General features: G+C 38.7%; 4 protein-coding genes across 7 annotated transcripts; 1 reads left to right on the top strand and 3 right to left on the bottom strand.

Moving 5' to 3' along the window:
* Positions 1–6,703: 6,703 nt before the first annotated feature.
* Positions 6,704–27,770, bottom strand: LOC143861037 (lysine-specific demethylase JMJ705-like). Of its 3 annotated transcripts, none has more exons than XM_077371922.1 (8): positions 26,783–27,770; positions 23,000–23,078; positions 22,780–22,847; positions 21,364–21,514; positions 19,196–19,279; positions 12,006–12,694; positions 9,259–10,080; positions 6,704–8,417 (listed from the first exon to the last, which is right to left on the bottom strand). In XM_077371922.1, exons 1-8 carry the CDS (start codon positions 27,606–27,608, stop codon positions 7,135–7,137), a joined length of 4,002 nt encoding a protein of 1,333 aa, XP_077228037.1. In that variant the 5' UTR covers positions 27,609–27,770; the 3' UTR covers positions 6,704–7,134. The 3 variants fall into 3 exon arrangements, with proteins under 3 accessions (XP_077228037.1, XP_077228039.1, XP_077228038.1); XM_077371924.1 differs by having other exon boundaries at positions 22,761–22,847; positions 26,783–26,999; XM_077371923.1 differs by lacking the exon at positions 19,196–19,279.
* A 19,205-nt stretch (positions 27,771–46,975) lies between these two features.
* LOC143861692 (putative E3 ubiquitin ligase SUD1) lies at positions 46,976–66,659 on the top strand. Of its 2 annotated transcripts, XM_077372567.1 has the most exons (9): positions 46,976–47,300; positions 55,619–56,293; positions 58,432–59,151; positions 59,266–59,465; positions 59,589–59,906; positions 64,787–64,944; positions 65,027–65,190; positions 65,332–65,478; positions 65,720–66,659. In XM_077372567.1, exons 1-9 carry the CDS (start codon positions 47,043–47,045, stop codon positions 66,248–66,250), a joined length of 3,171 nt encoding a protein of 1,056 aa, XP_077228682.1. In that variant the 5' UTR covers positions 46,976–47,042; the 3' UTR covers positions 66,251–66,659. The 2 variants fall into 2 exon arrangements, with proteins under 2 accessions (XP_077228682.1, XP_077228683.1); XM_077372568.1 differs by lacking the exon at positions 65,332–65,478.
* A 2,440-nt stretch (positions 66,660–69,099) lies between these two features.
* Positions 69,100–81,257, bottom strand: LOC143860207 (very-long-chain 3-oxoacyl-CoA reductase 1-like). The gene is made up of 3 exons (XM_077370771.1): positions 80,274–81,257; positions 72,225–72,294; positions 69,100–69,577 (listed from the first exon to the last, which is right to left on the bottom strand). Exons 1-3 carry the CDS (start codon positions 80,909–80,911, stop codon positions 69,323–69,325), a joined length of 963 nt encoding a protein of 320 aa, XP_077226886.1. The 5' UTR covers positions 80,912–81,257; the 3' UTR covers positions 69,100–69,322.
* A 12,720-nt stretch (positions 81,258–93,977) lies between these two features.
* LOC143861530 (F-box/FBD/LRR-repeat protein At1g13570-like) lies at positions 93,978–98,280 on the bottom strand. The gene is made up of 4 exons (XM_077372445.1): positions 97,405–98,280; positions 97,168–97,323; positions 96,872–97,061; positions 93,978–94,177 (listed from the first exon to the last, which is right to left on the bottom strand). The coding sequence occupies exons 1-4, from the start codon at positions 98,278–98,280 to the stop codon at positions 93,978–93,980; spliced, it is 1,422 nt and encodes a 473-aa protein (XP_077228560.1).
* Positions 98,281–118,278: the final 19,998 nt, after the last annotated feature.

The following is a 118,278-nucleotide window of genomic DNA, read 5'->3' as shown; positions in this document are numbered from 1 at the left end:
GAGGGACACTTTGAAAACGGCATTCCGTGTTGAAAATAAAAAAAGGGGATGGAATTTGACCTTTTTAAAGGTGTATTTGTTGCTTTTATGGGTTGTTGGAGATGCAATTTTACATTATATGTTTGATTCACTTGAACGAACTTAAGTATTTTATGCAGCGGAATTTGTTGATTTCTCCAAGAATTCCAGTACTCTGAAATTTCGGGGCAGATTTTTCAATTTCAAGATGTTTTCTTGTTGATCTCCAATGTAAATGGATTTGATTCAGCAAGGAGATGCCGAATCTTCAGATAATTTGATATAAACCTTGATCTACAAGGCTAAGATAGCAGGAATTAGATGAAAAGCTGAGATAATCAGCTTGCAATCTTTCAAATTTCAAGGAAAAAGTGTGGTAAAATCCTTATTCTTGCAAACAAGAGGAAATTCCTCAAAAACTTAGATCTAGATCAAACTCAAATTCAAATTTCAAAACTAATTACAAATGAGAGGGAAAGAGGCTTTATATAGCTAGAAGGGGTGTAAACGGATCGAATTCGAATCGGATATGCCGGGGATTTTCGATGAAACAGCATTTTCAGTAAGAAAGAGGTTTCCAAAATTGAAATTTTGATGACTTTTGGCCCTATACTATATCAGTATCAATTTTCATTATATCCGTATTCGATTACAGTATACACTATGCGAATTCAGATTCGGATTAGAATTTGACGGATATTTAATATCTACTACCGAATTCGTATCCGTCGGATATTGTTCGAATTCGGATATTATCCGTATCCGTTTATCCGGTAAATTCGAACATTTTAGTGCATCACTCTATCTTTTTTCTCTTTCTTACTCCTTGAATAAATTTTCCAAATCCTAAAACCAGACCTCTACCTTCTCTTCACAAAATTAACTAAACCCGGCAAACGGGTGGGTCGGGCCGGGTCAACCCGCGGGTGATGCGGGTGCGGGTCCACGGGTCGGGTGAGAAAATGACCCGTATTTTGGCGGGTCAAAATTTAGGTGACCCGCGCGGCCCGCGGGTGGGCCGGGTCAACCCGCGGGTCACCCGCAAATATGGGATTGTAATAATTATTTTGATTTGACGGCCTCTATTTTTCCCGTAATTGTCATAACCTCCGGATATGTGATTTGGTATTTTTTTTCGTAATTTTAAAATTTTATAACCCTTTCTAGGTAATTTTTCATTCAAAACTTTATAATTTAGCTAATTTACTTTTTGTGGTGTAATGATTACTTTTTTACATTTTCTAGGAACATTTTAGCAACATTTGGATGCGAAAGGCCACTTGCCGAGAAATTGCCAAAGGAGAAGCTTGATAGCAAATTCTAATAAAATAAAAACCACATTTAAATGTTATCAACACTACTGGGCACTCTCACTTTATATATGGCCCACACCATAGGATGATCCAAACCGTCCATTAGTTGGGCCATAGCCTAAATAGGTTATGCTCCAAAAATCATTTCCATAGGATGATCCTATCCCTCCAATCTGAATGTTAGAGGGTTGATCCTAACCCTCTATAGATCGGAGGGTTAGAATCAACCGATGGAAATAATTTTGGGGCATAACCTATTTAGGGTATGGCCCATCTAATGGACGGTTTGGAACTTTGGATAATCCTACGGTGCAGGACATACCGTACTTTTTATAAAGTGAGGAGTTACTCATAAAAAACAAACAGCAGTGATGATAACATTCTCAAAAAGATTAAAAAATACTGTAAAAATGCGGGTGCCCGCGGGTTGACCCGACCCGACCCGTGTTTTTGCGGGTTGGGTCACCCGCGGGTTGGTTTTTGACGGGTCACGGAAACTTAGACCCGTGCCCGCAAATTTGCGGGTGGGCCGGGTCGACCCGCGGGCACGGGTCACTTTTGCCAGGTCTAAAATTAACTCTCAAACCCTAAAATATATGAGATCCTCTTCTTCCTTTTAAAACAAAGGCAAAGAGAGGCGGTGGGGATGGATGAAGGTGTTGGTAGTGGTCTTTGATTTTTTTTTATTTTTTTTTTTATGTATATGATGGAATAGGTTTGGGCTATTTTGAGTAAGGGAAGTGGGAGTGCTGATTGTGGAAGATGAAGAGAAATGAGGATGGAGATGAGGATTGGGTTAGAAATGGAGGTGACTGGCGGTGATGGAGGTGGCTGTGAGAAGGTGGAGAGGCACGGTGGTGGATTTTGGTGGGGTTGGAGGCACCAAGGAATGCCAAAGATGGTGACTCAGCCTCCTCCTTTCCCCTCTCTTGCTTCTCCTTGCAAGCATTAGAAGTCCCCTCTTTTAATTGCATTTTGGGTTTTTATATAACCCTAAGTTGAAAAATTGATCTGAGCCGTCCATTTACCATCAATGACTATGGCCTTTTTGCTCTAGAATTCTCTAGAAATTATGATATCTTTTTTCAATCACCATCATTCATTTGTCTCTTTCATCCTACAATGCACATTTGTTGCTTCATAAAGAAGCCATGTCAAACTCCAAGAATGCCCTTAAAATGAGAGATTACTTCATTTCCTACCCAAAACACTTTTTGCTTTTGTTTTTTTCTAAAAGGAAAATTCACTTTTCTTTTAGAAACAAGTGTGTCATTACTAAAAATAAATATTAATAATATTATTAATAATAAATAAAAAGGATACTTCTCGGATTCGGATGTTAAACGGATCGGATATACCATTTACCAGATTCGCATCCACTAAGAGCCGGATATCTCATAAACGGATTCAGATAATATCCGCTTGAAACGGATCCGGATAATATTCGCTTTAAACGGATTCGGATGGGGACGGTAATCGAATTTTCGAATATCCATTTACACCCCTAATAGCTAGCTTCCTAGTATAACGTAAAAGGTCTAAAATACCACAAATAAAAATATAATGCCCAAGCTACCCCTACTAGTGTAAGAGGACACAAAAGAACATGAAAAAGCACTAAAATAAACAAAGAAAATCCTACTCTACGGAGAAATAAAGGCCGATTTAGAAAATCTAGGGGATGCTCCAGTATCAGTATGCAGCTTTCCACCATTACAATCTCCCTCTTGAATTAAGATATGCAAATTAATGATGTTGGTCTTTCATTTCAAACTTAAGAAGGGGTGCAAGTTTGGCTCTGTGAACCCTGACCCGCCCTGACCCTGTTCAGGGTTGGAAAATCCGACCCTGAGGGCGGGTTTGGGTGCATTTTTTAGGCTCTGACTCAGGGTCGGGTCAGGCTCAGGATTATACCCCGGCGACCCAACCCTGTTTACACTTTACCCCTGACCCGCCCTGATCGACCGACCCCGTTTCTATCACATGATAAATGAGGCAAAATTTGCAAAAGCAATTGATAAAGGATTTTGGAGGTCTTTATTGGAAAACATCCACAACCGCTAGCCTATTTCAGTTCATGCCAAACTCCTGACAGTAAGTTTAAATTTTATAATTATATACTTTATTCATGTGTATGTTATTTTAATAAACCTTCAATGCAATCTCCACACATTTTTTAAGTTGGTTTTGACATGTAACATAGACACACGCATTACAAACATAGACTCGGACACACTCATACACACAGATAGACACTCCCAAACATATCTAATTAAACTTTGTTGAATCTCTCAGAGTAGATCCATGGTGTCTTATATAGAGCTTTTATAGAAACAAATGGGATTAAGACGATGAAATGTATTGTTTATGATCCATCTCATGCAATTAAATCGTATAATTACTATACCTAAAGTGGGATGGCGTCGCTTCCATCCCACTAGGTTTCGATGTTTCAACACTTCCCAGCCAGCACTAGGGTATTTGCACTAGGGTCAATCCGGCCCGGCCCAATCAGGGCAGGTCAGAGCTGTGCCGAGCCCTGCAGAGCGGGCATTGGGTTGAGGATTCTTAGGCCCTGATCAGGGTCAGCGCGGGTCAGGGCCAAGAAATTAGGATCTAGGGTTGGGCTAGGGTTCTGTAAAACCCGACCCTGTTGCAGCCCTACTTAAGATGATGAATTGATTTTCAATTTAAATCCTACTCCAATGTCTTCATCGATATATCTATGGATACTAGAACAATCAACAGGTAAGATATTATTAAGAAAACGCTGCAAGAAAGTTGATTTTTTACCAACAGTCTTGATTGCAGGTATCCACCATACTGGCGGTCGTAAATCCATAGGTCCTTGTGGCGTCAATAAAGCCTCTTTTGGTGAATAATTTATCCACCAGTAAAAATTGACTTAAATCGGCGTTTTGATCCTAAACCTCGATTATTACTGATGATCATAACCCAGTATAAAAAGGTAGGTTTTTTAGCACAACTATAACTTTTAGAGGCGGTTTTCCGACAGTGATACATATGCCGCTACCAGGTTCGGCGATAAAGACTTTTTTTTTAAAAATAATAATTTATTTTATGAATAACCCAAAATTGAGAATTACAAACTTGTAAAACTGCATCTCATGAGTTTTCACTATCGATCTACCCAATCAGTTACATCACATCTAAGACTATGCATACCTCACCCACTGTTGTGAACACCAAATGCAAGGGGGACATAACCAGAGCTTAAATATCAGCAAAATTAATGTAATAAAGCCTATAAACATAAGTTATGGTATAAAAGTTCTCATGGACAATCCCTCCTTTAACAGGAAAATATATTAAATCAGGATGAGCTTGATGCAATGATATACTAAGATGAAAACCCAAATTAGGTGGTAAAATTCAACAAATTGATTTAGTACCATCACTTTTACTTACATCAAGAACTCGTAGTGTACTTATGAAGAAAAGAATATGTCCAGTGAAGTTGCACCATCTTGTATTAAGCTTTGCCTCATTGTATTATAGTGTTGCAACTCGGGTCGATTTTTGAGAATTCGGGTTGAGCTTTTACCATAATATCGGGTCTGATTCAGCTTCTTCCAATTCATTTTGGGGAGTGATAAATCGACTCCCATATATCTTAAATCGACTACCCATGTGTCTATCTCTCTCCTCTTTCTCTCTCTAATCTAGAGGAGAGAGAAAGACACATAGGGAGTCGATTTAAGATATTTGGGAGTCGATTTATCACTACCCAAATGAACAACCCGACTCCACCCAAGTTGCATCCCTAGTCCTAGGGCAAATGGTTGATAGGAAATATAATGTCAAATTGGAGACAAAAACATGAACGACAAGGCTATATTCACCATGTAAAAAGATGCAAATATCCTTTTATATGAACACCGTCTTTACCAATTGAGCTAGAGGCTCAACCCTTCATTCTTTTAACCAAAATAAGAGGAATGATAGAATGAAGGATGCCCTCGCAATCTCGACATAGTGGGAACAAAAAATTCAGAAATGGCAGAGCAATATGAACTTTGTTGACTTTATGTGCCCATTAACCAATGGCAGCGCCCTTGTAGCTTGTTTTTGCAAGGGCACCCTTCATTTTATCATTCCTCTCAAAATAAGCTACTGCTTGCTCTCCCAAGTTTTCCCCTCTCTATACCCATATTTTTTAGACATTTTGTGGTGTTTGACCACTTCCTATTAAACATTACAATTGTCCTAGTTTTATTCACCCTCTTTCATTGTATTCCTTCTCTGTGTCTAACTTATTCTATTATATATACCTAAAATCCCCTTACATATGAGAAACATTAAAAAAAAAACCCAAAAAAAGACATTGAAAATGACCTAATTTAGTACCTACATTTTACCCCAAAACCAAAAAACTCCCATTTCCACCTTTGATCAAAGCACCCCTTTGAAACCCCCATCTCTTTTAAAGACACTCAACTCTCTACACCTCACCCTCTCTCCTAATTAATAGAGGTAATTGTGGTGGACCCGGGCGTTGCCACAAATGAAATAGAAGAACAGACAATAAATATAACAAACATTCTTTAATAATTATGGCACTCTTTTAATACCTATAAATATAACTTGCATGTAATCTCACATGCAATTTTGCAAATAATCTGTATAACAGTTTGTAACTGTGTATCTATCTTAATGGCTTCCAGTGGCCTTAATGTCCTGTTTGCAAATAAGATTAACCTCAAATAATCTTCTTTGCAAGTAAGGCACAATTTTGGTGGGTATCATAGAGGCCTTATTGACTGATATTATGTATTCATCAACTCAACTCCACAAAGCATTTGTCTCAAACTAGTTGAGGTCGGCTAAATGAATCCTTTAGAAAAAATTCATGGAGAAGGTAAAAGTAATCTACCCAGCTCTAATCCTAGTTCTAGTTCGGTTCATCTACGTGGATCATTTTCTTCCATTCTATCCTATCCAAGGTCATGTTCTCTGTTATGTTCCTAGCGATCAAGTCTTTCCTCACTGTTTCTACCCAAGTTGTTTTTAGTCTGCCCCTACCTCTTTTTACTCCATCAATTTGGCACGAGTCGTCTCTTCTCACCAGAGCATCCAAAGGCTTAAGTTGGATATGTCCAAACCATCTTAAGCGGTGCTCTCTCATCTTCTCCTCAATTGGAACCATCCCCACCTTTTTACAAATGTCTTCATTTTTAATTCTGTATTCATCATCACAGAGAAATGAATCACCCACAAATCCTGATCATAGTGAGGCCAATCACCTGCTAGAAATGATGCTTGTTGGCCCTCCACCCTCCCTCACACCTGAGATCAAGATTTGAGTGTGATTTTTGGCTATATACATGGCATGTTTAACTTCAAACACTACATTGGAAAATTCTTCAAAATTACTATGGTGAACTTACAGTATGAAGATTGTGATCACTGCAGCATATAAGATTAACAATGAATTGAGCATCATAACGGGCTCGAGCCCAATCCCTTGGTGTCAGATAAATGGGTGGCGACATCGCCGGCCCAGGTTCAAACACAGCTTACAAAGCCACCAAAAAGGAAGGGGAAAAAAGAAACTGGTGTTCCTTCAGCCATTTTATGAAGAAGGGGGCATTCACTAAGAGCTGGCAATCTCTTTTTGAGAATTTGAAGCTGCTGGACTGCTCCCAAATGTAGCTGTAAGTGAAATAATTGAATGGGCCAAATGAAAGCCCAGGGAAAATCATATGCTGTTCTTAAGGAAGGAAGAAATAAATGATCCCTGGCCTACTCCTACACTTCTGTCAATGACAATTGAATCAACCCTCTATAATTTACAACCCTCAGATGAAAAACAAAAATTATGTTTGGGTCTTAAATTGTCATCCACTCTGTTTCTTCCGGAATGACCTGTCTTCCGCTTATGACGGCTGAAATCTGAGACAAATCGGAATGTTTGACCACAACCTGCCTCTCGACACACATACGGGCGTACTCCTGTGTGGACCCTGATGTGCTCTGTCCTTGCCCATGCCCACTTGAATGCCATCTTGCACCCCTTCCAAGGGCACTTCAAAGGGCGGTCATCTATGTGGACTCGTCGGTGCTGAACCAGATACTTGTGGGAGAAGAATTTCTTCCCACACCCATCTATGGAACATATATTGCGCTTGTGCAATATAAGCTCTTGCTTTGTGCTAAAGCCCATAGAGCACCCATCCATGTTGCACTGATATTCTGCCTCGCTGTCTTTTATTACCATATCACTAGTACTTGGAGCTCGATTCACTTTCTTCTTCCTCATTTGCCTTTCACCCACAATTTTGACTTTGTTTACTTCGGGCTTTTGTGGTCTTCTTCTAAGTCGTGTGCTCGGACCTCCTTCAATCTCATCTTTCAAATTTGAGTCACTTACACCCATGTTCTTGCTGCTATCACTACGAAGAGGAGTCCCATGTACGAACCCACTTCGAAGACTCCTTCCACGTTGTGGGGAGGCATTTTCATGTGAATTTTCTTCTAGAAAAGCGTTTTCCGGTTGGTGACATTTGGGTTTCTTAGTGCCTACCTCCTCAAACTGTTTTCTCCTCTTTCCGGATTTCCTTGGGACAGTTTTTATGCTTGGAACTGAGTTCCAAGCATTGAGCTTTTGCTTTGTATCTTGAGGGTGGAATTCTTTAATTTGTTCTTGTTCTTGAGTATCCCTATGAGCTAGATAAGAATGTACTTGGTTCGACATCCATACCTTCCCACACCATTTTCCAGCGACAACTATTTTCTTCTGCTTGGCGAACCTCTTACCGAAAACCTTTGGTTTTATAGGGGAGTTGCCCGGTGTGCTGCGACCGAACGCCTTGTATAAGACTGAATTATATGCCATCTGCCTGCTATAGAGAGGAGGTTTGCTAAGATTAGAACTATAGTAGAGATTGATGCCCAATTTTACTGCCCAGTCACCGTTGGATGGTATTGCCTCCTCAGCGTCCACAGCTGATCGGATATTTTCTTTATCGTCCACGGTGGCCTCCCTGAACGGAATCTCGTTCCACCAATAACTGATTCCCAGTTCTTCTGCCAATGATTTTGCATGCCCTTCAAATTTGGGATAGTCTGCAAGCATTGTAATAGGTAAAGTCATGAATAACTGGAAGAATGTAGCCATTCTCAATAGGTAGGGAAGATTGGCTCTGGAAACTTTTCGAAGCATTTAGACAGTGCAATTTCTACTAAGGATTTAGTTTTGGTGCCATGAACTACTGATATCATACTCACGGTTTGAAATTTTGGTTTTGGTTTCCGCCTCGGCCGAAAACGAAATTTTGGTGACAATTTCGGTTTTGGTTTTAAATTTTGGTCCTAGCCAAAATCCGAAATTTTTTATTTCGGCCAAAATTTAAAACCATATTCATACTATATCTCACTATCACAGCTTCTGTATCTGTATGAACTTAGTTGTTAAATCATGCCTTTCTATCAATGCACTAATTAATTGTACATTTGATACAGTTAAATGGGTGCCACATATGCCATTATGTATGCAATATATACTAATTTAATATTTTACATCAAGATACTACATAACCCATCACTATGTCCTGCATTATGCGCTTCTCAATCTTTTATGTCGGATTTTATTCTCTCTTTTTTTTTAAATGAAAAAAAGTTAAATTATTTAAAAATTTTAAATATTCATCACAACTAGTTAGTGTTAACTTTAATTGTCATTTTAATAGATGCTGCATTCTGGCAAAGCGAAATTTATCAACAGAGCCATGATTCAATATAAGGATGAAATGAATTTAGCGAACACAATGGAATGACAGCAAATAGAAAATGCCGTTCCATCAGAATATGAACTCAAAAGCATGAATAATGGACAAGGCAAGTAAAATGTTGGTTTGGTATAGTCCACTCCGGAAAAAATAACTGCTCAAATCGTACCAGAACTCACCCGGATGACACAGAAGCAACATATGCACACCACCTAATGGGCGGAGTTGCTTTTCTACCTCCATAGCATGTTCTAGACAAAAGATATGCATTCTAGAAGAATCTTTGTCAGATCTCTGCATAAATGATATGTTTGGGTTCTTTCTTGACGCATCAATATTGCCGAACTGGGTTGTTTCGGGACACTTTTCGATTGCTGCATTGTCTGAAATGTAGCATGGAGGTTCAGAAAGCATAGAGAAGTCCATGGAATCAAATTTGGGATGATCCATTTTAACATCACACCTATGGACCTTAGAAGTTTCGACGAATGTGTGATACATACGATCTGATTCCTTGCAATCTATCCTTTTGGAGCATGAAACTTCCACAGATGTTAGGATGCTTCCGGATTTTGTTGCCATGTTTCTATCTGTACCCTCTGAACTATGTGCTTCTACGGATACTGGATGACCCATGTCATTCCCAAGGGCAAAATCCAAGATCTGTTGATCTCTGTACTCGACATTAACACTTGGCAGTTCATGCATATCAGAAATACCAGTGCATCCAGAACGTAACTGCTGATCCTGGTTACATGCTGATGGATGGTATATGAAATCATTTTCATCAGCACAAGGAGACATCTCAGGCTGAACTGCCTCCTCCTCGGAGTCTGATGAATCCCCATAAGCACAGGCTAATAGATCAAGAGAGGAGATGCCTTGATGTGATACAGTATCAGAAACAAGTTCAACCCTTTGATTTGCAACTTGGATTTGAAAGTCACTAGACTGGACCGGGACATCAATCAAACCATCTTTGTCATCCTTCTCCATATGGCCTGCACAAAATCAAACAGGGTTAGTATTTAAATTAGAATTTCCATTATATTTGATAAAAGGTAGGTCAATAAAAGAGATGGAACATTGCATCCAAAATTTGAAATAATGGTAGCCACCAAAAAGCTGCATATTATATGACAAATGGAGGACATTACTCAGGCTACAAGCACAAAGTACCTGCTCGAGCATATGACTAGCGTGTACAAGATGTACTAAACCAACATGAAAGATAAAATGTAAAGAATCGATCTGCATAGTATATGTCAAAATAACTTCTAAGAGTTTCTCTTACCCGATGAGAATCACATATTAATATATTATAATCCTCCCAATTAAAAATGTGATGGGGACCATCTTATTCAAGCAGAGAGATCATTTCGTAATTCTTTAGAATCAAGTAGGGCCCACGGTACACTTCTAACAAATGAAAGCCTTCAAAGTATGCCACATGATAAGGGAAAAAAAATATAAAATTGTAATTTGACAATTTTGACTTTTGTCAAACTGTCAAAAGGGTACTGTTTTTCTTTTGGGTTTTCATAGGATTCTTTTTGTTTTTGAAGGAGATGCTTTGAGCCATTCTGTGTTACGACTTACGAGTCCTAGTCAAAGTTTGTACTTTCTTTTTAGGATCAGTAGCTTTAGGATAGGTTCTTATTATTTTAGGTTTGCAAAAAGTACTATTAGACTTCCTATTTCTAATAGAAGCTCTAGGAGGTCAGGGGAAAAGAGGGGAGTTATTCCTAAATTTAAGGGTGCAGTCCAATGCAAAATTGGATGCACTAGAAAACTAGTCTTTAGGTTAAAAATTGTAGGACTATGTCCATGCAACTGCATAGTGAATACAAAAGAAATTGAAGAAGCCTTTGCTTGTGGATGAGTGAATCTCCAACATCCTGGCAAAGGTGTGGAGCCTTGATCAGCTCCATTGGTGTGATGCCATTGGAACAGTAGTTGTGATACCCTATTTCCTATCTCAACTTCGTGTTGTGATTGGATCTTTAAATGACTTCCCTCGTTCAAGGTAGTGGATTCCTTGATGGATATCCCTATTAATCTCCTGGGTTACCCTACCATCCAGCATACACGAATATGATTCCCAAGTTGACTCTAAATGCCATTAAAAGTAAAACAATATCTCTAAATGTGAATTTTTAATTTCATTCACTAATTTTTTCAGAGTATAGTCCAGATGTTTATTGGCCCCAGTCTGACCGTGGCATGTCAAACATTGAAATGCACACCGTGCTCATAGAACAATGAACAATAAATGGCATCCATTTGGTAAGAAAAGAAAGGTTACTATCGAGGAAAGACTCAATCCATCATCTATGGTAACATAGCATATGGCTAAGCAGTAATTGCATGTAACTCTGATGGGTTCACTATTTCAGTAATATATGTTGATTGATCACCATAATAGGATGTACTCTGATGGGTTCACTATTTCAGTAATATATGCTGATTACTCACCATAAATAGGATGTTGAAGACAAAGTAGGATTGCTAGTAAGGCAGTTCTTAGATGTTGCCTCGTTACAACCCAAGAAATTGAAGTGACATGCAATCATGATTTTAAATTTCGGCCAAAATACTTAAATTTCAGCCAAAATTTCAGTTGGGACCGAAACCGAAATCACCCAAACCCAAAATTTCGGCCAGAGTACCAAATTTCAGCAGAAATTTTGGAAAAATGTGATTTTTTAAGTTTGTTTACAAAATTTCTGCCGAAATTTCGGTACAATAATGAAATTTTCTTTGATTTTTACCGAATTTCGGTATTTCGGCCGAAATTTCGGTTTCAGCTATGTCCGAAATCGAAACCGAAACTGAATCCAGTGTCATTATGGATGGAAAATCATGAATATCAAATGAGTGCATGATTTTATGCAAAATGGGTATAAAAACGAAAGCTGCAGCCTACCTGAAGAGAAACCCAGATCAGAATTGTTTGTTTTCTCGCCGGCAGCATTAAATGTGTCAATATTTACTCCAGAACCAACATTCTGGTCATTAAAAAAACTGGGATCAGCAGACATGATGTATCTTATCGCTGCTTCTCTGGGTTGAATAACAGCAACACATGCAAAGCTCAATATCCCACATGTCACGCATGACAATAGTCCTTTATCTAACAACCCATCGCCTTGAATTCTACCTATTTTTTCACTGTCCATGTTCTCTGGGTCTGAATAGGAAGTGTACAAATCAGAACTTCCACATTGACTGTATTGGCTGCATTTCATCGAGGAAATCGCCTTCTCTTGACATAAGGAAACAGATCTGAAAAATGCATGCCTGTCTACAACGATATCATTGGAAAGTAAAATGTTCGAGGACTCTTGGGCTTCCTCGGGGATGCTTAAACCAAGTGACAACCTAGGTTTTACCTTGATTTGAGATCCAACACGTGAACTTGTACCTAAAGAAACGCCCAAACAATTTTGTGGGAGAACAACACAAGAAGAACCTTTCTCGAGAAGAATATGAAGCAGGTCATTGTTTTGGATTATATTCTGCACAAATAACTTTTTGACTGTCATTTCTCCTTCACCTCTCTTCTTATCTTTTAATCGAGAGCTTCGTGGCTCAGTACTGACGCTCGCAGGTATCCTGTAGAAAGAAGCCGATAATAGGTAAGGCATCAGAAAAGAATCGCTGAAAATGAATCTGAAACTTAAACCTCATGGATTTCGCTGACTACTCCAGTTGGGGTGAGCAAGGGATCAGATGTCCAAGAATAATAAAAAAAATCATGGCTTTTAAGTTCACTATACAGCACCAAAAAATAAAAGCAAAACTTAAACCTGCAAAGAGTTTGAAAGAAACAGAGAAGGTTGAATGTAACCAGAAACGAATATTTGGTATGAAATTATTGAAAGGTAAATGAACAGCGTGTTGATAATTACATATTAATTGGCAAGGTCTGAGAAGAAAGAGCTATACAGAACAAATGATGAACATCTTGAACCTTATTTTAGGATAATTTTTGTCCTAAATAGAAATTTAACAAATGATGAATTAAGGTTTATCCTAGAATTAATTCTGTCAAGGTCAATATAACCCCCAATCAAACAGGCCCAAGAGGCTATCTATGGAGCATTTCAATTGCCCCTTTCTGATGGAATAGTTGGAAATATTCTTCTTACAGAATGAATTAAAATAGAATTTTTAAACAATAGCTCTATAAACATCCATTATGTGCCTAAAAATGGTTTATGAAGACAACACTTAACTCCACATAAACCATAGTAATACCTGGCTTTTCTCTTGATCAAAGCTTAGAGAATTCAACCCTTGATTATGTAATTCTCTACATTAAAGTTTTTTTAACAAATAAAATTCTAATAAAATAGAAATAGAAAATACATAAGGGAAAACAAAGGTGCCTTTTTAAATTAGTAGAAATATAACAACATCCAATGAAAATACAAAAGCTTAAAGAATAAGTCCATCTTAAAAGAGAGAGCATTTCATGGGAAGAGTAGAAGGGACACTTTGCCTGGGGATCTTTCTTTAACCACTTTTTTTTTTTTTTTTGAAATGCAGAATGGAGAAAAAGGTGACAGGGGTGCAACACGAGGACTTCCCAGGATAACCACTTGATAACTAATTTCAAATCACCTTCAACCCTAACCTTGAATTAAGTTTTTTCAAGAATTCCATTCCATAAAGTTGTAATTTTCTAATCAACATCTCTGTCACAATTATTTGATCTAATTGAAAAATGCTATATTAAGAGGTCAGGATTGGATAAAAGGATTTGGATGTGGAACTCGTCTGGAATTTTTTCGGTAAAATCTTTTTATGATCGGGATCCCTCAGAGAATGTGGAATCCTTATCGGCAAGAGTTTGGTCTTTTCATTGCCCTCCGCGAGTTGTTTCTTTGCTTGGTCTGTCTGCAATGGCCGTATGCAAACTATTGAATTTCTGAGAAAGAGAGGCATGTGGTTAGTTGATCACTGTTCATTATGTATGGAGGATGGGGAATCCATAGACCATTTATTTATGCACTGTAAGTATGTAAGAGAAATTTGGGGGCTGCTATTGGGGAGATTTGGCCTCCGATGGGTTTTCCCGAAAACTATACTTCAACTAATTGAGTGTCGGGACTTTGTTCTCTGGAAGAAGAAGGCTAAGATGCTCTGGAGAATATCTCTTTTGGCCCTGTGGTGGTCCATTTGGAAAGAAAGAAACAATAGAGTTTTCGAAGGAAAATCCAAGTCATCCTATGGGGCTTTATTTGTGTATTGTAGCCGTAACCATCCAGTGGGCAAGGAGCTCCCCTCAATTCAGATCAGTGTCAGCCTATGACCTGTGGAAAGGGTGGCAAATTATTTGTAATGAGGTGACAATGAGAAGGAAAGTCACTCCAAAATTGGATCCGCCTCCAATTGGATTCCTAAAATTAAACTTTGATGGTGCTTGTTTTGGAAATCCAGGCACGACGGGAATTGGAGGTCTTCTTAGGAATGAGAAAGGAGAGGTGATTTGGGCGTTCTCGGGTCCTAATGGTATTAGTGATTCAAATGAGGCGGAAGTAAGAGCAGCCTATTCAGGTATCTTGCATCTAGATGAAAGTTATTTGAACAAGGTGATAGTGGAAGGAGATTCTTCAAATGTAGTACAATCGCTGTCTGGTTTTGCCCCCCCCCCCCCCCCCCCCCTCCTTGGAGATTTCTCAGTTTTATTGAGGAGATCTCTGATTATGTTTCGGGTTCTTCTGCATCTTATTTGCATGTTAGGAGATCGGCTAATGGTGAAGCTGACTCTCTCGCCAAATCTGGGGTTAGCAGATCTAGCTTGGAGTGGTTCGATCATCTCCCACCATAATTGTATTTGTTTTTCTTCTGTTTTTTCCCTTTTCTACCTTGTAATTATTGAACCATCTCGGTTCTTTTTAAAGCAATCACAAAGCAATCACTATTTCAAAAAAAATAAATTATAATCAATATGTACTTAGGACTCCCAAGTACTTCTCGATCCATTGTACATTATCTTTTCCTCTTTTTAAAAAAGCTTCTGTACAATTGAAAAAAGAAGAAGAAGAAAACTACTTGGGACTATCAGTAGGACATACATAGGCAAAAATAATAATTCCTCATGAGTAGGAAATCACTCCAAAACTTTCTTTTCTTATCCCACGATGAATACTCTTCTTATCCCGCCATTAGTACTGATGTAAGCTATGGTACTTCCATCAAAACGCAATTTTGAAAAAAACTTTGTGTGTTTAAAAAGCCTACAAACTCCAATCCAACCATGCATTAAATCGTATAAAGAAATTCCAATGAAGATATCCAATTTGTGGAGCACCACTTTTCCACCTACTTTTTGTCTTTAAAAAGCCTACAAACTCCAATCCAACCGTGCATTAAATCGTGTAAAGAAATTCCAATGAAGAAATCCAATTTGAGAGCACTTTCATAGATAAAATGATGGATTTGATTAAACCATTACTACTATCATACACTCAAGAAAGAACTTCCCGATTTTCATCCTTTATAGGAATAAAACAATTGGAAAGAGAGATTTCCTTAAACAATTGGAAAGAGAAATTTCAAGAGAGATTTCCTTCTAAAGTTTCCCATGAACTTGCTATTACCACTTCTAAAAGTCACTAATGCTATTAAGAAAAGATCTCTCCAAATCTAAATTGAACGTCCCAAGAAACAAAATCCAAACTTGTGGGCCATCATACAGGATGTGTGTGTGTGTGGTGGTGGCGGCGGTGGGGTGGGGGTGGGGGCGGGGGAGTGGGGGGATCTACAAAATGGTGATTGTGAGAACTCCATTAAGCTATTTTGAAATCGTGTTCTAGTATTCTAGTAACAAGTTTGTTTTCAACCATTCAAAAATAAAAGTTCGTTTTCAATTAAAAATTTACCATCAATTGTTAGCCAAAGTAACACCATATACCTGGAGGAAGAAATATGGCCCCATATACACGAATGCAGAAGAAATAAAAAGAAGCCTTGAGATTGGAATAAAAAACATATGAAGAAAACCTCCCGTAAAATTGCAAATCAAGGAATCAAATTCCTTTTGAGGCTTTTATGGAATGTAGCCTCTTTTAAGTGAAGAGATCAAACCATTCCTAGTTGAGAGATGTCATAATAATCCAAATGCAGGGTGGTATGGTGTATTGCCTTTCTACAGAATTGAGTAACAAACAACAAGAGTGGAATCACCACGCCATTTGTCAAACAAAAAAAATGAATGAACCATCATCAACCTGATATTCCATAACTTCTTCCGACTTTCTGAATTATTGTTTGCAAGAATTACATAGACCTAGCCCCTCAGTGATCCAGTCACCAAGGCAAAGCTCCTTACAACTTTTCTATTATTTGGAAAAAATGATTTTATCCCAAGGATCTTTAGGCCTGATGAGGAGGTTCCATCACTACTTCGCAATGACAGACGTAATCTAAAGCTTGATATTTGTAATGACCACGAACATGATAACTCATGTGAACCATCATCCATAGACTATAGTTTATTTAGTTTTTTTCATGAGAGGCTTATTTAGCTCCTTTTTATGGTTTATTTCTCTTTAATTATAGGGGATGTCCACATCAACATGTGGAGAAACCTTTTACTCATGGCCCATCATCACTTAAACACAAGCCCATACCATGTCCGGCCATCACTAAACCCTTCTTTTATCCATGATTTTAAATTTCCACCGAAACCGTCACGGAACAGTTGAAATGTTTTCGTTTTCATTCCCACCGAAACAATATCGAAACAAAAGTCTTAAGTGCATTACTGGTATACTATATCAGTATGTATTAAAAGAGTATATTTATGTGAATTGCATGTGAACTGTGGTGTATGTATAATGTATAAATATTTATATGAATTACATGCAAAATAGCATTAGTACAATATTACCAGACATGTGCGACCGCACATGCCACCAGGTGTTCGATACTATTAGACAGTTACGGATGGTTGCCATGCTTATGTGAGGGCTTCTAACTTCTAAGTGTGTTTTTGTGCTTATTCTAGAGTTTCCTGAAGTTTCAACTTAAGGGAGGGACAGGCCATTTACCCCTCCTCTCCTCCCCTCCCCCCCCGAGCGAGCACACAAAACACACACACAAAAATTTCCCGTTACCTTCTTTCTTTTTTGAATGGAGAAATGAGAAACCACTGCATCTTTGAAAAAAAGGCCCGAGTCTGTGGGCTTTCTCAAAAGATACCCGTTAGATTCAGCAGCCAAGGTGAAAAATAATAGGAGATAAGGTCATTGACATCAATAGATCACTTATTTCTCCAGTGCACTATTTTGGTCATCGGATATGGAACAGAGTATACAATAGATTTGGAATTCTTTGGGTCTTGCTTCCAGCCTCATAGACCTTTTAGTGGGATGGTCTTCAGCCCCTTGGCGTAAAAAGGGCACGTTCCTTTGGAAGCGGATTCTTCTTGCTGTATTACGGGCCATATGGAAGGAAAGAAACAATAGAATTTTCAGAGAAACAGCAAGAGGGCCTCACTTTCTATTCTGTAAAATCTTGGCCTTAACTATCTTGTGGCCTAGGATATTAACATCATTCAGGTTCGTGTCAGCGTATGATCTATGGTATGGATGGAGGGAGGTGTGCTTTGGCTCGGAATCGACTCCACCCACTCCCCAGGCTCGGACCCCCTCCCCCTGGCTTCTGGGTTCTTAAATCTTAACTTTGATGGTTCTAGTATGGCCAATCCAGGGCCGGCTGGGATAGGAGGTGCCTTAAGGGATGATCTTGGCAGTATCGTTTGGGTTTTCTCAGGCCCAATAGGGATAGTGGATTTTAGTGAAACCGAGGTGAGAGCAATGCTTCAGGGCCTTCGATTGCTTAATTCTTCTCCCTTGAACAAAGTGGTGATAGGAGATTCCCTAAATGTAATCAAGTGGCTCAAGGGAAGTTTCCCCACCCCGTGGAGATTTTCTCAATGGTTCGACGAAATTCAAGACAAAGTAGAAGGTTAAGAAGTTTCATTCAATTTTGTAAAGAAATCCACTAATAGAGAAGCGGATCGGATGGCGAGGGAAGGTGTTGCAAGGACTAGTTTGAAGGTTTTGACTTTTGGCCGCCATGACTAGGTGTATACCCAATCTATTGTTGGGCTGGGCAGTTATCTTTTATTGTATAGGTTGATCCTTTGTCTCTACTTTGACCTTCTTGGTCGCGGTTTTTCCGCTTTTTATAATATATACTTACCATTCAAAAAAAGGTCACTGACATCAATTAGAAACAAGATTGAACAATTGATATAGACCAATAAATCCATTTTCTCCATTTCATTCCAGCGCTCATTTTCTGCAGAGTCATATTACAAAGGCCGCGTTGAACAACCATAGTTCTTCTCCAAATCTAGCGGCAACAGCATAGCATTCTAGCAATTTCACAACTGAATCAATATCTTAGATTAGGAGTAACAATGCCATCCAAAACTTGACACCCGGCCATAAAACCAATTTGTTTTTCTGTGGCAAAGATGTGATGACCATAGTTTCAAATTTCGGTTTCAGAATGCGTTTCGGTCCTCCCCGAAACCGAACTTTCAGCCAAAATTTCGAAATTTCGGCCGAAATCAGACGAAACAGATAAAATCAATATTTTATTTCATACCATATTTTGGCCAAAATTACCGAAATTTCAGGAAAATATTAAATAATTAAAAAACACTTTTTTCCAGTCGAGCCCTCCAAAGTCTCTTTAAATTCCATCTCTGTGCCACGTCGAGACTCTTTGAAAAAAACACAGAAGTGGAGGGTGCCGTAGAGAGAGAGGCAACTCTTTGAAAAAAAATGCACGAATAGCCAGAGGCGCTACAGAAAAAGGCAACCTCCACATATACGCTCTGTTTTTTGGACATACGGCTTGCGAGAGATGCCTGGGACAATGGCCGTGGTGCCAAGAGGAAGAGGGCTTGCGTTTTCGCCCTTACGTTAAGTGGCAAAAGAGAGAGGGCGCGTGGGAGGGGAAGACAAACACGTAAGCTCGGCAAGATACGACACGTGAGCTATGAAATAATTAAAAAAACGAGATTTTTGGTTGATTTTCCTTAAATTTCGGACGAAATAATTTCTAACTTTTGGAATCAAGGTAATGACTCACAGGTTGGAGTCACGGAAACAGCCTCCCTGCAAACTAGCCCTCCCCAGACCCTGCAATTGCGAAAGCCTCGTGCACTGGGCCTCCCTGGAATCAAGGTAATGAATGAAGCATTCAACATTTATCTTAGAGTGAGGACAAGAATAAAATTCCTTCATCACCGCCATAATATCAACTCAATGATTCTCTTAGAAAAAATAATGGTTTTATTTTGAATGGTGAGAAAAAATCATAGTTAAACCATCAGAACTGGGAGCATTATACTTTTAAAGGCTAAATAAAGCATTTTCTAACGTCTTCAACTGAGAAAGAAAGATCCAAAGACCTCCTTTACACCCCTTGCCTTCTATTGTTGTTTTCTTTATCTTATTTTGGTGAGAAAAAAATCACAGTTAAACCATCAGAACTGGGAGCATTATACTTTTAAAGGCTAAATAAAGCCTTTTTCTAAGGTCATAAACTGAGAAAGAAAGCTCCAAAGACCTCCTTTACACCCCTTGTCTTCTATTGTTGTTTTCTCAATCTTATTTTCTGCTGTAATCCTGACCAGTTCTCTTGCTTCTAAAAAAAATTCATCATTTCTAAAGAAAAAAAACTCCTTCCCACCTCAAATACAAAAGGCAAATCCATTAGATCCACAGATGATTCTGGCACTTGGACGAAAAATATATCATAGAACTTCATGTTGACTTCCTCTTTCCTTATTACTTCATACGATGATTCATTTACATAGATCTTTTGAACTAGTTTCTTTCTATGTAAACGTGTAATGGTTCTTTTAAAAAACAAAAATGGTGCTGCAGTCTCCCACTTCCAACCAAAGAGTCATGGATCTTTGGCGTCAAAAGATATCTACTTGATCACGGAGTTTGAGCCATTCCTACTTCACCCTGATCCTCTCACTCTCTCAATATCAGGAAGTGGTGATTTCTTCTTTTCAAAGAGGAACTTAACTCAATCTTTATCTGAGCTTTTCTGATCAGAAGGTCGCTGAAATTTTTAGTCCCATTTTCACAGCACCGCCTTGAGGGCTTTAAGCACCTCAATGATTTCCACAAGTGGGACACAATGACTTCAAGCTTGGGGTGAGAGTCATTCATAATTGTTCAAATCTGAACAGGGCACACCAAATCATATACATTTCACTCCAAAAAGAAAATAAAAAAGAACATTTTGATGCATGAATTTTATCATTAAATTAAACGTAATATTTTGAAGAAAATTGCAAAATAAAGAGAAACATTCCATTATCAAAACAAGGGAGTGAGGATACCATTTTCAAGTTTTGAAATGCTAAAATATAAGTATCATTTATCTACTTGTTGAAAGCACCAAATTTACGGCAGCATAACAACTGGAAATATCCAAGGGGGAGAAAATAAATCAAGAAAATTATCCGCAATTCCGCATTCCTTTGTTTTAATAAAACATAATGGCAATCCTCTCCTTATTTAAAATTTTTCGAGTTAGCTGTCAGAGACTAAGAATGCCTCCCCCTCCAACTCACCCAAGAACAAACAAAAAAAAAACTGTTTCACTCCCAAAAGGAAATAAAGAACATTTTGATGCATGAAATTTTACCATTAAACTTAACGCAATATTTAGAAGAAAATGGTAACGTAAAGAGAAACATTCCATTATTAGAAGAAGGGAGTGAGGATAACATTTTCAAGTTTTGAGTGAGGATAACATTTTCAAGTTTTGAAATGATAAAATATAGGTATCATTTATCTACGTGTTGACAGCAACAAATTTACAGCAGCATAACGACTAGAAATATCCAAGGAGAAAAAAATAAATCAAGAAAATCGTATTATCATTGGGGAGATGATAACTGGATCCCCTTGTTTTAATAAAACATAATGGCAATCCTCTCCTTATTTAAAATTTTTCTAGTTAGCTATCAGAGACTCTAAGAATTCCCAAAAAAAGCTGTCAACTATCAATCAGATGTCTTTCATAATGTGGAGTGCCACTACCAAAACAAGTGGATTATTTCCATTATTATTGGCTACAAAGTTAAGAAAGCAAAAGATTGGTAATGCTATAGACATAAAAGAGAACACAATCAAGTTATAAGAAAAGCAAGCAATAGAAAGCCGATGCACAGATTCCATGTGCATCAAAGCATCATATCATGCTGGTATTCCTTGAGAGTTGAGGGCACAAACCTTGAACATAATGTTAATGCAAGTGCATAAAGCAGTTGAAAATGAGACACCATTGGCGGATAATTAATTGATGCCCTTCGAATCGCAGCTTCTTTGGCTACTCTCAGCCATTCAGGAGTTGCAATGTTTGCTGCCTCTCCACAGTTGAATCCTATCAATTAAAATAAAGGAAGAAATTAAGAACTTCAACTAGTAAATAAGAAATCTTACATTCAATATGGTTATGGGGGCAGATTATATGCATGTAGAAAAGAGAAGGCACACATTCATTTAAGGATTATCAGAAAAGCATGCACATAGTTTTACATATGGTATATTAGCAATAGCAGAGAGCAAGAATGATTACAGTTCACTAGTTCAACTTAGTTAACTGATCAAAAAGCCAGAAGGCTTCTATAACTGCAATGGAAGATTATTGAGCTACAAAATCAAATCAATATATAGCGAAAGTATTAATTTAATATAGACGATGGTTACAAAAACCTGCCGTGTAAAACGTGCAAACAAACATGAAAATATGGTAAAAAATTTCGGCAAGAATGTACAAGGTTACATAAAATATATAATTACATATACCTTTTGGCCATTGGTACAACCATGTGATTGTTTTTATATTTATATGGTAGACAAATGTGAGGCTGTTTATAAATCTTCAGTGCCGGTGCCTATTTTGGTCATTTTATGTTGTCTTCATGTGGGATATTACTATAAGTTAAAGTCTGTCAGCTGACTACCTCTTTAAAGAAGAGGTGTCTTTGTCTAAAATGCAGACGAATGGGAATAACTTCTCAAATATTACAAACTATGAATAAGGTTTTTCACCTCATGTTTTGATGGAGTGGGGCCCATTATTTTACACCCATGCATAGCATGGGCCAAGAATGATAGTATAGATATGGATTTCATGGGGTGAGCCTACAGGCTACAAACCCAACAACTTCTTTCTTTCTTCTTTCTTCTTTCTTATTTCTTATTTCTACTTGCTCCTTTCTCTAGTCTTCTCTTCCCTTTATTTATTCTACATATTGTGTGATCTTCTCTAAGACTCTTCTTCCTTCTACTAAAAAACCACATTCTAATCTCAACGGTAAAAATTAAGACAAAAAATTTAGAAATGATATATTACAACTACACAATATAACATAGTTTTACATGAGAACACACTTCTAAACCCTTGAAGCTAACAACAACGTAAATCAGCTCATACTGTTGACCCTAACATGAGGATGCAACATAATGAATTTTATTAGAAAATTTGTGCCACCTAGGATTACTTTATTAATCCATGGAAAATACTCATAAAAAATACAAATTCAGACAAAATTGGCATGACTAACATTGTCCTTTAAGACTTGATGTTTTTATTCCTTTTCTCTTAATAGAAAGAAAAAAAACACCTAGTAAAGTGTGTCGCACCATGACTGAACCCTGAATGATACGCTCCTGGAAAAGTGACGACGAACTCTCCAGCATTTTGCACCAATCTGATTAGAAAATAGCCAAGTAAAATTACAAAAACAAAAAAGAAGAAGATATAGTTACACCATTAGCCAAAACAACACTAAGGTCAGGTGCATAAACCAAATATAACAAAAAGAAAACCGAAAGATGAGATGGAGTTTAATGAAGACGTCACCTGCAGCAAGGAATTCCTGCACCAATAAGTACTTCAGGAGACATAACAGTGGTCTTTTCACCAAGAGTGGCAAAAGTAACTGTGATAAAGTTAAAAGGATCAGCAATTATGTGAATGAAATGGAAAATAAAGCAGTTATCTATCAATATCTACTAAATCCAATTGTTTTAACGAGAAATTTCTCTTTTTTACAAAACAATAGGATTTCATGCCACTGCTCCAAGCAACACTAAGAAACTAGGTTGCTTGATCCAAAAGGACCAAAGTCAAAAGTCATGACACATAAAAAGGAGTGTTGGTTGACTTTGCATGAGCAAATTTCGACTTGGGTGACTCCATGGTTGACCTAGTGAGTTTCCTAACATTGTAGAGAACAGACTGTAAACAGTGAAAGATAACCATGAAATTCTTTTGTAAATTATGAATCCTTAAAAAAGGGGTAGCATCAGCACATAGCAAATCGTATTAGACTACTAAAGAAGCTGGACCATCTATTCCCCTACCGGCATCTTGTATAAGTGTCAAGATGAGACAAAGTTGAAATTTCAAATGAAGAATTCTTATGTTAAGGGTTTAAAATAAAAATTTAGCTTAAGGACAATGATGATTTTCAAATAAAGACAACTAATTTCACAATTACCATAAAAATGACAGGCATACATGCAGCGACTAGTACTAGTTACCATGATCTTCATTTCGAATGTGAAATGTTTACATATGTATACATGATGTTTGAAAATGTGATTAACAAAACAATGTCTGTAATTTTCTCCATTTCAAAAAAAAAATGTCTGTAATTTTCTTTTCCTCCTAGTGACGTGTCTTCACACTATGTTGTAATTTACTAATTACACCTCCATAACTTATGGAATTGAAAATTAGAATAATATGGATCCATGAACCAAAATTTGTGCGCCAGAAAAATGTTATCCACTTATGACAAAAAAAACAATAACTTGCCTAGGAAATACTGACAAAGTGTAACATCCAGGAAAAGATGCATCCACATTTAGGGAAGTACGGGGGAATATTAACATCCACATATTAAATCTGGAAAAAATACAGAATATGAAATCATAATATAGCAAGGAAAGTCAACAACCCCGTAGATAGCAGAAAGAAAATGCAGTCTATGGAGTGAAATATGACGCCCAAAAGAAAATGCAGCTCCAACATAGAAAAACAACAGGAAACACAACACCTAAATGAAATAGCAAGAAGTGAAGTATGCTATATCAACTTACAGAAACAAGAAAAACATTGAATAATGGCAAGAAAACCGCAAGTAAAATGCAATCACACAAAGAAATAACAACTGGAGCAATATTCAATGGCAAAAAATTAAGTATAATAGATCATGGACGAAATAAAACTTCCTACCCAAAAGAAAATGCAGGAAACCAGCTTCAGCATGCAGGACCGCACAAAAAATCAAGTCCACAAGGACAGAAACAAAATGGAACATCTATTTAAAAGAAAATGCAATGCAGACAAAAAAATTCAAGCCCCAAACGACAGGAGAAAAAAAAGAAAAGAAAACAGAAACTGAAAATTTTGAACATAACACCCACCAACATAGCGAGTTAAATAGTAAAAAATAAATTAATAACTCCATTTAGAACAAAATGCAATGATCATCACAAAAGCAGGGGAATGAATGCAATAAACGTAAGAAAATGAAGTAACCACTTAAAGAAAGTAGGGATAAAAATCCAATGTCATTCAAATAACAGAAACAAAAAATGCAACAGAACACCCATCCACATAAAATACGGGATCAAATTTGAAAATAAAGAAAGAACCCACCAAGAGGATTGACTGAAAAATTGAACACAACACCCACCAACATAGAAAGTTAACAAGTCAAAAATAAATTAATAACTCCATTTAGAAGTAAATGCAATGATCATCAGAAAAGCAGGGGACTAAATGCAATACAAGTAAGAAAATGAAATACCCACTTAGAGACAGGAAGAACAAAAATCCAATATCATTCAAAAAAAAGAAACAAAAGATGCAGCAGAACACACATCCACATAAAATAAGAGATCAAATTTAAAAATAAAGATGAGGATTGACTGAAAATTTTGAACACAACACGCACCAACATAGAAAGTTAACTCAACTCAACCCAACAAAGCCTTTGTCCCACACTAGTTGGGGTCGGCTAAATGAAACCTTTAGAAAAATTTCATGAAGAAGGTGAAAGGAATCTACCTGGCTCTAATCCTGGTTCTAGTTGGGTTCAAAAATAAACTACAACTCCATTTAGAAGAAAATGAAATGGTCATCACAAAAGCAGGGGACAAAATGCAATGCAAGTACGAAAATGAAGTGCTAACTTATAGAAAGTAGGTATAAAAATCCAATGTCATTCAAAAAACAGAAACAAAATATTTAACAGAACACCCTTAGAGAAAGTAGGTATAAAAATCCAATGTCATTCAAAAAACAGAAACAAAATATTTAACAGAACAACCATCCACATAAAATAAGAGATCAAATTTAAAATTAAAGAAAGAACCCACCAAGATGATAGTCTGAAAAATTTGAACACAACACCCACCAACATAGAAGGTTAAAAAAGTCAAAAAAAAATTAATAACTCCATTTAGAAGAAGAAAAATTATATGGTATAAGGCCTTAAAACAATAAGGCCCTTGTACGGTGGAGGTACCACCCTTTATATCTGATCCAACAGTAGCCTTTCAAAAAAAGAGCTGCTGTTGGATCAAATATCAAGGGTGGTACCTAGGGGTTTTCATTACGGTTCAGTTCGGTTTTTTTCCTTTTCGGTTCGGTTTCAGTTTTTTTTTTTTTTTTTGGAAATTCGGTTATTCGGTTTCGGTTATCTCAAAAAAAATTTCGATTAACCGAAATAACCGAAATCTTGATAAAAACCATTATTTTTTTTTTAAAAAGTGCTATATGGGCACTCCGTAGGATGATCAAAACCGTCCATTTGATTGATCACAACTTAATTAGGGTGTGCTCAAAAAATCATTTCGATTGGATGATCCTAGCCCTCCAATCGTAACCTAGATTTTGTTTTTTTCCCTCTTTTTCTCACACTATTCGGTTAACCGAAATAACCGAATTTTTTATCGGTTCAGTTTCTGTTCGGTTTTTAAAATTTTCGGTTCGGTTTCGGTTACCGAAATTTGATAACCGAAATAATTTCGGTTTGGTTATAACCGAATAACCACCCCTAGTGGTACCCCTACCGTATTGTTGTAAGGCCTTACACCATAGAAAAACTCTCAGAAGAAAATGCAATAATCATCACAAAAGCAGGGGAATAATTGCCATACAAGCAAGAAAATGACGTGCCCACAAAGAGAAAGTAGGCATAAAAATCCAATGTCATTCTAAAAACAGAAACAGAAGATGCAACAGAAATTTTTTTTTTTTTTTCTTTGAAAATTAAGAAAAATAGTGAGAAAAAAAATCCATTCTTCTTCTTGTTTATTGTTTCCATCAATCCTCTTGGTGGGTTCTTTGTTTAATTTTAAACTCCCTCCCTCTCTCTCTGTGTGTTTTTATGTGGATGGGTGTTCTGTTGCATCTTCTGTTTCTGTTTTTTGAATGACATTGGATTTTTATGCCTACTTTTTCTTTTTTTGAATAACTCCATTTAGAAGAAATGCAATGATCATCACAAAAGCAGGGGACTAAATGCAATACAAGTAAGAAAATGAAGTACCTACTTAGAGAAAACAGGGATAAAAATCCAATGTTATTCAAAAATAAGAGATCAAATTTAAAATTAAAGAGAGAACCCACCAAGAGGATTGACCTCTCCACCATAGCCATGAACTCTAACCACCTCCTCAAACGCAACCACCGCATCTCTCGGCACTCCATACCACGTCTTCGCCGCCCCTAAATGCAAATAATTCAAACTATGCAACTCATGATCCTCAACATGCCAAGCAAACCAACTAAACAACATAGCTATGTACAACATTGGCGACGTAACACCAGGAATCTCCTCCTTCATAAACCTCAACAATGAACCTTTCGCCCTTGAAACCCCTCTCATATTCCACGCACTCTCTCCCACGGTCTTCGCCTCACCGACCTCCCCCCATTTGTTCCCAAAAGCCGAACCAGGCATGTCATTGGCATACTCCACAGAGAAGGGTTTATCAACACTCGCGTTCCAAAACAGGGTTTCGATTTCTAGGGTTGTGAGAGCCTTTTTGCCTGTTTTTTTCAACTGGGTTTTCTCAAAATGCTTTGCTTTGGATTCAAATTGAGGCAGAGTGTAGGTTTCTCCACTCTGCCACACGGGTTTCTGAACAGGGCGGGTTTTTCGCGGGCAGAAACCGATCTGTTGCTGTCTGGTGGTGAATGTGGGGAGTTTTTTAGGGTTAGGGTTAGGATTTCTGGAGGAGAGAGAGAGGTTTAGGTTGGAGATTGTGGTTTTTTGGGGGGGAGATGGGAGGGGAGGGACTATTTTGCAGATGCCGAATTTGGAGGCTTCTTTTTCGATTTTGAGAATGTATGAAATGGGGTCTTGGAATTCTGTTAGGTTTGGGTGGTATTCTGGGGCTAAAGGTAGAGATTTTAGCCATGGGAGAATTTCTAGAGGTGGGTCTGTTGCCATTTGTGGAGGATGAGAAGGTTGAAGTTCTCATTTGATGCCTCTCATCTCATGACATGGAAAAAAATAAAGAACAAGAAGAATGGAATTATTTTTTTTCCACTATTTTTCTTGCTTATCTTCTCCTTTCTGGGTAATAAGTTGCTACTCTTTCTTCTACTTTGGTGGAAGAAGAGGAATGCAAGTGGGAGTGTGGAGTTCTGGTAGTTTTATTCTGGTTTATGGGCAACTAATAGAAATGCCCTTGTTTTGAATGTAAATAACATTTATGCCCTTTGTATTTTAATTTGAAGAAGGGGAGACTATTTTCCCCTTTTTTTTCTTTTTGATTTTTTCTGACTGTGGAGGGAATGGAATTTGTTTTCCCTTCTCTCCAATGATTTGCTTCATAGAAGAATGGTTTTGTGCAAATATTCTTTTGCTAGATAGTATAATTTTTATTATTTCTTTAATAATATTAATATATTTATTAATTGGGAAATGATATATCCGCCCCTTTTGATCACAAAGAACACCCCTTGTCAATGTATCAATGACTAAAGAGGGGCTGTTGTACTTATGTCAGAAGAATTCAATGCCCCTGATTGCCACAAACACTGACAGGGGGTGTTCCTGGTGATCAAAAGGGGCAGATACATCACTTCCCTTATTAATTTTTGTTTACTATTAATCATCTATTACCCAAAAATTACAAATATAATATGAGGTAGTTTCACCTCTATCATGGCAATGGTTCGCCCTTAGTGAATGGCTGAGATTAATCTATCTAAAACAACAAGCATTTTTTAATATCAGCCCTTCACAAAAAAAGTGAAAGGTTGATTTAGGGGGAATGCACTTAGCCGCTAAGGTGGTGAAACAACCTGTCATCAGTAATATCACAATAAACATTTTAAGTTAGTGGGTGAGACTAATTTTTCTAAAAAGAAGATGTTTTTTAATGAATATCGGCCCTTCACAAAAAAAGTGAAAGGATGATTTTGGGGGATGCACTTAGCGGCGACAGCGCTGAAACAATCTGTCTTCAGTAATATCATAATGAACATTTTAATTATTAGTTTCAATTTTTAGTACCTAATGTGCAGAGCAATATTGGAAATATATTCTAAGATATCTAGAATAAAATCTTTTTCTCGTTAAGTGCATGCATTTCATGAGGTGGTGAGCTAGGATTGGTGAACATGATATTATGCATTTGGCATCCAAGGTGAGCATTGTCGGCAAGGCATCTTAACAATGGAAGTATTATGGGTTTGGATTTTGTTAAAAAAAAAATTAGTGGGCTCAAGCCCAAATCTACTTGATTAGAAGGTCAAATTTGGGACCCAAAAAAGGTAGAGGGAACCCACAAATCATTAATCATAGTTAAGGGGGCTAATTGAAATATCTTCAAACTAAGTAAAAAATCAAGAATCAAAGCTCATACTTTTGAGACACAGTGGTGTTCGGCAAACTCATGTCCAAGAATCGATTTTTTTTGTTTCTTTTTTCTTTTACCGAATGACAAATAAAGAATGAATTCTGATTTTTTTTGTGAGATTTATGAGGATGAAACATTGGTCCCTCTATGGCGCATTAGTCCAACAAAATGAAGTACAATACCCACTAAAAAAAATTCTCGAGAGGAGCTCAGCCTTTCTTCTTCTCTTCGCTTGTGAACTTGTTGGGCAACCCATTATGAAGCATCACTTGGTGAAGTGACCACTGTTGCACTGTTATTTGCATTTTGCTAGCTTAGCACCAAACAGATGGTGTTCAATCGTTGAACCACTTAACAGTCAATCATGTGTGCCGAATGTAATGAAAATGGCGTCAAGAAAGACATTGTTTGCTCGATTATCTTCCCCCTTACATGTAATAAAAATCAAAGAGTGATATGAAGAAAGACAATCCAGTAAAATATCAATTATCTTCTTCCTTTCTCCACCTTCTTTAAGAGGGTTTTAACTTGCCCATGAAGTAGAGCTTCACATGATCTAGGCATCCGTTTTGCTTGGTCTGTGTTCTTGCCAACAGATGAAGGGGTTTTCGAGCTACATATTTCAAGCCATTGATAGGCGAATCATTCGTGATATCAAATCGGATTTTCCATTTCTTGATCTTGAAACAACTTTTTTGGTTCCTTCTTCATCGATATGGGTATATTGTTGTTCAATTCAGATGGACGCTGCTCTAGTCTAACACTATCTGCACCTCCTGGAAGCTTTTTGCTAAATGCCTCACATAACACTATCTTCATCTGCTCCTACTGCATCTTCTAGTTCTTCATCTACTCATAAAACCTCTTTGGTGACGACAAAGAAAATATGAATCTGTTCCGATTATCATCACCACTTCACCCATGGAGGTTCAAGGGCTCACGCAAAAGAGTTGGATGAGGAAGGAGGAGGAAGAGGAAAAGAGGGTCTTCACATTTTAGCCTGAAAAACTAATTAAAATGATTATCTGAAGCTACAAATAGTCGCTCCAGATAATCGCATTTAAGAACTAGCAATTAAACACATCTTCTTAATGAATAACCAACTTCATTCTTTTGGATTTTAGGATTTTTTAAGTAGAAAATCTAAGAAATGAATTTTTGAATGGTTACCGAACACGCCCTTAGTTGAGGAAAGCGAACATCATACGATGATCGATCCCATTAAAATGTATATAGTGACCTAGTCAATGGATATTGTTGGCCGTCAAAAATCCAACTTGTTTCCCTTGGTCACACTCTAATCAGATTGATGACCTTCGATTAAACGTGATGGAGCCATGAAAGTTTTTTTTTTCATAGAATGCCGCTTTGTATAGTGGTGGGAGACGAAGAGAATTGACGGGGCATGAGTGAGGAGAGGTGGCCGAAAAAATGTGGAAAAGAAACTCTATTCAAAATAGAGTTTTATTTTTTTATCATTTTTAGGCCACTTCACATCGTTTCCACACCCATGCCCTCTCCCTCTCCCACTTTCTCTAACCCTCACTTAACACTTGGAAAACTAATATTCCATGAAAAAAAACATGGTTCCCTAACATGGTGACATGGTGACGTAGCCGAAAGCACGAAGAATGAGTCGGGGTTGAACAACGTCGACACCGATCGGATAGATCTTTGAATCTGCGAAGGGGCTCTTCGAATCCATGAAGAACAAGTAAATCTCTCTAAGAAGAAAGAACAAGAGTTTCTTTAATTCATAGTCACATCCATTATTTGTAGGAGACGACTACTATTACATGTATAATTGGAATTATAAGGAAAAAAAAGAGGAAACAATCCTTATTTGCCAAAAACTCACTCTTAGAGAAGGAAACTAATGGCAAAGGAAATAAAAAAGGCTTTATATAATAGGACTCCATAAGAAGAGGACTACTTAACTAAAGAAATAAGACTTTCTATACAAGGACTCTCGGATCCTTTTTCAAATCCACATTCTCGTAAAACAAGGAGATGTAAGCCACGTCATTCCCTTCCACTTGAAGAGAACTCAACCTCGAGTTAAGTAGATGCATCTCCAACTTCTAGGAATTTGGCACGCCTGTGCTTTACTTTTTTTGCATTGTACTTAGCTTTAGGCGAAGTAGACCTTTTTTTTGCTTCTTTTTTACGCCGTTTCGTATCCGCTTCTTCTCGTTTTGGGATTTCACAAGGGATCCTTTTACCACTAAACATGATTTCCCCTCCCCTTGATAAGATTTGGGGTCTTTCTCATCTGCCAAAGTTTGAAGTGCATGACTCTTGTTGTTCTAACGAACGACGAAGATGCTATCTCTTCCCTTATGAATTGAACCCCTGTCAAATTGCCAAGGCCTCCCCAACAAAAGACGGCAAGTATCCATATTGATAACATCACAAAGAACTTCATCTTTAAAAGCAACAATTTCAAAAGGGATATGACATTTTTCTATTAACTTTTGAAATCCAACTGAGCTTATAAGGAATCGGGTGTTTCTTTGTCTTTAACTTGGGCTTCTTCACCATGTCCCTTGATGCGTAATTCTCCATGCTTCTTCCATCAATGACAACGTTGCAAACTCTTTCTTTGACCATGCACTCTCACCTAAAGATATTGTTTCGCAACGTGACCTCATCTACTTTTGATGCGCACATAATGCGATGCATCACCAAAGATCGTTTAGGAGCACAAGTAGTTGGAATGGGATCATTGTATTTTGTTCCTCTTTGTGCTCTTCTTCATCTTCTTCATGTTCATCACCAACGACCAAATTTGTAGTATGCCGACCACGTTTGGGACACTCATTGGGTTTATGACCCAATTGGTTGCACTTGCAGCATGCAATCCGCTGCTCGAATTGTGATTCATACGGATCATGCCGTGGAACTTGGTCGCTACAGAAGTATAAGAAACTTCTCCCCGTCTTCTTCCTCGTGTCGGGAATGCTTGGGTGGACTTGCATACCCCAACAAGAGGATCGAGAATTACCTTCTCTTTCATCGTAGAAATCGTCATCTGTGGTATCTACCATAGCTAGACTTGCCTAAAAATCCCTCTGGGTCGACCAGTTAAGCATGGTCTCAACTTGTTCTGTCATCTTTACTGCCGAGGACAATATCCAAATCGGGTGGAGAGCAATTTGATCATAGATTACCTGATGAAAACCTTCTTTGTAGTGTGCCACTCATTGTGCCTCAGTCTCCGAAATATCGTTACTAGACGATAGCCGGTAGAACTCTTTTGTATAATCTCGCACCGATCTACTACCGTGGCGACAATTTTGATACTACTGAAAGAGTACCTGATCATAATCAATGGGAAAAAAATCTCTCACGGAGGCTTTGACACATCCGTGTCCATGTCAGGATTAATTGCTTCCCCATTCTTATATGTAAGAGTTGTAGTTGCTCCCACCATACTGAAGCGCCTCCCTTAAGCTGGATGGGCTCGAGTTTTTTTTTTTTTTCCTCAGGAACCTCCATATAGTAAAAAAAATCTCTCAACCGTGGCAAGCCAATCGAGGAAATCTTCAATGTGGAGTTGGCCATCAAACTCGGGCAAATCCCACCTTAATACGATATTCGCGATCACAAGTTGCGGCTTGCAGAACGCGACCACGGGCATACCTCGGATGGATGATTTCTTTGAATTCCTCCTCACTAGAGTAACCATATTCTTGAAAATATGGAACTCTAGGGATGGGATGTGGAACTCGATGTAAAGTTTGAGCGTGCCGTCGTCGATTTGGGGTTGCTCACTCTCAATAGGATTTAACCGTGCCAATTGCTCTGCTATTTGATTAACGGGAGCCTAGAGAGTGTTAAACATCCCCACCGTCACGTTTTCTTGATTTTCCTGTTCTCCGTAGGAAGCCATGTATGAAACACAGCAGGGCTCTGATACCACATGGCGTAGTCGGAATTGCGAAGAACGAGTCGGGGTTGAACAACGTCGACATCGATCGGATAGACCTTCGAATCCACATAGAACAAGAACATCTCTCTAAGAAAAATTTCTTTAATTCATAAACTTGTGTATCCTTTTGTATTCAAGTTCATTACTTCTAGGAGAGAGCTCCTATTACATGTAGAATTGGAATTATAAGAACAAAAAAAGGAAACTGACCTAAGTTGCCTAAAACTCACCGTTAGACAAGGAAACTAATAACAAAGGAAATTAAAAGGCTCTCTATAATAGGACTCCACAAGAAGAGGACTACTCAACTAAAGAAATAAGACTTTCTATGCTAAGACTGTCGGATCTTTTTTCAAATCCACGTCCTCGTAAAACAAGGAGATGTGGGCCATGTCACATGGCCTTAAGGTATTTTTAAAACCGTTGATTTATGCATTATTCAATCTTGCAAGAGATCTCCATTCATTGTCAGACTTGGACCCATTGGGTCGCCTTGTGACGGCTTATTAGATCCATGGTCCCATCACCAAGCACATATGCCACGTGTGTGCAGGGTCATGATAATTTTCTGCGGGCATAACCTAATATTTAAGTTAGAACCCAACACAACAAATGAATGATTTGGACCATCAAATAGTATGGGCCCCACATTTTTTAAGTAGTTACACATACGTGTAGAAACCATATGAAAATGCTCATTCATACCTAATGAACCCACAGAGTTTAACAAAGGGGGGCACAAAGAAGAGTCCATGTGAAAATGCTCTTTTCCATTTGGAATTTACAATGCCAATGGCATATGTGTAGTTTCTCAAACAGACAAGGGCAACTTTTGTGTGAGAAATTCGTTACTCAGGTGCATGATTTTGCTTGTGGGTGGGTCCCATTGTACCAAAATTTGGATTGCATATAGTATTGAGTGAGAATCCTTTGTATTTTTAACTTCCTTTTGAATATGATTGGCTGCCAATCTTAGACCCCACAAAAGCTACTGTCAATTCCACTTGTATGATTTTGTAGTAGAGAAAAAAGGTCCCATTATTCTAAAGACACAAGAGACATTACCTTTCAGTGCTTAAAGTAAAGGATACCAGTGTAATACAATCATGGAGCTGAACTTTTGTGGATTAATAATAAAATAACTGAAAAAAATTTACTCTTTTCCATTTGGATTAATATACTCTATTTTTTTATAGACTTGTTAGGAAGAGACATTTGTGTATTGGATTGCAAGATAGAGAATTTATATGATGGGTGGCGGTGAAAACACATGAAGACTAAAAAAGTAGGTACGGCCCACTTTTTTTTTATGATCCAAACCGTTCATTTGTTTGGGCACAACGTAAATAGGTTGTGCCCCAAAAATCATTTCCATAGGATGATCCTAACCCTCCGATCTGAACTGATCTGAATATGGAGATTTCCAAAAATCATGTATGGAATCTTCTACATATCGGAGGGTTAGGATCATCCTATGGAAATGATTTTTGGGGCACAACCTATTTACGTTGTGCCCAAATAGATGAACGGTTTGGATCATCAAAAAAAGTGGGCCGTACCTACTTTTTTTAGACTTCACGTGGTTTTCACACACGGCCACCCATCATATAAATTCTCTACAAGATAACCATTTCTGACAAAAAATATTTCTTTTTCTTTCCACAACATAGCAGGAAATGATATGATAATGGTTAATTTAGAGGAATATTATAGTAAATTGAAAGTCTCTCTAACTAAAAATTGAATAGGGTTGAGGGAAGTTATCTTTTTAGTATGTAAAATTAATAGAAAATTTAGGTAAGATTTTTCCTTTCCAAAATTTTCCACAACAGTCCATCAATCCAAACAGGGCCTTAGGGAGGTCTCTAAAAACCCTCTATATTTTGCTCCATCCACATCCATAATTATTTTTTCATGACAAGAAAACCCAGATCTTTTATTAAATAATAAACATACTCAAATTGAGGTAATCATGGAACTAATTGTGAGATCTCTTGAAATGATGCAGGGCTCCACACGGTCGCCTCTTTTGGTGGAATTGGTGGACTACAATTTCCAAGGTCACTAGTGGACTGCTACTTTTCTTTTCTTTTTTTCGCTTTCTTTTTCCTCTTCGGTTTGCAATAATTGTCAAGAAAAGTTTTGAAAGGAAAAATATTTCTAAAAGTTACTACTTTCATACACAAAGAGAGATAACTTGAACCAACCTTATTCAATTTTTACTTAGAGTGACCCTCAATTTATGATAATATCCCAAGCTAATCATAATCATATCACTTCACTATAAATCATGGAAACAAAAAAAAAATCCATCAGAAATGTTTTTCTTGCAATCCAAACAGGGCTAAGAGACTTGCTAGGAAGAGTGGAAGATACGTTTAGAAAGGTCTCCAACAACCTTCCAGATTTTTCATTGTGTACCACATCATATTAACAACGTAGGCCCCGCCCATACCACACCATAGGATAATCCAAACCGTCCATTTGATGGGCCATAAACGTAAATAGGTTGAATCCTAAAATATTATTTGCATAGGCTGATCCTAGCCCTCCGATCTAAATAGAAACTACATCTTATGCAACCTCTATAGATTGTAGGGTTGTGATCATCCTACGGAAATGATTTTGGGGGCACAACCTATTTACATTGTGGCCCATCAAATGGACGGCTCAGATCATCCTATGGTCTGGACGGTACACTTCATTTTCAAAAATATGGGTGGGGCCTAAATTGGTACGAACCCCACCATAGGTTGATCCAAACCATGGACGGCTTGGATCATCCTATGTTGTGGACGGTATCCTTCAATTTGAAAAATATCGGTGGGGCCTACGATTGGGCCTTAATGTTAGTGTATGACCAACTCCATAGGATTATCCAAACCATGGACGGCTTGGATCATCCTATGTTGTGGACGGGCCTTAATGTTACTGTACGACCACAGGATGATCCAAACCATTCATTTGATGGGCCAACCCTTTTGGGGGCACAACCCATTTACGTTATGGCCCATCAAATGGACGGCTCGGATCATCCTATGGTCTGGACGGTACACTTCATTTTCAAAAATATGGGTGGGGCCTAAATTGGGCCTTAATGTTACTGTACGAACCACACCATAGGATGATCCAAACCATGAACGGCTTGGATCATCCTATGTTGTGGACGGTACGCTTCAATTTGAAAAAATATCGGTGGGGCCTATGATTGGGCCTTAATGTTACTGTACGACCAACTCCATAGGATTATCCAAACCGTGGACGGCTTGGATCGTCCTATGTTGTGGATGGGCCTTAATGTTACTTTACGACCAACTCCATGGAATGATCCAAACCATTCATTTGATGGGTCACAATGTAAATAGGTTGTGCCCCAAAAATCATTTCCATAGGATGATCACAACCTTACAACTTATAGAGGTTGCATAAGATGTAGTTTCTATTTAGATCGGATGGCTAGGATCACCCTATGGAAATGATATTTTGGGACGCAACCTATTTACGTTTATGGCCCATCAAATGGACGGTTTGGATTATCTTATGGTGTGGTATGGGCGGGGCCTACGTTGTTCAAAGATGGGCCCACCATTCCACCAACGGTTTCTGTCGGGCCCACCAACTGTTCATGTTGTGTGTGTCAATGTGCGAATAGAGAGAGAGAGAGAGAGAGAGAGAGAGAGAGAGACATGTCAGATGGTGGGAAAGCGACATATACGTTAAATCCTAATGTTTAACGTTAGCCAGCCGTCCGCGAGGGAGGGGGGGAATACCCTACAAGTGGGGGGATATCAGCGCCCTTGTTTTTTCATGATAACAACAACACCCTCACTTTGGAACATCTGGCACGGCAACATTAAGATGCTTATTTGCGACAATCCTAGAATGATGGTGTCTCTTATTGCTTTTCCTTTTTTTATAGGGCAGTGACATATTCGCCTCCTTATTTTTACTTGGGACAGCCACCTCTGGTGTATCTAATTATCTATGACTGCAGAGGGGCTGATTTACTTCAGCTGGGAAGGATTCAATGTGCCTAATTGCCACGTGCACTGGAGTTGGCTGTCTCATGTAAAGAAAAGGAGGGAATTTATCACTGCCCTTTTTTATGTTATTATGAGAGTTTTTGTGTTTAATATTCCACACAAAAAATGCTACATGCTTAAAAAAATATGTTACGATGTTGTTTAAAATTTGAATCCTTTGGAATTATAACGTAAGTTTCAATCTCGAAGAGGAGCCTTTAGAGGATATAGTCAACTCTCATTTGGTCAATAGTGGCCAATTTCAATTGCATAGTAAGGTGGATGGAAGCAGGAAGGGCCCACATAACATGCTTTCAGTTGAGCACCAAGCAAGTAGGTTATCCGAGTAAGGGTGTCAATTTTGGCTCGGGCTCGGAAGCTCGCTCGAGCTCAGCTCGAAAAAAGCTCGGCTCAAATCCTTAACGAGCCGAGCCGAGCCGAGCCGAGCCGAGCCGAGCCGGCTGGCCAGGCTCGTTAAGCTTAACGAGCCGAGCCCAAGTTAGGCCAAGCTCGGCTCGTTAAGAATTTAATATATTTAAATATATATATTATATATTAATATATACACTAAAAGAGTTGTCTAGGGAGTAAAAGGGGGAGGCAAAATATGTCCCTTCTTTTTTGGAACCCCATTTGTTATTTGGACCACCCCCCGTAGTGTAAAAAGAGTAGTAAAAAAACACTAGATAGGGCTGTCCAGGGAAGATGAGGGGTGTGAAATTAATATAATTCGAGCTCGATAAGGCTCGCGAGCCTGGCCGAGCCTGACTGAGCCGAGCCGAGCCGAGCCTAGTTCGAGCCCGAGCCGAGCTTTTGAGCTTAACGAGCCGAGCCGAGCCTAGCCTGGCAAAGCTCGGCTCAGCTCGGCTCGTTTACACCCCTATATCCGAGTACTCTAAGACACATCAACATAGATAGACCCATACACACAGATGTTGGAATCAAAAAGTAAATTCACAAGGAATCATCAAAATTCTGACACTCAAATCACATTTTTAGGCTCATTTGTATTTAAAATTGTGTATCTACACTTCAGAGTGTTCTGATTGAGTCATTCACTTTCATCATATCCTGATCGACACAAATCAACATCAAAGGCACCATTTCTAAAGAAATTACACATCAATCGGCAAATCTGACCACACTAGTGCTCTCAAAGTGAAGAAATCACCTTAAGAGGCCTCTAAATATATCAAATTCAGGTATTCAATGCTTTGTTTAAGGAATCAATCAAGCAATGTATGCTCAGATGCAGCAAGATTCACAAGCAATCACATAGCCAAATTGAAATCACCTGTAGAGTCACCCCTATTGTTATATTAGAACTAGGAGAGTCTCCACACTCTCCATTCCAGCAAAGGTCTCTACTAAGGTTTGAAAAAACTAACAAATATGTCATGACAAAGGCTGCTTTGTATGGATTTTTTTTATAGAAAAAATGCATGGTGAACTGACTGTAGCATGGAACACTTGCCATAAACCAAAAATTACATTTAACTCATACTTGTATAGAAAAGTTAGAGACTAAAAACACCCCAGACAAAGTATGTTCCAAGAAAAGGATAAGTAATTTAACGACGAAACCATTTGCAAAACCAGTCTTAAAAAATGACCAAAACTTGCATGAAGATGTCTAACAGGACATGTCTTTGTTCGATCGGATCCCACCCACCATAGGTGCCGCCGCCGTGAATCTGGCAGGCTGATATACCACCCGAATGATTTCGCTAACAAAATAATTTTTTCGAAAGTATAGAGAAGATCAAACGAAAGCTCACATTCTATACGTCCAACCGACTACTACCCAAAGTAGAAGTGTCTGATCGGACAGCCATGGTCAGTGCCCATAAAGAATCTATACTTTTCGGTTCAGACAGTAGCTAACTAACGATCGCCAGTGGCCGTGAAAAGCCACCCAAAATTGTGGGCTTTAGACCAAAACTTGGGTGCATCCGTTCATGCCCCCATAAAGGGATTGTTTTATCCTTTTCTACCCTCCTATATTTGACATTAACTCCTCTACATAGTAGAGGATGATATTAGGATTAAAGACACTTGGGTTGAGTAAAAAGTTTGAAATTTGCATCTGGGAGCACCCAAAATCAAGCTGATTGATGCGTCATAGTGTCTTTTTAACTCCAAAAGACTATTTTTAACATGGGCTCTTTCAAGTCCCTTTGGAAGAGATTTAACGCCGCTTTTTCTCTCCATTCCACGAATCAGAATACTACACCCTTGGGCGGGGAACAAAAAGAGCCAAATATTCCTTTGTTTGTTTTATAACTGGAATTAAGTATTGTTTCCCATTCCATTTTACAAACGAAACGCTACCTTTAAGTTTAGGGTGCAACCTTTAAGTTTAGGGTTTTGAGTCCAAAACTGATTACTGGTCTCAAAATTAAGGGAAATGATATATACGCCCTTTTTTTTCTTTTTACCTAGGACAGTCCCCTCTAGTGTAAAAGAGTAGCCATAAATACACGAGTAGCCATAAATATGTTGACTTTTTTATACAAAAGTCTTTTTGTAATTCAATCTTACAAATGGGTGCTTTTAGTCTTTTACATTGGCTTTACTTTTTGCTTTAGGGCTTCTCCCTCAAAGTTAAAGCTTCCCTCCAAAAAAGACTAAAGCCATGAGAAAACTTTAGTCCCAAATGGGAGTGTGAGAGGGTGAGAGTGGCCATATATATACTTTCACTCTCTTAGTCTTGTGAATGAGAAAGAGGTCATGGGAATCCTACGCGCACGGATCACCCACTTGGGTCCGGTGGGCTTTTGGTATTACCACACACGCGCGCCGCCCGGCCGCGCGCGTGGGCCCAAAGCCTTTTTATTTTATTTCTTTTCTTTTTCTTTAATCATTATTTAATACTTTTTACCGTTTGAGATTCCTTAATTCATGGTTTTGTGACCGTTTGGGAAACGTCTCTCACGCATTAAAAGAGTGCGACGTTTCATCCCAACGTGTCTATTATTTTTCTATAAAAACGGTTTTACAGAGATAGAAAGAACGGATTCTTCTTCTGCTATCCTCTCTCTGGTTTCCTTCTGGTTTTTCCAACCTTTCTGATCAAGGCTTTTGGCACATATAAGCAAGTTGTTAGGCATCCGGGCTGCGTGAGTGCACACCCCTGGAGCGAGAGTTGTTGTATCCTGGAGGCATACGCCGTGACGCCCATCTGCACCGTTGATTCGTCATAGTGGGGGCGAGATTTGCCTTAAGGACAGCGAAGATTCTTCGTGCCTCAACTCGATAAGTGATCTAACGATTTGTTCTTCCTTTACAGTTTATTATTGCAGAAAATTGTTACTGTTGAAATCTGCTTTTGAAGTTACCAGATTAATTTCGTATAAGGTATTATCTCATCCTAAATTACAGATTTGCACATCAATTTTTTATAACTTTTTATAACATTCTTAAGGCAAATCTCTACGATCTGTGATCTGTAATTTGGGATTCCGATTATTGGAAATTAATCATCATGACTTCCCAAACCGAAAGACCGGAAAAATTTGATGGATCGGATTTCGGTAGATGGCAAGAAAAGATGCGATTCTTTCTGACCTTTCTGAACCTAGACTATATCTTGAATGCTCCTGAACCATCACCTGATGAGGAAGAACCCGCAAGAACCCATCTCTCTGAGAAAAGGAAAAGAGATAATTATCTCTGTAAAGGCCATATACTGAGTTGTCTCAGCAATCAATTGTTCGATGTATTTTTCAGAATTGAGTCTGCCAAAGAGTTGTGAGAAACTCTAGAGCAGAAATACCTGGTTGAAGCCGCGGGTTCTAAGAAACATCTTATTGGAAAATATTTCCGATATCAGATGATAGATGGAAAATCTATTATGGATCAAGTAAATAAGATCCAGTTGATTGTTTCTGATATTCTTGCTAGAGGTATTAAAATAGAAGAACAGCTCCAAATTGGTGCAATCATTGAAAAATTACCACCTTCATGGGAGAAATTCCAAGACACCCTTTTGCATGACAGAAACGATTTTTCTCTTCAAGATCTATTTGTATATCTTCGAACTGAAGAGGAAAACCGTTTCAAAAAACAGAAATCAAAGGCCTATGAGTTTAACTCTAAGGCAAATCTCACTGAATCTTCATCTGGAAAGAAAATCTATTCTAAACCTGGGTCTGGATCTGGAAAAGGAAATTTCAAGAAAAATAATAAGGACTTCAAGAAAAACAAAGGTAACTGCTTTGTGTGTGGGAAAGCAGGTCACTATGCTAAAAACTGTCGCAAAAACGACAAGAAGAAAAACCCTCAAGGAAATAATGCGCCTCAGGCAAATGTTGCTGAAGATCAATATCTGTCGGCTGTAGTATCTGAAGTGAACCTGGTTAGCAACGTGAAGGACTGGTGGGTGGACACCGGTGCCACCAGACACATCTGTAGTGACAGAAGTGTATTTTCTTCCTACGAGCTTGTAGGGGATGGAGAGCAGCTTTTCATGGGAAACTCGTCAGCATCTGCTGTGGCGGGTAAAGGAATAGTCCTATTGAAGCTTACATCTGGAAAAGTTCTGAAGCTCTGTGATGTCCTTCACGTACCATATATAAGAAAGAATCTGGTGTCTGGGTCACTTCTGATCAAGAAAGGTTTTAAACTAGTTTTCGAGGCTGATAAATTTGTCATTGCTAAGAATGGTGAATTTGTGGGGAAGGGTTATTCCAGTGAGGGTTTATTCAAATTGAATGTATCTGAGAACATTATGAATAAAGCATCTTCTTCTTCTGCTTATATTATTGATTCTTCTTGTTTATGGCATGGTAGGCTAGGTCATGTTAACTATGCATCTTTAAAGAAAATGATGACCATAGGTTTAATTCCTAAAAGTGATCTAATAATAGATAAATGCGAAATTTGTGTGCAATCAAAGTACTCTAAGAAGCCTTTTCGTAGAGTAGAAGAAAGAAATTCAGAACTTCTTAGTTTAATTCATAGTGATGTATGTGACTTAAACAATGTTTTAACTAGAGGAGGAAAAATGTATTTTATTACATTTATAGATGATTTCTCTAGATTTTGTACTGTTTATCTTATTAGATATAAAGATGAATCATTTAATAAATTCATTATATTCAAATCTGAAGTAGAGAATCAGTTAGAAAAGAAGATCAAAATCCTAAGATCTGATAGAGGAGGTGAGTACACCTCTAATGATTTTAGTGCTTTTTGTGAATCTCATGGCATAATTCATCAAGTAACTGCACCTTACTCTCCACAACAAAATGGAGTTGCTGAACGTAAAAACAGAACTTTAATGAACATGGTAAACTCTATGTTAGGGAGTTCAGGTTTACCTCAGAACTTATGGGGAGAGGCTCTTCTCTCTGCTTGTTATATTCTAAACAAAATTCCATTTAAAGATTCTGACAAAACTCCTTACGAGTTATGGAAGAATAGAAAACCGCATTTTAAATACCTTAAAGTGTGGGGGTGCTTAGCTAAAGTTAGGATTCCAGATCCTAAAAGTACTAAGTTAGGTCCTAAGACTGTTGATTGTGCATTCATTGGATATGCACAAAACAGTAGTGCATATAGGTTCTTAATCTATAGATCAGATCATGTTGATATGCATCTTAACACCATAATTTAATCCAGAGATGCTGAATTCTTTGAAACCATATTCCCTTATAAGACTAGTCTAAGTGAAAACACACTAAAAAGACCCATTGAATCTATAGAAAAAGAGCATCAAGTATCTGAGGAATCTGTAGAGCCTAGAAGAAGTAAAAGGGCAAGAGTAGAGAAAAACTTTGGTCCAGAGTTCATTGCCTATCTTCTAGAAGGAGATCCAAAGACATATAAAGAGGCAATGTCACTTCCAGATTCTTCATTCTGGAAAGAAGCTGTCAAGAGTGAAATAGACTCTATTTTGAGTAATGGGACATGGATCTTGACAGATCTGCCTCCTAGTTGTAAACCTATTGGTTGCAAGTGGATCTTTAGAAAGAAATTAAAAACTGATGGAACTATAGATAAGTTCAAAGCTAGACTAGTAGCTAAAGGGTTTAAGCAAAAAGAAGGAATGGACTTTTTTGACACTTACTCACCTGTAACCAGGATAACCACTATTAGAATCCTTATTGCCATAGCTGCAATCTATAACCTTGAAATCCATCAAATGGATGTCAAAACAGCCTTTCTGAATGGTGAATTAGATGAAGAGATTTATATGGATCAACCTGAAGGCTTTGTAATCCAAGGCCAAGAGCAAAAGGTATGTAAACTTATAAAATCTCTATATGGTTTAAAACAAGCACCAAAGCAATGGCATGAGAAGTTTGATAGTGTGATGCTATCAAATGGATTCATAATAAATGAATCAGATAAATGTGTTTATAGCAAATTTAGTGGGGATAGTGGTGTTATTGTTTGTCTGTATGTAGATGATATGTTGATCATCGGAACAGACATAAGTGTAATTAAAGACACTAAGAAATTTTTATCAAATAATTTTGATATGAAAGATTTGGGAAAGGCAGATGTAATCCTGGGTATCAAAATAAATAGAAACCCAGAAGAAATAATTTTAACTCAGTCTCATTATGTAGAAAAAATATTAAGGAGGTTTAATCAATTTGATTGTAAACCTGTAGCTACCCCATATGATTCTAGTATAAGATTATGTAAGAATAAAGGAAGTGGAGTAGATCCACTTGAATACTCTAGAGTTATAGGGAGTCTAATGTATTTGATGAACTGCACTAGGCCAGACATAGCCTATGCAGTGGGTAGATTCAGTAGCTATACCAGCAATCCTGGTAGTGATCACTGGGAAGCACTAATTAGAGTATTGAAATATCTTAAAGGAACCATAAACTATGGTTTGTATTTTTCTAAATATCCTGTTGTACTAGAGGGGTATAGCGATGCCAATTGGGTATCTGGATTTGAGACCAAATCTAGGAGTGGATATGTCTTCATTCTAGGAAGTGCAGCGATTTCTTGGAAGTCTACCAAGCAAACTTGTATAGCCAGATCCACTATGGAGTCTGAGTTTATTGCTTTAGAGAAAGCAAGTGAGGAAGCCGAATGGCTTAGAAACCTTCTGTCTGATATTCCACTTTGGAATAAGCCAGTACCAGGTATTACAATCCACTGTGATTGTCAAGCTGCTATTGGAAGAGCAGGTAATAATGTATATAATGGAAAATCCCGACACATTCGTCGGAGGCATAACTCCATAAGACAGTTGTTGAAAAATGAAGTGATAACCATAGATTTTGTAAGATCAATTGATAATATATCAGATTGTCTTACAAAAGGACTAAATAAAAATTTAGTCATAAGCACATCGAGGGGGATGGGGCTGAAGCCCACTGTTTAGATCACCTATAACAGGAACCCAACCTATCTGACTGGAGATCCCAAGAAGTAGGTTCAATGGGAAAAACAAGTTATTTGAGTGATCTGTTTTGCACCAAGTTGTATGTGAATTAAGTTCACTAAGCATATCCCTATGGTGTGGGTGCAACCTGTAACGGTAAGAGGATGAGTTGTAGGACTCTTAATGTTATCTATAGCTGACTAGCTGTCAAGCTGATTGTCAGTGGGGTGCGTAGTTACAGGGCACTCCTGATAGATACACCTATATGAGTGTGGAAGTGTGGCCGCTTCCTATGAGAACTTGGCTAAATTCTCTAGAGCTCTCATGAAATCAGGATATAGCACATGGCCGAAAAGTGCAACACTGTATGAACTTGCTTATGCCTTCTGTGTTGTGTGTGTGGTATGTTGTTTCAGTTTATTACTAAAAGTGCTTGGTTCAAGACGTATGTTCACCAAATACTTGATAAACTCGATATACCTGCACTAAGTAAAGGTTCAAGTCCAAAAGACACCTCTACTGATGCATAACACATCTTGCCTTGATCAAATCTATTTACATTTATGATTTATTTCTTGTAATTTTGAATTAGTGGGGGATTGTTGACTTTTTTATGCAAAAGTCTTTTTGTAATTCAATCTTACAAAGGGGTGCTTTTAGTCTTTTACATTGGCTTTACTTTTTGCTTTAGGGCTTCTCCCTCAAAGTTAAAGCTTCCCTCCAAAAAAGACTAAAGCCATGAGAAAACTTTAGTCCCAAATGGGAGTGTGAGAGGGTGAGAGTGGCCATATATATACTTTCACTCTCTTAGTCTTGTGAATGAGAAAGAGGTCATGGGAATCCTACGCGCACGGATCACCCACTTGGGTCCGGTGGGCTTTTGGTATTACCACACACGCGCGCCGCCTGGCCGCGCGCGTGGGCCCAAAGCCTTTTTATTTTATTTCTTTTCTTTTTCTTTAATCATTATTTAATACTTTTTACCGTTTGAGATTCCTTAATTCATGGTTTTGTGACCGTTTGGGAAACGTCTCTCACGCATTAAAAGAGTGCGACGTTTCATCCCAACGTGTCTATTATTTTTCTATAAAAACGGTTTTACAGAGATAGAAAGAACGGATTCTTCTTCTGCTATCCTCTCTCTGGTTTCCTTCTGGTTTTTCCAACCTTTCTGATCAAGGCTTTTGGCACATATAAGCAAGTTGTTAGGCATCCGGGCTGCGTGAGTGCACACCCCTGGAGCGAGAGTTGTTGTATCCTGGAGGCATACGCCGTGACGCCCATCTGCACCGTTGATTCGTCATAGTGGGGGCGAGATTTGCCTTAAGGACAGCGAAGATTCTTCGTGCCTCAACTCGATAAGTGATCTAACGATTTGTTCTTCCTTTACAGTTTATTATTGCAGAAAATTGTACTGTTGAAATCTGCTTTTGAAGTTACCAGATTAATTTCGTATAAGGTATTATCTCATCCTAAATTACAGATTTGCACATCAATTTTTTATAACTTTTTATAACAAAATACACTAGAGGGGGCTGCCCCAAGTAAGAAAAAGGGGGCGAATATCACTTCCCAAAATCAAACGTAATACACAGTTTTGGATTCAGCCAGTTCTCAATATGGAAAAAAAGATAGGATAAGATCTTCCAATCAAGTTGGATCTAAAGATAATGATCGGCCCACACTTACTTTCTTTCCTTAGGCCCTGTTTGTTTGAGATTGTAACAACCGATTGTGAGCCCCAAACTGATTATTGGACTCAAAATTACTTTTAATTTTGAGTCCAATAATCAGTTTAGAGCCCATAAACATGGCCCTAAACCACTTACTTTGTTTTCTCATAATCTCAAATGAACATGGCCTTAGTCAGATACACGGACTCAATTGGCCCACGTGACACACATATGGCCTAAGTAGGGGTGTCAACAGAACGATCCATTCAAATCAAATCTCTTAATGACCGTATAAGATTAGGAGTGTTCCCCGAGTACTACTTCCTGTGTGTCTTGGTCATGATCCATTTTAAATCGGGCCGTCCTTCAGAGTGTACTAGTAACATTCTACAAAGTTAAAATTCTTAGAAGAGGGTGACAAAAAATACTAAAATGAAATGGCTTATTTTTATTAAAATACCCTTAAATAATACTTCGGGGCCGTTTGGATACGCAGATTTTAGAATCCGGGTTTTTAGTTTGAAAACAGTGTAAAAGAGGGTTAATGATCAAGCTGTTGTATGCTGTACCGACAACGTGTCTTAGATTTTAAGTGAGAAATTTAGGTTTTAAAAATCTCTCCTGAATCCTAAGATTTCTAAAACCAGGAAATATGGGAGGATCTGCTACTCTCTTGTTGACGGAAAGAAGGGTGAGTAGTCAAAAACGATGGCTGGTCCGCTTCTTCTCTTCTCTCTTAGCTACAATTTTGAAGAAATCTCAAATTCTAAAATCTGTGAATCCAAACCGCCCCTTAAAGTTCTATAAAAATTAGAAGGTATTTTCATAAAAAAGTATAATAAAATCGGATTCTGTACTGTCCAATGGGCTTTTCTTAGGCCATGTTTGGCAATTGATTGTGGCCCCAAACCGATTACAGAACTGCAAATAAAAGCGAGCCAAAACAGAAATCCATTCTCTTCTGTACCTTGCACTCTATTTTTTCTTCTTGAAATCCTTCCACTTTCTCTCCTGAGAGACCCTCTGATTGGCACTCAGCCATGGATATTGCATTTGCATCCTCCTCTTCTTCATCTTCTCCCTCAGCCCAACAAAATGAAAACCCATCTCACAACAAGAACAAGAAAGAAGAAGAAGAAGAGGAAGAAGAAGAAGAAAACATTTGCAGAATCTGCAGAAACCCTGGCAATGCCGAAAACCCACTTCGATATCCATGCGCCTGCAATGGAACCATCAAATTCGTTCATCAGGAATGTCTCCTCCAGTGGCTCAATCATAGCAATGCTAAAAAATGCGAGGTCTCTCTTCTTTCCCATCTACTATCTCTTTTAGGGTTTTGTTCTTTCATTTTTTCTCTTGATTTTCCTCTAGGTGGGTCTCATTCATTGCCTAGTTTTCTTTTAATTTTAGGGATTTATGGGATTTATTTGCTTAACACAAATAAACAAAGAAAAAGATAGATAAGAAGGGGAGAGAGGTTGATTTGACAGAACTAGACCTCGTAACCTTTTTTTTTTTTTTTGAATGGTAGCAATTTCATTGATCCACCCAAGATTACAAACAAAAAAGAAAAGATTATAAGAAGGGTAAAGAACATTTCCTAATCCAACATTTCACACCGTCTTTTCCAAAGCAGACCTCCTAACTTGGTTACAAATTCTTTACATTTTCATTAAGATATAACTTTGTTACGAACCCAATTCGGTTCGCAATGTGATTGATCTTCTTAGAGGGAAGATCAGCCTCTTGACCCGATTCGAGGGGAGGGTTGGTCCTCCTTTGTGTGCAAAAACACAATTTATGGAATATATTTCTTCATTCCTTTCTAAAGAGTGAATACATGTTATTTATAAAAAGAAAACTTACTTACCACTTCCTCTAAATCTCTTACCCTAGCTAATCTAGAAACCCTAATCTTTATCTTTAAGACTCCTACACATATCAAAATATACAAAGCAAATCCTACGAATTGCGAAAATCTAAACTAATCTCTGCCTAAACCAGTCTAAGCTAAACGATCCACTTCACTATTAGCCCACCCCCACTCTCCCTCACCACACACAAATGTCTAGCAACAATCTCAACCCTCTTGTGCGAATAAAAAATCTTGTCCAAATAATCAACAAACTTCCAAGGTAAGCTTTTCACATCCTTCAACCACCCAATGACATTGAAGGATTAACCCTTAACAGTGACATGACCAAGCAGCCCCTGATGTATACTACGGGATACATAAAGCAACATAAGTGCCTCCATTTCATTAGGATCCCTTCTACCAATCAGACCTGAATTCTTTCAAAGAAACAGGTATGTAAAGGAGACTACCAACAGTAGTTGGTTCTTGATTATTGATACAAGACCCATCAAAATTAAGCTTGAAGAAACCAGAGAGAGGATCCCATCATGACAGAGGCCTCTCTAAATACCTATGACTCATCTGAATATCTTCTCAAGGTATGTAAAGGAAGAAGCATGATAACTTTTGAAAGAAGGAAGACTAGATTCCCAATGAGCCAACATCGCAAAGATTTGTCTCTGAATGAAGAAAACACTTATAGAACATCCTTTAAAGATTATCATATGCTTTTTTTTTCCGGATGAGCAGAATATAAACCGCACAACGAAGATTCCACAAGATCCCATCCTTGGAATCCCATGGAGAGAACACCCAAGTCTCGACGAGCTCAGATAAATACGTTAGAAGAACCAACTTACCCCCAAACGACTGAACACATAATCCCAAATCTATCTCGAAAAGCTGTAGTGAATAAGATGGTAGTCGACTGATTCTCCAGAGTTATTAATTCACAATAATTAGGCACCTATTATGAAAATGGTCGATATCGAGAATTTTATCTAGACAAACTAGCCAGCTGAAAGCCTTCACTCTAGAAGGGGCTAGCAAATTCCAAGCCGTCCTACCCTCATAGTTTGGGAGGTGGTCCGACAAAGCTATGTAAGGAAGATTTAACCGAGAAATTCCCAGAGTGCTTCCTTCCCAGATTCTTTTATCACAATTTTGTCTTTTGATGTAAATCGGCTCTAACCTAAATAAAAAACAAGGTCATTCTATCCATTTCTCAATCAAAAATATTTCTTCTGGATCTCACGTTTCAAAGTCCAAACTACTTGGCCGGTTACTCTGCTAAAAGATTCATCCATGTCCCACACTCATAGTTGTAAATTCCGTTTCGGTCGCCATTTCGTTTTGGCTACCAAAACGAAATTTCGGTGGGATTTTGGTCATTTCGGTCGAAACTTTTCGTTCACACAAAAAATATATTAAAAAATATGAGAAAAATCTAAAAAAATAAAAAATCAATAGAAAAAGATGAAAAACTAATAAATAGTCCAAAATATGTGTCCCAAAAGGCATATTAATTACTTAAACACATAAAGTCTTGCACAAGTGCACAAGTCCAACTGATAGTCTGATACATAGAAAAACATAAAAAAAAAGAGATACATGAAAGTGAAACATAGACAATAGCTAGTTGCAACAACTCTCAGTCATCATAACCCGGATGATCATACTCAATGTCTTCTTCGTCGTCGTCGTCGCCGCCGTCATCACCACCTGGACCACCAGTAGGGACATCTTCTTCAAGAGGCATGAGAAAGTCGTCGTCGTCGTCCGCGGCCCCAACCACAGCAGTAGGTGCTTCAAGATTGTCCCACCCAATGTCTTCCGGCGTGAATATGACATCTTCTTCTTCTGCAACCCAATCCATCATGACATCCAGATGGTCTATGCTCAAAGGGTGGTCACTAGTGGTAGATGATTTCCTCAACAAGTCCCTGAAAAGTAAAACATTAAGTTTAATGTCAAAGGTTAAACTTAAAAGCTTAAAGTGATGAGGTGAGAGTTGAAAATATTATATTACGTTGTATACCTTTCTCGAAACTTAAGATTGTAATGGACAAACACCAAGTCATCTAATCTCTGGTGCTCCAACCTATTTCTCTTTGCAGAGTGAATGTGTTCGAAGGTGCTCCAATTCCTTTCACACCCAATCGCACTATAAGTCTGACTGAGGATTCTGATCGCAAAGGTCTGTAATTCTTCCACATCACCTCCGAATTGATTCCACCATGCAACTGTAAAGTAACAAATAGTAAAGCATTATTTGTTGAGAAACTGAAAGTTAAAATGAATTATACTTAATTAAACAAACAACTCAAATATACCTGGTCCCAACTTCGTTCGGTTGCGGATTGCAAGCTTCATTCCAAACATACCCTTAGCCTCTCGATAATCCTCAATCTGATTGGTGATGAGGTCTTGTGTAGCTTCATCAGGTACCAGTCGAGTGATGCATGCCAACAAGCCTCTGGTTACTTCATTGTGCCTAGAGAAGGTTGGAGTGAAAAAGAGAGCAGGGTTAAGAAAATATCCTGCTGCATGGAGGGGACTGTGGAGTTGCCTATCCCAGCTTTGGTCGATGATCCTCCAGATGGGCATGTAATCTGATTTTCTCTTCAACCTCTCCTTGATGTTCTCTTTGCCCTTATCCATGGCCTCATATAGGTAACCCATCGCCGGTTTGTCCTGTCGATCTACCAAACGCAGCACTCTCACTAAAGGCTCGCTGATGTTTAGAATGTACTTGCATTGGTCCCAAAAAGATTTATCCAACACAGTACTAACTACCCCTTCACTCAGTGGGTGTTGGACAAACCTACTAGTACTATTCTCATCAGACACAAACATCTGCTGAAGTGCTTTCCGATTCAAAACTAGACTTTGTATGCTAATGAAATTTGTAGCAAATTTGGTTGCAACAGGGCGGCACAACTCCTTCCTACCTGTGAACTTCTTCCTCATCAAATTCAAGAGGCTTCCATGGTTGTAGATGAACTTTGTAATCGTCCGAGCCCTCTCAATTGAGGTTGCTATGTGAGGAAATAAAGTCGGTTTGCACAGATGCTCCAAGATGAGATCTAAGCAATGAGCTGCGCACGGAGTCCAGAAGAATGTACCAAACGCAGCTTCTAGTCTTTTCCTAGCAGCTTTGTAACTTGGCTCACTGTCAATTACAAATTGCACCACATATTCCGGATTCACCTCTCCGACAATCTTTTCAAAGATATTGTATAATTCATCGGCATTCTTCACTATGCCAGATGCATCAACGAATTTAAGGAATATGACTCCTTTAGGGCAGTACACCAAAAAGTTGATTAGGGAACGTTGTTTGGTGTCTGTCCATCCATCTGCCATAATGCTACAGCCAGTGTATCTCCATGACATCTTAATCTCCTCCAAGTAGTTGTTTACCTCATCCACTGTATTCTTCAAAATGGAACTTCTTAAAGCATGATAAGTAGGTGCCTTATAACCTGAACCCACGGCATTCACAACATCAAACTTAGGTTGCCAGAAAGGTGAATTGGCAACGTTGAAAGGGAGATTGGCATTGTAGCAAAGCATGCCAACCGCCATGTCTGCTCTATCCATTGTTTCTTTGGTAGCCAAAGCACTTTTAATGCTTGGCTGGGCTCCAGGGGTTGTTCGTGGTGCAAAGAAATTCCCGATCCCTCCTGTGATTCCCTTATTCTTCCTTTTTGTACCACTCGGTTTTACAAGAACTTCCTTACCTCTTCGTTGAGGCAATTGTGTGCCAATGTCTTCTTCATCCTGCTCTTCTTCTTCGTCTGGTGTGCCATAAAAACCTCCAACCTCTGCTCTGGATAGGCTCATCTTAGCCCTTTCTTTTCTCTTTGCATTTAAAAGTTGCTTCATTCGATATTTTACATCTCCAGTTACTTTTTTGCATGATGCTACTTCACCAGGAACAACAGCTAAATGTTCTTTCAAGCGGGTTATACCTCCACCCGATATGACTTTGCCACAGAATATGCAAGTTACTTTATTTTTTGACCCGGAACCAATGTATCGTAAGCCCATGCCGGGTCATCCGATCTAGCGGGTGCCGAACCAATAGAGGATGCTCCTGCAGAAGGTCCCGAGCCTGACCCACTCATTCTGAAATGAAGTAGAAGAAGGGGAAAAATGAATTAGAAGAAAAAAAATTTAAACAAATTACAAGAAAATGAAGTAGAAGGGGACAAATGAAGTAAGAAATAAAAGAAAGGAAATGGAAAGAAATAAAGAGAATCTTGAGGTTGAACTTGATTTGAAGAGAATAAGATAATATTAGCCTTCCCTCACTTGAAATTTGTAGTGTAACTTGTAAGCCTTCACTTGAAATTTATAGTGTAACTTGTAATTTGCAAGCCTTAGGAAATAGTTCTTGTAGTTGTAAGTTGAAGGTAGGCCTTCCCTTTGCTCCAAAATGGACTTGGATTGAGTTGAAGAAGAGTGTAGACTTGTAGGAAATTTATTAGAATAGATAGTATAAGTGAAAGTAGAAAAGAGAAGGAGAATCACTTATGTGAAGGAGAAGAAGGTAGGAGAAATGATATTTATAGAGTTTTTTATTGTTTGTGCAAGTAAAATTGACTAGAATATCCTTCCCAACAGCTATAAACGGTCACATTTGGAGGCTAAAATGGTCAAAAACCCAAAAGAGCCGTTTCAGGGGCATTGATGTAATTTCTGCAAAAAACAGTCAAACTAGCCGTTATAGCCAATTTCGGACGAAATTCAAAATTTCGGTCAATTTCGAACGAAATGACCGAAATTGACCGAAATTATCGACGAAACGAAATTTTGAAGATTTCGTTTCGTCCACTTCGGATGAAACGAAACGAAATTTATAAGTATGCCCACACTCGACTCGCCAATAGGTAGTCTCGTGGCTATACTCTCAGTCGGAAGAGTGGTGTTAACTTACCAACTCATCCAAAAGTTTATGCTGTTGGAGAAAGGCGTTATTTATCTTTTATACTTTAACACTCCCCTGCATGTGTGGCCCACTTGGCAAACACGTGGCACATGTGGTCCCACTTTGGGCCGACCATCGCATGTGGATTTTTGTTATCCGGGAACTTTGAACTTGAGACCTTTGGCTCTGATACCATGTTAACTTACCAACTTCTCCAAAAGCTTAAGCTGTTGGAGAAAGGCGTTATTTATCTTTTATACTTTAACAAGTGGGAAGCGGTCGACTAGCCATGGGCCCTTACTGGAAGAGCTAGGCAGGACTCGATCCGCGTCTCGCCGTTGAGATCATCGAGTCAGCTTCTCTGCTTTCATTGCCAATCAAAAGGCATCATCTTCCATAAGCAACTTTTGATGAGAGAATGACTCATGTATCTGATAATGAAGCCCGTTAATGTACCGAGCAGTGGCCTGCTCGTCGTCTTCAACTAAACTGTTATTGACAGTTAGGAGGTGGAACTCTTCTGTGTATTCCCTCATGAATTTTCATGAATTTTGCTCCTTGCCTAGGGCCCAGTCTTTGATATAAGTTGGCCCTAAATTCAGTTGGAACATATTTGCTTTTCATCTTGTCCTTCATTTTGACCATCTATCTTTTTAGCCTTACCTCTTTGAAGTCTTCTGTACTGTGTTTTCACCTAACGAGGGCAACACCGATAAGTTTCATGGTCACAAACTTGACCTTTTTGTCCTCATGTAGTTCTTTCCATTGAAAGAAGTGATAGACACTATAGATCCACTCAGGAAATTCGTCAGGTTGATATGACCCTTAAAATCCTGGATATTGTCGCGCTCCGTGCCGCTCCCAATCTGCTTCTATGTGAGGGAAGGAGTCACCTTGGAGAGCTTTTTTTTTCCTGAGATGGAAGTCACCTTGGAGAGCTTTTCGGGAATGTGAACGGCCCCTTGAATGAACGGTCCGCATCCCCTTGACATTTAGAGTCGTCACCTAGAAAAATTACAGGGTTCTAGGGCCCCGGATTGGGTGTGTAATCCAGTGAAATAGTGTGACTGGTTAAAATTCCACCAATCCAAAAAAATTTATTATGTATAAATATTTTTTATGAATTACGTATGAAAAGTGTATTGAATCTTCAGATATGCGTGGCAATGCATGCCACAAGGTTTTCAATGTTAAACCATAACAGGTGTTTTATTACTTATGTGATGGTTTTTGAGTGTGTTTGTGCTTATTCTAGCACTTAGAGTTTCATCTTAAATGTCAATCATTTGCATATGGATTTTCACTGAAATTTCCATCCAAAACAGATATGTTTCTATATTCGTCATGACCGAAATTAATATTAAAACCGAAACCTAAAACCTTGCGAATCTCTTGGTTTTAAAAATTGTCTTTCTTCCATGGATGTAAATAGAAAGACACACACACACACACACGCACGCACGCGCGCGCATGTGTGTGTGTGTGTGTGTGTATATATATATATATATATATATATATATATATATATATAGAGAGAGAGAGAGAGAGAGAGAGAGAGAGAGAGAGAGAGAGAGAGAGAGAGATTTTTCCATTTTGGAGCATTTGATAAGAGTTCATGTAACCAAATCAAAATTTGAAGAAAACCTACATGAGAGAGAGAGAGAGAGAGAGAGAGAGAGAGAGAGAGAGAGAGAGAGAGAGAGAGAGAGAGAGACTTGTTTCCATTTTGGAGCATTTGATAAGAATTAACGTAACCAAATCAAAATTTGAAGAAAACCTACATGACAGAAATGACAACCCTACCTAAGATGCTGTGGTTTATGATTGAACCATATCTGAGCAGCTAAGAACTTTGTGTCCAATGCACAGTTTCTGGACATTTTTGCTGAAATTTCCTTGTTTCTGGCGTTGTTACTTACCATAATCTTGTCTTAACATTGATTCATAATGATCATCCTTAGTCATGGTGCCTATTGCAATGTATGGAGTAACATTAACCTATAAGTAGCTGCCTTTTCAACTTAAAAGACTTGTCAGCTATACTACACGGGTCATGTTTTTGTAACTTGTCAGCTTTATTACATTGTATGCATTATCTCCGCAATCAGATTAGCATATAGACCATGTTTGTGTCTTCCAGATGCACAAATCATTAATTTGCATCAACTAACACTCTTTAGGATTTAGATGCTAGTGGATTGTGGTTGATCATGCTTGTTTATCTTTTTTCAACTCTTACTGAGCTATGTCACAAATATCTCTGATATTTTCAAAATACCGCTTTTTTATTTCGGCATTTTGATAAAATGACAAAATCCCTATATTTTAAAAATATAGCGATATTTTCATTTTTATCATAAAATATTGCTATAATATCATGATAATATCCCGATATTTTTACGATATTTTTATTTTAAAATTTTCTAAAATTTTCTAAATTTTTTTTATTTTTTAAAATAATTTTATTTTTATTGTTTTTTTCTCAAACCCAAAAAAATAAAAAAAATTAATATATCCCGAGATTTTCCCTTGCCGAGAAATTCCCCGAGAACGATATTTGTGACATAGTTACTAACCACTATAGCTATGTGTATGTTATCTTTTAATAATTCTCTACTTGTTATTAAACAATTAACATCATGATTTACTATGCTGTTATCCATAGGGATGAGTCCCACGCGAAAATGGGTTGGGGATACCCTATCTCATAAAAATAAAAATAAAAATCATGATTTAATATGCATGCTGTTGACTGCTATTTCAAAAATAAAAAATAAAAAATAAAAAAAATGCATGCTGTTGACTAATGCACTTGACATGCTCTGCAGGTGTGTAAGCACACATTCTCTTTCTCTCCTGTTTATACCGACAATGCTCCAGCAAGGCTACCTTTCCGGGAGTTTATAGTTGGGATGGCAATGAAAGCGTGCCATTTTTTGCAGTTCTCCTTGCGCCTTACTTTTGTACTTTCTGTATGGCTCCTTATAATACCATTCATTACATTTTGGATATGGAGATCGACATTTGTGAGGAGTCTTGGCGAAGCTCAGAAACTCTTATTCAGTCACATATCTGCTAATTTGATTCTTACTGACTGTCTCCATGGGCTTCTACTTTCTTCTAGCATTGTATTAATATTTCTTGTAGCCACTTATTTGAGGGATCACTTTAGACATCACCGTGAGCCAGGTGGAGGTCAAGACAGACGTGGTGCTCGTGCAGTAAGGAGACCTCCAGCCCTAGCTAATAGAATTCGTGCTGGCAATGGGCAGCGTGGACATGGGGGTGAGGGCCACGGCATTGCAGGAGTGGGTCAAATGATTATAAGAAATGCGGAGAATATTGTGGATTGGTTGGAAATACAGGCAGCACGTCTTGAAGCACATGTTGAACAAATGTTTGATGGCTTGTTGGATGATGCCGATGGTGCAGAAGATGTACCCTTTGTTGAGCTTGTTGGCATGCAAGGGCCCGCGTTTCATTTGGTTGAACATGCAATCTTTGTGAGTCTATTGTTCCTTTTTTTCTCTCCTGTTAATGTTGATATCTTTTGGGATTTCCTAATCGGTAACTCCATACAAGGTTTTAAATTTCAGGTTCGGTTTCAGTTTCGGTCACTATGGAAATGGAAACATTTCGGTTTCGGTGGAAATCCTGTAAAATCAAGGAAACATATACAAATGATAGAATTTAAAGATGCAACTTCAGGAAGTGCTAGAATATGCACAAATACACACTTAGAAACCATCACATAAGCAAGACTACCATCCATAATAGTTTAAAAATATCGAACACCTAGTAACATGCAGTGTCACGCATGTTTGGTAATTTAGTACGTACAAAATTTCACATGTGATTCATATAAATATTTGTACATAATACATTCACCACATTTTGCATGCAATTCATATACACATAATTATGTAATACATAGTAATATAGTATAGTGCTATTTACACAGGTTTTTGGTTTATGCATTTCGTTCATTTCGGTTTCGGTTTCGGTGGAAATTTAAAACCATGTCTCCATAATGATCTCTCACCTTTCCTTCTTGTTGCCATCCTTTGATTCCTCACTGGGAAGCAATCTTCTTCACTTCTGTTTCACTCAAAATTTAAAGTGATGTTTCAAAAATAAACTTGATGTATATATATATATTGGCGCTAGGCCCAATGCTGACAATTTGATTTTGTAAAACCTTTTGTTTCTAAATATTCAGTTGCATACGGTCATCTTACATTTGCTCTTCTGAATTTTGTTGCTTTCCTAAACCAATTGGTCTTGGGTCGACAGCATGCTGTTTCCACATATTCCAATTTTAGGCCAATCATGAGGGAAGTTCGATTATCATAAATAATATTTTTACCAGGATTTCCTAAACGATAACTCCATCATTCTGTCTCACCTTGTCTTCTTGTTGGCATCATCTGAATTCTCTGCTATAATCTCAATATTTTTATCAAGTGCTTTCCTCATGGTATATTTCGTAGTCTTACACTGAAGTAATTAGTTCAAAAGTTATGAGAGTTTGCCATACTTCTATTCATGGATTAGTGCATAATTGCATATGTTCAAAACTGGCGTGTTTATGGACTGTCCCACATGTTAGTGATCAGGTTTCTGGTTCAAATCCTGCACTTTGGCTACCAAATGAAGAGAAAAAAATAGCAGGAGAGGGAAAAACAAGAGCAACAAGAGATTCTCTATAAGGATTTGCCTTTTTTTTTTTTGAAAAGGTGATTTTTTTTTTTCAGAAAGCAAAGGCAAGGACTGAGATGGCCGAAAACTTACAAAACCTGTTACAAGCCCGTTATTCTAAAGCAGTAGAAGCAGAAATAACAGTCCTCCCACAATCAACCCCAGATTTTGCAAGCTCATTGGCCAAATCATTCATGGAGAATTGTCATTGGCCAAAGTGACCATGTTAGCAAATGTACGCTGCCCAGTAGAATTGTCTGTTGCTCATCATGTAACATTAGCCGAATCGCCCTCCCCCCATACCTTCTTTTGTGTAAAATCCTATAGGGTGGTAAGGCCTTTGAGGAGAGCTTTGAGTTTAGCTTCATTTGAGTTGGCAGTTCCAATGGGACCAGTGAATGCTTTAATCACCTACCATTTATTGTCAGGGATCACTCCACCAATTGCTGCCAAACCAAGGTTGCCTTTAGAGCTGCCATCAAAGTTCAATTTGATTGAATTGTGAGGCGGAGGGTTCCATCTGGGCTAGCAGTTACTCTTATATGATTTGGCAGGAACAATCTCTTTCCAGCATATATACTTACATACATACATACATACGTATATGTGTGTGTGTGTGTGTGTGTGTATATATATTTCAGTCTGCTAATAATCTCAAGAAGACTTGCCTCTAGGATTTGCTATTATTTATGCAACTTTTTAAAAATGTTTTCCGTATGGCATCTTTAATGGATTCTACTCTGGAAAATTTTCTTAAATATTCTTGACATAATTATTTGTGACTTAATGGATATTTAAAAGAAATAGTGGAATACATAATTAATGCATACATTTCTCTGTATGTGCAGTCCTGTTGAATTCATAAGTCGTATCTTCTAGTGAGTTTTGTTGCGTGATCAGCCGCATTGGATATTTGTCCTGAACAATTTTTATTCCTTTGCAGGTTCTTGCAAGTAATGCAATATTTATCGGTGTTGTAATTTCTGTGCCGTTTTCATTAGGACGGTTGGCCCTGTATTATATATCTTGGTTTTTCTCATCTTCCAATCCCGTGATATCAGTCCTTCCGTCTACAGAGTTACCCCTTTCTTTAGCAAACAACACAGTCAAGAGTGTAGCAACTGCTATTGCAAATTTGGAATCTTTGAAGGTGAACACAACTGGACTCGAGGAAGCCTCGAACAATCTCAGCCACCCATTAGCATTCGATCTATTGAAAGGGCCAAGTATTGGGGCCTCAGGCCTGTCAGATGTTACTACGCTTGCTATTGGATATATGTTTATATTTTGTATGGTCTTTTGCTACCTCAACCTTGTTGCTTTAATTCGCTATGCTAGAGGTGAGCCTTTCACTATGGGAAGGCTTTATGGTATTGCTTCAATAGCAGAGGCAATTCCACCCCTTATTAAACAATTCTTGGCCGGAATGAAGCATTTGATGACCATGGTTAAGGTTGTTTTTCTCCTGGTCATTGAACTTGGGGTCTTCCCTATGATGTGTGGGTGGTGGCTGGATGTTTGCACAATAAAGATGTTTGGGACAACTATTGCTCAAAGGGTTGAGTTTTTTTCAGTATCACCATTAGCAAGCTCCTTGATACATTGGCTGGTGGGGATTGCGCACTTGCTAGAAATTGGTTTTTTTATTAGACTTCTCCGAGAGGTATTTTTTTTTAGCCCATTTGATCTTAGGGACCTTCTTTTTATTTTTTTTTCTAATCACTAATAATCTTGTTTGTCTTTCTTATTATTTTCCAAATTCATCTGTTTGTGTTAGGTTTTGCGTAATGGAGTTATACACCCGGCCAATCCAAACTATAATCCATTCCGTGATCTAATTGATGACCCTGTGCACAAGCATGCACGCCGGGCTTTGTTTTCTGGTGCTGTCTGTGGGTGTTCTAGTGTTTTGGTCGTCTTTATTCCTGTCAAACTTTCCATGCGTTTGGCACCTTCTATCTTTCCGCTGGATATTTCGTGAGTTGCAAAATCTACAATTTAGGATAAAGTCTGTCCACTATTTCAGGTCCACTTCAATAAATTTCTTTTGTGCATTGTTTTTATCATTCTGACATTTATCAATACATTTGTATGTTGCAGTTTCTCTGATCCATTAACTGAGATTCCTGCGGATATGCTTTTGTTTCAAGTCTGTATACCATTTGCAATTAAGCATTTTAAGCTCAGAGCAACAATTAAATCCCTTCTCCGCCATTGGTTTACAGTAGCTGGTTGGGCACTTGGCTTAACTGATTTCTTGCTGCCGGGACCTGAGGATAATGGTGGGCAGGAAAATAGCAATGTGGGGCCAGCAAGACAAGACAGGTTGCGTGATATACGCCATGATGGAGTTGGGCAACAAGATAGGGCCTTGGATGTAGCAAACAAGTCAAATGGTGTTGATGAGGCTGACACTGAGTAAGGGATTTTCAGCACTATGATTTAATCTCATTTAAACATGAGCTTAAGTTAATACGTCTGCCAATTTTCTATTTTAATGTTATTATGAAGCCATATTGTACCAAATGTCTCCAAGATCTAATAAATCACTGTGCATAACTAAAAATAGCTTCGGAATCTTGAATGAATTTAACTTCCAGTAATTTGATTCCGGTACTGGACAATTTGGTGCCCTTTGGAAAATAAACTTGTTAGAAATGGAGTTAGGGTTAGAAGAGAGGAAGAAGAAGAGAGTGAAAAAGATGGGAAGTCTCCACCAGGGATGGGAAGTCTCCACTAGGGAGCTCCTCATGTATATGATGTATATATGGCTCCAAATAGGGCAAAAAATGTACAATAACTTTAATACCCCTAAGACTACAAGTAATGACTAAACTATCCTAAATATATGTTATTCAACACTCCCCCTATAGAACTCCAGCTTGCTATAAAGAAGACTACTACAACCAATTAAAAATAACAAAAGTACAATAAGCCCATACACACATCCAGTTTGTATAACACTCCTCAAGCTGGTGTGGTGAACACATGATGAAAACCATAATAAAAAGTAGTAACGGCCACAATGAACAACATCGAGATCAACGGCCATAAAAAAGAGAGCAGCTCCCCCTGAAGTAGCACAACAACGAAAGCGATCAAACAGGGCCTCCCCTTGAATGAGAGCACGACGAACAAATTCTCATATCAGCGAGCGATGGATTGAGGCGCCATGACAGGAACTAGCAACGGTCAAGTGAGCAAAATAGGCACACCAAAGGTGCTTTTGTTCCACTATTTCGGTCTAGGGTTACAAACTCTCTTCTTTCTTGGCCAACAAAACACAAAAGAAAAACCTCATCCCATTACCCTAACATGTGGCTCATATGTCGCACACATTAGTCCGTCAGGGTCCCGTATAATGCCAGAATCAAGACTTCTGCACAAGAAGAGGAATTACAGGCTTTAATATGAGAAGTGCATACAATAATCCTCTTTGGGATCCATTTGCAAGACAGTAGTGTTATTTGGTTGGTATGCCCTATTGTGGAGATGAGGTGTCCACAAGACTGAACTTATCATATGATCCCACCAACCTATATTGCATGGGTACGGTGGTATGAATGTCGGAATCTGACACAGGCAGCAACTGCACACATTCAAGTTACATGGTTGAATGGTTATAAATGTTGGGAAATGGGGTATTTTCACATTATGTGACAAGCAAGGTTTTAAATTTCGACCGAAATCATTGAAACTGAAATTCCTGAAACGTACCAATTTCGGTTGCAATTCGGCAAAATTTAAGATAAAATATTAATTTTTTATTCCTTTACAGAATTTCAGCCAAAATTACCGAAATTTAAAATTTCGGTAATTTCGGTTGAAATTTCAGCCCAAAAAACAAGGTTGGAGCGGCCGTTACCGAATTTCGGCCGAAATTTTGGGATTTTGGCTAAAATTTTGGTTTTGGAAAGGACAGAAATTACCTCCGAAACCGAAATTTAAAACCTTGGTGACAAGTAGGTGGCCTTTGGATGAAGGATTTGGATCATGTTGATAGCTGGTAGGTGGACCCATGTCTAACTGCTCATACTAAGCGTTTCTCAAAGTATCATTCCCTTTGGTTTTAATTGTTCTTAGAATAGATCATTTAGTGTCAAGCATATTTTCTATAGAAAGTCGTATTTATCTCTTTTGCTGTGATAATCCTATATATGTGCTTACAAGAAAAAAGAAGAAAAAAATTTAGAAACCAAAAAAATATTGCACCTTTCTTTGGGCTTGGTTATGAGGAAATAGTAAGACAAAACCTATGCTCTTCATAGAAATGAGGTGTTGCTTTGTTCTTGGAAGGAACAAGATATGTGGTATCTGCCAAAGGAACTGGATATAATTGTATGATATTGCTTATATTGTTTTCAATGGTATTTAGATACTTAAATAATTGTAGTGTCAAAGTTATCGTCTACTAGAATTTTATCACGATATTAACATAATGTAATCCAAATATAGTGATAACATGATGCAAATGTATCACACACACATGTGGGTTTTTATCACATATATATATATATATATATATATATATATATATATATATATATATATATATAGAGAGAGAGAGAGAGAGAGAGAGAGAGAGAGAGAGAGAGAGAGAGAGAGAGAGAGAGAGAGAGAAAAGTGTTTCTAGTCCGGCCGACTAGAGATCATTCTCTAGTCCGCCACCCAAAAACACATGGGTCCCACATATTTGGGTGATCTAAAGCATTCATTTGATAGGCCACATCATAGATAGGATGTCCACAAAAATTCAGCTTCATAGGATCTTCTTAACCCTTCGATTTGTGGAGTTAAAAAATGGACAGATTTGTGGCGGTTTATAGCCTTCCATTTTAAGCTCCACAAATCATAGGGTTGGGATGATCCTATGAAGCTAATTTCTTGTGGACACCGTCTCTATGTCAGGGCCCATCAAATGAATGCTTTGCATCACCCAAATATGTGGGACCCATGTGTTTTTTGGGTGGCGGACTAGAGAATGATCTCTAGTCGGCCGGACTAGAAACACTTTCCATGTGTTTTTTGGGTGGCGGACTAGAGAATGATCTCTAGTCGGCCGGACTAGAAACACTTTTCTCATATATATATATATATATATAACATGAGGTCACATGAGGCTTTTTATCATTATTATTTTTATTTTACAAAAAACTCATGTTCTTTTAGAAAGTTTTCTTAAGTCAATCTTTTATTCTTCTTGTATTCTAAACTTTATACTAAAAAGAACTAGAGCTAGAGGATTTAATAATTGATTACAATAAGGAAAAATGCTAGAATGACAGTGGCTGTTAGTCTCTTTCTTAATAGCTACATTTTTCGGGGCCCCTTGTTCCACATGGCGTGATTGGATCTGTTGATCTGACATGTGACCTCAAGTCCAGCCAATGGCCTTGATGAGTCGATCCTAACCCCTGATCATTCAAGTCTTATTTAGGGTAACGCTAAGAAAGGCTAAACAATTGATTTTGTAGTCCATTATCCGTTCGGGTTGCCTCATGGTGATCAACGGTCTCAATTACACATACATGTCCTCGCGTGGGACCCAAAAATTGACTGTTAGGGTTGATCGTGAGAGGTTGTCTGCCTCATTGGACTCTTTAAGTTATAATGGGATAATACAATAGTTACAGAGAGTTCATCGTCGTCTCTTGAAGAAAATGTCAAATCCTGAAACTATCCCGAGAAATGCCCAAGCCAATGAATTTCCTAGAAAAATAGGTCATGGCATGTAGCAAATAGTAAGGAGTGGGGAAAATGTGAATTAAGAAGTGCTGATTAGGGCTGCAACAGGGTTGGGTTGGGTCGGGTTTTTCAAAACGCTAGCCCAACCCTGGATCCCATAATGCCGGAAAACCTCAACCCATTACCCGCCCTACAGGGTATTGTGCTGGCCCTGGCCCGCCCTGATTGGGCAGGGCCGGGCCAGGCCTAATTGACCCTAGTGCAAATACCTGTTAAGAGTGCCAAAAATAAAGCAACCACTTATCATATGGAACAAAATGATCAATAAATAAAGGGAACAAAATAAGACAATATGAATCGAACAACATGCGGGCAACAGAGACAATTAATAATAATAATCTAAAGAAAGATCAATCCAAGATAATATAAAATAGTAGCAAAAGAAACATGCACAGATGGTTCAGTTCTATAATAAAAAACTCAGGGTCGGGCCGGGTCAGGGTACCCGAGGCATTAACCCAAAACCCGCCCGACCTGAGTCAGGGTAAAAAAAAATGAATCCTGACCCGCCCTCAGGGTTAGAAAAGCCAGCCATGACCCTGTTCGGGCTCAGGGCGGGTCAGGGCTGACAGGGCCAAACTTGCACCCCTAGTGCTGATGTTGGAGGCAACACCATGGACACGAATCTGGCTAGAAAGATCCTGCTGAACTGAAATAGATTGAACAGGTGGATTGCTACTTGCACTTTTATATTGCAGAATTGGATAATGTACCACCATTCAAAAAAAAAAGTTGGATAATGTACCTTATAGGTACTTTCTAGTATCATTTAATTGGAAAACATGTTTTCATTCCCATCCTGTATTTAGGGCTCAGGCAAGTGTTGAAAGTATACTTGATTATAGAACACCAACTCTAGTGGCTTAAGCTTTTGGAGTAATTGGTTGTTTTCACATGGTATCAGAGCCTTTGCCAAACCGCAGGTTCTGGGTTCAAAACCCAGCACCTTGGTATTAAAAATCCATGTGTACGGCCAACCCAAAAAGAGGGATCACACGTGAGGGGGAGTGTTGAAGTATAAATGATTAAATAACACCAACTCTACCAGCTTAAGCTTTTGGAGTAATTGGTTGTTTCACAGCAAGAATTTGACACGCCCACATTAAGCCTAACACTTATAGCAGTATGTTTACAAGTGTTGAAAGGAGTGTCGATACGTGCCAATGCGCATGTTAGTGGTAATTCTAAGTTTTGGCTAAATCATAACAAACAATTAGTTGCTTATTTCACCTGAAAGATTTTCATCCCTTTTTCGACTTTGGGTACTTAAGATCTTCTGGCCTTGTATCTTCCTATCATTAATTTTACGTAGTGGATGCAATTATTAACTTTCGTGAAAATTGTTCTTGTGATTGTTTCTGCATTTGCTATGTGCTCTGTTATTTAATGAATTTTATTGGCAGTGTTCATGTGAATGATTTGATTCTCTGTCATATGCACTAGAGTGTGCACCCTTGGTTTCGATCCTTCTCTGACTAGTTTAGGTGATAACAATATCCAAATTCCCTTCCATTACCATCTGGACTGACAATTTGAAATCCAATTCCTGGCAGATATGGTTTTGTACTTCGCATTGTGCTATTGCTGGTGCTGGCGTGGATGACTTTGCTTCTTTTCAATTCGTGTTCCATAGTTGTGCCCATTTCTTTGGGACGGGCACTGTTCAATGCCATTTCTCGCCTCCCAATAAGTCATGATGTCAAGTTTAATGGTAACTAGATGGGAAATCTTAGATTTTTAATTTGCATTTCATGGTTATGGAATCTAATTTGTTTTTTTTTTTTTCTTTCAAGATCTGTTCGCATTCAAATTTGGTTTGTACATCATTTGGACTGCTCTAACTGTTGCAAGGTATTCAATTGAATTGGTTAAAACACGGAGGGTTTGGGATTTGGTGACTGAAGTCTGGAAATGGTGTGCTATTGTTTTTAAGAGTTCTGCACTGTTGTCGCTATGGGTAAGCATTTTCATTGTGGGATATCAGCTTTGCTTTATAAATATAATATATATACATTAAAAGTAGCTTTGCTTTGCTTTACAAATCGATGTGATTTTCTCTCCATGTGATTGACAATGATTTTTTTTTTTTTTTTTTCAGATCTTTGTCATCCCGGTGCTTATTGGTTTACTGTTTGAGCTGTTGGTGATTGTGCCAATGCGTGTGCCTGTGGATGAAAGTCCACTTTTCTTCCTGTATCGGGACTGGGCATTGGGACTCATCTTCCTCAAGATCTGGACCAGACTGGTACCTGTTCAATCACTTACTCCTTTTGCTGTAAATGGAAAACGAATTGGATTTTAGTACTGGTTTTATCTTTTTCAGACTTTAAGTAGTAGTTTTATCTTTTTCTCCGAAATTAATCAGATAAATGGAATGGATTAGGCCTTGATAGGAGTCGGCTCAGCATTGTAGTCTTTCAAAAAATAGAAAAGACAACTGGGTCTTGACTCTTGACAGTCTTTTACATTTATTTTGATTGAAACAGGTTATGTTGGATGATATGGCACCCTTGGTGGATGAAAGTTGGAAAACGAATTTTCAAAGAGTGAGAGACGATGGCTTCTCACGACTACAGGGGCTGTGGGTTTTGCGTGAGATTGTCATCCCCATCATGGTAAAGCTGCTGACATTCTTGTGCGTGCCCTACGTGTTTGCGAGGGGCTTGTTCCCTGCACTGGGCTACCCACTAATAGTTAACTCTGCCGTCTACCGGTTTTCCTGGCTGGGTTGCCTTTTCTTCAGCATTGGCTACTTCTGTGCCAAGAGATTCCATGTCTGGTTCACCAACCTTCACAACTCCATGCGGGATGATCACTATTTGATCGGCCGTAGACTACATGACTTTGGAGAGGACACAGTGGAGAAGAGGAACAATGCTAAGATTGTTCAAGAGATGCAAGAAACTAGGGGGACGGATGCGGGCCCGGGCCCACTCTTGCACGAGCAAGAGGTTGATGTTGGGCTGAGATTGAGGCGTGCTGATGGCCAAAATCACCTACAAGGAGGTGCTGCTTAGCTGGGTTTTGGCATCCTGTGGCCGCCACCTCTTGGGACATTTTGTGGGTCCTGTCCAAAATTTAGAGGTTTCTCATTGTTTTGGGTATACATATGATGGTCTATAGAGAGAGTTTGACACCTACATTCCCAGCTGAGACCTCCCCTTGTGACATTTTGTGGGTCCTGTCCAAAATTTAGAGGTTTCTCATTGTTTTGGGTGTGCATATGATACATATAGATGGTCTATAGAGAGAGAGTTTAACACCTACATTCCCAGCTGAGATTCTCCAAAGCCTTGAATACCTTTCGCATTCTTTTGCTTTGCCTAGACTTTGAAATTGGCTGTGGTCCTAATTTTCCCAATTATGCCTGCAACTTTGTAAGTTGATGAAATGAATTACAGCAAAATATTTGTGGAGTTCTTTTGAGTTCTTTGTTTTTTTTTGTTTTTTCCATGAAGAGAATGCAGTGCATTTTTGGAAGAGGGAAGCATGCCTAGAAAGAAATAGCATGATATTTTTTGGTCTGATGAATTGGACCAGTTGGCCTACCGATCTAAACGTCCATTTGACATGTCTTGCTTTGGATCTCCTATGGCCACAAACATGTAAGCAACTGTATAATTTCAACAACAAAACAAAAACTCCACGTTACTGGAAGCCAAGGATAGCCTGATTTTTGGGGTACTGGAGATCCAAATAAGACCTGTCAAATGGACTGTTCAGATCATTAAAAGCTAATATAATCTCTCTCGATTTTTTGGTATATATGGTGAATTTGATTCCCTCTGGTTTTCTGGGGATGATTTCTGAGTTTGGGTTTTAAATCACACTTGTAAATGTTATTCCATTTGCCTTACTTTCCCGGAGTAGGGATTTTTTTGTTCCATTTTATTTGAACCTTGGATGCATTGATTTGATAATCTAGGATTGTAAAATCCTGGATTTTACATACTATACCGTTTGGATACGCGGATTTTAGAATCCGGGATTTCTTCAAATTGTAGCTAAGAGACAAGAAAAGAAGCGGATCAGCCGTCGTTTTTGACTTCTCGCCCTTTTTTCCATTAGCAAGAGAGTAGCAGATCCTCCCATATTTTCAGGTTTTAGAAATCTCAGGTCCGATGGATAATACACAGAGTCCAATAAGCATATCTTGGGTTGGTATGAAAATGGGATCCCCAATAGCTGGAGACAGGAGATTCATAGGAGAAAACATAAGTAAACGTGCCTTTGCTTGAGCTTCCAAAGATGCAGGAGACTTTTAAAACCTGATTTTTTCACTTAAAAACGTTGTCCGCACTATAGTTATCAAATATCCGTTTTAAACTCTGTTTTTTTTTTTTTTTAAAGCGTTTTATTGGGGTGATGTTTAAAACTCTTTTTAAAACTTTTGCAACGAATAAAACTCTGTTTTTTTTAGGCAAACATTTTAAACACGCTTTTTTTTGGCCAACTTTCCAATTTTACCCCGACCATATTTTGTAAATAACAAAATTCTAAACTCATTTTGTCGTGTTTCCATTTTTTTTGACAGCGTTTTTTTGAACCAGTACCGTATTAAACTCGAATTTTTGCCGTCATGTTTTTTTGCTGAATCACGTTTTGCTAACTATAGTCAGGACAACATACATCAGCTTGATCCTGAACCCTCTTTTACACTGTTTTCAAACTAAAACCTGGATTCTGAAATCCGCGTATCCAAACGTCCCCTAAAACATTGATTTTACAAACAGAAACTTGGATTTTAATAAGCTAAAACCTGGAGACTTTAGGAATCCATCTCGACCGTCGATCTCCTCGAGTAGAGGGCATGAAGTTGCTGCAGTTTGGATCCCTTGGAGCCAACCAACCTTGTTACATCAAGATTGATTTCTCAACCTTTGATGCTCCACATGGTTGGATTTATCTTGCTGAATAATTTGTCAACTACCACTACACTTGTCATTAGCCTCTTCCATCTGCAAAGGGAGGCCCTTTAGTGGTTCCAGTGGCTTCTATTCACAAGTCTATCGTTCGTGGGGGATGTTCGTTTAACCCCTTAATACCAGATTTGGACCTAGCATTCCCTCAATCCTAACCCGACCCAACCCGAGCCTCGAGTTGAGTATGGTCAAACCCTAACCCAACCCATCAACCTATTTTTTCCAAATTGGGTGGGGTTGGTTTCAGGTTCACCAAGGGCCAAACAAAAAATACAAGGAAAAAACATAACCCTAAGAAAATCACGATAAAGGATTCGGTTCGGGTTGCCAAGGTCTCAACCCTAAACCAACCTGAAATTAAATTGGGTTGGCTTTTCCTAACCCTAATCCAACCCAACCCAAAATTGGGTTGAACCTATCTGGGTTGGCTTTTCCTAACTCTAATCCAACCCAACCCAATCCAACCCGAGCCAAAATTGGGTTGAACCTATCGGGTGGCAATTGGCCATTTAAATTGATGATTTTAAAAATCTGAATCCATTAACATGTTGGAATAAAATTGATTGTCCTTGTAAAGGAAAAAACATTCTTCCCATGTTCCTAAAGCTTGTAAATGAGGATAGATTTGAGAAAAGCTACAATAGATTATAATCTTTTCTTCTTTATCTATGTTGTAAGGTTTGTTCTTAGGGAAGATACTTGTTGGTACTTGGTACTAGATTCAAAGGATAGGTTTGTTCTTAGGGAAGATACTTGTTGGTACTTGGTACTAGATTCAAAGGATTAGTGCACGGTTCAAGGCAAGACAACACGGGTATCCTTTGCCTGTCAAAAAATATGAACAGCTAAAAGCTGTTGCAATTCCAAAAAAGAGATTCACAATACTCAACTCAACTAAGCCTTTGTCCCAAAACTAGTTGCAATTCCCTAAAAGAGATTCACAATGATAAGAAGAAATAAACCATAGAAGCTCTTCAGTAATTAGGTGCATGAGAGAAAAGTACAGCAAACAATACGAGTAATCTGAACTATTGAGTCCATTCACTATCTCTAAAAGAAAAACCAATAACAAAAGGAAAACAACAGATGCATTTAAACTCCAAGATTTGCATGCCTAGATCATCTTTGATATTTGCCTGACATCCAAACAAGAAAATAGGCAACTGTCTATTCTGTCTTTCTGGAGTCCTTGAGTAGTCCCTTCTTACGAATAGTGAGACAGAACCCGAGGCGCCATGCATCAATGGCGGACTCTGGCACAGAACGAGCCAAATACCACAGAACAGAATGTGGCCAATAGGGTGTGCACCGTGGTTCGTAGCCGATCCAACGCATGGCAGCTCGAGCATAACCGTCTGATGAAGGTACAAAGAAGGAAGATCTCTTGATTTTCGCCATTTTCGTCGCTACATACAATGGAACCTACAACCAAGAATTCATACAGGATCAAACAGAATGCATAACCTACAAACAAACCCAGAATCGATTGCTGGATCCATGAACATAAAAATATGCAAATTCAAAGTTTTAATGCCAGTTTGCCTGTTGGGATATTCCTAGAAGTGTGCCGGTTATGTATTTAACCAGAAAAATTCACTATTATTTGATTTTTTTTTCCTATGAATGGATTGATGGAATGGATATAAAAACATGTACATTTAAAGTTTTAATGTCAGTTTGCCTGTTTGGTTTTTCCTAAGCCTCCGTTTCTTTTGATGTAAAATGGGATGTAAAAGAAATTGTAAACCCAACAAAATTTGTTTACGCCCATTTTACCTGGAACGAAACAGAGCCTAAAAAGAGGCAGTTCTCGTATTTAACTAGAAAAACCCGAAATATTATTTGAATTTCCCCCCTATAAGCTTTACTTATAGTTCTCTCAATGTCTTAGGTAAAATCTGTCGATGTGAAAGCAATTATGAGTATCAAATCAAATCGATCATCAGAACAGCATACATGAAGCAGCCCACCCATTTTCAAATTTTATCACTTTATATACCTACTAATGAAATATAGATAAAAGGAAAGTATAGAAACAGAATACAAAAAATGCCTCACAAAGTACTGATAAGAAGGGATCATATGGAATTAAAGAGAAGAAAAAAAAACTTAGTGTCCGGCTGTCCGCCCATGTCCAATTTTATCTCTTTGTTTGTATCCCTACCTAAAGATCTAGATAAAAGTTAGTATGGGATATATAATACAAGAGCATCTTCCAAAGTACTGCAGGCAATGTAATGCTGATCAGAAGGAAAGGGATCATTTGTGACTGAGTAAAGGAAGTTGGCTTCAAATTAAGTGACAAAGATCTCAACTTGACAGAGTAGAAATTGGTTCCAACTTCCAATTTTATCTCTTTGTTTGTATACCTACCAACTTCCAATTTTTTCTCTTTGTTTGTATACCTACTTGTGAAATCTGGATAGAAGTTATAGTACAGGAAATAGCTTTTCCCATTGTTTGAACAATACCAAAAAAGAGTTGCAGTTTTGACCAATTAACTGTGATTGACTTGATGATTTGATTCCAATTACAGGACCTAAATAATGATTTGCATGATTTTAACACTACTGACTTCCAAATAGCTTTTCTTAGCCAATAAGATTAGTGACTCCTACATGAGCTTGAATGGCCTACTGTTCAGCTCAGTGTCAACAATCAAGTCTTTATTTAGACTAAAATGTGGAGGATCCCTAAAAGCAATTGTTTCTTATGTAATAAATAAGTGTCAACAATTTTTCAACTTGAGTGATACAACCCATACATTTGAACAACTGTATACGCCCTTTATCATAATTCAAACAGGAATGCAAAAGTTTAATAGCTCATGCTAAATTTTGTTGCAGCAACAACTGTACAAGTTGATGGTATTGGACCCATGACCTAATACTATAAGACCATTCGCTGAATCAAACAACTTCGTAAGCAATCTGCTAATTACAAACAGCTGAAATTTTGACAACCCAATTAGCCCTGTTTGGATTGCAAGAATTTTCTGAAAAAGTTTGAAAATGAAAAATATTTCTAAAAGTTCCTACTTTTTTTTACACAATTGGGAAAAAAAAGATAACTTGAACCAACCTTATTCATTTTTTACTTACAGGGACCTTTGATTTATGATAATATCCCTCTAAATTACACCATTAAAAAAAGTAAAAATCCCTCTAAATTAACCACAATCATATCATTCCCCTCTATAATGTGGAAAGAAAAAAAATCCCACGAAAACATTCCGTCAGAAATATTTTTCTTGCAATCCAAACAGGGCCATATGAGAAAGATTTCAGGCAGAGTGACAGCCAATTCATGCATCCTTGACGATCTGTTCTCTGTGTGTTACGCTGGTATAGAATACCAGCAGGTGTTACTTACCTAGTTTTTGTGATGCAGTCACCTAAGCAGACACACTACAGCATCAAACAGCTTCAAGCTCAAGGATTATAGAAAGGAAATATACAAAATGCTTAAGAACGATATTCATCAAGATAATGAAAATGGGGATGGGTTTTTGTGCTGCCACACATGCAATATAAAACAACTGGGCAAACTGCGAGTGTAATGGATGGCATCCAAAAAACATTCAACTTTCCGAAAAAATGGTAATTGCCATCTCTTAAAAGACTAATTATAACCATGGTTTTAAATGGGAAATGATAAATGCGCCGCCCCTTTTCATTACTTGGGACACCCAGGTACAGTGTATCTATGACTGCAAAGGGGCTGTCGGCTGATGTACTTCACATTTAAGGAATGAAGTGACCTGATTACCACGTACAATGCAGAGCTGGGTGTCCAAGTGATGAAAAGGGCCGCATTTATCATTTCCCTTTTAAATTTCAGCTGAAATACCGAAATGTCGGATTTTGGTTGGGACCGACACCCAAACCACCTAAATCCGAAATTTCGGCCAGAATCCAAAATTTCGGGAAATTGTAAGTTTTTAAAATTTTTTCCAAAATTTCAGCCGAAATTAGCCGAAATTAGCCGAAACTGAAACCGAAATTTTAAACAGCAACAAAGTAAATATGCTTTGAGGAGAGAGACAGATCTAAAATGGAGAACAGCATACCTGACATTGCACATCAATCCCATTCTTCTTGTACTCAACATAGAGGCATCTTGAAAACTGATCAATATACCTGGAAACATAACAAAATGACTCAAGAACAAAATATACAAGAACCTCTGCTTATACTGGATTCCTTTTTTTTTTGGCAGGTAGGATGGGATTGAACCTCCGACCTCTTGGTTAAGGAACAATGTATCATACCAATTGAGCTAGAGGCTCAACCCCTTATATTGGATTTCTGTACATGGCTGTTAAGCATAAAAGATTAAATAAGCTTTTGGAGTAATTAGTTGTTTCACAAGGTATCAGAGCAAAGGTTCTGATTTCAAAGCTCCTTGACATTAAAAATCCACATGCAATGGCCAACCCAAAAGAGGGGCCACGTGTGCCATGTGCAGGCCAACTCTAAAAAGAGGAGCCACATGTGAGGGGGAGTGGTAAAGTAAAAAATATTAAAGAACGCCTTCTCCAGCAGCTTAAGCTTTTGAAGTAATTGGCTGTTTCACAATGATGGTTCCCCAGCATCCAAAACACAGCCAGAGAAAAAAAAGACACCTAAATAGCTTCACCATCTCAAGATCCTTTCAAGATTTGATGGTTGGTGATCAACAACAAGTGAGACACTGGTGTATCATGTATGATTCATAAACCTACACATTCCTCAGTCCCGACACATAAACCAACAAAAGGGGCAAAATATCATGGGTTCCTCATTTAATCACTTCGAATAAGGAGCTTTAAGGGCTTCTTTTTTCTTTGAATGATAAACAGCTTTAAGGTTTGTACTCACTTCAAGCCCTGTAACAGCCTCAAACAGATGATATTGTTACGTGCCTAGATACGTTGCACTTAGAGTGGAATAAATTAGTTTGGATTTTTATAATTTTCGCACTTTGCTTTCTAATTGTTTGGTATGGGAACGAGTCTTAAAGATAAGGTTTACGGTATCTACATTGGTTTGGGTAGGAATTTTAGAGGAAGTGGTAAGTGGTTGCAAAGTGGGTTTTCAATTTAACATGTAAGTAGTTTGACTCAACTCAACTCAACTATTTTCAAAAAAAAATTTAACATGTAACTAGTCCTTTTTGAAATCAATGAAGAAACTTATTCCAGAAAGTATGCATCTCTGTCCACTAAAGGAGGACTGACCCTTGCCCCAAAGTGGGTCGGGGGAGACTGATCTTCCCCCTAAGAAGATCAATCAGAACTGATTTGGTTCATAACAGATACATATTGATGGGGTATAAAAACAGCAGCCTATAAGCTGTCGACACGTGGCCCGAAGATGGCCCATCGCAGACCCCGTGTCAGCAGGGGTAGTTTGGTAATTACAGCAGAGTAGGTGAGCTCGAACCTATAGCTGGCTGACACCTGTCCTGGAGTAATAACTCCCCAACTACCCCAGTTTTCCCTCTATAAAAGGGCTTCCAAAGCTCATAAACAAGGGTAATAACTTCTTACCCACCACTCTAAAAACTAGCTCTGCACTCCTGCTCATACTGACTTGAGTGTCGAAGGGCCTGTCTGGAGCAACACTGGCTCAGCTACTCAACTCCTTCACTTCGGTTCCGCAGGTCCTCCAGCTCGGTTCTTACGTCACTGTCATATCTGTTACCCATTTTAGGCCTAACAGATTGGCGCCATCCGTGGGACCGCGAACTAAAAGCTGTTCAAATCCCCTAACAAAAATGGCAGGACGGAGGAATGCTCGAGTACCAACTGCACGGACTACCCGCGCCGTGCTACCTCACGAGACCCGGAGTGAGCGAATCGCCTCACAGGTGGTGGCTGCTTCTGCTACAGCCGAGCAGAGCCCTGCTCGGTCGGAACACCTCAATCCTACGCCCACTCCGGATCAAGTTCAAGCGCTTTTTCAACAGATGACTGCTCTCGTCGGTCAGTACCAGCAACTACTCCAGGCCCTCCCCAACCTCCCCCAGAAGCTCCACGACCTGTCCAGGAAAGGTCAAATATCCACAGGGGAGAGCCAGCGCGCCACGGTGAGGACCGAACTCACCACTACACGAGACAAGCCCAGCACGCCCATACAGAACCCCACCAGCGCCGGAGATCACGGTCCCGCTCTGCACGAAAGCATCGAGCCCAAGAAGACCGCGCGCCGCAGGAAAAACTCCGACCTCATCGTACGAGTTCGAAAAGCCAGTCCGGCTCCGCGGCGAGCCAATCCGTGGAGAGAAATAGGTCACTGGACCGACCAGACCGTAGAGCTGGTCCGATGTTACGGAGGATGGAAGAGATGGACCACCGAATAGAAGAGCTGGCAAAGGATCAGAGCCGGCCCGCTTCTAGGGCATTCTCAAGCAGAACGCCGTTCACTGACGACGTCATGGGTGCCCCAGCACCCAGAGGATTTAAAATGCCAACCGTCCCGCAATACGACGGGACCACTGACCCTGTGGACCACTTGGAGATGTTCAGGACAATGATGCTCCTCCACGGTGCGTCAGACAGCTTCCTTTGTAGAGCCTTCCCGACCACACTGACTGGTGCGGCAAGGGACTGGTACTCAAGGATCAAACCGAACTCCATCAGCAACTTCGATGACTTCGGGGAGGATCTGGTCCGCCACTTCATGAGCAGCCGCAGGCCAAGGAAAACAACAGCATCCTTGATGGCCTTGCGGCAGGAGGATAATGAACCTCTGAAAGCCTTCGTCAGCCGCTTCAACAGGGAGGCACTCCAAGTGCCAAATCTAGATCCCTCAGCCGCTACAAACGTGCTTCTCGCAGGTGCTAGATGTAATGATTTCCGACGAGCAGTGGCCTGCCGGAATCCGCACTCACTAGTAGATCTAGTGGTCGGGGCAGAGGAATATATATCAGTAGAAGAGACACTGGCGGCCCTGGACGCAAATCGGAGGAGAACCTCTGAAGACAAGAACCCTACCAAGCAGCATAGGGATGACAAGGCCGTCAGAAGAGAAAAGTCCCCCCAGAGGAGGGAGGAGAACTTTACCCCTCTCAACACCTCCAGAAGAAGCATACTGGCCGCAATCGAGGGAGAATAATTCGTAACATGGCCAACCAGAATGATCTCCAAGGGAAATAAGAGAGACCAATCAAAGTACTGTCGGTTCCACAGGGACCACGGTCACGACACGGACGAATGCTGGCAGCTCAAGGAAGAAATCGAGCTGCTGATTGGCCGGGGCTACTTGAAAAGGTATGTCCGAAGTGACGGCCACAGAAGAGAGCGCAAGGAGAAAAGTCCCCAAGGCCGGAGCCCTCGGCGGTCACAGCCGCCCCCTGCCCGGGGTTAATCTCCTCCGCCATCCAATCCACAACCAGAGGCACACCGATCCCAGCCAAGGGGAGTCATCGGCACGATTATAGGAGGACCCGCCGCTGGGGGCACATCATCTGCTGCTCGAAAAGCATACGCACGCCAAGTCAACGCCGTCCACATGCAGCAAGAAGATGAAGACGGACAATGAGATCTCCTTTTCAGATGCGGACCTCGACAATCTGATGCTGCCACACGACGACGCCCTGGTCTTAACCATGCTCGTCGCAAACTGGGAGTTGAAGAAAATCCTGGTCGACAACGGGAGTTCGGCCGATATTTTGTACTATCATGCTTTCGAGAGAATGATGATAGGTGACGACCGCTTAAGGCCGGCGAACTCAGATCTGTTCGGTTTTTCAAGAGAGGTCGTCAAAGTGGAGGGACAGATTGAACTCCCAGCCCTCGTCGGAGAGCCGCCCTGCCAAGCTTTCGCCATCGTCAACTTCCAGGTAGTGAGAGCCACTTCGGTCTATAACGCTATCTTGGGACGACTCGGGCAGAACTTAATCCGCGCAGTCGCTTCAGCGTATCACCAAAAAATGAAGTTCATAATGCCCAACGGCATGGGTGAGGTCAGAAGAGATCAACCACAGTCCAGGGAGTGCTATGCCATGGCACTCAAAAGGCAAAGATGCATTGGAATCCTTGCCGATTGAACTACTTGATCTGAGAGACGAAGCACAGGTGACTGAACCCGCCGAAGACCTCCGCAAAATACTATCAGTAGTAGGCTACCCGGCGTCAAAGTGACTTTGTAAATATACACTGAATGTGAATGATAGAAGAAGCTCTTTTGCAAATCTCTTCGTACAGCTTGGAAACCCAGTTCACTAAAACTCGGGTACTCATTACTTGGAAACCCAGTTCGCTAAAACTAGGGTACTCGTTGCTCAGAAACCCAGTTCGCTAAAACTAGGGTACTCGCTATTTGGAAACCTAGTTCGCTAAAACTGGGTACTCGCTGCTTGGTTCGCCACGGCTCGTCTCCGCAAAGATCGGGAGCGTACTCCTGGTCCGGAACCAGCCCGGATGCAAAAACCAACGCTGCTTGGAAACCCAGTTCACTAAAACTCGGGTACTTGCTATTTGGAAACCCAGTTCGCTAAAACTCGGGTACTCGCTGCTTGGTTTGCCACGGCTCGTCTCCGCAAAGATCGGGAGAGTACTCCCGGTCCGGAACCAACCCGGATGCAAAAACCAACGCCGCTTGGAAACCCAGTTCACTAAAACTCGGGTACTTGCTATTTGGAAACCCAGTTCGCTAAAACTGGGTACTCGCTGCTTGGTTCGCCACGGCTCGTCTTCGCAAAGATCGGGAGCGTATTCCTGGTCCGGAACCAGCCCGGATGCAAAAACCAACGCCGCTTGGAAACCCAGTTCACTAAAATTCGCGTACTTGCTATTTGGAAACCCAGTTCGCTAAAACTGGGTACTCTCTGCTTGGTTCGCCACGGCTCGTCTCCGCAAAGATCGGGAGCGTACTCCTGGTCCGGAACCACCCCGGATGCAAAAACCAACGACGCTTGGAAACCCAGTTCACTAAAACTCGGGTACTCATTACTTGGAAACCCAGTTCGCTAAAACTAGGGTACTTGCTGCTCGGAAACCCAGTTCGCTAAAACTAGGGTACTCGCTACTTGGAAACCCAGTTCGCTAAAACTATGATACTCGCTGCTTGGAAACCCAGTTCGCTAAAACTAGGGTACTCGCTGCTCGGAAACCCAGTTCGTTAAAACTAGGGTACTCGCTGCTCGGAAACCCAAGTTCAATAATACTTGGTCATCCTAAGCCGTTCAGAACATCTCCAGCCAGACTCGATATAACACGTGGGTAAAACTTAACCTGAAGAAGGTTCATCCGTCATCTCCAGCCGACCAGGATATAGCGCCGTGCGCTACAGGACAAAACTCTGGTCATCTAAAGCCGACAAGGACTCGGTGTGATTCGCTGCAAGACAAAATTCAATTTCGTCTTTTAGCAGATTGCGCTATATTTAGTTCATCTCAAGCCGAACTGGATATAGCGCAAAGCGCTACAGGACAAAATTCAGGTCATCTCAAGCCGAACTGGATATAGCGCAAAGCGCTACAGGACAAAATTCAGTTCATCTCAAGCCGAACTGGATATAGCGCAAAGCGCTACAGGACAAAATTCAGGACATCTCAAGCCGAACTGGATATAGCGCAAAGCGCTATAGGACAAAATTCAGTTCATCTCAAGCCGAACTGGATATAGCGCAAAGCGCTACAGGACAAAATTCAGGTCATCTCAAGCCGAACTGGATATAGCGCAAAGCGCTACAGGACAAAATTCAGTTCATCTCAAGCCGAACTGGATATAGCGCAAAGCGCTACAGGACAAAATTCAATTTCGTCTTTTAGCAGATTGCGCTATATTCAGTTCATCTCAAGCCGAACTGGATATAGCGCAAGGCGCTACAGGACAAAATTCAGGTCATCTCGAGCCGCATTGCTTTTCCAGGCCGAACTGACGGCTTGGCCGCACTGCTTTTCCAGGCCGGACTGACGGCTTGGCGGCACTGTTTTTCCAGGCTGAACTGACGGCTTGGCCGCACTGCTTTTCTAGGCCGAACTGCTTTTCCAGGCCGAATTGACGGCTTGGCCACATTGCTTTTCCAGGCCGGACTGACGGCTTGGCCGCACTGAATATGACGCGTCCGCTAGATGACAAAAATCAGATTTTCCGGGCCGGACTGATGGCTTGGCCGCACTGCTTTTCCAGGCCGAACTGACGGCTTGGCCGCACTGCTTTTCCAGGCCGGACTGACGGCTTGGCCGCACTGCTTTTCCAGGCTGGACTGAAGGCTTGGCCGCACTGCTTTTCCAGGCCGGACTAACGGCTTGGCCGCACTGCTTTTCCAGGCTGGACTGACGGCTTGGCCGCACTGAATATGACGCGTCCGCTACATGACAAAAATCAGATTTTTCGAGCCGGACTAACGGCTTGGCCGCACTGCTTTTCCAGGCCGAACTGCTTTTCCAGGCCGAACTGACGGCTTGGCTGCACTGCTTTTCCAGGACGGACTGACGGCTTGGCCGTACTGAATATGATGCGTCCGCTAGATGACAAAAATCAGATTTTCCAGGCCGAACTGACGGCTTGGCCGCACTGCTTTTCCAGGCCGGACTTACGGCTTGGCCGCACTGCTTTTCCAGGCCGGGCTGACGGCTTGGCCGCACTGAATATGACGCGTCCGCTAGATGACAAAAATCAGTCCGGCCCAAGCCGGACTGGATATGACGCGTCTCGCTAGACGACAAAAATCAGTCCGGAACTATTTCCGGGCCGGGCGGGAGGTGAAGGCCAGAAGAGAAGATCGCCCTCCCGGTAAGGAAGAGGGGAGTAGGCCCACCAAGATACGGATGAAAAGCTGCCCTAGTTAGCTACTTTACGGAACTGAACTATCTATCTGTAGGCTTAAAAGCTGTAGTGCCCCACTATCAAGAAGTAGTATGCTTTGCGTTACTGTAATAAGCTCGGAAAGGGGCTGGCCTGGGATTAGTGAATACGGAAGGTATAGGGCTAGGAAAAGCGCATCTCGTCTTTCTTTTTGCTGTGTCGAGATCGCCACACATCTGAATCGGAGTAGGGTCGACAGTTCGTTTCTCCCGGAGAAGCAAGGAGGGGTCCTGCTCGAACTGTAGCCCGTTAGGGCAGATCCAATGAATGGGTTACGCGGGAGCAGAAATCGAGAAAACTGGCGCTATACAAATGAACACCAACGCCTGCTGCACACCAGCTGGATGCGACCAAGCCGGACTGACAAATTTCCGGACTGATTCCCAGACCAGACTGACAAATTTCCGGACTGACTCACAGGCCGGACTGACAAATTTCCGGACTGACTCACAGGCTGGACTGACAAATTTCCGAACTGATTCCCAGGCCGGACAGACTCCCACTGATCAGAGATGTAACTCACCACACTTCCCGAAGTCACCATAATGACTTGGAGAACTTGGGGGCAACTGATGGGGTATAAAAATAGCAGCCTATTAGCTGTCGACACGTGGCCCGAGGATGGCTCACCGCAGACCCCGTGTCAGCAGGGGTAGTTTGGTAATTACAGCAGAGTAGGTGAGCTCGAACCTATAGCTGGCCGACATCTGTCCTGGAGTAATAACTCCCCAATTACCCCAGTTTTCCCTCTATAAAAGGGCTTCCAAAGCTCATAAACAAGGGTAATAACTTCTTACCCACCACTCTAAAAACTAGCTCTGCACTTCTGCTGATACTGACTTGAGTGTCGAAGGGCCTGTCCGGAGCAACACTCCGGGTTGGTCATTCTGACCTCGTTTGCTCTTTACGCAGGGCTTAGCTACTCAACGCCTTCACTTCGGTTCACTGTCATATCTGTTACCCATTTTAGGCCTAATACAGATACTCAGATAAATTACAGGAGCCAATTATGCTTGTGAAAGTAAAAACAATAAAGTTTTTAGATATTAGAAGCTCCTGACTAGATCTAGGGGTACTGTACTCGTTGGCGAATCATGCTTGTGAAAGTAAAAACAATAAAGTTTTTAGATATTAGGAGCTTCTGATTAGATCTAAGGGTACTGACAGATGTGATGCTTTTGGGAATTCCAAGTATTCGATGTAAGTAAATTTTTGTATCCTTCTGGGTCTACGGAGGTAAGGTAGTATATCCCCCTCTTGTAATTTTTTTCACATTAATAAAATTTATGGCATAAATCACAGGAAAGAAAAGATGAAACTTACGCTTTTGTAGCGGCATAAACAGCATAAAGAGGATCAGAAGGTAAAACAATGGCCGAACCAGAACCAATATTTACGATCGCGCCCTTCTTCCTCTTAATCATACCAGGCAAAACAGCTTGTGTAACCTTTGTAGTCCCTTCAACATTGATTTTGAACAAATCATTCAACAGACCTTCATCTACCTCATGAAAGAATTTTGCATAAGGGTATGAAATCCCAACATTGTTAATCAAAACCCCAACATCTAACCCATCAATAGTCTCCTCAATCCTCTTAATTCCTTCAGATAAATCCCCTGAAAAATCAACAACGATGGTTTTTATCTGGGTCTTACCAAATTTGGCCTGAATTTCATCAGAGACCTCTTTTAATTTGTTAGGGTTTCGACCCACTAAAACTAAATTGAGTCCTTTTCGAGCCAATTGAAAGGCAAAACCCTTTCCAATACCGTCTGTGGGCCCAGTAACGAGAGCCCAAGAGCCGTATTTCTTGAGATTCTTTGCAGGTCTGAGGAAAGTAACGTATACCCATATGAGAAAAGAGATGGAATTTTTTAAAAGAGAGATGGATCCAAGAATTGTGAGGAGAAGAACCCAGAAGGGTTGGGATTTTAGGTGTTCTAGGCAAGAAAGATCCATCCCTTTTTCTCAGTATGTGAAGGGAGATGGTTGAATCTAAGAAATGGGTTTTGTTTGGAGTAAATAAGAAAACCCACAAGAATCTTTTGTGTATGGTGTTGATTCAGTAGCTAGATTTGACCTGTCATAAGGGAACAAAACTAAAAACAGAGAGGAGAGAGAGATAGAGGGGAGGTCAAGGTTTTAATGGGGTTAGGAAATATAGTTGAGCATCTAGTTGATGTAGTTGAAGGAATAGGGTTGGGGTGGTTGTAAGTAGATGAGCTGAATATTGAACTTCTTAGTCTATTTAAGAGGTGTGGGTGTGTGTGGGAAGGATCAATCCCACATGGATCCGCGTGATAGAGATGGAGAGCAATGAATTTGTCTATCCAATTCTCTGTAGTTTTTACTTATGAGGGGATGTCTATGCAATTTCACACATTCCATTTAGCAGCTCCCCTTTTTCAAGAGAGAAGAGCCACCTCATAGCTGAATTTGTCTTGTTCATTTGTTCACATAAGGTGACACTTTTATCCTTGAAGAGAGGGTCTACAAAATTGCCTAAAAACTCCCTGCTTATATAATCACCAACCATAAATTAAAAACTCCAAACTCTCAATAGTAAAGACTTGAAAGTCATGGGGATTGATTTATACACGCCAAGTACTCAATAATGCCATCTCCCGAGGTGAAAACAAAACTTTAGGGCGCTGATATCCCCCCTAAACGGATAAAATCCCCCTTTAACTGTCTCTGTGAGAGTGGTTCACTGATTGAAGATAAATTCACCCCCTTTAACGTTTTTCTTTGCCTTTGAAATCTAACGAATAACGTTAGGGGGGATTTATCCATCAGAGGAGGGGAAATATCATTTCCCAAACTTTAAAGTCATGGATTTGATATCTAGTACTCACTATTGGCATGCCATGGCTGATTGATTTACGAGATTTGCTAGGCAATTTGTGAAAAGCCATTTGGGGACTCACTTTTGCAGGAGAGAATAGCCACCTTAGATAAATTAAATGAATAAGACATGTTCTACTAAAAAATAAGCCTGTGTGGCTGTTCTCTCCTGCAAAAGTGAGCTGAGTTAGAAAAAATTTGCTAAAAAGTGAGTCTGTGTGGTTGTTCTCTTGTGCAAAATGGTTTTCTATGAAATTGCGTGAGAAATCCCTTGTCTCACAATATCATAAGGGCTCTCATGTTAATAGTTGTTCAACTGGTTTTCTTGAAAAAAACTTCAACAAAATAGAGATAGAACATATAAAATGATAAGGACCATTTATTATTCGTACCTTAAAAGACGAATACAACAAAGAGCAAAGAGCCGATAGAGAGGAAAGGGAGTAATGGATCGTGCATATTGTAGAGAGAGAGAGAGAGATTGATTGATTGATTGACTGACTGACTGACTGATTCGTGTAAAACTGTAAATCACCCTTACCGCTTTGGTGCTATGGGCTTCCCTTTTTATAATCAACATTGTACACTATATTACTTGTAAATCAGCCTTACCATTTTGGTGCTATAGGCTTCCCTTTTTATAATCATCATAGTACTCTCTCTCACACGAATCAATCTCTCTCTCTCTCTGACTTTCTACATGGTATCAGAGGGTGCAATTGGCATAACTATTGCACCTTGAACGATCCTTTAACCCTCCTGCTTCGGTAATGGCAGATTCTTCCCCCCCACTCGGTTTCCTTTAGCCCTCCTGATATCAGCCACGATATCTTCATCTAACACATATAACTATGTACAACCCTTAACAAAGGAGGAGAGCCATATTTGTAACCACATATCCTTAACGAACCTTTGCAGGTATAGTCTTTTCTTTTTCTTTCTCGTCCTTCGTCACATTTTGTTTATTTTTCAACATACATACGAGGAAACAAAATCTCAAGATCACAATCTGTACATAATAATCTTAACTTTTCCTTTCTTTCTTAATTTTTTGTGGTTGTGACCACCATTACAATGTGAGACTAATTACGTGGCGGTTGTGATAAAAAAAAACCTAGCCATTAATTTCTATTATTTTACTTAAAATCATTGTTTCGTGCAAAAATAAAATTTTAAAACAATAAAAGAAATTCTTTGCTTGCGTTGGCAGCCAACAGCCAAATAATTTATCTTCATTGCTTTTAATTATTTAGTTTATTTTTGTCCACTAAATTGCAAATCACAAGAACTACAAAGGAAAAAATAAGGAAAAAGATAAAAGAAATTATTAACATTTCTACTTCTCCGTCATATAGGACATTTTTCATCTATCATCTTCAAACACCTCTATGTGCTCAACCATGCTAAACATAGTTCCTCTTTATGTTAGTTACTTGTAGAGAAGACAATAGGCAGTTTCATTCTCATTTTAGTTGGTTAATCATGATGGTTAGAGGCAAATCAAGGAGGAGGGATGGAATCATACTTGGTTGTTTGGGTTAGTAGTTTCTACCTTTGTAGTTGGTAATCTAGACCATCATTCATATCAATATGACTAAAAGAAATTCATTGCCGATGTTGACAAAGAACAACCGATAGCTGGATAATTTATCCGGTCATCACTTACTAAATAGAAGAGAGAGAGAGAGAGATGTGAGTAAGTGAAGGCATCACAGCCAAACAATGCAAATAAGATCCCAAGACAGATCCGATTAGGTTTTAGAAGGGTCGCCGTCTGAAATTGGAGTTCAAGACCTATGTTTGATCCTGTAGAGAACAAGGCATAGAGAACAAGGCATATGTTCTGAGGAGAATTTATATCGTGGCCGACCATGAAAATCACCCCCTTGATTTTTGATCTAAGTGGAAAGTCAAAAAAGGGACTTTGACCAGGATAAAAAATCAAGGGGACACTCTGCCCTTGTGATTTTCACGGTCGGCCACCAGATAAAACTCTGTTCTGAGATAGGTTTGTTCTCTAGTTATGAGATTTGGAAGGTGTTAAAATTAAACCCGTCCGATCAAAATTGGTCAATACCTATATGCATGATCAATACTCAAATACTTTCTTAAACATTAAGGGGCCGTTTGGATACGGGGATTTTAGAATTCAACTTTTTAGTTTGGAAACAGTGTAAAAGAGGGTTCATGATCAAGCTGTTGTATGCTGTCCTGGCAGTGTTTCTTGGATTTTAAGTGAGAAATTCAGGTTTTAAAAATCTATCCTGCATCCCGAGATTTCTAAAACCTGGAAATATGGGAGGATCTGCTACTCTCTTGCTGACGGAAAGAACGACAGGTGGTCTACTTCTTCTCTTGTCTCTTAGCTACAACTCAACTCAACTCAACAAAGCCTTTGTCCCAAGCTAGTTGGGGTCGGCTAAATGAATCCTTTAGAAAAAAAATTCATGAAGAAGGTAAAAGGGTCCTACCCAGCTCTAATCTTGGTTCTAGTTGGGTTCTTCTACGAGGATCATTTTCTTCCATTCTATCCTATCCAAGGTTATGTTCTCTGTTATGTTCCTAGCTATCAAGTCTTTCCTCACTGTTTCTACCCATGTTATTTTCGGTCTACCCCTACCTTTTTTTACTCCCTCAATTTGGCACTAGTCACCTCTTCTCACCGGAGCATCCAAAGGCCTACGTTGGATATGTCCAAACCATCTTAAGCAGTGCACTCTCATCTTCTCCTCGATTGGAGCCACCACCACCTTTTTACAAATGCCTTCATTTTTAATTCTATCTAACCTTGTGTGGCCGCACATCCATCTAAGCATTCACATTTCCGCTACACTCATCTTCTGCACATGCTGCTTCTTGGTGGCCCAACATTTTGAGCCGTACAGCATACAACATCTTGATCATGAACCCTCTTTTACACTGTCTCTTAGCTACAATTTTGAAGAAATCCCGGATTCTAAAATCCGCGAATCCTTAGAATCCAGGTTATAGTTTGAAAACAGTGTAAAAGAGGGTTCATGATCAATCTATAATAGATTATTCTAACATGAAATAAAATAACCATTAAGGAGATAAAATAGTTCTTAACTACGAAAATAATATGTGAATGTGGTGGCCGACCTTTTCTATTCATCCTTGTAACCTTGTCTTTATGGATTGAAGAGAGTTATAACATTAATAAGCAACTCACGAATCATGTTACTGGGATGCTGGAAAGATACATACGGACAATTGTTGTGTGTTGAAACTTACATACTTAAGCTCTCATGGACTGAAAGTGGAGCATGTGAAGAGTCAAATGGTGATGTACAATTCAAGTAGTCCATATGTAAGATTTCATGGAATGCTAGACTTGGGTGGGGTGTGCGTGCGTGCGTGTGTGTGTGTGTGTTGGGTGGGTCGTTGGGGGGGGGGGGGGGGCGCGGGGGGTCGGGTCGAATGCTTTTTAACTTTTACATTTCATAAATGCACAATGGTGACATTCAACCAATGCAAGGTGGAATGTGTTATAAAGTGTATGAAAATATGTAATTACCGGAATACTAAATAAAACGTAATTAGATAATACCTTGCAGATGGAAGTATTCAACATATCCACTAAGAAGAAATCTGTAAATAACGAAACAAAGAAGATCACTTATCGAGTTGAGGCACGAAGCGTGTTCGCTGTCCTTAAGACAAATCTCGCCCCCACTATGACTAATCAACAGTGCAGATGGGTTCAATGACGTATGTCTCCAGGATACATTAACTCTTGCTCTAGGGGTGTGCACTCACGTGACCCGGATGCCTATCGAACTTGCTTATATGAGCCGGAATGACTTGACCAGAAAACTTTAAGGGGAAGAAAATGAAAAAACAGAAACAGGGAATTGATGAAAGGGAGTCAAAAGATATCTTTATAATATCTCAAAACCGATTTTATAGAAAACAGAAAAGACCCGTTGAACTTGAAACGCTGCACCCTTTACTGCGGTAAAGACGTTTCACAAAACGGTCCACTAATTACGTGGAGACGTTTTCCAAACGGCTTCTCAAACGGTAACAAAGAATTAAGTAAATTTAATCAAGAATAATAAGATAAGAAAACAATAAAAAATAAAAATAAGGAAAGCCTCAGGCCCACACGCACACGCGGCCGGCCGAGTCAGGCTGGGTGGCGTGTGCGTGCGGTATGGTCTAGCCCACCGGGCCACCCGACGGCTAAAGCGCGAAGGATCCCCCTTTTCCTCTTCTCATTCACAAGACATAGAGAAGTGGATATATATATATATATATATATATATATATATATATATATATATATATATATATATATATATATATATATATATATGCCCATAAGTTTATCTTCTGTTTTCCCATCTGGGACTAAAGGTTTTCACCTTACTTTAGAAGAGTTGGAGGGAAACTCAAAATTTGAGCTAAAAGGTTCAAAAAGCAAAAGAGCCACAAAGGACAAACCATAAAGTAAGTCACAAAGGACAAACCATAGAGTAATTCACAAAGGACAACCATAAAATGATAAAAATATTCCACCATTTGTCTATGAATCATCTATAAGCACTGCTATTTTGTGCGTATCCAATGAAAGCACAATCCACAGTCTTAGGACCTAATTTAAAACTCTTAGGATCTGGAATCCTAACTTTAGCTAAGCACCCCCACACTTTGAGGTATTTAAAATGAGGTTTTCTACTCTTCCATAACTCATATGGAGTTTTGTCAGAGTTTTTGAAAGGAATTTTTTTCAACACATAGCAAGCAGACAGAAGAGCCTCTCCCCAAAGGTTTTGAGGTAATCCAAAACTTCCTAGCATAGAATTTTCCATGTTAAGTAGAGTTCTATTTTTACGTTCAGCAACTCCATTTTGTTGAGGTGAATATGGTGCAGTAACTTGATGAATTATTGCATGAGTTTACAAAATTCACTAAATTCATTTGAGGTGTACTCACCACCTCTATCTGACCTTAAGATTTTAATTTTCTTCTCCAACTGATTTTCTACTTTAGATTTATATGTAGTGAATTTATCAAATGATTCATCTTTATTTCTGATAAGATAAGCAGTACAATACCTACAGAAATCATCTATAAATGTGATGAAATACCTTTTACCTCCTCTTGTTAATACATTGTTTAAGTCACATACATCACTGTGAATTAAACTTAGGAGTTCAATTTTTCTTTCTTCTATTTTGTGAAAAGGCTTCTTAGAGTATTTTGATTGCACACAGATTTCACATTTTCCTTCTTGTGTTAGATCACTCTTAGGGATTAGTCCTAAGTTCGTCATTTTCTTGAGTGAAGCATAATTAACATGACCTAGTCTACCATGCCATACACAGACAGAATCAGTAATGTAAGCAGAAGAAGATGATGATGTTTTATTCATGATATTCTTAGTTACATTCAATTTGAAAAGGCCTTCACTAGAGTAGCCCTTTCCCACAAAGTCACCATTCTTAGTTATCACAAACTTATCTGCTTCAAATACAAGTTTGAACTCTTAATCAAAAGAGACCTGGACACCTAATTTTTCCGTATATCTAGTACATGAAGGACATCACAGAGCTTCAACACTTTTCCTGACTTAAGCTTCAATAGCACAGTTCCTTTACCCACCACAGAAGATGACGACAAGTTCCCATGAAAAGTTGCTTTCCATCTCCACCATCTCGTATGAAGAAAACACACTTCTGTCACTGCAGATGTGTCTGGTGGAACCAGTGTCCATCCACCAGTCCTTCACATTACTAACCAGGTTCACTTCAGATACAACGACAGATAGATATTGATCTTCCGCCACATTTGCCTTAGGTGCTTTATTTTCTTTAGGGTTCTTCTTCTTATTGTTTTACCTGCAATTCTTAACATAATGTCCTGATTTTCCACACACAAAACAACTGCCTTTCTTCTTCTTAAAATGTTTCTTTTCAGTTCCAGTCTTCTTTCCATGTGATGACTCAGTGAGATTTGCCTTAGAGTTGAACTCATAGGCCTTAGATTTTTATTTCCTAAATCGATTTTCCTCTTCAGATCTAAGGAATACAAAAAGGCATTGAAGAGAGTAATCATTCCTATCATGTAAAAGTGTGTCTTGAACTTTTTCCCATGATGGTGGAAGTTTTTCAATAATAGCACCTATATGGAGTTGTTCATCTATCATTCCCCTTGCAAGAATGTTGGATTCAAGTAATTGGATCTCAATGACTTGATCCATTACTGATCTTCCATCAACCATGATACCTAAAATATTTCCCAACCAGATGTTTCTTTGAACTTGCCGCTTCAACAAGATATTTACGCTCTAGAGTTTCCCACAACTCTTTGGCAGATTCGATCCTAAAGAACACATCAAACAACTGGTTACTGAGACAACTCAGTATATGACCTTTTCAAAGATAATTATCTATGTTCCTTTTCTCTGTGAGATGTGATATGGCCGGTTCTTTCTCATTCTCCAATGATTCATAATCATTTAAGATGTAGTCTAGATTAAGAAAAGTCAGGAAGAATTTCATCTTCTCTTGCTACCTCCCAAAATCCGAACCATTAAATTTCTCAGGTCTTTTGGTTTGAGAAGACATGGTTTCGATCTTAATCCCAAAATACAGATACTACATTTGTCTTAAGATTGTTATAAACAGTGTATGAAAATCTATAATTATGGGAATACAAAATAAAACGTAATAAAATAATATCTTGCAGATGGAACTATTCAATGGATCAAGTAAGAAGAAATCTGTAAATAAGGAAACAGAGAAGATCACTTATCGAGTTGAGGCATGAAGCGTGTTTGCTGTCCTTAAGACAAATCTCTCCCCCACTATGAGTAATCAACGGTGCAGATGGGTTCAATGACGTATGTCTCCAGGATACATCAACTCTTGCTCCAGGGGTGTGCACTCATGCGACCCGGATGCCTATCGAACTTGCTTATATGAGTCGAAATGACTTGACCAGAAAACTTAAGGGGAAGAAAATGAAAAAACAGAAGCAGGGAATTGATGAAAGGGAGAAGATGTCTTTTTCAAAAGATATCTTTCTAATCTCTCAAAACCGATTTTATAGAAAAAACCGATTTTATAGAAAACAGAAAAGACCCGTTGAAGTTGAAATGCTGCACCCTTTACTGCGGTAAAGACGTTTCCCAAAACGGTCCACTAATTACGTGGAGACATTTTCCAAACGGCTTCTCAAACGGTAACAAAGAATTAAGTAAATTTAATCAAGAATAATAAGATAAGAAAATAATAAAAAAATAAAAAAAAGAAAAGCTTCGGGCCCACACGCATGCGCGGCCGGCTGAGTCAGACTGGGCGGCGCGCGGGTGTGGTATGGTCTATCGCACCGAGCCACCCGACGACTCATGTGCGAAGGATCCCCCTTTTTCTCTTCTCATTCACAAGATATAGAGAAGTGGATCTATATATATGCCAATAAGTTTCTCTTCTGTTTTCCCATCTGGGACTAAAGGTTTTCACCTTACTTTAGAAGAGTTGGAGGGAAACTCAAAATTTGAGCTAAAAGGTTCAAAAAGTGAAAGAGCCACAAAGGACAAACCATAAAGTAAGTCACAAAGGACAAACCATAGAGTAAGTCACAAAGGACAACCATAAAATGATAAAAATATTCCACCATTTGTAATTTTGAGTTACAACATGGTTTTTTCAATAAAGAAAAAATCAACAAAATGCCCTCTCCAACCAAACCAAAATATCCCCAAAGGCTGAAGATGAGCGTAGAAGAGGTAATTCTCAATCCCTTGAGCCCAGCAATTACAGAAGATTCCCCCCTAGACCTGTAGGAAATAGGTATTATTCAACCTACCATAGTTGAAATGTCAAATGAAAAGTCAGTTTTAATTATAAATGAGGAAACTGACGAGTTGAGTGAGTCATTCGAGAAACCGGCTACTGGGAGAAGCGCAACCGGCTACCAGCAGTGAAATTCAAAACTTTGAGTCCGAAAATTCCCGCCCATTTTCTAATCCCAAGGATAAGCTAGGAAAAGACTTCAGGCCTGCTCCTGTTTTGCCCCAGAAGATTTCTCAAGCAAGCTTCAACAAAGCTCAACCAAAACTCAAATGCAAGAACCGAGCGGGAAGGGATCGAGCGGGGTATTTGGCCTCCTTTGCAATCTTCATCTACGAAGAAAGATGATAGAACACTGTTCTATCATAAAAGAAAATAGGGAAGAAGATGATAGAAAAAAGGGAAAGAATGAGTTAATTCGAGGAAACTCAGGCCTCCAATGAGTTAATTTGAGGAAACTTGACCTCCAAGATGCAAACTGCACTAAATTTGATTATTCCTTTTCTGAATAGCCATACGGCATCTACATTATATAGAAATTAGGGGATCCAAAATAAGGAAACATAAATGGGAAAAGGAAATAAGGAAACCTACTCTAATATGGCAATACTTAAATAAAGAAAAACAATCTAATTTAGGAAAACCATTCTAACATTCCCTCGCCCTTAATTTCAACCTTGTCCTCAAGGTTTGAGATTAAGCGATGATATTTCGAGGACTTGATCTTGTACAAGACGTTTCAAATTTCTTCTGTCATCTCTTTTTCTTTTTTCTTTCTTCCTGCTTTTTGCCTTTTCTTTGTCTTATAATTAGTCACCATTTTCCATAATTAGTCACCATTTTTCGGCGTCGACGTTGTTGGACTCGAGAACGTTGACAATTATTAACCCCCTTCTTTTGTGGCTTTTTTGCTATTTCTTCAATATGATTTCTTTCTCTCTTTTTTCAGTTTCGTCTTTTCTTTTTTATTGTGTAAGCCTCCTCGACGGTGCTCTCGCTGAAAACTTCACTTAGAAGCTCTCCTAACTTCACGCCAGGTGACGGTGCCATCACCTGAGGAGGATTCAGAATTTGAGGAAGAAATTCTCTCAACATCTTCATGATTTCTCTTCGAAAGCTTGGAATCTCGAATTGGCCATTGCATCTAACATCGCTTCCAAGGCCTGTTCTTCTGATGACGAACCATTCTTGTTCCCGATAGACATGGAATAAGCCTTCAAATCTCTGATACCGAGCTCATTCTTTTGAAGACGTGTCAGAGGCATCCACTAAGAAAGTACTCTGATAACAACTTGATAGAACACCGTCATAAAAGAAAACAGGGAAGAAGATGATTAAAAAAAGGGAAAGAATGAGTTAATTCGAGGAAATTCAAGCCTCAACTTGATAGAACACCGTTCCATCAGAAAAGAAAATAGGAAAGAAGAAGATAGAAAAAGGGGAAAGAATGAGTTAATTCGAGGAAACTCAGGCCTCCAATGAGTTAATTTGAGGAACTTGACCTCCAAGATGCAAACTGTACTAAATTTGATTATTCCTTCCCCAAAAAGTCATACGGCATCTAAATTATATAGAAATTAGGTAAAGTAAAATATGGAAACAGAAATCAGCAAAATAGAAATAAGAAAAATGAAAACTGATTCTAACATTCCCCAGCCCTTAATTTCAACCTTGTCCCCAAGGTTGAAGATTGATCTTGTGCAAGACTTTCCAAATCTCTTCTCTCTTCTCATTTTCTTTTTTCTTGCTCCGTCCTTCTTGTCTTTTCTTTGTCTTGTAATTACTCACCATCATCAAGGGCTGAGGCCACAACAATTGCAAACCGATCCCATCATCCAGTTCATCAAAGCTTCTATGGCGTTGGAAAGGTTGAGAGGCATGGCAAATTTTTTGGCGTCGACGTTGTTGGACTCGAGAACGTTGATAATTATTAACTCCCTTCTTTTGTGGCTTTTTGGATTTTTCTTCGATCTGATTTTTTTCTCTCTTTTTCTGTTTCGTCTTTTCTTTTTTATTGTGTAAGCCTCCTCGACGGTGCTCTCGCTGAACTCTTCACTTAGAGGCTCTCCTAACTTCATGCCAGGTGCTAGTGCCATCACCTGAGGAAGATTCAGATTGTGAGAAACAAATTCTCTAAACATCTTCATTATTTTATCTTTGAAAGCTTTGAATCTCGAATTGATCTTTGCATCCAAATTCGCGATCTTTGCATCTAACGACGAACAATTCTTGTTCCCGGCAGCAATGGAATAAGCCTTCAAGTCTCTGATACCGAGCTCGTTCTTTTGAAGACGCGTCAGAGGCATCCACCAGGAAAGTTCTATGATACCAACTTGATAGAACACCATTATAACAGAAAAGAAATTAGGTAAGAAGATGATAGAGAAAAGGAAAATAATGAGTTAATTCGAGGAAACTCAGGCCTCCAATGAGTTAATTCGAGGAAAATCGACCTCCAATATGCAAATTGCTTGCTCAAAAAGCCATATGGCATCTACATTATATAGAAATTAGGAAAAGCAAAATATGGAAATAGAAATAAGCATAAAAGAAAAAAGGGAATAAGGAAACCTAATATAAGATAGCAATAACATAAATAGGGAAAGCATCAAAATAAGAAAATTTATTTCTAACATTCCCCCGTCCTTGATTTCAACCTTATCCCCAAGGTTGGTGATTGATCTTGAGCAAGACTTTCCAAATTTCTTCTCTCTTCTCATTTTCTTTTTTCTTTCTTCCTCATTTTCGCCTTTTCTTTGTCTTATAATTAGACACCATTTTTCATATCATTATCTCTATTTGCAAATCGATCAAATCATGCCATTCATCAAAGCTTCTTTGTTGTACCTTTTTAGAATGATTGGGGCGTTGATGCACGGATTGTTGCGGGTGAGGATCTTCTCTTTGGCGTTGGAAAGGTTGAGAGAAGCGACAAGTTTTTCGGTGTTGACTTTTTCGGACTCTACAACACTGATAATAATTGACCACTTTCTTTTGTAGTTTTTCGCTTTTTCTTTGATCTGATTTCTTTCTTTCTTTTTTCTGTTGCGTCTTTTCTTTTTTATTGTAGAAGCCTTCTCGACGATGCTCTCGCTGAAGTCTTCACTTAGAGGTTCTCGTAACTTTACGCCTGGTGACGGTGCCATCACCTGAGGAGGATTAAGATTTTGAGAAAGAAATTCTCTAAACATCTTTATTATTTTCTCTTCGAAAGCTTGGAATCTCGAATCGATCTTTGCATCCAACTTCGCTTCCAAGGATTGTTCTTCAAATGACGAACCATTCTTGTTTTTTGTAACCATGGAATACGCCTTCAAATCCTTGATACCAATCCCCTAAACCGCTCTGATACCAACTTGATAGAACACCGTTCTAACAAAACAGAAATTAAAGAAAAAGAAGAGAGAAAATAGAGAAAGATGAAGAATTCAGGGAGTTAATTCGAGGACACTCAGGCATCCAATGTACAAGAGCACTGAAACGAATATTATTCCTTGAGAATAGCCATACAGCATTTACATGGATTTATAGAAATCTATGGTAGCAATTAAGGAAATAAAATCAGCAGAAATAGAAAGGGGAAAATAAGGAAACCTAAATTATGGAAATAATCTAAAAAGAAAGAAACATAAAACTTGTCGCTTCTCTCAACCTTTCCAACGCCAAAGAGAAGATCCTCACCCGCAACCATCCGTGCATCAACGCCTCAATCATTCCAAAAAGGTACAACAAAGAAGCCTTGATGAATGGCATGATTTGATTGATTTGCAAATGGAGATAACGATATGGAAAATGGTGACTAATTACAAGACAAAGAAAAGGCAAAAAGCAGGAAGAAAGAAAAAAGAAAAAGAGAAGATAGAAGAAATTTGGAACATCTTGTACGAGATCAAGTCCTTGAATTATAATCGCTTAATCTCAAACCTTGAGGACAAGGTTGAAATTAAGGACGGGGGAGTGTAAGAATGGTTTTCCCGAATTAGATTATTTTTCTTTATTTAAGTATTGCCATAGTAGAGTAGGTTTCCTTATTTCCTTTTCCCATTTATGTTTCCTTATTTTGCATCCCCTAATTTCTATATAATGTACATGCCGTATGGCTATTCAGAAAAGGAATAATCAAATTTAGTGCAGTTTGCCTCTTGGAGATCGAGTTTCCTTGAATTAACTCATTGGAGGCCTGAGTTTCCTCGAATTAACTCATTCTTTCCCTTTTTTCTATCATCTTCTTCCCTATTTTCTTTTATGATAGAACGGTGTTCTATCAAAAGATCATTGCGAGGATCGAAACACAAATTAGAATGGAAATGCTTGGAGTTCTCTTTTTGAAACCAAAGATGTCAAAGCTTCCCTCAAGCTGGAATTTAAAGAGTCTGAAGAACATGACCCTGGCCTTGTATTTGAAGAGGAAGAGCTGGAGGAGAATGATAAAGCTTGGCAGACATCCCTTGTTGGATATTTTCTTGGAAAGAGACCGTATTTCCCGCCATTGCGAGATCACCTAACTCGAGTTTGGAAGTTAAGAGGAGATTTACATATGTATAATCTTCAAGGGGGGTTCTTCCTGTTCAAGTTCAACAATCATGAGCATTGTGAAAGGATCCTAGAGGGAAGCAGCTATAGCTTTGGCGGACGCCCTCTAGTTTTAAGAAAATGGACTCGTGACATCGCTTTAGAAAAATTATCACTCACACCAGTCCCGATTTGGGTGAGATTTCCTTGATTGCATTTGAGATTGTGGTCAGCCCATTGTTTGAGCAAAATCGCGAGTAAAATCGGGAAGACATTATATATGGATTCTCAAAATGGGGAGGCAACTAGATTGTGTTATGCGAGAGTTTGCGTCGAAGTGGACGCGGGAGTGGACCTTCCTGTTCATATTGATATCAAGACTTCCCTAGGTAATTATCATCAGGAGGTGGAATATGAATGGCGCCCCTCATGTAATGAATGTAGGTCCTTCAATCACTCTAACACCATGTGCCCTAAAGCCAACAAAAATGAGAATGGAACGAATCGAAGGAAGGAATGGAGACCAGTTGCAAGGAAGGATCCTATCATTACTGAAGAGGCAAAAGATAAGAAAGAAGATGACATTATCTAAGCAACCTTGAACAGCAGATACTCATCCTTCAATGGTGTTCCTGTCACCACAGAAGAGAGAAAAGAAAAGTTAGAAGATAATTTTAAGGAATCAATTTCAACTAGCAGAGGCTTAACCTTAAATGAGAAATCGTCAGAGTAGGAAGAAGGGAAAAAGTTAGAATCTAATGTCATTAGATTATCTAACCCATATGCGGTTCTAGATCATTTAGAATTTAGAGGATGATGAATCGGAACCCAAAATTGGTAAGGCTTTTCCAAATTTGATTCCAATCGATCGTGAGGATAGTGGTGATCAAGAGACATCAAAACTTAAAGAATCAAATGAATCATTGCTGGAAGTACACAAGAAAATTTGGCCAAAATGCACTCAAAGAGCCCATCATACCCCCTCCAAATTAGCTGATTATGTAATTCACAAGTATTAAGCATTTTTGATCTCTTAGGCTTAGTGTTTGTCGCTCATATGTGTTGAGCTTTGGCTCTCCCTCTCGCATGTTCCGAGTTAGAGTTGTTATGTGCTCTTATTCTATCATCTTTCTCTTTACGAAATAAATCGGTAGGGGTCCCTTCTAAACCCCAGCTTACCCATCAAAAGGAAAATATAAAGGAGGCAAGAAATAAAAAATATCTAGTGAAGGACGATCAACTCTAGCTCAGGCTAGTCTATCTGCTTCGGCATTAGCGGATCACGAGTATATGGGCGGCCTAGTGCACGAGGCTCTCGCCATTGCAGGGTTTGGGGAGGGCTAGAGGTACGTAGCCGTACCCCTGCTTTGCACAGGGTCCCACATTGTTTGGGTGATGCAAACCATTCATTTGATGGCCCTGACATGGATAGGGTATGCCCAAAAATCAGCTCCACAGGATTATCCCAACCCTTAGATTTATGGAGGTTAAAATGGATGGGTATAATCCTCCCAAAATCTATCCATTTTTAACCTCCACAAATCGAAGGGTTGGGATGATCTTATGGAGCTGATTATTTGGGCACACCCTATCTATGTCAGGGCCTATCAAATATGAATGCTTTGGATCATCCAAACAATGTGTCCCCCCTGTGTTTTTTGAGCGATCCCTTAGATACCTTATCTAAGGTATCCAATAGAAACACTTTCCTGATAGGGAATTTTGCAGAAAGGCATTTTGCGGCCAACTTTTGCATGAGCCTGTTCTCTCATTCAAAAGTCAGTCGGTGGGTTGCACTGGCCCTGGCTGTTCTCTCATGCTGTTTACAAGATCAGAAAATGGAAAATATTTGAAAATACGGGCTTGAGATGCCTTTTGCAAATTATAATAATGGAAGATATTTTGAAACTTTTTTTAATAATGTCACCTTGAACAACTTACCTTACAAAATGACAGCTAAACAATACCTGGAGTTTAAAAATTATCTATTGGGACATCTTTCCATTCCATTCCCTTTCCTTGTGACCACATAAAATAGATACTTGGGAGATTTGATGGGTGATACAGATCCTTAAAAAGGAAACAATATGGTTGAGATTGGGATTGTGTTGTGTGATCAGATTTGCATGGAGAGTTGGCTGCGCTATCTTTAACAATATCCCAAGAGTTGGTTGTCTTGGCATCTATAGATCTATCCAGTATTTATAAAGACATTAGAGTTAGGTTTGGATTAAATTCATGATTTCTCAAACATCAAGAATCATTGTCATCAATTTGCATTTATCATGATTCAAGAGTAAACAAAGTAATGATGGAAAACTGAATTTTTTCAGGATTAGCTTTACTCAACTGAATCACATAGAATGTAAAATATTCATTAGCAAAAATTCATGACAGAAATAACTACTCATGTGAAATTAAAATCAATTAAGTTCACTCAAATGAATCATACAAAATAAATCATAGAGAATGTTAAATTTTCATCTGTAGAAATTCATGACAAAGAAATAACAACTAATGTGAATTTGAGAACACATAACGTTCATCACATGCTAATACTAATAGAATATGGGAAGAAGCCCTTAGTTGGAGTAGCAATTTCTTTTTACTCTTTATCCCGAATGTGAAAACCCATAACATTCATCGCGTTTGAATATTAATCGAGTATGAGAAGAAGCGCTTAATTGGAGTAGCGATTTCATTGTTCTCTTTATCCCTCCTTCATAACATTTATGGTACGAAATACGCATCTCCTCTAGCACTAATCCATTAATGAGCAAGAATTCCAATATCCCTAGATCGCGCTTAATAGAGAAATCCCAGAAGTTTATCCAAATTGTAACAAGGTGATGCCTCATACAGTAAAAAGAATTCAATTTCTTCCAATAATCTTGCTCTATCTTTTCTTTGAAACTCTCCAAAATTGGAGAATGAGACTGAAAGAGATAGAGAGAAGAAATGTCAATATTTATAATTTGGAGAAAGAAATCATTTACTTAAACCAACATCCATTAATCAGAGTGTTTTTTTTTTGTCAGTTACCAGTAAGGTAACATTTCGCAAATAAGGGGCGCCCTTCAGCAAGACAGCAAAAAATCTAGCATCATTTGCATTATTAAAGTCGATAACCATGTTGAGAGTCCTTAGATTTGGAAAATGGTAACTCAAATTCTCAGGCAGCTTTTCTATGCACAAATGCTTGAAAAAAAGAGACAAAATTAGGATTAAAAACAGATAATTACACAATTTGTGATCAAATCCATAAATAAAATGACCTACCCCAATATGATAACCCAGTTGGAGGCACTTCACTTTTGCAATATCCCTCAAAAACTGATAAAATTTTTTGTCTTCTTGAAATGGTAATCTCTTGCGATTTGAGGGGGTAATATGTAAATGAAAGTTCACCAGTCGTGCAGCATTCTTCAGTCGTATGATAGACGACCAATCTGTCAATACTTTAAGCGTTAAAAGATTGGGAATCTCAATCTTGAGATTCTTTATACCAGGACAATAGCACAATTCCAACTCCTTGAGAAGATTACAAGACGACAATATATTTGAGACCAAATCCTCAGACACCTCAACATCTTGTAACTTTAGGGATTCAAGTCTGCGCAAACTTTCAAAACTAATAGAATCTACTGTGCAACTTCGCACCACCAATTCTCGCAAAGACTCACAGTGAAAAACACCGGATGGGATCTTATAGAGTTTCATGTCTAACAGGTTCTTAAGAACAAGCCTCTGGATTCCTTTCACCGTCATGAAAGAAAGGAATCGGTCTATGTCGGAGCGACATTCATCTAAACAAATGCCTGCTATTTTGCAACTTTGAATTCCGTTGCTTTGGTGAAGTGAAAGGATCTGATCGACGATACCAACCCATTTTTGGATTTCGTCGGGCTTAATCTCGCAACAATCCCAACAACAATGAGTCTCGCAAAAGTCAGAGCTTATAGGTAGGAGTCGTTGATCGAACACGAGGTGAGGAAGGGAAGCGAAGAGATATCTCCATCTCGTTGATAGAAGAGAAGTTCTTGCGGCTTCTTTCATTGACAACAAAGAGAGGATCCGTACGAGAAGATGATCAGGAAGTTCGCTAATTCGATCTGCATTGGCACGACAAAAACTACTTGCCCAAGTCTCAACCATTTTTATTGCAGTTGTAGAGAAGAAAGCAGAAGGAAAACTCTATATAAGAGGGAGGTTTTCCAAAGACAAAATAAGCTCATCACCACCACAATCGTAAATCCCATATATTTTTAAAGAACGCCCATAACTCCTTTTCCAACTCTCCCTCTCTTACACGAACAAATCTTTTCTTTCCAATTCTGTTTTCTCTCTCAACCACACTATCCTAGTCTAACCAGGAATCCTACCTCTCTCTTTTAGAAACAAGGAAAGAGAGAAAAAATAGTTAGGAAACGTCAAAGCAAGTCCTCATTATTATCTCTAGATTAGATATTAGTAGTTTTGTTAGAAATGGAGTCCTAAATCCATAAGAATTGATTTTGGTAGATTTGTTTGCAATTAGAATTTCTATTCTAATTGGGTAACGAAGGACTAAAAGGTTCCACTTGCTTTTTTTAGATTGCAAAGAGTTCCCCATTTATATGCCTATTTTATAGTGGAGAATCCCGGTAGATTGAAGAGAGATTTTTCCATAAAAATAGGAATGAGGGGATCCCTCTTACCCTTGCGGCTATTTTTAAGGAGGGCTAGCCTTTTCTTGTAAAAATCGAAAATTGAGAGGATAGATTTTGTTTAATTTTGAGTAAAATAATCATTTTTGTGAATTTCACAATCCGTTTTGGAAATCCAAAACAAACTAGGCCTTCGAGTAACTTTGTGTTCAATAATCAGCTTTGGAGTCAAAATCGATTCTCAAAATCTAAAACAGGTAGGGACTAATAATTAACAAATGGGATTTGCTAGTAACCATCTCAGAAGGCATTTCACGGACCACTATTGCATAAGAGAGCAGCCACCTCTGATGAATTAAAAGAATAAGACAAAATCTATTGAAAAGTGAGCCTATGTGGCTGCTCTCTCATGCAACAGCTGGTCGCCGAAATGCCTTCTGTGATGGTCCCTAGCAAATCCCGGCATGAATGGGAAATAAAATAAATATGATTTGTGCAAAAACACATAAATATGATTTACGAAAATAATATGAAAATAGCTCGTACAACTGATTAATGCAAGAAGGGATTTCTAAAGGAATTTCACATAAATGCCTTTCTGTAGCCTACTTTTGCATGAGAGAATAGCCGTACAGGCTCACTTTTCAGCTGATTTTGTCTTATTCATTTAATTCATCTGAGGTGGCTATTCTCTCATGCAAAAGTCAGCTGCAAAATGCCTTTCCGCGAAATTGTCTAGCAAATCCTTTGCAAGAATATAGAAACAATTTAATAAAATGTTGGATCCGTATGTTAAAATGTACCTGAGTACATAAACACCTAAAATAACCATGGAAAAATAGTGGAAAAGCGACTGTTAGTAGGGGTGCAACTTGGGTCGGACCGGGTTGAGGTTTTGGTAAAAAAAGAATAGAAATGAACTCAAACTCTGCCCGATTTTAAGGTAAAAGCTCAACCCAAATTCTAAAAAATCGACTCGAGTTGCACCCCTAACTGTTAGATTGCCCTATAGATCTCTAGGACTACCAAGAGGTTATTTACTTGTAATTGGGAATTTGGGGAACATCTGAAAAAATAAATAAGAAATGTGCTTGTAATTTTCTTTGAATTTATGTTGAATAATTTTATCAGATATTTGTTTTGATTTTCTATTTGTTTCGTTGTTTATATTTTGAATATTTTACTCGATTTGCACTATGCTTATGCTCTTACATTTTTTAAGATGGCTTAATTGGAGCTTTGTGTTTGTTGTGCGTGCAATCAATTTCCCATCAGAATAATCACAAATTAAGTTCTATAAGGCTCGTTTGGATGGCGAAATGTTTGTTTTTGGCATGAAATGGCCCACATAATGTGATTATTGAACTTCATAAAAGCAATTCAAGGAGAATGGAAATATAATCCAAAGGAATTCTCAGATCATACATTGCATATTTCAGACTAAGAATATAACAAATAATGCTTTAAGAAATGAAAAAAAAAAAACAGATTTTCAATCAATCAAAATAGGAATAAAAGTAGCCAAGCATCCATCTATATAATTAGTGGACATTTACTCTGGATGGTTAGCCAAAACCTAAATCCATGAAAGCCAACAAAAAGAGAACACTATATCCAAAGATACAGAAAAGAGAAAAAAACCATGCATTGCGGGCATATCCATGATTGCTCACTATCCTTGAATCTTGAAATGATGTCCCTCGAATAGTGATCTGACATATGATTGTTGAAGAAACTCTTCTTGGGGAATAGTGACCTGACATATGATTGTTGAAAAAACTCTTCTTGTAGAGATCTGAAACATGAAAAATCATATAAAAGAAATCCGGAGAATGATAGAGCTAAAAAAAAATCATAAGAACACCAGCAAGAATATATCAGTAATTGCTCTCAAAAGCTCTAAACATTTGTCAATCAAACATAATATTGCATTAAAAAATAATAATTGCATTAATCCTTGAAAGACTTCCTCTTAAGAAAGTAATATGGAATACACCCCATAGCCTAAAGGTAAAAGAAAAATTATTAATACATGAACATTGATAAAGAAGCGCTAAAACAACGAAGTTTTTGTAATAGCACTACTCACCATATTTTGTTGATCGCACTCCTCACTTTATTAAAATGTACGGTATGGCCCGTACCATAGGATGATCCAAACCGTCCATTAGATGGGCCACTGCCTACATAGGTGGTGCCCCCAAAATAATTTTCATAGGTTGATCCGAACCCTCCGATCTATAGAGGGTTATAGTTTGATCCAAACCGTCCATGTGATGGAACACAACATCAATCGGTTGTGCCCATAAAATCATTTCCATAAGTTGTATTTTGTAATAGCACTACTCACCGTATTTTGATGATCGCACTCCTCACTTTATTAAAATGTACGGTATGGCCCGTACCATAGGATGATCCAAACCGTCCATTAGATGCGCCATTGCCTACATAGGTGGTACCCCAAAAATAATTTTCATAGGTTGATCCGAACCCTCCGATCTATAGAGGGTTATAGGTTGATCCAAAGTGTTCATGTGATGGAACACAACATCAATCGGTTGTGCCCATAATATCATTTCCATAGGTTGATCTTAGCCCTCTTATCGATAGAGGTTTCCATAATTGTTGTTCCGCTTAAGGTGCCCGGAATCCGTCAATATTTTGCAAGTGTCCTGCATGCGGAATATCAAGTAGTTCTTTTGTCATTGTCATATGTCTTTACCTCTGCTTGATACTTTTTTTTCCGTAATTGTCATAGACAGGTACCCTGTGTCGGTACATTTCGTATGTAGATTACGATTTTACCCTAAAGAAAGTAGGTAATATCATAACGTCTTATGCAAGAGAATAAGCATACACTTGGGATATAGATGGAATTTTTGCCAAAGGGTGGAAGAAAATAACCCAAGATTTTACCTTTATATATGTAGATGTAGATTACGATTTTACCCAAAAGAAAGTAGGTACATAACATCTTAATGAAGAGAATAGGCATAATACACCTGGGATATAGACGGAATTTTTGGCAAAGGGTGGAACACATTAACCCATCATTTTGCCTTTATATATAGTAGTTAGATTTCTGAAATAAGGGGCGGGGGTATTTTGGACATTAAAACTAAGTATTTTTTTGTGTGAAATGTTATCAGCACAATCATCTATCTAATATAGCTCGCTGACATAGAAAGTCCCCCATCTAGCCTTAATCTTATGTGGCACCCTCCTTCAAAAGAATCAAAACTCACATAGAAAAACCTAAAAACCGTATTGATTTCATATTAGTGGTTTCCTACTTGTTTGCAGATTTTATTTATCTTCGGGATTGATTTCCTATTAGACGGCGAGCCTTGGCGCAACCTTACTAACGGTAAGGTTGTTCCATTGTGAACTGGTGGTCATATATTCGAGTCACTGAAACAGCTTCTCTGCAAAGCAGGGGTAAGGTTGCATACATCTAGCCCTCCCAGATCTCGCGGATGACAACAAACACAATTTGATATAATTTTATTGTTGTTATACTCATGCTTATGTGTGCTTAAGAATTGCCCTTGAAAGGTTCAAATTAATGATATTAAATAATTGAAGGTATGATGTTCAAAGCATTAGCCAAAGTACACGGAGAGCAAGATTTCAAGCATGAGCCAAAGATAAAAAAAGATTAAAGAAGTCAAGTGTACTTGGAGGCAATGAGACAAAGCTATCAAGCAAGATGAAACCACAAATGTGATCCCATGGAGCCGAAGCAAGAATGGAGATGATGGGAGCTCAAGCAAGTCCAAAGAGTAGCAATGGAGACAATTCAATCTAAAGTAAAGGAATGATTTATCACTTTTTTGATTGTATATGGAGATCACTTCACTTGGGATGCAAGTTTAAAGCATAAACCCAACTTCTTTCAAACCATCCTAAGCTGCAAAGAAAAACCTTTTTCAAGCAGTTAAACATGCTTAAAATATGTTCAAAATAATAATTTTCAAATATCACAAAAGTTTCATTTCAAATATATCAAAAACACCCCAAAATGAGGAAGATAAAAAGGAAAAAGGCCAAATTAGTTGACAATGGACTTTGTCCTACGGATAAAGACTAATGAATTTTCAAATATTTTTTAATTATTTTTTAAGTGAAAGTACTCACTCTTATGTTTCTGTAGAGTATAAGATCATCAAAATAGGATAAGAAATGAAAGAGATATGCGTTTTCGAAGTTAACTGTGCAAATCTGGAAAATACAAAATATGTTGACAGGCGATGGCTCATAGTCTGCCTAGAAGTCTACCCAATCATATGTAGTTATTAAGCTTGAAAATTACCTCCGATTAGCCTAGTCTAGGCATTTGCCGGGGCGAAAAGTGCTTTTTTATAACATAATGGCTAGTTTTGTTTTAACTCATATCTTTCCAAATTAACCCTAAACGGTCATATTTGGTTTTACACTATAAAAACCATTATTAGGGGTGCGTTTAGTAACTTTTGTGAAATTGGAAACCAAGCTTCACTTGTATATTCAAGTTTCCATCAATTTCTCCTCTTCCCAAGCTTTAACATGCATCCATCTTGAAGGAGATCTCCCTAGGCATACTTGTTTAGCTTTTTCTTGAAGAAAAGAAGCGTTGTGAAGTGGTGTATCGGCCTTATTTGAAGGCATTCACAAATCTCATTGTAAAAGAGGGTGAACGGGATCCGATTGAACCTGTGGATTGTAAAGCTCTTGAGTAGAGCTCGAAATGGATTGTACATGCTGTAAAGAGGTTTGGTCTTTACCTATGAAGAAGGCCGGATTTAGTGGAAGCCACCAAGGGGATGTAGGTCAGGGTTTTGGACCGAATCATTATAAAATACCAGGTGTACTCTCTCTCTCTCTCTCTCTCTCTCTCTCTCTCTCTCTATATATATATATATATATATATATATATATATATATATATATATATATATATATATATATATATATATATATAGGGAAAGTGATTGTGAGCGGCCCCTCATATAAGCTTATATGAGGTGACCGCTAAAAACATGGCGGGTCCACATTTTTGGGGTGATCCGAGCTGGTCATTTGATAGGCCCTGACGTAGATAAGAGGTGCCCAAAAAATCAGCTCCATAGAATCATCCCAACCCTTCGTACTGTGGAGGTGAAAGAGGGGGAAAATGGACGGGTAAGTGGGCAAATTTATACCCGCCCATTTCCCCCTCTTTCACCTCCACAGTTTGAAGGGTTGGGATGATCCTATGTAGCTGATTTTTTGGGCACCCCCTATCTAAGTCAGGGCCTATCAAATGACCGGTTCGGATCACCCCAAAAATGTGGGCCCACCATGTTTTTAGCGGTCACCTCATATAAGCTTATATGAGGGGCCGCTCACAATCACTTTCCCCTATATATATATATATATATATATATATTAAAAAACCCCGTACGATGCACGGGCCGACAAAGAATTGTACATACCACATCATAGGTTGATCCAAACCGTCCATGTGATGGAACACAACATCAATAGGTTGTGCCTGTAAAATCATTTCCATAGGCTGATCCTAGCCCTCCAATCTATAGAGGTTTCCATAATATGTTCCTCTTAAGGTGCCCGGAATTCGTAAATATTTTTAATGGTGTCTTGAATTCGTAATACCCTCAAAAAATGATTCAGGAAAAGTAGTTTTTTAGTAATTGTCATATTTCTATACCTCTTCTTTGTAGTTTTTCCATAATTGTCATATACAGGTATCCGTCTCGGTACTTTTTTTTCGTAATTTTACAATTTTCAAGCACTTTGTCCGTAATTTTCCTCCAAAACTTTAGTACCTAATGATTATTATTAGTCGCTTCTTTCGGTATTTATTATTGCTGGTCACCTTTCAAGAAATAGTATTTCCGTGCAGTTTTCACCACGTCTAATAAGACAAATATCTGAACACATACAATTGCAAAGGATGGGCGAGACGTAGCCTTTGGAGAAGGTGGCTAACGAATACCTATAAAAATGAAAACGACAAGAAAGAATGATTAGAAATTACCGTCGACGTGTTAATTCCACAGCTTTTTCAAATAATTCAGAAATTTCAATCCTTTTCTCTTCTGCTATATATATATATATATATATATATATATATATATATATATATATATATATATATAGAGAGAGAGAGAGAGAGAGAGAGAGAGAGAAAGAAAATGGTTCCTACACATATGTGTAGAGAGAGAGTTCTCTACACACTAGCTTAAAATACAGTGGGGGCCCACATTGTTTGGGTGATCCAAGCCATCCATTTTAAAGGCCCTCACATAGATAGGGTGTCTACAAAAAATCAGATCCATAGGATCATCCCAACCCTACGATTTGTGGAGGTAAAATGGATGTCTTTAAACCTTCACAAATTAGTCCATTTTTTGCCTCCACAGTTCGAATGGTTAGGATGATCCTATGGATCTGATTTTTTGTGGACACCCTATCTATGAGAGGGCCTTAAAAATGAATGGTTTGGATCACCCAAATAATGTGGCCCCCACTGTATTTTAAGCTAGTGTGTAGATAACTTATCTACACATGTGTGTAGAAACCGTTCTCTCTCATATATATATATATATGTGTGTGTGTGTGTGTATATTCATTACTTGCTTTTACTTTATAGCATTTATCTCGAATGTTGTCTTTAATGGTTTGATAATTTCATTTTGATAATCAATTAACTTGCTTAATATTAAGGATTTCAAAGAAGGGTATCCAATGCTATCTCACAGTGGTTTGAAATAACTTAGTATTACCAGGAACTTGGTTAAATCTTTCCTTAGGATAGTCAAGCACGCCTTTTGGTGTCAAAGGCTAAGTTCATGGAAAATAATTCCTATATGTTGTATGGAAGCAGGCTTTGAAGTTTGTAGAATTTCTTAGAACAAAAGAACAAGAAATATAAAAAAGAAGAGAAGAGGTTTAGTACTGTTGGAACGTCACTTTTTTATTCATTCATTCACCAATAGTTCGTTCACACAAAACTAATACCCAATACACTGTTTAAATAGAAAATCACCACACTTCAACTCTACCAAAAAATAGACACTACTTTCCTAATTCACACACTTTCTAAAACACTAATCACCATCGCTCTATTATCTGATAAGAAACATGACAAAAACTCTTACTTTCCAAAAATAATTTCACTGCCCACCTACTTGCAAAAAACACCAAAGAACCGACTTACTAAAAATTGCAAATAACTTGGGTGGGCCCCACTTGGTGGACCACCGTTTGAATTACAATTTCAACACGCCCCCTTAATTCAAACTAGGTGAATGATTGTAATCCCATCATCTGAAGAAATTTCTTGAACTTTTCTTCTAGTAAAGCTTTAGTAAAAATATCTGCCACTTGAACTTTAGTGTTGCAATACTTTAAATCAACTTCTCCTTTGGCTGTAACTTCTCAAATGAAATGGTGACGAATCTCAATGTGATTCGTCCTCCCTTGATGAACTGGATTCTTTGTTAAAGCAATTGTGGATTTGTTGTCACAAAACATCCACGTAGGTCCGCTTTGTTCTTCCTTCAAATCTCGCAAAATCCTTCGTAGCCAAATTGCTTGACAAGCTGTAGTTGTAGCAGAAATATACTTGGCTTCTGTGCTTGAAAGTGCTGTAGTGAGTTGCTTCTTGGATGCCCATGCTATGACACCCGATCCAAGGCTAAAACAATAGCCCGTTGTGCTTTTACGATCATTAATAAAACCTGCCCAATCACTATCAGAATAAACAAACAATTTAGAGTTAGTGACTTTCGTGTACACAATACCAAAATTGATTGTGCCTTGGATGTATCTTATAATTCTCTTTGCTACCCCAAAATGATGTTTGCTTGGACTGTGCATAAACCTGAAAATAATGCTAACTGCGAAGATAATATTCGGCCTTGTATGAGTAAATCAAACCACCAACAATGCTTCTAAAATTCTTCTCATCTGCCTTTTCAACTCCAGCATGCAAAGTAAGTTTCTCATTAGTATTCATGGGTGTTTTAGCAGGTGCACAATTTGCCATTCCAAATTTTTTCAATAAATCCAAAGCATACTTTTTCTGATATATGAAAATCCCATTAGATCCTTGAATTACTTCAATTCCAAGGAAATAATGCAATGGACCCAAATCTGACATTTCAAATTTTTTCAACATGCTTTATTTAAATTCCTTAATCATATCAAGAGAACTCCCAGTGAATATCTGTAGACACCCAATTTTGACCATGCCCTAATCCTCCCATGTTTGAGCGAAACCAAACCAAATCAATCAATTAGGGTCCCAAACTTCACCCTAAGTTAGGTTAAGGTCCCATCTAGCTCCCCACAAAATTTCGTCAAAATCCGAGCGCGTTTGCCTAGCAAACGGGTCGAGCAAAGTCGTAGTACAAGTTCGCAGAAGGGGGGTGAATTATCCTGTAGCGGTACCAAGTAGCTTCTGAATAGGACACGATTCAATCGTGCGCCTATCATTTTCCCCGCAACCGCGCGCTCATCAAATCTGGGGGTGCCAATATCATCGCTTATTTTCTATTATAAATATCGGGTTTTATCTCATTAAAAAAAAAAAGAGGAGAGAAGAAAAAGATTTTCGCACAGAGAGATTTTTTTTCCGATCATCTTCATCATTAAATCCGGCTAGAATCGGGCAATATTCCGGCCGGCTTCTGGTGAATCATTTTCCATCTGCAGAGGGAGATCTCATTTTCCAAAAGAAAGAAAGAAAGAAAGAAAGAAAGAATGCTCCGGTCAATTCCCGGTTGATTTTCCGGCCGGCTTGTTTTTCCGGCGAGCATTAGATCTGAGATCTGGAAGAGAGGAGAGATCTCATTTTCAAGATCTGAAAAATAGAGAGAGAGAGAGAAAGGGAGAGGAGCATCAGATTTCATTTTTATTTTCCCCCAAATTCCATTCTTCTCCTCCGATCGCTTCTCCGACGGAATTCTCTAGAATCCGGTCTTCATTTCATCACATCGCCAGCCAGCTGCACGGGTTTTCTCTTTCTCCAAGCAGAATTTCCGATCAAACTCTTTCCTTCTCCGGCAGATCTTCATTTTCTCCGGCCAACCTATTCTTCTCCGATCATAATCCGGTTAGCTTTCTTCTTCCGATCTTCTCCATTTCTTTTACTGTTATCTTAAAGAAAAAAATCTAGAATCTAAAGCCCTAGCTCATCTTCAAGATTAATTCTTCTAATCTTAGTAGAAGAAGAAGAAGATTTTCGGCAGTCTTTCTTCAGATTCTGCCAGATCCGATCTTGATTTTCTTGAAACCTTGTTCCCTAACCCATTTTCTCCAGCCAGATCCCCTGGATTCCGGCCATTCCAAGCTCAAATCCACTGCTTCCAATCCTTTGCTTATATTACATCCATTTCCCTCCATTGATCAAATCTCCATTTTCTTTTATTCATTTATCAGATCTGAGATTTTTCGGATCTGAAATTGTGTGTGTGAGAAAGAGTAGGAGACCGGAGGGGGTTTTCATTTTCTCAAAATCTCAGAGGGAGAGAGAATAATATTTTGGGGTTTCATTTTCTCTTTCTTCTTCTCCGGTGAAGTCTACCGGATTCCGGTCAAATTTCCGGCTAAGCTCCAACTGCTCCGATTGAGCTCCGGCAAAGCTCTGGTCAGATCTGGTGGATTCTGGTTAGAAGACCTGTGTTATCTTTGTTGTTTGTTATCATCTCAGAGTTTCAGATCTCAAAGCTTCGGATTCTGGATTAGGCCCAAATCGATTGGATCATTGTCATTTTAACAGGTAATTCCAGCTAAATTCATTTCTTATTACATATTCATGCTTTGAACATTGCATATTCTCATTGATTTTATTCTTTGAGAGTTGAATTTGATTTCTACTTGATTTTGGCCCAAGTCACAATCTCAGTTTTGATAATCTGTGATTGCAAATTGATTGTGTAGTAATCTGTGCTAGCAAAAATGTAATTCAAGGTGTGATTGGGTTAGTTTCATTTATCTAAGAGAGGCTTCCTTGTTCGTCAGGTTAATTGGTTAATGATATTGGCCTGACCATGTCTTGATTGTTGCACGAAATCACCTTGTCTTTTTTATGTTGACTGAGTTATCCGAGTTCCCTTTGGAATTATAAAAATCTTACGAAGCAATCTCAACGATGAAAGACAAGATGAATATAGTGTGATCAATAAATTGATGCTTGATGGAATATCTTCAGTGGTTAGTCTCCTTCCTTTCATATGAATAAGTATGTGTGTGTTTTGCATATGGTTCAATTTTTATGTCAGTTATTGTTCAAATATATAGTTTAGTCCTATATAATTTTTTGATCATATATATTTTGGTTCTAGATTATGTACATTTCAATTTAGTAATTTATTTTTTCTTATCTGTGAATAGGATTTTGCTGTCCAATGGCTTTAAAATGAGAAAATCATTTTTCTTTGTCTTGATAAATATATAAAAAAAAACTGAATAAAGAGTATTTTGAAATAAAATTTGAGAAGATTTCGATAAGGATTTCCAAAATTAAGCCTATAGTCCAGTACTTATAAATTTAATACTTCTCTTTCATACTAAGCTTTGAGTTAGGGTTCGAAGACGGTAATAAATGGATTGTTCAGGTGAGATTATCTCAAAGCTTATTATACTCATTCCTTTTTATTTAAATAAATTGTTTAATAGGAAGAAGGAAATCAGATGACTACTCTATTCGATATTATCGACATGAGTACTGTCTGATTTCAAGGCAGGATATAGAAATATTATCATGTGTATATGATATCAGATGATTACTTTAGCATCATCTGATTTCATCCCCATATTGGGGTGGTGTTTGTGGTTGGGCATAGAAGTGTTTGATATTGTTTTCTTTTACTTTATTAGGCTATCCAGCGGCTGGTCTTGACTAATTAATGTTGTTTATCATTTTATGATTGCTATAGATTTTTTTTATTTATTGAAAATTCTTCTTTGCTTAGCATTTGATTTATTTTTATAAGAATAGAATGGAATTTGCGATTATCTGGTAGCCTTTTCTTCTCTCTTTGATAGACTAACACAGTCTTATAGATTTCTGTTAAATTTTTTTAGATACTAGAATCCCCTCTCATTGCAAGGGCTATGAAGGAGTCATCCCGAGCCCATTATTTTAGAGGACTTGCATAGTCCTAGTAGTGTTTTCCCTTTTAATCTTTTCTTCATTTTATGAGACTGTTTAAGTCTTTCAGGTTTCTTTCCTTTGTCATTTCAAGCCCATCTCTAGGGGGACTAGCACAGTCCAAATAGCATTCCATTTTCTCAAAAGACTTGCCTAGTCTTTTAGATCCAAATCTTTGGAGACAGGCATTGTCTCACTAATGAATCAACCTGAGTCAACCCCTAGGAGACTACCTCTAGTCTCACAGGTCTTAAACCCTCTTCTAGTCGAAGACCAACTTGGTCTGTCAGTTATCTCATTTTCTTATCATTGTTTAGGCAATGATAAGGTTACTTGGAGCCCATCCTTGTGCTTAGGAGACTTGCCCAGTCTTGCTAGCATTTTTCTCTATCCTACCTCTGTGTCTAAGAGACTTACCCAGTCTCATTCTCTTGCTAAACCTCCTCTTTGTGCGTCGTTTAGTTTTGGGAGAACACCTTACTCGGCTTGGCAGCATACCCCTACCCTTATGGGTATTGGGTTGCACATTTGTTGCACCCTAGGGCTAGACAGCTGTCCGGCCCAGCTGGGTGTTTTACCTTTGCCAAATATGCACATGGTCTCTTTTTCCTTATTACTTGTGAGCTTTATCTTGGTTTGATAGTCCGCTAGCATAGGAATCCGTCCTTAGTCCAGAGAGTCAGTCCTCTTGTTCAGGAATCAAATTCTATCATCATAGGGGTTAGGATTCTTTCCAACCTCTCGTCAAATCATGTGTTTTTCTATCCGCTCCTGCAAGATATAGGATGCTGTCCAACCCTTGCAGAGTTGTCATTCTGTACTTTCCCCCTGCAAAGCATAGTATGCTGTCCAACCTTCGCAGGATATCAGGAGTCTGTCCTCCCCTTATGATGATAGGATTCAGTCCTCTTGTGTCAAAAAAACTCAAAAACATTCAGAAATATCAAAAACATCAAAACATCTGAAAAGCCAAAAATCTCAAAAATCTTGAGTCATTAGGAGAGTAGTTAGGAATTCTATTCCGAACTACGTTGGCTTGATCCCTTCCATAGGGTACGTAGTGCAGCTTGGGATCCTCATCCCAGGTCTAGCCAAACCTTAAAAAAAAAAAAAACTTCAAAACCTTTTCAAAAAAGATCTTCCCCTAGAGTTAGGAATCTGTCCTAGATAGTTGGGATGTTTTAGAGTTAGGAGTCTGTCCTGTTTTGTATTGACATGGTGTGTCCTGTCGTGTGAGTGTCCCTAGAGTTAGGAGGCCTCGAGTCGATCGGTTAGACATTTAGTCGAACCGATGGCTAGACTAGGAAGCATATAGTCAGCCCATGGTTTTCATTAGGTTGCACAGCCTAGATACATATAGGATGTAGGGCCCACCTGCATTAGCTTAAGGCTAACCACCTTGCATTAGTTAGGGCATATAGAGTCCTAAAAATCATAACTCACATGAATTTAAGCAATTGTACAAAAAAGCTTTAAAAATCAGTCGAGTATAGTGGAATCGAGTCTAGGATAGCAGTTCTAGATGGTTAGGCATAATAGTTTAGAATAGGGCATCGAACTACGTTGACTCCGATTCTTCCCGAGGCCGGGATACGTAGAGCAGCTGGGATGGACGGCCATCTTGGTCCGAGTCAGGTCGCATTAGAGTTAGGACTCATTTAGTCCAGTCATGTATAGAATTGAATTGTGTTGTGTGTTTTGCTATGTTTTCTTACTTTCATGTACAGATCCTATACCTTTAGTTGTAGCATGCATGTGTTTGCACACCAGAACTCAGACACCAATTAGGTATGACACTCATAACCTAGTTATTCTTAGGGGACACTTCTTTCATTTCTTTTTATGTATGCTTATTTTTCATCTCCGAGACATGCATGATTAGATAGACGTCTTCTCGGAGATATTCGTTCCTATTTCATATGACTTTCGCCCAAAACTCTTCAAAATCAATAATAAATGGCATAAGAGACCAGGTGCTTGCACTTAGGCGGATGAGGTGCTCTTTAGACCTTCCAAATTTGTAACTAGGCACGAACCATCTTTTTATAATCTCTGGTTATCCGTTGCAACAGAGCATAGTATGGGATCCTTGGCCCACTTCCTTGGATGGCGACTCTTCTTTGTTTAAGGTACGCCTCGAATCTAGGCTAGTCCCCGAATCGAGATGTATCTCACCTTATATCGCCACTCATGCTGTGAGAGGCATTCTTCTTTCGAGAGTTCCTTGGTAGAGCTCTCCATTCACGTGGATGATCCTGAGACTTAGCGCGTGGGGGCATGTCCCTCACCGCCGCCTCTCTCGGATCGGGGTCCACAATATCATACCATCCACATATAAGCAAACAACTAGAATATCGTCACAATGAATTTTAACATAAAGAGTTGGTTCACTAGCACTCTTTTCAAATGAGCTTTCAAGAAAACACCTATCAATTTTACTATACCATGCTTTTGGCGCTTGTTTAAGCCCATAGAGTGCCTTCTTCAATTTGTACACTTTATGTTCCATGCCTTTGATCCCAAAACCTTGAGGTTGATCCACGTACACTTCTGCCTCAAGTTCTCCATTTAAAAAAGCTGATTTCACATCAAGCTGAAAAAACTTGCCAATTCTTTTGAGCTGCTAAAGTCAAAACAGTTCTAATAGTATCCACTCTAGCAACAGGTGCAAATATTTCATAGTAATCAGTACCTGGCTTTTGAACGTAACCTTTTGCAACTAACCGAGCTTTATGCATTTGGATAGAACCATCGGCATTGAATTTTGACTGTAGATCCACTTAAGTCCAATTGCTTCTTTATTTGGAGGCAAATCCACCAATGTCCAAGTGTTGTTCTTTGTAATTGCATCAATCACTTCTTTCATTGCATCACACCATTCTTTTTTTTTCACTGCATTAACAAAACTAGAAGGCTCCATTGCAAAACAAGCAAATTCACACGAATCATATATGTCAGCAAGACTTCTCATTCTTATGGGAGTGGAAACACCAGATGAACTTGGTGACTCATCAGGATTTGGTAAACAAATATTAAGAGAAGGTGTCTCATATGATGTGTTTTCATTTAAAACACATACTGCGGGTTCCACGTCATTTTTCCAATTCCAAATATCTTTTTCATTAAAAATAACATCACGACTTATGATCAATTTTTTGAAAATAGGATCATAAAGTCGGTACCCATTTGTCTCCACACTATAGCCAACAAAAATACACTTTCTGTTTTTATCATCTAACTTTTGTCTTTTCTCAGATGGAACAAAAGCATAGGCTATAGAACTAAAATTTTTAAAATGACTCACATTGGGTTTTCTTCCACTCCAGCCTCATATGGAGTTTTTCCTTGAACTGCTTTTGTAGGAGCGCGATTACATAGGTATACCGCCGTGGCCATTGCTTCAGCCCAATAATCATTAGGCAACCCTTCGTCTTTTAGCATGCTCCTTGCCGCCTCAACAAATGTTCTATTTTTCTGCTCTGCGACTCCATTCTGCTATGGAGTATAGCTTGCTGTCAACTGTCTTTTGATTCCACTTTCTTTGCAAAAATCCTGAAATTATTTGGAAATAAATTCATCACCACGGTCAATACGATGAGTAATAATAGAATGACCACTTTATTTTTCAACAAAAGCCTTGAACTGTTTAAAGACCGAGAAAGCCTCATCTTTTTGTTTCAGAAAATAAATTCATGTCATTCTTGTGTAATCACCAACAAATAAGATGAAATATTTATTCCCACTCAAAGATAAAGTTTGCATAAGGCCACAAATATCGACATGTATAAGCATCAATGACTTATATGCCCTCCAAGACTTACCACTTGAAAATTGCTCACGGTGGTGTTCTCCCAAACCACAAGCTTCACAGACTTTTTCATCATATTTCAAAGAAGGAATACCAACAGTCATATTCAATTTTTGCAATAAAGATAATCCACCAAAATTCGAATGTCCGTATCTTCAATGTCATAACATAGAGTCATCAGTAGATGGAGTAAAAGCATTGAATACTAGTTTTGAAAACACTAGTGAAAACATCTTATTTTCTGTCATCTTAATGGAGAGACCTAGTTTCATACTTTTCTTATCATAAAGTTTACATTCTCCTTCATCAAAGATAGCACGGTACCCATTTTTTATTAATTAACCCAAACTTATCAAGTTTTGAGCCAACCCAGGAACATACATAACATCTTAAATTTGTTTCTTGCCAACCATTGTAGAAACTATGATGTGACCAATTCCATGGGCATTAACATGATTGTTATCACCCATCTTTTCTTGTGGTTTGACAGTTTCATCAATTTCTAGAAAATAATCCTTGTTCTCGGTCATGTGGTTACTACAACCACTATCTAAATACCATATTTCATCATCCAATTCAACATTAGCAGCAAGACATGATAAAAATTATCATCTTTTTCAACTTTTTCATCACTTTTCTCTTCATGATAGTTTGCCTGTTCCCTAGCCTTTGATGACAATTTTTTTCAATATGACCATATTTTTTGCAATAAAAATATTGTGGTAAATTTCTATTTTGATTTCCACTATCCTTATACCAGCAATCATTATCAATATGATTTGATTTTTTGCAAATCGAACAAAATAAAGAAGTAGATTCATGGTTACATCCACTTTGATTTCTTTGATAACCACCGAATTGGCCTCTACCTCTTCCTCTGCCGCGGAATCCACCACGTCTACGGCCTCTTTCTCCTCGAAAACTTTTATTTGTATTCTCTGATTTTTTTCTTTAAATCCACTTTCGATTGAAACGGTTGTTCCAGTGGATTTTCTGCAATCCTATTCAATCTCTGCTCATGTGCTTGCAAAGAACCCATTAATTCATTCATAGAGTATTTAGATAAATCTTTAAACTCTTATATGGCAGCAACTGCATGATCAAGTTTATTCGGAAGACTGCTTAACACTTTTTCAACAATTTTTTGATCATCTAATTTTTCTCCATAAGTTCTTATTTGATTTACAACAGAACTCACTCTAGAGAAAAAAACTTGAATTGATTCAGTATTTTTCATACTCAAATTCTCAAAATCACGACGAAGGGTTTGTAACTTAACAGAGATTACCTTCGAAGTACCTTGATATTCCTCTTGAAGCAAATCCCATGCTTCTTTTAATGTAGTTGCAGCCATGATCCTTGGAAATATTGGTTCATCTATGGCTTGTTGGATGAAGAAAAGAGCCATTGCATCTTTCTTTTTGCTCTCATTTAATTCGTTCTTCTGTGCCGCGGTCAATTTTTCAAGTACGCTTAAATAAAGGAATACTTTGGTGTGTTACCTGCCATGTTGCTAACTTACCGAACCCTTGCTGGTGTTTTCTGAATTCGCCTAGGCTTTTCTTTTTATGAAAATCCCAAGAACTTCTGCTTTGATACTACTCCGTAGAATTTTTTAGAACAAAAGAACAAGAAATATAAAAAAGATGAGAAGAGGTTTAGTACTGTTGGAACGTCACTTTTTTATTCATTCATTCTCCAATAGTTCGTTCACACAAAACTAATACCCAATACACTGTTTAAATAGAAAATCACCACACTTCAACTCTACCCAAAAATAGACACTACTTTCCTAATTCACACACTTTCTAAAACACTAATCACCGACTCTATTATCTGATAAGAAACATGACAAAAAACTCTTACTTTCCAAAAATAAATTCACTGCCCACCTACTTCCAAAAAACACCAAAGAACCGACTTACTAAAAATTGCAAATAACTTGGGTGGGCCCCACTTGGTGGACCACCGTTTGAATTACAATTCCAACAAAGTTAAGAGTGGCCCAAGTTGAAACTAAGAACATCAAGATCCCAATTATTCAGTCGGCGTTCATTAAAAAGAAATTCAGGCAATCTTGATTCAAGCAATCTTGGTGCAGGATTTGCACAGTAAGTGGAAGTAGATAGTATGGGACATTCTCAAGTGGATAGAGTTGTGGCGAGATGCATTGCACTGCTATAGTTTGGGAGTCATTCTCAAGTGGACAGTGTTGTGTTGAGTTGTGTTGCACTATCTCATAGTTCCTTAAAAGTTAATTTTGACAGTACATTAGCTACGAGCCCATTCTGAAGGGGCAGTAGAAATGAAAGAGGGAAGGTGCTCAAGATGTATTATGGCCAAATCAGCTGACAAAAACTCAAATGAAGTGGAGCTTAAGATTCAAATGAAGGGGAGGTGCAGGTACTTCTAACTTTGCTGCATATTTTTATTAGTGAATTAGATTTTATAGGTGAAAAGAGATTCAACAGATGCTATTGGTTAGGCCCTACAACAAATTGATGGTTCGTCTCGGCTTTGGCACATCATGAATGTAGTCGAGTTTCTTAGAGATATAGATATGCCCTTTTTCCGATGTCCTAAGGGAATCAAATGATGCAGCATATAATTTAGCTATATTTGTTCGGGCTAGGATTCTTGAGCTCTGCGCCTATTCTACAAGTGCTGAACTTGAGTTTCTTTAATAAAATTTACAACATTTACCCAGAAAATAAAATCCAAGACAAATTTTCATTAACAAACACAATCTTTAGTGTGATCCTTTCAACAGCAACAAATCCTGAATTTTGGATTTCACTGCACATGGAGGCACATTATTCTACTCAAGCTTTTGTGCTGTGAGATGTGAACTTTAGATTAGATTTGCCAAACTAGGAAAGCCCTGATCTCATAAAAAATGGTGACTTAGGAATAACATGTCCATCAGCATTTCTTAAAACATAAAGCAATTATGACTTCCTTTTGATGTTTACCTTCATTTTTGTTTTCTAAAGAATGATTATTAGTTTGTTTGGGTAATAATTTTACTTTCTTGTTCTTGTTGCTAATGACTGAAATTAAGAAACATGTTATACAAGTGAGAAAATCTGCCTAGCTTATGCATGCTTTCTATTAAATTAACTACGGATATGTTCTTGATTTCTTCATATGAGCAAATCTATAGAAACCAGTACAAAGATACCATTTAACATGATCTTGAGTAGTTCAAGTAGCTACCAAAAGGCCACGGAATCAGCTTCTCGGTCCAGACTTGAGGATTCAGAAAGCCAATCTGTTGACATCGTTCCGGACAGTCTGGTGGACGAAGTCCTTCCCCAATAGGCGGTGGAGGCATTACTTTTTGCTACAGTTTTCTATCATCCCTCACTGCTATAATCTGCTTCTTGTGAACAAATCAATTACAAGGATCGTGGATGATCAATTTTGTTTCTGTTTTTGGGGGTTAATTGGGGTTATTCATCTGTCCCTGTTGAAACCATCGTGACAAAGTTATTTTGTGAATTGTTTATATGATACGAGGAGGTTTCACAGAAGAATCCTCAAACAGGACCGATTGATGGAGCAGCTTGGATAATCTGACCAAGGTGGGTTTGATAGTAATGGGGGTGGGCCTATGGTGATCAGTTGGATCAGTGGACCTGATCATGTCCTTGTTGTACAAAGGGGTCCCAAAAAGTCAGTGTTGAGGAAGAGTCTAACAGCTACTTTTTAAGCTTAATTTCCCACATATATATAATAACTGAAAGATTAATTACACCCTTGCCCCTTTGTGTTTAGTTCTTAATTGCATGCGATTGCAGCACTTGCCCTTTGCAATGGGTTTGTGATTCAGTCAACTGATTGAATAGGAGAAGCTGCTTAAATATGCTAAAAACTAATATATATATATATATATATATATATATATATATATATATATATATATATATATATATAGAGAGAGAGAGAGAGAAGTGTTTCTGGTCGATCGACCAAATAACTTATCTGGTCTGTCGACCAGAAATACAAGGGGGCCCACTTTGCTTTGCTGATGCAAACCATTCAAATGATGGGCTCTGACATAGATAGGGCGTGCCCAAAAGATCGTCTCCATAGGTTCATCCTAACCCTTGATTTTTGGTGGTGCAAAATGGATGGCTACGAAATCTGTCCATTTTTATCCTCTACAAATCGATGGGTTAGGATGATCCTATGGAGCTGATCTTTTGGACACACCCTATCTATTTCAGAGCCCATCAAATGAATGGTTTTGATCACCCAAACAATGTGGGCCCACTATGTTTCTAGCCGACGGATCAGATAACTTATTTGGTCCGCTTACCAGATAAATATATCCGTGCGTAATTTGCTAGGGAATTTTGCGGAAAGGCATTTTGCTGCTGATTTTTTCATGAGAGAACAATGTGGCTGTTCTCTCGTGCTAAAGTCAGCTTCTCTTCATGCTATTTTCAAGATCAGAAAATAGAAAATAGTTGAAAATACAGGCATGAAATGCCTTATATAAATAATGATAATGGAAGACATTTTAAAGTTTTTTATAATGACACTATGGGCAACTT

This window comes from Tasmannia lanceolata, unplaced genomic scaffold (assembly GCF_043159265.1).
Source record: "Tasmannia lanceolata isolate RefF3 unplaced genomic scaffold, GAP_Taslan_0.1 ptg000037l, whole genome shotgun sequence".
In the NCBI taxonomy this organism is placed as follows: domain Eukaryota; kingdom Viridiplantae; phylum Streptophyta; class Magnoliopsida; order Canellales; family Winteraceae; genus Tasmannia; species Tasmannia lanceolata.
This window is presented reverse-complemented; position numbering and strand designations above follow the sequence as displayed.

Coding starts and splice junctions, on each gene's coding strand:
- LOC143861692 (XM_077372567.1), top strand. CDS start 47,043: ATGGATATTGCATTTGCATCCTCCTCTTCTTCATCTTCTCCCTCAGCC. Junction 56,294..58,431: donor TGGTTGAACATGCAATCTTT/GTGAGTCTATTG, acceptor ATTCCTTTGCAG/GTTCTTGCAAGTAATGCAAT. Junction 59,466..59,588: donor ATCTTTCCGCTGGATATTTC/GTGAGTTGCAAA, acceptor TGTATGTTGCAG/TTTCTCTGATCCATTAACTG.
- LOC143860207 (XM_077370771.1), bottom strand. CDS start 80,911: ATGGATCTTTCTTGCCTAGAACACCTAAAATCCCAACCCTTCTGGGTT. Junction 72,295..80,273: donor GTTTATGCCGCTACAAAAGC/GTAAGTTTCATC, acceptor TTATGTTTCCAG/GTATATTGATCAGTTTTCAA. Junction 69,578..72,224: donor GGATTGATGTGCAATGTCAG/GTATGCTGTTCT, acceptor TCTTGGTTGTAG/GTTCCATTGTATGTAGCGAC.
- LOC143861037 (XM_077371922.1), bottom strand. CDS start 27,608: ATGGCAACAGACCCACCTCTAGAAATTCTCCCATGGCTAAAATCTCTA. Junction 19,280..21,363: donor GCATTAACATTATGTTCAAG/GTTTGTGCCCTC, acceptor CCTTGATTCCAG/GGAGGCCCAGTGCACGAGGC. Junction 10,081..12,005: donor TGATCTGGGTTTCTCTTCAG/GTAGGCTGCAGC, acceptor GATTTTGTGCAG/GCCATATGGAGAAGGATGAC.
- LOC143861530 (XM_077372445.1), bottom strand. CDS start 98,280: ATGGTTGAGACTTGGGCAAGTAGTTTTTGTCGTGCCAATGCAGATCGA. Junction 97,324..97,404: donor AACTGGGTTATCATATTGGG/GTAGGTCATTTT, acceptor CTTTTTTTCAAG/CATTTGTGCATAGAAAAGCT. Junction 97,062..97,167: donor TGCGAAATGTTACCTTACTG/GTAACTGACAAA, acceptor TATCTCTTTCAG/TCTCATTCTCCAATTTTGGA.